This window comes from Falco peregrinus, chromosome 1, assembly GCF_023634155.1.
Source record: "Falco peregrinus isolate bFalPer1 chromosome 1, bFalPer1.pri, whole genome shotgun sequence".
NCBI classification, from domain to species: Eukaryota; Metazoa; Chordata; class Aves; order Falconiformes; family Falconidae; genus Falco; species Falco peregrinus.
The window spans coordinates 82,234,977-82,379,155 of NC_073721.1; the positions used below are offsets into that span (position 1 = coordinate 82,234,977).

General features: G+C 39.4%; 5 protein-coding genes across 30 annotated transcripts; 2 read left to right on the forward strand and 3 right to left on the reverse strand.

Moving 5' to 3' along the window:
* Window positions 1-5,443: 5,443 nt before the first annotated feature.
* TRAF6 (TNF receptor associated factor 6) lies at window positions 5,444-29,037 on the reverse strand. Of its 2 annotated transcripts, none has more exons than XM_055804180.1 (7): window positions 28,924-29,037; window positions 20,339-20,664; window positions 14,766-14,916; window positions 13,982-14,140; window positions 12,413-12,484; window positions 10,959-11,036; window positions 5,444-10,134 (listed from the first exon to the last, which is right to left on the reverse strand). In XM_055804180.1, the coding sequence occupies exons 2-7, from the start codon at window positions 20,632-20,634 to the stop codon at window positions 9,253-9,255; spliced, it is 1,638 nt and encodes a 545-aa protein (XP_055660155.1). In that variant the 5' UTR covers window positions 20,635-20,664; window positions 28,924-29,037; the 3' UTR covers window positions 5,444-9,252. The 2 variants fall into 2 exon arrangements, with proteins under 2 accessions (XP_055660155.1, XP_013159782.1); XM_013304328.3 differs by lacking the exon at window positions 28,924-29,037 and adding an exon at window positions 28,648-28,852.
* A 6,873-nt stretch (window positions 29,038-35,910) lies between these two features.
* On the forward strand, window positions 35,911-39,443 carry RAG1 (recombination activating 1). Its single transcript, XM_005243781.3, has one exon. The coding sequence runs from the start codon at window positions 35,931-35,933 to the stop codon at window positions 39,039-39,041; it is 3,111 nt and encodes a 1,036-aa protein (XP_005243838.3). The 5' UTR covers window positions 35,911-35,930; the 3' UTR covers window positions 39,042-39,443.
* A 7,493-nt stretch (window positions 39,444-46,936) lies between these two features.
* Window positions 46,937-48,903, reverse strand: RAG2 (recombination activating 2). The gene has a single exon (XM_005243782.4). The coding sequence runs from the start codon at window positions 48,901-48,903 to the stop codon at window positions 47,302-47,304; it is 1,602 nt and encodes a 533-aa protein (XP_005243839.1). The 3' UTR covers window positions 46,937-47,301.
* Window positions 48,904-49,125: 222 nt separating this feature from the next.
* Window positions 49,126-53,587, reverse strand: LOC129784993 (uncharacterized). Its single transcript, XM_055812177.1, has 2 exons — window positions 53,480-53,587; window positions 49,126-49,791 (listed from the first exon to the last, which is right to left on the reverse strand). The coding sequence occupies exons 1-2, from the start codon at window positions 53,585-53,587 to the stop codon at window positions 49,126-49,128; spliced, it is 774 nt and encodes a 257-aa protein (XP_055668152.1).
* On the forward strand, window positions 49,167-98,303 carry IFTAP (intraflagellar transport associated protein). Of its 25 annotated transcripts, none has more exons than XM_055799375.1 (13): window positions 49,167-49,315; window positions 49,813-49,931; window positions 51,229-51,278; window positions 58,920-59,010; window positions 59,099-59,180; window positions 60,701-60,767; window positions 61,619-61,760; window positions 62,292-62,483; window positions 75,957-76,114; window positions 77,561-77,632; window positions 78,585-78,639; window positions 85,845-85,975; window positions 92,022-98,303. In XM_055799375.1, exons 8-13 carry the CDS (start codon window positions 62,381-62,383, stop codon window positions 92,172-92,174), a joined length of 672 nt encoding a protein of 223 aa, XP_055655350.1. In that variant the 5' UTR covers window positions 49,167-49,315; window positions 49,813-49,931; window positions 51,229-51,278; window positions 58,920-59,010; window positions 59,099-59,180; window positions 60,701-60,767; window positions 61,619-61,760; window positions 62,292-62,380; the 3' UTR covers window positions 92,175-98,303. The 25 variants fall into 25 exon arrangements, with proteins under 25 accessions (XP_055655350.1, XP_055655378.1, XP_055655368.1 ...); XM_055799403.1 differs by having other exon boundaries at window positions 61,637-61,760; XM_055799393.1 differs by having other exon boundaries at window positions 59,113-59,180.
* Window positions 98,304-144,179: the final 45,876 nt, after the last annotated feature.

A 144,179-nucleotide genomic window follows, 5' to 3' on the forward strand; every position in this document is an offset into this window, starting at 1 on the left:
ACTGCAGCCACAGCAGACGTGGAGCAGCACAGCGAGCTGAGGTAGACTGGGATGGAAGGTCTCAGCTGAAAATAGAGATTTGTTAGGATGAGCCCCAAACAGCAAAAGGCTGAGACCAAAGTAAGACCCTCCACATATCAATGGAGTTTGAGGCCTAAATGAAAAGGAAAATCATCTTTGTGGGGCTATTAAGAGAACTTTCAACAGACTAAGCAAGGATCAAACCCTCTCAATTTCGGAAATGACTTGCAAGAAAATGATCTCTGAAGGCAGGGAAGTTTTAGTGTCCTTAAATTAAGCTTGTGTAAATAGTCCGATAAACAGATGTTTCAGTATGAATTACAGTGATCAAGATGCACTGAGGGCTTGACTGGCAATGTGCTTTGGAACGCCCCGGCCATAAATTTTTTTTGAAAATAATGCCTCCCCCTGTCCCCCAGCAAACAAACAAACAAACAAAAAAGCATTGATGGTTCAGTCAGGAGCAGCTGGAGTGGTCTGCCACTCTGTCTGTGTGAATAACTGGATGAATATGTATGTTAGCTTGTGCTTCTAGTCTTGTGGGTTCCTGTCTAATTCTGGAGAAAATTGTTAATGAGCTGGGTGTTCGTGCCCTATTACAACGAACTGTATGTTGCAAGTGAACTCTAGGAGCTTGCCACACCAATGTGCAGGCTAGTACGCCTTCTTGCTGAAAAGACTCTTTTTTTTTGCTCTGACTCTTTGTTATCATTCATTGACTTTCAGGAGTTTGATTTGATTTTGTGATAGGAATCCTAGGTCAAAATGGATGTAAAGGTAGCACCCTGACAAAAGACCCTTTTCATTGAAGGAAGGACTGAGCAAGAGGGTGAGTTCTGGCACCCTGTACACGTGGGTGTCTCTTCATTCTTCCATTCCTTGTGGTGGCCTCTTCAAAGGGCACCATCCCCACTTTGTGTGGTCTGGTGGGGCCCTATTCAGCTATATTTTCAAGGAGCAATAAGCTTTGTCCAGTGATTACAATTAAACTGAGAGAATTTAGGTGCAGGACATTTAAACATATTTTGATGCTCACCAGCAGTCCAGCTCTGTTACTGAAACAATGCATGTCACTGCAGCTGATAGATGAATCAAAAGGGCTTACCCTTGCTTTTACACTTCCTGATTTTGCTAAGGACATGTGAAGGTGCTGGACGCACAGTTCTGGGTCAAAAACCTGGGGACAGCTGGACTGGACTGAGACTATCTTTATAAGAGTTTGATTTGTATTATTTTTTCATCTTTATATATATTTATATATTATACATTATATTTGTATATACTTAATATACTTAATAAAATATTACTACATCGCGTACTTTTAATAGCTTTAATTATGTATTTAATTTTTACATATTATGTATTTTTTGTATTGACATCTTTTCTATTACTTTATTTTTATCTGATATTGTTACAGCTGGACTGAGAATATATGAAACTAAAAAGTAGGCAGAGGTTAAAATATGGCTTCTTTGCATTCACACACTGGCTTTCATTGCTGTCTGACAGCAGTGTGCAAGGGACCAAGAAATCCACTGTGCGCATTCATCTCTGTCCTGCTATTTAATTCATGGGTGTGGGTGTGCGGTGGGCTGACCTTCCCTTTCCCAACAGTACTAACTTGCCTTTCAAGAGCATTGTGTTTTCTACCTTTATGAAGTCTAATCCCTTTCCATTTCCAGAGGATCCAAACCCACACTCTATACCTATTTTTTGTTTTTGAAGTCCAGGTGCTATAGCTGAAGCAAAACAAACAAACAAAAAGCAGATCACTGAGTTGTATTTTACTGATTCACTTTCTGAATTTTAACTAAAGGATGAGGACAGGCACATGCCTATATAAAGGATTTTGGCATGAAGAAACCAGAGTGTTAGCTCAAGCAGCTGTGTCTAGGTGAATCACACTGGAGGCACTTGCTGAGGTAAGTCTAAACTCCACACTGTATGAAGTTTATTACACCTGGGTGTGATACTGAAACTAGGAAAACTTGTACCTGTCACGTTTCATTTGCAATACCTCGATGCCTTAACACCCTGTTAGCAAAGCCCAGGTTGGTGCCGGGCTGAAACTACCACTTTATTATAGGCAGCACCAGAAGCAGAGTTTAATGTTGGAGAGAAACAAGCCCATGCACATATGAATGAATACCAAAATGAAAATAAAAATGCCAAGCTCAAGTGCACTGTTGTAGGACTTGACAAGCCAAACTCATGGACCTCACAGGACCCTTTCCCTGACACACCCTGCTGCTGTGTGTGCAGCGAGAGTACCTGCTGCTGAAGACAAAAAACATCAACAAGCAACCAGGACTGGTCTGTAGCAGAGGAATCAGGACTCCATAAAAAACAATATTCCTCACAGATCAGGTAAGATAAGGTAAGGTTTGTCTTGCTTTTCTCCTCAGTGTGTCAATTATCAGCTGAGTTTCATGGAAATCATGTTCAGTCTGGGAGGGGTAAGAAACTGAAAACTCACATTTTTGAACAGTTCATGGCAGGGTTTTTAGCGAGCTATTGCTTCTGCTTTTAATAAGCTAAGGGAGTGCAAGAGTTGGGTTTTTTTTTCCTAAAATTGTCAGTACCCAACTGCTCAAACACTGCTGTTTGGTCTTGGCCCCTTCTTTGTTGAGTGGGGTAAGTCTCCTGGGCAAAAGCCACCAGAAAATATACATATGGCGTATAGATTTGTTTTGCTACAGGCTGTCACCCGTCAGGTCTACCTGAGCTAAGTGAAGCCTGCTGGTAGTTTGATAAGAAACTATCAGCTAGGATCTACAGGACTGAGTAGATCAGGGCTTTCCCCCAGCTTCAGCACTGGGTGACTGGCTGCCAGCTGAAATAACTATCCACAGTCCCAGGGGAGAGCAGCTAGCTCCAGGAGGCAATGAAGTGCTGACTGGGACAAAGCAGCGGGATGAAATCACTAAACTCGGGAACCTTCATGGGCTGTATTGCCTCGGAGATCAGTCAGAGCACAAACCGAAAGGAAAAGGAGGCTCACTGGTCGAGGCTGGGACTACAGCTAATAGGGAAAATGTTTTCCTGTTTCACAGTCCCCTCCTCTCATACAGTTTCAGAAATCTTCCTGTTCCATCTGAGAGGAAAAAAACCCAACTAAACCCAGCCTTTCAGAGCTGTGAAACCCAGGTTCTTGTTTCAGTGGAACGAATGATTACCAAAAGACTAGACAGTGAAGCAGGGCCCCAGGTTTTGAGCAGAAAGATTTTCTTCATGATGCCGTATCTCAGTCTTTATCTGCTCCTCCTCCATCATAAAATAGCAAAGTGAACTCATTTTTACAATATCACATATTTTTTTGAAGTGGAGGAAACTGCAGTCTTTTAGAGGAAGCGAAAGCAGTGATAATTCTGCTTGGAATAAAATACGAGTGAGGGTGGATTCAAGCTGTGACTACTACTACAGAATCTCTTTCTGATTCCTCGCGGACAAGAGGAAATGAAAAAAGAGGACTATAAGAAACAAAGACAGTTCTGTCTATGGTTGGTTTTTTAAATTGTTTGCAAACTGGAAAAGAATGCAGAAGTAACACAAACTCTTCACACATTCTGAGCTCTGACAAGCTTAAAGTGTTAAATGCCTGCCTCTGTGCTCAGAGAGATGTATTTTTATCATCAAGGTGGTTAGGTTTAATTAAAAAACTAAACCCAGTAAGGACAAAAGACACAAAGGCTACAGATCCTCAGATTCTGTATTTCAGGTCAGTAAGCCTCTTGGATCCTGTAAGGGCTGTGTGTGTGGGGGGAGTGGCACCAGGGTCCACTAGTCCAGCTGGGGCAAGCCACCCCTTTAAGATGGAGCCGACAAAGGCTTACTGGTGGAAAAATGATGACGGTGAGACAGTGGTAACAATGAAATGTGTTTCCTTTGGTAATTTTTCTTGCTAGCATAACAATTTTCCTCTTTGCGGGGCATGAGTGTAGGTTTGAGGTTTGGGTTTGCTATGTGTTTGGTGGTGGTTCCTCCCCCCATCCTGCTGTTACTGGGTGGGGTTTTTGAGCCAAAAGTAGGATTCATCAGCCATCTTACTCATTTCATCCAGACAGGCGTAGCTCCTCTACTCACCATTTCTGGTCCATTAACCTCCCAATCTATTATCTTGTGTTTACCGCACATGTTAACAGCATACTCAAACCTTCTCAGGGCTAACTTGGGAAGTTTTGACTTCTTCAGATGCTCCTCTGGAAGATGCTAAATAGTCACAGCATCTAAATGAGAGATGCAGCACAGAAAAGCTGAAGTCTAGCACTGTGTTCACTCACCTAGGATAGTGGAGCAAGGAGTCTTCTCTTTCCAGATGAAACAGCCTTAGTGCTGGGCTACTGCTTGCTTTTTTTTTTTTTGGGATAAGGCACCAGAGCAACTGGTTTTGCATTAATGAGGATTTTAGCTAAACACACACATTCTTCATGTGAAGTCACTACAATGAACTGGTATTTGTCCAATAAAGTATTTAGTCAGAATATTCTGGTCCTCATCTAGTTTAGCAGTACAAACCAAAGTTTTTTTCAGAAACGTACAGGTATATAAGACATTTGCATACGTGTCAACATACTTATATATGGCTGGTATATTCTATTTCTGTGTGTTGACCTTCCATTCATAGGTGCAGCTGCATATGCCTGTTTTTCCTGTTTAAAAAAAGGCCATTATTACTTCATCTCATCAAAAGATTTTAGTGTTCTTAAAAATAGGGAGCATTAAAAATGTATTACCACAACAGATATTTGTATCTGAGCATGCTTTCTTATCTATTACTCATAGAAGCTATTAGGACCAACTTGATGAAAGAAAGTCGTAATTAACCTGACATTAACTGCACTGCATTAGATATGTCTAGTAAATACCACTAAGTTGCCTTAGAAAAATTAGAAGTTTTTGAACCTTATACACTCTATAAGGCCCAGAGTCCAAGATCAAGATTTCTTTTCCTGCAGAGGCTGTTAAAAAACAGATCCAGAATGCCTCTGTGGCTGAGATAAATTAGCACGTCACTACAAAGCAAAAACATTTATCTTACTGACATTCTGATCTGAGATCTTGCAACTAAGCTTCAACTTGTAGCTGTTTTTGGCCCCATCCTGCTTGCTATATTTGTCACAGAGAGGTGATAGTGTGCAGTATTTTTCAGAGCTGCATCTCAAATTACAAGATGATCATGAGAACACTTATTTTATTATGAATTATACTAGCTCTGTCTTCTAGTAATGAATAAAACTGTTGATACCCTTTATAAATGACAGAAACTTTTTATCTTGAAATACATTCTTTACCTTCTTGGTGCTACGATACATGGTCTCTCCCTCATTAAAAACCAGCAAGACAGAGAAACTACTCCAGAGGTCCTGTATCTGTTAATCTTTTTGAATAGCCTTCCACATGAATAAAGATGCAACATACAGTGTACAGTTTAATTAGTTTATTTTTTAAAATCCTGTCAGAAATAGAGCTGTGCATTAATTACAAAATATATTAAACAATCTATCAATACTTCCAAGGGAACAGGAGTACTTTCATTCTGTTCAAATGCAAACCAACACAAATGCTGACCCCAGAATAATCTTTTGCATCCATCATCAATATATTTGATGTGAAAGTGTCTCTAAACAAGAACAGAAAGGCCACCCTGATTTTATTAAATTAGCAAGCTTAATCCCTTGATAGCAAACATGACCAGGCATATCATGAGACCACTTAAAAACCAGGTCTATACATCTCACATTGAGACCAACATTTTTAGTAAAATAATTTTCCCTGCCCTGCAGGGGAAGACATTCAGAGGCAAAAAGAAAACACATTTGCAATATATTATAATTGGGAAATATGTGCCATAGCAGCTTTGCAAATACACATACTAACAGTGGCTGACTTAAAACACATTCAAGACAACAGAAATTTGGAAGATAAATGAAGCTAAGTCACTTTCTAAACCACCTTGAGATCTAGTAATGCTGCAAAGCATCAAGAGTTACAGAACCAAGGAACCCCATGCCTGAAGAAATTACACAGGAAACTGGTTAAATCCCCACATTTCCTCATAATTGTTTCAGAGACAACTCTTGAAACTGCATACTTTTCTGCTTCTATTTAAGTAGTTCTAGCAATTATACCTTAATTGACCATGTGTAAAATGATTTCTCAGAAGAAAAGATCAGATTTGGAGGAAGGGGAAAAAAGAAGCTGTTTCTGTGAAAATATACTTTCACATAAAACTAGATCTCTTCATGCTAACCTTAGAAAAGTTCAAATAAAAGATGGTAATCTTGAAGACTTAACTATACATCAAGATTGTAGCAATGTAAACTCGTAAGTTCTTCCATAAGATGATGTTCTAATTTGTGAGAGAAAGCTCTGGAACTGCAGTTAAAATGATGAGTAGCTTGGAAGGTGCAGGAAGAAAGGAAAATGGAACACGTAGATGAATAAACACTTCATTAACATTTATAATTTTTCATGACAGTAAGATTTAACTGATACTTAGCAAATTAGCTCTGAAAGTCTCTCATGTAAAGCTGGCATTACAGTAATTTGGCATCACTCAGTTCTACTTGGTGATATTCAAATACAAAACCAGTAGAATAGCAGCAGTGAATAAAGCATTCATTTTACTGTGGCCAATACAGTATTATACATGCAGTTGCTCTCTATTCCCTATTGGTTTGTGCTTTTGTACAAATATTAACCTGAAACATTTAAAGTCCTGAACCTGCCAAACTGAGCTTCCCCCCAGGGCATAAGTATACCAGATGTTGCAGATAAGGCCCAAAGCAAAAATTCAGTTCATAATGCAAAGCTTCAAAAGGAAAGAAAGTATTAATGCACTTAGTGGGTCTTAGGTATAAACTATTACAACACAGACTAAGGACATTTTTGTCAGTATCACTAGATACTAACTACAGTTAGTAGAGTTGAGAAAGGAACTGTTGCAGGAAGAAGCTCTCAAATTTTAAGTATTTATTCTGCCACCCCCCTCCAAAAACCCCAAAAAATCCAAACAAAAAAGAAGAGAGCCAGGAGACTAGTAGTCTTTGAGCATCCTGGAAAAACATAGATAACTAACGTAGTCTGAAAATGACTGGAGAACTAGTATACAATGCCTTCTGTATATAGTGGGTCTGGGGACTGTCACACACATTAAAACCCTCTTGGTTAAGAATGGTTTAACTGCTAGCAATGCTCTAACTGAAGACACTCTGAACCAATTCAGCTAACAGGATGAGGCTATTCAGTATACAAACTACTTAAGAGGTTTAAAAAAAGAAAGTTTGACAGTTTTAAAGCACAGATCTTTTCCTATTTTGAGTAATATATGCTCACCTGTCATCCAAACACACAGAACACACTAAAGTAGTCAACAACTGACCACAATTACCATTAGCCAGGAAGTTTATGTTTCAGTAGCAACAATACTCCGTTGAACACATTCCCTCTTCAATTAATAAGCTCTACTCATAAAATAAATTTTACTTATCTGGGTATGATGAACAAAGTGGTAGTTGAGTCCTGGAACTTTTAATCTCACACACGCAGGCAGAGCGTGCTTCTAAATGAATATACTGTACTAGTCTCTCATTAGCCTGATATATATATCTATTAAGCATACACATTTTCCCCACAGATGATCCCCATGGGATTGCTTTGATGAGGCCAGATAGTTGGAATACTCTCCAGTATCTTTTAAGTTGCAGTGTCTCAAGTCTTTAAGTTGTTTCACTAGCTTGGAGAAATATACCTGTGGCTTACGTATGGCTTGGTCCTTTCTTCGGTATCAGACTGTGTACTTAAGTTATGGGGTGAACAAAATGGGGTTTTTTTCCCTCCTTTTAAATACAAGATTCAGAGCTTTACCAGCACCATAAGTTAAAATTTTCAGCACCAGTGAACTTGAACTACTTAGCTTTGACTGGCCAAAACCAACATTTATATGGCATACAAACAATCAGCACAGAAAACAATAATACATGCAACATTAGGAAGCTCATGAATTCTTGACATAGTGAATCTAGTGTTTAGTGAATGAGTAACTACAGACGCCAGATTTTTTCCTAAGAGCAAACAGGGTTGCAATTTTTCCTCACACTGCCTAATTAATAGGCTTTTCTTCCCCTCCAAAGCGTTGAGGGTGGCCCAGCTCCTGGGCCTTAATGGGACAAGGAGTACTCACAACAGATGGATGTTGAAATGGCCAGCTGTCCACTGAGAATTCATAGGAGACAACACAGGTCATGCATCACTCAGAACACCAGAAGATCACTCGAGCAGATGCAGGTCACAAGTTAAGCTTTGGTAATTCTGCATCACCCTATCCAATTAGCAAATACCTTTGCTCATGTATCCACTCACAACCTGAAAAATGTCCAGCACTAGAAGGAGACCCCACCAGCACAAAGGTATCTCATTCAAATGCTGTATTTTATCTCTCTGGTGATCGTGATTGACATTCTGGGCCTGGAGCACACACTTACAGAAAGAGCTATCAAAATAAAGAGAATTAGGGGAGTGCTTTCAGACCACATTACAAATATTTCTTCAGTGAACTCATCTCAGAGAATTCGGCCTTCTCCACAACACTACCACGTCTTTCAGAAATATTACTATCAACTCTACATCAACATGCAACTTCCTGAAGCTAACTTTGCAGAAGGGAAGGGTCAAAGTACACCTCAACCCTAGGTGATGTGAGCAAAGCCTTAACCTGACTTCAGATTTCAAGAGAAGCATGGCCAATTCAAAGTTCTAGATAAGTCAATATAGAAAGTGTCTTAACTTTCCCAAGCTCTGTGAAAAACAACCAACCCCCCGCCCCCCATCTCTACTAATTTAGCTATTTCCCTGCTACAGTATCTATTCCAAGGCACTGAGATGCAAAGATTTACAGGTCTTTTCTAATACGACTTAAGTTTTACCAAACGGAGATGTACAGGTACTTCAGTAGCATTTTCCTGTAGGCAGTTAAGTTTTGATTAACAACACTTCATTTAGTTAGCTTGCTACAGAAGTAGCTTATTACTTTAATAGAGAACAATACCAAATATCTGAACATATGACCTCATACAGAAAAAAAAAGTATACCAGCAACAACAAAACCCTATTCAGGTGAAGATCAACTATGTTGGCAACTATAATCTTTACAAATGCAGCCTGTATGGATGATGAACCACACTTGTAACCCGTGGTGGAAGTGGTTCCATTCCTCTGGTTAAGACTTAGGGGCTACATAGCTCCATCTGTACTGCGAGGCTGAAATCCTTCTCTGCGGAGACTGTTTAAATCCAAACGAGTTAGCACTTCACAGCGCACCAGAAGGGTATCATCCTTTATGAAGGTTCTTTGTTTCAAGGTTTGCAGGTGCATGAAAGTCACATAACCAAAACCTTTTGGATTGCGGTGAATTGTTGGTCTCTGGAAGGCTAGTAACTCTGGCTTGGCTTCCATTACTTCTTCGTGATTCTGCCTTTCAGGGCCTTCTGACTGATCCAAAATAGAAAGTCGTATAGTGCCTTGGAAAGGCCAAGGCAGATGGCTGTCATACTCTCCTTGCATAGTGTGGACAAACAGAGAGATAAAATTAGCACAACGCTGAGCATTTGGTAATTGGATATGCAAGCGCAAACACAGCTTGTAGCCAGGCTTTCCAGTATAGAAGCCAGGACTGTGCATCACAACAGGTCTCTCTTCTTCCTGGGCTTTCTGAAGTCCACTGAAGTTCTCAATCTTCCAGATATAAATACCATTACATTGCTGCGCCTCCATTTCAGTAATCTTTCCCTCCAAATTTCGAATAGTACGTTTGAGTTCTGCCATGTGAGTGTTCTGTGTCTCCATCTTGGCAATGAGTTCTCTGATTTGGTGATCTTGCCTTACCAGACGACCTTCCAACTGCTGAATAGTTTCTCTGAAGTTTTCAACTTCTGGATTACAATCATATGCGGCATGTGACACGTGTGAGAAGAGAGCAGGCTCAAAGGGTAGGCCATTGATGAAGGGTACAGGATTTGTAGCAGTAACACTGATATTTTGAAAACTCTGAGCCATCATTCTCATGTGAACCTGAGTGAACTCCTGCATATGTCGTGCCAGTTCATTCCTTTGCATCTAGAATTTAAGAGAGGTGGCATTAGGAACGTATCAAACATTATCTGCAATCACATCTTAAATGTGGCTCTGAAGAAAATCAAACAACTAGTTGCTTCTCTTATGTGAATCGAGGACAAGGTAATGTACCAAAGTAGCACTTGGGCTCCAAATTTAAGGTCACTGTTACAACAACCAAAAGAAGTTCAAACGCCATTGGGCAAACAGTGTTCAACTCAAAATAGCGACATGGTGAAAAAGTGTTAGTGATCAACATACATTAAGTATTTTTTCTGTGTTCTAAATCAGCACTGTATTTTCGTCAATGATTTGCTAAAATGTCCCAAAGTACCCAATACAAAGGTTTTTGAAAACCGACGTGGAAATGATGAAGGGAAAAGATCCATTTTTACAAAGAGGTATTAAACAACTAGAAATAAGAGTACCCAGATTAAGTAATTTTAGAATTTAATCAAATTTAAAGCACTGTCATTTTTTTTTCACTGAATTCTAGAAGTCATAACTGTATGTGGTCACAACTTTGGAAGAAACGCTAGAAGCTATTTTATTCACATGAAAGCTGAGAAAACACTAATTAATAAAAGCAAGTTCATCAAACAAATCATTCACATATTTTATTAAATTTGAAAAAGACTTTTGAAAAGCAATCTATCAACATGTAGTACTTTTGTTTTGCGATATCTTAATTCTAAAAATTCCCCACAATCACTAAGGATGTGGGCTAGTGAATGAGACAAGAATAGGAAAACACGGTAAAAACCAAACTAATAAACAACAGAAACATGTGCAAGGTCTGCAATTCATGATTCTGATAAAAGACTTACCTTTTCAGGACACCCAAAGGCACTGTAAAAACATGGCACTGGGGCAGTAGGACAATCATTGTCATAATGGTTAGGCATCTAAAACAAACCAAACTTGAAATTAATTTTTCCATCATGAGTATTCTTTTGTAACAGCCTAGAGAGTATGACTGGATGGATTCTGAATAGGTACCTGAAGTCAGATCAATTTATACCTATATAATTTCTGAAACATATATGGAAGTTTTGAACAAAAATGCTAGCTGATGATAAAAATTCTGCATCTTCCTTGTACATACCTTAACAGTTCATTGCCTTTGTTCTTACCTTAGGCATCAGAAAGCATTTAGGTTTTCTTGCCAGAACAAATGCCTTTGGTTTCTAGCCTACCCTCAAGCTAGATCACATTATATTTTCTTCCCTTTTGAAGCACTACTTGCATGTTTTTATTGTGTCTCTCTTCGTTATCTTCTTCCTCAAAAAGCTCAAATTACTTCAATTTTTCTTATGGCCCATGTTTTCCAGCCCCAATTACCCCAACTGCTCTGGATCTTCCCTACCCATCTCCACCTCAAAAACTGGACAGCTTCAGCTGAGGCATTACGAGCCCCAAATAGAACAAAGGAAAATTCTGGGTTTCACAGGCCTAATACCTGTTTACGTAACCTCAGTATGTTTGCCTTGTTTAAATATCATGATGAAGCAGAACACAAGTTTAATATGGGTCAGTCATTAATTCTAAACCATTACCTAGTTTTATCTCTGTCCCCTATTTTTGCAGTTCATTATTCTACCTAACAGATTTTTGCCTTTGTGGTTACTGAACTCAATCCTGTTTTTCAGAGTGTTTCTCCAATTTGACAAAATTATTCTTTAATTTAAACAAGGTTATTAACATAGTTGCCATCCCATTCAGGCAGGGATAGACTGCAAGTTAAATAATATTTACCATTTTCCTGTCAATCAAGTAAGTTGTTATTGAATAGAAAAAATAATAATGGCTATTACAATAGTAATGGACAAGCAGAATTCCAGCCAGCATCTACAGTTTGATATTAAGTTGTTTATAGCTACTTCCCAACAGTGGCTTTACAATTACAAATACTCTCCCTCTCTGCCCAAATCAAAGCCTTGTCTTCTAATGTCAGCCACAACACTGGCAGCTGCTTGGTATTCTTTAACCTTCGTTCAGTATCAAAAACATGCAGTGTGGACCCTGCCAAGAAGCAGTATATCTAAACAATGTGATTTGCAGCCAAAAATCCTACAAAGGTTTATCAGATTGCGACTGCCAGCTGGAGCAGCATTAGAAGTGTATTATACCTGCACTTGATGCAACATTTTCAAAAAGAGGCAGGTAGAGATTTATTATCTAGTAGACAAATCGTTTCTTCAAGTTTAATTTCAGATTAAAGAAGCAATGCAAATACAAAACATCTGACCTGGATTAAAGATGGTGAAAGGTAGTCTCTTACCTGCTCTCTGATGAGCACTGTGTTGCAGTATTCACAAAATACATTGGCAAGTGGGCAGGTTTGGTCATGAAGCTTAGTTATCAAACAGAAAAAGAGAAGAAAGAATCAATAAAGTTACACAATTTAAAAGAGCGCCCTGATAAGATCTTCAATTTTTTACATTTCAAGCTTTGCATTTAGCTGTATGCAACTATGAAACAAAGAGAATCCCCTTACCATGAATAGTATGTTTTCTATAATTATTGTTTTTTCCTGGACTCATACAAGAAATTCATAAAGTTGTAGATTATTTCCTAAAGCTCTTAGGCTCCAAAGGAGTCTGAATTTATCCACAATTTTCTGAAATTCATGTTAATTGCAGTGGAACTATACTAAAAGTTTTTTTTTTTTTTTAATTGTTGGACTATACAAGTTATTTTTGTTTGACAATTCACAGTACGATACCATAAAATTAATAGCTCTTGAGATAAAACACATCCACATACAGATAAAGAAAGAAGCTCAAAAAGGAAAGGACTATCCTCCGTATCACCCAAGTAAAAAATGCAGAGACAGGAAAAGAATTCAGAAATTATTTTGGTCTTGTGTTCTTGTGTGTTAGCACATATCCCCAAAAGATGCATCTCCTGACACATCCTTTCTGCCAGGCATAAAACCTGTAAATGTAAAAACTGCTTTGTGCATTACTTTGGCAGCAGATAATGGTCTCTCTGATGGTAAGGCAAAAAATCGGTTGTGCTTATGCAAGTCTCTTCACACCACAGGATTCCCAAGAAGTTTGTATTTAAGCACAATCTTCTCCTCAGCTTTCACCTTGTGGTGCGTTGACCTTGCCTGGATGCCATGTGCCCACCAAGCTGCTCTATTCGCTCCCCTCTTCAGCAGAAAGGGGGGGAGCGGGGGAGAGGGGAGAAAATAAAATGAAAAAAACCCCAACTTGTGGGTCAAGATAAAGCCAATTTAATGAAGCAACAGCAAAGGTCGCATGCATGGAAGCAAAGGAAAACAAAGGATGTTATTCTCTCCTTCCCCATCAGCAGGCGATGTTCAGCCACTTCCTGGGAAGCAGGGCTTCAGGATGTGTAGACATAGCTCCAGAAGACAAATGTCGTCAATAACAAATGCCCCGCACCTTCCACCTCCTTTTTCTTAGCTTTTATATCTGAGCAGACATCATATGGTATGGAATATCCCTTGGGTCAGTTTGGGTCAGCTGTCCTGGCTCTGTCCCCTCCCAAGATCCTGACCACCCCAAGCCTGCTGGTGAGGTGGTGGGGGGAATGTTGGAGAGCCAGCCTTGGTGCTCAGCAGCGCCCAAAACACTGGTGTGTTATCACCGCCGTTCTAGCTACTGATACAAAACACAGCACTATGGCAGCTGCTATCGGGACTCAACACACATCTGTTCTAGACTAACACAGCTTCTCACCTATGCAGCACTGAGAGCTCTTCTAGACCAAAAGCTCTGGGGTTTTTTGTTTGTTTTGGGGTTTTGCTTTAAAAACTGATATTCCATTTACAAGTAAACCCATGCAAATGGATGCTGAAACACAGACTCTTGCTAAGTACCTCTTTATCTTCAAATGCCATAGATGTGGCGCAGTTTGGACAACAGACTTGACGCCTCAGACACTCCTGTGTCATGTGCTCTTTCAGATGGTTCTTCTGGAAGGCTCCTTGGCACTGTGGGCACTCCACAGTGGAAAAATCACACTGCGACTGGTGGTCCTGAACAAGGATAAGAGACGGATTCGATACTACAAACTGGTACTATCATCTCACCTGTTTTCAAGATAAAGCACAGTACAAGACGAACAAACTGCAATCTTACCTTCATGCAAGCAAATCCACATACACTTATGCTGGCTTTACTATCAGCCTCTTATTGTCCTGTTACTAAGATCAGGACTTCTTGTATTCAGAGCTTTAAGAATGCTCTCAAGTAAAAAAAAAATAAAATAATTGGCTTTATGTTTATCCTTTTAACTTTGCATATTATTTCCCAAAACAATTATTTCAACTAGTAGATCTAGCTGCTTTGAGGGAGTATTAAACTGACTTCAGGGAACATGTGTGAAATACAGACACAGCTGATCAAAAGACAAAAATAATCAATCCTAAAGAGAAAGCTGCATTAGTACAATTTTCATGCACTACGATGTTCATTTGAGAATCACTTAATTTCAATTAAAGACACATAAAAAACCCCCAAGTACATGTAGCTATAGTCTTGAATGAACAACGCATGGAATCAGCATAAACAGGTATCAGGTACAACCATCTATGTTAAGTTATTCTGAATTTTCACTTGTCCATGAAAACAAGTTTCCATATTTTGAAAAGTATTTCTCACCTCTAAATGCCTCAGCTCCATCTTCATACTGCAGCCCTTGTTGGGACACTTAACCGTCAATGAAAGTATTTCCCTTTTAGCAAAGTTGTCAGGAAAAAGTTGATTTTCAAGGAGAATTTCATTGTCTACTGGACATTTGTGACCTGCATCTCTACAACACAGAAAAGAAAGGACAAAAAGTTTCCAAGTTTCCTTTGCCCTTCATTTAAAATATTTTTACACTAGCAAGACAGTAGTGGCCAAATTATAACACATTAAAGAAGTCTTTGAAAATAATGGCACTTATCAGAAAGTATGAAATGTACAAAGAACTTGGCAATAGACAAGTTTCACTAGAGGTGGCGTGACTGGGATCCCAGCACTTTTCTAACTCAGTAGCTTTTATTTGGACAAATGCCATGATAGATACTCTGGAAATAAACTTGAGGAGGATGTAAAGAAACTAAGAACTTACGGTTCCATTTCTATACATACTTCACATAGCTCAAACATCAAAGAATAATTCACATACTACTTTAAAACAATCCTTTAAAGATTCTTGGACCTTCTTTCTTTCTCACTTCATCAACAGCCAAGATGATCACAGCTGAGAGAAAAAGCAAAAGTGTCTTTTTTGTTTTTCCAGATGGATTTAATAATTTTGGCATTACTTTTCATATAGCTCATTTTGCTGTTTTTGTTGTACAACCACTTGATCAGTTGGTCATCCTTCAATTTATTTATTTGTACAACAAAGGGTGAAAAAAACCTCCAGACACAAAAGTAACTAATACCTATGAAAATTACACTGGATTTGTATCCGGTGTTGTATCTGAAGCCATTTGAACAGCAAACTGACTGAAAGTCAGTGCTAAATGGTAACAATTTAGACTCTAATGGTGGAACATGGTGCATGCAACTTGCACAAGAGAACCAACAGCTTCTTCCACTTCATCAGGTTCTGTCTACCTGCATTTAAACACAAGAATCATTATAAATGGAGTAAAAAAAAGGGATCGCCTCCACCAAATTTTCCTTTAAAAAATATACAGTATCAGCTCATTTCTGAAAGCAGTAGGTCAACCCATCTCTTTACAATTAACACAGTTAAAGAGGCATGAGGGATCAAAGCTTCTGAGCTGAAGTGCTAATGGAAACAGCAGTAAAACGGAAAAATCCATGGGGTGGAAAAATGTCAGAGAGCACTTGTGGTGCAAAGATCAAAGGCCAGATCATTGTCACTGCTTGCAAGCATGAAGGGAAGGAGAACCTAGTGGGCTGTGGAGACCAGGAGGGAATTTGTTCTTTGTTGGAAAAGGAAATAATTGCTCAGCAACTCCTTCATCAGCAACATTGTCAGAGGAAGCGGGGGTAAAGTTGAGACTTCAAAAAAAGACAGTGAACTTCCTTTCATAGGTCTTGCTTGCAGGAGCTAGCTCGCCACAAGTCTGATAGTCATACTCCTAAACAAGTGGAAAAAAAGAAAATACCTAGCGTGCTGTTTTGTTTCATAGCTCCCTGAGCCATGATCAGCATGTTGATCTTTGTCACAACCCAGAAACATTCCCTCATTTTGCAGGCAACCTACAGGAAATCAGTTTTCACAGGTATAACTTGGTTACAAATACCCTGTTTAGTGAAGTATAGTTCACTAGGCCTTCTGGTAAAACAGCAGCCTTATTTCTACACAGAAAAGCTAACTGTATAATAGCAGCCAACAACAGATTAAATAATGATTACCAGATCCCTAGTTTAAATAACTAGCAGACACAGGGTAAAATAAGAATGAATGACAATCTTCCAATGAGTATATTAAGGAAAGAGCAATAATTTACTCTTTCCTTAATTTTTTTTTTTTTTGGTAAAAAAAGTAAAAAATTACTCTTTCCTTAAAAAGAGTAGTATATTAAACAGAGTTCAAACATCATTTACAAGTATTGGGATTGTGTTTAAAAGGCTGCTTAAATCCATCCACAAAAATGTTGCTATACATTCCCAGCATTGAGCTTATGCACCTCGGTTCTAATTTACACTACACTGGAGGCTTTCCTATGCTGGAATTATTTATCATATTGAGCTGTGCCACCCACAACAGTACCTGTGAAAAAATAATCTTCTGCTACGAAGTACAACACATATTCCTATAATTTCCCTTGAAATTAAAATCTAGGTATGAAAAGTAAAACCAGAATAATTTTCTTTCAAGAAAAAGCCTGCTCCATGATTTTAGCAACTCAATAGTTTAGCCTAGAAACTGAAACAGTCAGCATACACTTTTAACTGCAGCCATGCTGGCTGTTTGATGAACTGCTAGCACTCAAAGCCTTCCTTGCTGCTTCTTTTCAGCTCATAATTCTGCTTTTCTGATAAACAGAGGTTCTGATAGTTGGCAAGCTCTACTACAAGCCCTAAGTCAGCTTTGACCCAAGATACAGGAGAAGAAAGACTAGAGTGAAATTTAATTTAGCTACTGTATCTGAAATTAGTTCTTTTAGAATATCTAATCAAGTACTTTGCAGACAGTAACATTTGTAAACTATTGTATGTAGTTACTTAGATACATAAGCTTCTTCAGTGCCATGACTCATACATAGCACTTCAGACAGATTTAAAAATATGCCAAGCCTTCCTGGGAGGCAAATAATTACCGTGATCAAATCCATCTGGTCTAATCATGTCCTTCACATTGTAAGATCTAAGACTCCAGCTCTTTAAAAGGTTTTTAAAAAAATCTTTCTAGTTGTAGCTGCAGCTTCTTCAACATGGACAATTAAAATTGTTTAAGTCACAAGAAGCAATTACTCAAAACTCACTTGTCCATCTTTTATCATTTAAAATCCTTAATATCTGTGTTCACTTGAGCTAGACAGTGGGGAAATGAGGAATAGACAGCAGCAATTTTTTCCTGATCAAATAAAGGCTTTGACAATCACTTAATAAAAAACCCCCAGTATTTAGAGAATGTAAAAATCACTTTCCATTTTCATTTTAGCTCTGTAGAAGCTTCTTAATGACATCAATCAATATTGTACTGTAGACACTACATACTCCAAATCAATATTGTACTGTAGACACTACATACTCCAAACCAATAGCTTGATCCATGGATCCCAACTAAGCATGCATTTCAGCCCTTCAGGGATTCAGAGGGGTCTGGCACTTCAGTTGTGTGCTCTGCTTTGACAAACAATCACTCAAATTGCACTCCAGAGATGGATTTCAGTGGAGAATGAGGGAAAACATTTACTAGCGCTGAAAAATCTCAAATATCAGTGTGATGATCTATAGTCTCCAAGATGGAAAGATGCTTTCTACCTGTGTTTAGTGTTCACTGAAACAGTCAACACTATCTACAGAAATGAAGCAAAATAGGGAAAGGGAGTAAAGAAGCAAAAACTGTTTGCAGACCTAAAACTTTGAGCAGAACAAGTACTCCGTTAATTTAAAAAGGAAGAGAAACTATTTCCCACGTCTGGGGTTTAAGAAGGAAGTTTCTCTACCTGGTATGAGATGTTGCTTTCTGAGCACGGGTTCACTGCGGTTCCTCACTCAGTCCTGTGGTAAATTCTAACCAATGACTGTAACTGTGCAGCTCATCAGCAGAAGGATTAGAAAACAAGCTATTACAGATCTGAAAGAGACACTAATTTTTGGTAATTTTAAGTTTAGTAATTTTCCCCTCAGTTTTCAACATAGGAATTCTGTTGTCTTTGAAATGATTGGTGAGTAGATATTTCTAAAGCTCAGTATACTTAAGTACTGACTAATTTACCTTCAGGTTTTATAGACATCACACTCCAGGAAGAAGGTTTAAAGATACACTGAAGTTAAAGACTACTATAGAAACTGCTGCTGCCAACAAACAGAGCAGGCTCAGAGACAGCAAGTAAGGAATAACGGCCTTTATTAGTACAAATGTCTAATTTAAAGCTTACAAGCATGCATGAAATTATGTTTGTTAACCTCTTGAAAGAATTTAGGTTGGAACGTGCAAAGTGAAGGCCAGAAAGTAAAGCTAACTGATGTGCTTAAGAAACTGGATTAGAGTCAGAGCTGACAGGTTCAGATTTGGGGTTTTTGCCTTCTTCCATGCAGCCAGCTGGCACAAATACCATTGAGTGATGCCATTGGGTAAGGCCTGACATACTTTTCTTGTGGAAGCAGGAACATAGTGAATGAGGCAAGGGAGCAGAGTGATCTCATGGTAGGCTTAGTGGAGAACAGAGTATGTCAGCTTCCCCTGCAGAATCCACAGGCAAGTCACTTTTCATGGGTGAACACTGGTGCATATTCTGCATGGACAATGAATCTACATCCTTTTCTCAGAAATACTGATGAAATTAATATTAACAAGAACTGTGCTGTAAACACAATAAATTTCTTCACTTGCTGGAAAGGAAAACAGACTGCTCTTTTGCTATCTTATGTAAGGAACGCAAAATCAAGTTTGTCTTCTCAACTCCAACATTTCCCTCCTTGATCTAAAGGGATGCCATGAAAAAATACAGTAGCATCAGATACAACAGTGACAGAAGCTACAGAGAAGCCCACAAACCCCACAAAATACTGTGTTCAGAGAACATCACTGCTGGCATACTATTCATGTAGTGAGCTACAAATAATGAACCATGGAGAAAAAGAAATGGAATAGAACTATGAATAAATGGTATGGAAAACCAATCAAGAAAACACTGTACACTTTGCATGCTAAAAATAAATGCCTGGGAAAACCAACATTGTATGGTAACACTGAGGACAGTTTGATGATCTTTACAAATATTTAGATTCCTACCAAAGTACTGTGACATTTGAGCTAAACTAGCAACTGATAAGAAAAAAAATCTGGCTTATACTGAGAAGGAAAACCCCTACATCATAATATCTAGCCTTCTATCAATGTGTTCCAATACTCACGGACCCATGTGGGGCACTGATGACTGTATTCCAGATTTCAGGGAAGTACACATTATCAGTGTACTTTCTGCCCTTCCTTGCTCTTTCAGTCATTCATTTTCATGAGCCCTGCCTGTTCTTGCCATCATATCTCATTCCCACTCCCCCATATGCCACCTAGTTTTCGCTCTCAACGCTTTGTTTGAGACTATTTCCTCATTACATTTTCTCTTCCAGCTAAACAAGGAAGCTGCTGATTTCAAGCAAAGAACTGAAAGCATGAATTGCCCTATATGCACCAAGAAACCATGTTGTCTGTAGTTGCCTGTAGTTATCAAAAGAAACAATCATAGTGAAAAGACAGGTTTTATAATCCTGGGCTGAAAAAGGAATTTATTTGGAGGATTTGGCTACTTTTAAAAAATTATTATTTAATGTTTACTGAATCAAGTATTTAATTCATAACCTGGGTAAATTTGTATAAATGGCAAAATGTCTAAAGCTCCAAAACTCATGATGTTTTGGCCATGCATGTTCATTATTAGAAAGCATCTTTAATGAATTATACATTGTGAGAGTTCTATTAGCACTCACTGGTAATGCATCTCAAGCAGTTCTATTCAGTTTACATTGCCCTTAAAATGCTCTGCTTTGCTAAGTGAATTTCTTCTTAAAAGCAACTTCCATAAATTTTTCTTTACCTTATTGATTTGACAATGCAGCCTTTGCAGAAACGGTGTCCACATGGTGTCTGCACTGCTTCCCGAAGAGCCATCAAACAGATTGGACATTCGTATTTACTTTCCAAGGGTGGATCAAACTCCACATCATAACCTTGTGTTTCCTCTGTGAAAGAGCTTGGAGGGTTTCCAGTTCCACTGCTGACGCTTACGCTGTCATCTTTTGCTCCAACGCTGCAGGCACTGGCCATGGCTGCACAGCAGCCGCTTTCCACGTCTCGGGGTCCACAACTGTTACTACTATATAGCAAGCTCATAGTAGCTAACAAGTGCTACACAGAAATGCTCTGCAAGATGACAAAAAGTTGTGTTAATTTAAAATATTCCAAGACCTTCCTTTTCAGGCAAGAACAAATGTTATTTCCAATCAGAAACACTGGAACAGTGGTGCAGATTTGATTCTACTCAAAATCACCGATTTTGTGTTGTCCCAGTTTCTGTTATCTATCTTTTTCACTTATCTTGTGGTATATAGGAAAGAGTACTGCATCCTGTCAGCCTAGTTCAAAACACACACACCTCTTTTTCTGAAATCTCTTTCATCTGCCTACCTAATTTCTGTAAAAAGAGGAATATTCCTTGTCCTTGCTATGTTTACTGAAAATGCCTTTTTACCCCTTCAGAATTTTTTACTTCTAAAGCATCATAATATAATTTGCATAAACACCACTGTACAAAACCAAGTTTACTGGATGGCAATAGCTCAGTTTCATATATTCCTTGCAGTGAATAAATGTTATTAACATTTTCTGTATACAGCAATTCACAATATAGTTTTCAGATCAGTTTAGGTGCGTATCCACAAATAAAATGCAAGTCCAAGTACCCAACCAATCAGATGCTGTGCTGCAAGTGAAATTCAAATATACAGCACCACTGATAACATTTTTAAACTGCCAACAGGACTTTAAATTGAGTAAGAAGCTATACATGAGATAAGGCTAATAGTTCCACAGCTCAAAAGCTATCTACAAACTATTAGTACTGAAACGGAGCTCTTGCTCTCCTTTCCCTCTTCCAGTCTAGCTGCAGGGAGGACAAGGGACATAGAAGATAAGAAAGAACAGAAGATAAAAGTCACAGCTCCCTGAAGAGCAGTGAATAGCAAAGCCTGCTTCTAAAATACTGCTCACAAAGAAGGCTGAACTTACAGGTATGAAATAAAAAAAATGCTGGTACCCCCAAACAGATTGCCAGTGTTTCTACACTGAATGAGGGAACTTTAGGAAAGGTCTAAATAACAAATATAAATTCTACAAGTCCAAGAAATTTTTCTCTCCCTTGATTTTTTAATGGTTACAAACATTTTCTTAGAATCCTATTGTGGTTAGTTTTCTATAAATGAATTTCTTTGAAACACAAGAGATTATCACCAGGTGCAAGGCAGTATGAGTACACTGAGGGTTACAGAGCCAGGCATGCAAAAGCCCACTAAGCCCAGATTTGACATTTTGCCCAGCAGTATAGGCCAAAGGTCTCTTGCAATGTTCACCTACTGCATTCAGTGTAACACCTTACACCATCACATAATTTAAAGCATATTAGGGATGGAAATCTAAGGATTAATCCAGAGCTCAACTGTAAGGATTGTTGATCTGCATCACTATTGCAGACTCTGGGGGCAGCGAAGGATGCAAAATGAACAGGATTACCTTGACCACAAGCTCACAAAACTGAACTTTTCCCTGCCTTGATCAGAATTTGAACATCACTAGTCATTTTAAGAAAATGTGCATGCTTAGGAAGAGGACATACAGGTCGTTTTATTTGGGTACTTATTACATGACACCTTAACATCGCATCAACAGAAATACTAATCACACAAAGCCTCAACTGGCATTTACTGGACATATATTTTGAACACAAGCAACATTACAGAAGTACACTTTACATGATAAACAATGCTGACACTGTATGAGCTTTTTTTGCAGTTATCCAAAACAACAACAACAAAATGCAACCTACCAAACAAAACCAAACTGGCAAAGTTATCACATTTATGTCAGTTACAGTTAGAATCAAACCAGAGCTTTTATTCTGTGGTGTAAATATTTGACTTTCCATTTTGCTGAGGTACGCAGAGGTATGAGAAGTATCTGAAGAGTAGCATTTCTAACATTTCCAAAATACCATTAAGGTACAGAGTCTCAAAGCACAGTTTGACAGTTTAGATTTGTACTGAACTGGTCAGCAATGCTCACTTTATGCAGAGGTAACTCTATAGCAGAGCTTCCTGGAATTGGATCTAAGGAGTGATGTTTACTTCTATTCTTGTTCTCTGCCCCCATGTATTATCCCTATATGTTATCTACCACAACAGGCTTTATACAATCACAGAATGATTTAGGTTGGAAAAGACTTTTGAGATCATCAAGTCCAACTGTTAACTGAGGACTGCCAATTCCATCCCTAAACCATGTCGCTAAGCACTGCACTTACACTTTTTTTAAATACCTCCAGGGATGGTGATACCACCACCTCCCTGGGCAGCCTGTTCCAATGCTTGAAAATATAATCAAGGCTCATAATCAAGGCTCCTAAACACAACAGAAATACAAACTAAAAACCAAGTAAATTCTTAGCGGTTGGCTCAGGCACAGTTCAACAACTATCAATTTAATCCCACAGAACTGAGCAGCTCCCCTAATGACTTAGAATGGAAGCAGAAGAATCAATGCTTAGAAAGATGCTTTGTGACAGATTTTTTAAAATGCCATTGGTAGGTCTTCTTTTCTCTGGATTTTTAAAAAAAACCAACAACTTGTTTCCATTATTAAACTAACATTACTTTTATTTAACAGCTGCTGCAGAGGGTCATTAGTCCACAGGCCATATTTCACAAAAAAACCACAAGAACTTAAGTTGGGCCAATGGAGTGGGAATGTTAGTATGCAGGATATTAGGATCCACAGTCATCCTAGGACTGAAAAATTCATATTATTCCAAGCCACAAGGGTATATTTAGTGAGACTAAGAAAGGAAAGAGGAACATATATCCCTTTAGCAATGTCACAAAGGAATTCAGGAAGTCGCAACCAGGAAAATACAATGGCTTTACCCAAATTCAGCTGTCACATTAATTGCAAAGACGTGTGCAACTCTTGCTGCTCCTAGGAAAAAACCCATACTATTTGAAATACTGTTCTTATAAGGAAGAAAACAGGATCTAACTCGCTATGATCTCAATGGCTTAACACTTTGTAGATTTAAGTGCTGTGCCAGTGGAGTTCTCTTTGCCCATTTAAATTGTTTCTATAGACATAGTAGGTATGTACATTCAGTTTACAGAAACAAAAATCCGGTACCACAGTCATTTTAATGAATGAGTCACTGCAACCAGTCAACATCCCAGTCGCACACAAAAATCCCCTTATTCAGTGATATACTTCACTCCCACATGGAGCTTTTTGTCTGCATATGACCAAGGCATTCATAAAAAAAGAAGTGCAAGTATCATTGCACTTCCCCCTTTTTAAATAGATAATTCAGGCACAAAGAGGCAACCGAAGGTGATTAAGAGCCAGACTTTTAATGCTGCTTATGTTTTATGTAAGATAGGACTCCTCCTCCTCCTCTTAACCATTTCTTCTTACCTGTGAGGAAAATATTCCTCCTTCTATATATATTTATAGATGTGAGGCAAGGCACGATTTTTCAAATCTACATCCACATTGCTGTTACTCGGACCATTAACTGAGGCCTGATTACTCCACTATAGTTTAAAACAATTCCTCTACAAGTTGTAACTACTGTAGTAGAAATTAGTTCTGCTTCTTGTGGCACTGATTTTACCAAGAGTAGGAACGTAGATTCAATCTTCTTGAACAGAGTGGTGCTACAGAACCAATTAGAGAAGATTATACTTTGAATGTGGATGAAGGCGTTTCTCACGATGAAGGTGGAGCAGACAATTTGTGAGCCTACCGTAGCAGGTTTGCACGCTCCTCCCCTGGAGAATTCAAATAATTTTCAGGCTGAAGAGGATGGATTTTAAACCCCAAACCAGTAAATATCCCAAAATTCATATAAAAATTGCTACGCTTTCTTTTTGATTAAGGAATAGATTACCAGTGAAGTAAAACCTAAAAAACATCCCCCCCAAACCACACCAGGTTTTCTTCCTATTGATAAAGGTTGTTTTTCTTTCTCTGTGCTGAACAAAACTGAGTTAAATACAACAGCAGGCAAATACCAATCTATAATACCTTGTCTACACCCCAGCTCTGTTTTCTGATGTTGACAGTTTAACACATTGAACACCTTGGTAGCCTGCTCTATGATCTTTTTTATTTGGGTAACATCCAGCCTTCCAACTGAGGAACAACTGAAACTGAATTGGATCATTACATGGTAATTCTTGGGTTTTGCTAGTGTGAAGCTTCTTAGGCAGAGAAAGCCTTAAAACTATGTTTGGTAATGCACCTGAAATGCCCGTTCCTAGAGGTAGGAAGTCCTATTGGACTTGCTGGCTAGATGGATAATGGGTTTTAGCTTGCACACATGAGGTTTTCAAAGTCCTTGGGACAGCAAAGGTTGATTTCTCTCTCCAAGGCAATGGCTGTATTGTTTGACAACAGAAAAGAAGGTGCTTTCCAGGCCAAATGGCAATAGACTGAATTTGTTTGATCATTACTTGTGCTGCAGAAATCTGGAATGCCCTAAGGATCAAAACTCCATGCCCCAGAAAAGACACAGTTAAGACTATAGGGAGTCCCAATACCACTCTTCCAACGTCAAGGTTAAACCATAATGAAACCTTTCTTCATTAAGTAACCTGTGCTACGTTGCTATTTACACTGTTGCATTACAAAATGATTAGGTTGATCTGAGATAGCACAGTCAGACCAGAAGAGTGAACTCCTGCAAGAATAATGTATGTTATGATCAACAAAAACAATTTCAAAACACAATTAAAACCCACCCATATTTTAAATTAACACACACAACAAACCTCTGATTTGTTAAGGCCCATAGTATAATGGAGTTTAGGCAGGACTTTTACAAATCTTCATGCTCCAAAGAGCCACACAAAGGATTAATTCAGAAACTGCTCTAAATCAAAGAATATTACTGATACCAGAAGGTATCTTAAAATTGCCTGGGAAATTGCACTATAATTAGAGTAATAGGAAGGAAATAAAAGCCGGTATTGTATCCTATTTATACTGAAATATAAAATGATACCTTTGAGCATTTGGCAAAGGTGAAGGAACACTGTCAACAGAGTGTTATCAGTTACCATGAAACAGAAAATTTGGAATACTAGTCCGGAAGTACTGAATACAGTTGACTTCAACAATTATTGCCATTTCCTAGAAAATTCACACTGAGAAGCCACAGAAATAAGGACATCAATACAGAAGACTATTTCTAATCCCTTTTCTTACTTGAAGTTCACAAACGTAATCTCCTTGCAGCCTGGCCAGCACACAGCCAGTAATGGAAATGCCTTCAACACCTCACGGACAGAAAAACTGGCCAAACTTTTCTGTTTTCTTCTGCCTTGCCAAGAACAGTTTTGTACATTTAGCTTTCTGGGTCATGAGACTGACAGACCAGCGGAGTGACTTTGGATAATTTGTTTATGAAGCAATACTTGCAACACTTATTCCCTGGCATATTAATCATTGGTCTACTGACAACTGATAAGCACTGTGTGTTTGCATTATTAAGTCTGTAACCATCATTACTGTGGCTTCATCCAGGCAGAACATATAAAATGATGCAAGTTCCCTTTAATTAATACCTATAAAACACTTTCATATCACAGTTATCAAACAGCTAGACAAGCCAAAGGAATAAAGATTCGGGCAGAACTGGTAACTACAAAACCCAAACTCTGGTTTCCTGTAAAAGGCTGCAAGCATGTTGCAAACCCTTTGTTGAGATACTAACTTTTTTTTTTTCCCTAATAGCAGTAACTGTTAAGACTTCCAAGTCTTTTGGATAACCACCATACTTATCATTTAACATGTGAACCTAAAGACTTAAAAGAATTTTTGTTTGAGGCAAATACAATCAAACAACAACATTAAAAGCTCATTAGACACTCTAAAGAGCTCCTGCTGCTGGAGCAGACACACCTTTGGGGGTTTCTGAAGCTTTTCAGGTGATTTCTCTTTGCTTGGAGAGAATGCTGTCAGGCTTTAATCATGTATGTATTTTTATGATTAAGTGTTATGCAGGATATGTAGGAGTCGCATACTCCCAGTTATGTTCATATTTTATCCCAGTTAAGTGTGTCAAAACAAATTTAATTTTAGTGAGCAGTGGAAGGGCACTATACTGTATTTAACACCAAAACATTCCATGGGTTTTTCCATAATCAAAAAACCAACCCAAACCAAAATCCCCTTCTAAGCCTTCCTTCAATTTATTAACTCCCAGGGACATTTCACTGAGAATTGTTCAGATTAACAAATACAAGGAAAGTATTGTTACTAAGAAGAATAATACTACTTAATTCTTTACTTTGGCCGAGACTGCTCTCTTTGGCTTCTGCTCTCCCTTTGCACACTGAAACACTCAGAGATACGCATTGTGCCTTTCTACACCCCTCAACGGATCTGCAGAGAATTTAAGATGCTACTACCTTAACGAGGACAAAGTAAACATCAAGACAGAAAGTACTTCAAAAAGAGGCAGGGAGAAGCACGGCTATGAACAAACGTCATTTCTGCAAGTCACAGTCTCCAGGCTAGATTTAATTACCATCTACCTCAACAAGCATTAAGCTTATATCTGGCATTAATAAAACAATTTGCAATCCTGAGAAAAGAAACAGTAAATTCAGTGTACATTCTGAAACAACTACAATATTTTTCCTTTTCACTTTACTTTACCTTACCTTTACTTTTATTGTCTTTTTGACATGCTTTATATCCAGAATCTTTTATCATTAGTTTTGACAGTCTGGATCTGAAACTTGTTTGTAGCTGCTTAGCTAATTTGTGCTACTGAGACACAAAAGTTACTCTTCTTGACATATTAAGCTCATGAAAGTTCAACAAAAGAAAAAACATGTTCACCTCGTATGTTTTTTCAGTCTGAAGTTCTGTCAGCATAAGAATCTAGCATTGCATTGTCTTTTAAAATACAGTAGCACATTTTTAAAATAGAAAGCAATAACTGAAATATAAAATAAAAATAAAATAATAAACCTAAAAAGCCATTTATCTCTTGACGGCTACTCATTCAGTGGAGCCTGACTGAGCTTCACAAATCTTTAGCTCCTAGGAAAAGATGAAGGTAATGTGGAACATGCCGAAGAATTATGCCCAGAGTGACACCTGCCATGAAAATAATCCAAGTGCTTTTATCAGCATACTTCTGTGACTTTTCTTCATTCTGATACTAGTGGGACTAGTTTCATCGCTCCTTCATACCACGGAAAGACAAAACAGCTTGCTCGCCAGTGTTGACACAGTTGGTGAACACAGGGTAAAACACACTGGAGATGTTAAACAGGCTGTTAATGCAGCTACTAACTTTGCCTCCCTCTGTTCCTTTTTCTCTCCCTCACCCAAAGCTTCAATTAAATAGTTTCTTAGCCATTCTGTCAATGGTATTTAAGACACAACAAAATCCACATAGCTCATGGGTAGCTCTGCAGCATGCAGAACTTGTCATGATGCAAACACGGATAAATACTTCCAGCTAGCTTTAACTACTGGGTGTAAGATACACCACGACATTTCCCTCCCACCTACAGCTGAGATTTCCGTTTAAGTATGATAAGACTGACTGTGACCTAACTAAAACGGATGAATGGATAGAAAGTACTATTGCAATCATTACTTGCTACTCACATTAATAAAATTGCCATAAATATAAAGTACTGCCAGCCTCTACTAGCAAACAGAGCTATCTCTTTTTGATAGCATAACCTCTCTTGCAGGTTATGCTTACAGACCTTTAACATGCTCCCGAAGAACGCACCGAGTATCTCACTTTCACATTTGGAAAAACAGAGCCCCCCAGCGAGGTGATGCCGGCCGGGCTACGGCTCGGAAGCCACCGGCCGCGGGTGCTCCTGCGGCTGCCGGCCGGCACCCCCGGGCAGTTAACGGGCAAGCCAGAGCCACCCCAGCCAGGCTTCCCCTCGCACCCGCGGCAAACCAGCCCGACCCCGCGCCCCTGCCGCTGACAGGCACGGCGGGGCTTGGCCAGGCTCGCCGCGCAGACCGCGGCACAGTTTCATTTTTGAAGCAGCACAGGCTGGCGTGCCTCGGCCCCCGCAACCGTCCTCCCCTAGCGAAGGCCCTCCTCACCGGCAGGCCCCCGGGCCGATACAGGCGTGGGCCCTGCTGCGCGCCGCGGTCCACCTGGGCCGGACGGGTGGGCGGCTCCGCCCGGCAGCAAGGGCCGCGCTCCGCTCCCGAGCTCCGCAGCTCCGGCCTGGGAGGGAAAACGCTCCGCGACGAGCACCGCGACAGGCCACGGGCCGGCCCCTCTTTTCCCAGAGTCCCCCGCCGCCGCAGGGCGCAGGCAGGCCCCGTCGCAGCCCTCGCCCGGCCGCCCCCCGCGGCCGGCCCGCCCGTACTCACCGCCGCCCCGCCGGCCGCTCCCCGCCGGGCGCCACTTCCGCCTTGTCCCGAGAGGCACCGGGGAGGCGGCCGCCCCGACCAAGCGGGGCGCTCCGAGGCGCCACGTCTGCTGACGCGCCCCCTGCCGCCGCGGAGGGGGAACGGCGGCGGGGCAGGGGCGGGGCGGCCTCACCAGGGCCGAGTGGCCCCGTCGGCCGGGAGCCGGCCCCCGCCCCCGTGTGCCCCGCGGCGGGGAGGTTCGCCAGAGCCGCGGAAATCCGCGGGAAGCGGCCGCCCTCTTCGTAACATATAAACAAAACCGTCGCCAGCGTGTGTGTCCGCAGGGAATTTTGCTGCCGCGCCAGTCTGCGCGCCGTGCTGCAGATGCTGGGCTAAATTCGCTCTCAGCTCCGCTGTGAGTGCGGTTAAAAACGAGGCACTGGAAGCTGCGGCGGGGGGGCTGGGGTTCGCAAAACAGCCATTTCTCGGCGTAAACCACATACTTCATACAAATAACGCCCTGTCTAGGCCTCCCCTGAGCCAGAGGCACTGGTGCGGGAAGGGAAGGGGCGCTGCCACCCCCGGGGAGCGCTGGGGCCGGCCTTTCCCGCTGGCCTGCGACAACGGGCGGTTTGTAGGGACGCGAAAGATCGGGACAGTCGAACCCGAAGGCAGCTTCGTTTCCTTCCAAACGAACCAGGGGAATTTGGTTGTTTGCATCAGTGAGTTCTCTTGGCGAGGATCTCCGACAAACGTATATTTAAAGCCAACGAAGCCCGCTCCCAAGCGCTCGGGGGTGGTGGTGTAAGCGGGGCGTTGCGGGGCCGCCGCTTCCCGGTGCCTTCCAGCGCCCCCGGCCCGCGCCGCTCCCGCCCAGCGCCGAGCCCTCCCGCACCGCTCCCAGCGCTCCGTTTGTCCAAAACACACTCAGAGGTTTTGATAGGAGCTCCCAGGAAGCTAAGAGTTAGAAGAGAGTGATAGCCGGGTCATCAGGTAGGGGCTCCAGTGTACCACAATAAAGGAATAATTGTATTAAAAACAAATAAATAAAAAAAACCTTTGTGGACCCTTTCCTGGACAACCGGCTGAAGTTCAGAGCAATCGTTTTTCTCCTGGCAAGTGAAAAAACTGTGTGTTACTTTATTTAACTGTAAAATGAGAAAAATTATCATTACATAGGGTTGTAAAACAGATACCCTTAGGTAGGGATTTGTCTATGGCTGAAAAATATTATTTGTAGTAACCTGTAAGGTACCCAGGGCACTGATGTCCAGCCTGTTTTACTTGAGAATTCAAGTAAATTATCTGGAGTTTTTATTCCAATAGAATAAATGAAATGCTTATATTCAGAGAGGTTTCCAAACCTATATGGTTTTGGGGAAACTTAGGCCCGTAGTCGTGTATTAACGGCCGCGCTGTAACAGAAACCCTACAAAACCGCTTTCGTCCACTTGGTGGAGCCAGTTGCACAGGAACACATTTCCAGCGCTGGGTCTGTGCAGCTCAAACTGTCGAGCAATTATGCTCATACCGACAAAAAACGCACCCAAAGCTGTAGCAATTCAAGATCAATCAAAACCTTTAGTTGCCTGCAGTATCCCTACAAGACAATATTTTTACAGGGTGATTTCCTGAGTACTTTGGAAGTAAAGCACTTGACTAGGCATATGTATGCTCATGTGGCTCCTTTGATAACCAAACTGCTGCCTGTACAGTGCCCTTTGCACGGGAGCTCAGGCTCCCAGGGGACCAGGGCAGGTAGCCACTACCGGGGTGAAGTTTTGAATAAGCACCCCAGAGGGCCAGATCTGCTAAACTAATTCTTAAAGAGCCCCCAATCCCTCGATACTAACAATGCATTTTGTCAGGGAGCTGTGTCTGCCATTTCAAGTAAGGGAGGAAACTAGTACGTGACTGCAGAGAGTGATTTTGATTGATACCTGGTATTGCAGCCCGATCTGATACATTTTTTAAAAGATCTTTCTAAATGCTAGGGAATTAACAGTAAAAATAGGCAGGTTGTTAGGACGTCCAGGCAAAACAGGGACAGTGAAAGAGCTCTGCTCAGGACCCAGCCATCTAATGTTCTCAGAGGTCTATAAATGCCTCAGCTGTGACAGCCTTGTCGCACGCTGCCTTGGCCTGGAATGATCTCTGTGATTTCTGTTCCACTTTATTCTGACACTCCCGCTCGGTCATTTCTGACTGGGATTTATTTCATATTAGGGTTTGCATGAGTCAGAATCTGAGCAAAGGTATCAGGGTTTGGCCCCAGACTTTGTTTACTTTCCCCATGCAGTACTTGCTTTGGCATGAATCATTACACTTGATTACTGAGGAACTGTGTGGCACGCAGAGTCAGGACTAACCACTTCTCCAAGACATCACTTTACAAGGATGGCTTGTGGAACAGTGGCTGGAAAGCTGTCTGGTGGAAAAGGACCTGGGGGTGCTGGCTGATGGGCGGCTGAACATGGGCCAGTAGTGTGCCCAGGTGGCCAAGAAGGCCAACAGCATCCTGGCTTGTGTCCAAAGCAGTGTGGCCAGCAGGACAGGGAAGTGATTGTCCCCCTGTACTGTGCACTGGTGGGGCTGCACCTCAAATCCTATGTTCAGTTCTGGGCTCCTCACTGCAAGAAAGACATTGGGGTGCTGGGGCATGTCTGAAGAAGAGCACTGAAGTTGCTGAAGGATCCAGAAAACAGGTCCTATGATGAGCAGCTGAGGGAACTGAGGTTGTTCAGGCTGGAGAAAAGGAGGCTCATGGGAGACCTTTATTGCTCCTTTTTCCCCAGCAGCAAGTGATAGGATGAGAGGAAACAGCCTCAAGTTGCACCAGGGGAGGTTTACACTGGATATTGGGAATTTCTTCACCAAAAGGGTTGTCAAGCATTGGAACAGGCTGCCCAGGGAAGTGGTTGAGTCACCCTCCCTGGAGGTATTTAAAAGACGTGTAGACTAGTGCTTAGGGACAGGGTTTAGTGGTGGAGTCAGCAGTGTTAGGTTTATGGTTGGACTCGCTGATCTTAAGGGTCTTTTCCAACCTAAATGATTCTATGATTCTAAGAACTGGAAGCATTGTAAGATCAGAGTGGATGACAGAGAGGGAATCATCTCACCTCTTTTAGCTATAGCGAACGCCAGATATCACACCTTTTGTGGACTTTCCCTCTGGCTGCCATCAGATGCCATCAGGTAGGAGCTGCATTAACTGGGAGATCCTGAGCTGCAGAGAAGCACAGTGGCCTCCCTCATAGCCACCTTGTCAGGGAAGAGTGTGCAAGTCAGAAATGGATTTGAGTCCCGTAGGATCAGAAAGTCTCATGAGAAAGGGAAATGCTTGGGTAGGTGTTTATGGAGTTATGTTGCTATTGCAAATTCCTATTTCTGGAGTGTGAAGTTATGTTCACATTTGGAAGGACTTGATGGATTGCTAGAATTTTTGCACAATGTTACGTGTGGAGGCTGAAAACTTTCAGCATGCTGTTGTGTGACAGAATTTGGTTTCTTTCCACTTTGAGTCAGTTTTTTAGACAGCTGCTCCGTGGAAACTAAGCATGGGTATTCCACTGGGTTTCTCCAGAAAGGAGAGACTACTGCTCACTGTTTGTGGCCACCTGTGGCCTAGGGCTGGTGTAGTATCTCTCAGTTACTCAATATGCATATAGCTAGCTTTTATGTTGTTGATTTGTCCTCCCTGCCCAGGGCCTTCAAGACCCTGGACGTACATCACCAAAGAGGAAATATCCTTGAAAATTATATATTGACATCAGAAGTAAGGACATTCTGAGGTCCCCATTGTCAATTCACCCAAACCCCAGATGCTTGGCTGCTGTTGACCTGAGGAAGCGGGCCATTGGCCTTCAATGAAACAGCTTCAATGTGAAACAGTGGTGTCAGCAGACACCAGGTTCCCCTCTCTGAGAGTTAACAGTGAAGAAACCAGCTCTGAAACTATAAAGAAGAAAGCCATAAGCAAAAGTTTGTATTAAAAAACAGTGCAGGTGCTCCTCAGAGAGTCTGCACACTTATCTCAGAGCCCAGGAGTCTCACACAAGAAGACCTTGTTTATATAAATTTTGTGGTTAAGCCTCATAAATTGCCAGGTGCCACCTGGATTTGAGAGTTCTGCATTGTGTTTAGTTGAAGTAACCTGTGGTTAGCACCAGGGTGGTACTGGGAGGTCGGAGGGACAGGGATAAGTCAGATAAACAGCACTGCAGTGTCTTTAAAAAGCAGAGGGAACACAGAAAGAGCGAGAGCACACAGGAGAGAGAGCAAGCAAGCTTGACATTTGGAGCAAACTGCGCAGACATAGCAGCAGCTCTACAAACTGACAGTGAGCTAAAGGTAGGCTGGCCGTACTAATGACAGCATCCCAGATGCTTGTAGGATATCCAAGTGTTGGTTCCTTTTCCTGGTTTAATGTGCAGGTCAATGATTTTATTTTATGTGTGCTTCCCTCACAGAGGTTGTTCTGTTCATTTTGGTGAGACTATCTATAAAGCAAGGTCTTCCTTGATGTGACTGAAAGTATTGCGATCTTGCTCATCTTCAGAAATGTATGAAATACTGTGACCTGGGAAGAAAAGAGATTTCTTTTCCCTTTTCAAGATGAAAAGAGGTGATACTGAACACAGCTGTCAGAGTAGATTAAATAACCATGGCTGGGGGTTCACGCCTGGGGTTCACTCCCTAGGAATCTGGGTGGGGTAGGCAGGGAGAAGAAAGATTGTTCATTGTGACCTCCAGCTAGAATAACAGAACACAGTCAAATTTAGCACAAGTAGCAGGAATTATTCCTAGCACTGGGAATATTTCTAGCTTTCCCAGGAGAGCTGCTGAAATCTTCACTGTCTGGGAGCTAGGCGATTTGAAGCATTTGATGAGTAGCCTGTTGGGAGCAATTATCTACTGCAGGAGGCAAAAGTCGAATGACCTGAGAGGGCTTCTCTGTCATTCATTTCTTCCAGGGCATGTTCAATGAAAAAGAAAAAAAGAAAAGAACACCTGAACTTTTCTTTAGCATGGGTAAACCCTGTCTGATTCATTGGAGTTGGTGATTAATAGCAAGAGTTAGGTCATGGGTTTGGGGACAAGTACGGCACTACGGTGGCACTTAGTCAAAGGGTTAGAAGAGTTGACAAAGTATTAAATATTTTGCTCTAAATGTAGTGGTGCTGGCTGATTCTTCACAATGACTTAGATACTGCCCTGAGAAGGCATTGCTCAGGGTTTCAGAGATTCTGACGGTTCTGCTGGAGATGGTGATGTTACACAAAATTGCATAGGGTGTTACGTAGAAGAAAAGGATCTGCAGGCAGTATAGGGCAACCAGCTATTCAATTATTCTGCAGGTAATAGGAACACAAGACTCTTCAGGGGCAAACAGGTTATTGCTTAGTGGATAATTTTACCAAGTCTGTCACAGGATGCAGCCAAGAAATTGAGTCAGTAGTAATGCTCTGAATACATCTGGGCACAACTGCACATCACAGATCTATGAACAGCAGAATATAAGCAGGCATGTTGCCAGGTTGGATCGGTGATGGACAGCAGGGGTCCACAGTGCAGACAGAGATATTTAGCAGTATAGGCAGCTGGACGGAGCAATGCAGGCAGATGGAGACAGTGGTATGGGCAGCTTGCTCTCAGTGGGTTGAAATGAAGAGAAGCTGGGAAGAAAACAAATGTAAATTTTAGTTGCCAAGGCCTAATGAACAATTTTGAAGTTAAACACAGCTCTTAAGGAAAGAGCTTAGCAGACTGATACATCATTCTGAATCTGGAACTTATTCAAAGCATGCAGTCCTTCCCCAACAGGCTCTGGAAGACCGTACTGAAATTATGCTTTATTGAAAGGTTATACATGAAATAGTCACAGACACACCCTGAGCATCATCACTTTAGACCATGACTTAGATGTATTTCTTATGAAGGACACCTTCTGAATAGATACTAAACTGAGATTTCTAGCAAGTTATGTGAATTGTGAAGTGGTGATATAATCAGTTAAAGAAACCACAGCCATATGCATGTAATTTCTATTTCTAGTGTATAGTCTTAATGTATAGTTTTCCTCATTTTTAGAACTCACACCAACCAGATCAATAAAAAAATAAATAAATCAGAAAACATACATGAGTCTTCTCTGTACTGTTTACTTGGGGCACTTCTCATAGCCAGCTAATGAAAAATAAGTTAGTCACTTTTGTTACTGTTTCTACACAATTTTGTGTTCTAAGTCATATGCAGTAGCAAAAAGTTTCAGTGTTTGAGGTGAAAGTTCTGTATTTATTTTTATACAACACCATATTTCCATGCGACCACATTGATATTACTTTTAGCTGCATCTTTATGAAAAACTAAAATTGGGGTCAAATTTGAAGACATTTTCAGCTTTCCACTACCAGTGAACCTTACAGAGAGGGTTCTCAGCAAGGTAATTGAACAGACGACTAAATTACAATGTATAAATATTGTCTCCAGACCAAATCTGCAGCCAGTATAAATTGCCGTATCTCCTTTAAGATCCAGGGGACTATAGTGCTTTGCATCAACAGAGGATACACTCCTCCTGCTTTAATGAAGCTACTCACATTCATTAAGCATGTGCTAAAGTACCTTACAAATCTGGGGCCTGAATAAAGCCTACACTGGGTTCAAGTAGTATGTGCTGCTCGGCCCATGTAGAATGGTATGTATTAGACACTTCAGGTCAGATCAAGGACTAACAAGTGGTGTGAGAGCAGTGGTCTGGCTGATTTAGATAATATAGCATGAGACAGACAAAAGTCTATCTTTCAGACACCAATCTGAGTACTTATCCGAGATACCGAGTGGCCACATCTGGGCCTCTCAATTCAGTAGGTGTCTTGGGACAAGTAATTCACTTTCACAGCATTTCTCAGTTAAAGTGATTAGGACTGTTCTATTAGAAGCCATGGTGTTATTATTAATTTTGGAAGATAAGCTAATTTACAGCTTCTTTCTCTTTCTCAGGTGATCTGGTTTCTCCCAGACTGCAGATGTCAGTAACATCACAAATGGACCTGCCTGAAGAAATTCAACATCCATATACAAAATTTTCTGAATGGAAATTCAAGCTGTTTAAAGTGAGAACATTTGAAAAAACACCTTCTGATGACAGCCAGCACATAAACAAAGCCCAGGCAGAAGAGGTCACTTCTACAAACAAAGAAATCATACTGCATAAAGATGAAGCAGTGCTGAGAGGAGAAAAGATGGAGTTAATAGGCAGTAGGCAGGCACTTGAGAAAGATGCCAACGACATGAAAACAGAAGACAATAAAGCTCATCAGAACAATCTGAAGCAACTTTGCCGCATCTGTGGAGTTTCATTTAAAACTGATTGTTACAGGAGGAGTCATCCAGTGCACGGACCAGTGGATGATGAAACTCTGTGGCTTCTGAGAAAGAAAGAGAAAAAAGCAACCTCTTGGCCAGATCTTATCGCTAAGGTTTTCAAAATTGATGTGCGAGGAGATGTTGATACTATCCATCCCACTCGATTTTGTCACAATTGCTGGAGTATTATCCATAGAAAATTCAGTAATACTCTATGTGAAGTATACTTTCCAAGGAACAGCACAATGGATTGGCAACCCCACTCCCCAAACTGTGATGTGTGCCACACTACCAAGCGTGGAGTCAAGAGAAAAAGTCAGCCATCCAGCGCACAGCATGGCAAACGTATGAAGACCGTTGCAGAATGTGCTCGAATAAACAGAGCTGTAAAGAACCAAGCACAGATAAACAACAAAAGTTTAATGAAAGAGATTGTCAATTGCAAGACTATACATCTCAGCACCAAGCTGCTTGCAGTTGATTACCCAGTAGATTTCATTAAATCCATTTCTTGCCAGGTCTGTGAGCATATTCTGGCAGATCCAGTGGAAACAACATGTAGACACTTGTTTTGCAGAACTTGCATCCTTAAATGTATCAAGGCTATGGGCAGCTATTGCCCATCCTGCTGGTATCCTTGCTTCCCTACTGATCTGGTAACCCCAGTGAAATCCTTCCTGAACATCCTTGATAACCTGAGTATAAGATGCCCTGTAAAGGAATGTGATGAAGAGATCTTGCATGGAAAATATAGCCAACACCTCTCCAGCCACAAGGAGATGAAAGACAGAGGGCTCTACAGCCATATAAATAAAGGTGGCCGCCCAAGGCAGCATCTCCTGTCTCTGACCAGGAGAGCTCAGAAACATCGTCTGAGAGAACTGAAACGTCAAGTCAAGGCTTTTGCTGAGAAAGAAGAAGGCGGTGATATAAAGGCTGTATGCATGACATTGTTCCTGCTAGCTTTAAGAGCAAAAAATGAACACAGACAAGCAGACGAATTGGAGGCTATAATGCAAGGGAGGGGATCTGGACTTCACCCTGCTGTCTGCCTGGCAATCCGAGTCAACACGTTTCTCAGCTGTAGCCAATATCATAAAATGTATAGAACAGTAAAAGCTGTCACTGGGAGACAGATCTTCCAGCCTTTGCACGCTCTTCGCACTGCTGAGAAAGCCCTTCTACCAGGTTATCATCCATTTGAGTGGAAACCTCCCTTGAAAAATGTATCCACTAACACAGAAGTGGGAATTATAGATGGACTATCAGGATTGCCACACTCAATTGATGACTACCCAGTAGACACAATTGCAAAGAGATTTCGATATGATGCAGCCCTGGTTTGTGCCTTAAAGGACATGGAGGAGGAGATTTTGGAAGGCATGAAAGCAAAAAATGTGGATGACTATTTGAATGGTCCCTTCACTGTGGTAGTAAAAGAGTCCTGTGATGGAATGGGAGATGTCAGCGAGAAGCACGGAGGTGGGCCTGCTGTCCCAGAGAAGGCCGTTCGCTTTTCTTTCACAGTCATGAACATTGCTATAGCACAAGGGAATGAAAGTAAGAGGATCTTTGAAGAAGTAAAACCCAATTCAGAGTTGTGTTGCAAGCCCTTGTGCCTTATGCTGGCTGATGAATCTGATCATGAAACTCTGACGGCAATCCTGAGTCCCCTCATAGCAGAAAGAGAGGCTATGAAAACCAGTGAACTGCTACTTGAAATGGGAGGAATCCTGAGAACATTCAAATTCATCTTTAGGGGTACAGGATATGATGAGAAACTCATGCGGGAAGTGGAAGGGCTGGAGGCCTCAGGTTCCACGTACATTTGTACCCTGTGCGATGCAACCCGCCTGGAGGCGTCCCAGAATTTGGTCTTCCACTCCATAACCAGGAGCCATGCTGAAAATCTGGAGCGATATGAAATATGGAGGTCCAACCCATATCATGAATCTGTTGATGAGCTCCGTGACAGAGTGAAGGGTGTTTCAGCCAAACCTTTCATTGAGACCGTTCCCTCCATAGATGCGTTGCACTGTGACATTGGCAATGCAACAGAATTCTACAGGATATTCCAGATGGAGATTGGTGAAGTTTACAAGAATCCTGATGTGTCTAAAGAGGAGAGGAAGAGGTGGCAGTTGACGCTTGACAAACACCTCAGGAAGAAGATGAACTTGAAGCCTATGATGAGGATGAGTGGAAATTTTGCTAGAAAGCTCATGTCCAAAGAGACAGTAGAGGCAGTATGTGAATTAATAAAGTGTGAGGAAAGGCATGAAGCCCTAAAAGAGCTAATGGACCTTTATCTGAAGATGAAGCCAGTGTGGCGATCCTCATGCCCTGCTAAGGAGTGTCCAGAATTGCTGTGCCAGTATAGCTACAATTCACAGCGTTTTGCTGAGCTTCTGTCTACAAAGTTCAAGTACAGATATGAGGGCAAGATTACAAATTATTTCCACAAAACCCTTGCTCATGTTCCTGAAATCATTGAAAGAGATGGGTCCATTGGGGCCTGGGCAAGTGAAGGAAATGAGTCTGGAAACAAACTGTTTAGGAGGTTCCGAAAAATGAATGCCAGGCAGTCCAAATGCTATGAGATGGAGGATGTCCTGAAGCATCACTGGCTATATACCTCTAAGTACCTCCAGAAGTTCATGAATGCTCATAAAACGTTAAAAAGCCAGGGCTTCACTATTGATCCAGAGAACAGTTTAGGTGACTCCTTGCCACCGGAGGTCTTGGAAAGCAATGATTCAGAGGAACTCTAAATGTAAAACACATTTAGTGCTGGCTTTGTGATGGTGTGTATCTGCAAGGAGGCAGCTTCCTTTTCAGGCCTGCAGAGGTACAGGGAAGTCTGAAATGATCGTTTTTACACTCCCTGTTAACGGTGCTGAGTGGAGTTTAATAAACACCATGTCTGATGGGAGTTTCCAAGAGGCATTCCAGTGGTGCATTTACCAGTTGTTATGCAAGATGAAAGCAGAAACAAATGCAAAGAAGGGTCTTCAGTTTATTTTGGTCTTAGAGTGCTGTTTATAAGTGAGAAAGCCAAAGTAAACAAGTTTTTATATAAAGTAGTATTTTGGAATGAATATGAATATGGAGACTTATGACAGTTGCTGAAAAAGGGAGCAGGGCTGTTTGTTCTGTTTTCTTTTTTACAACTATTTTACTATTTACTTTTTAAGAGGGTTTGATTATTTTATTGATGGTTCTTTGGCTTTTATAGATTCCTCAGTGAGACACAGTAATTGTTTTTGGATAAAGTTCAGTTATTTTTGTATAAAATACTGACTAAAGATGCAAACTTTGATCTCACAAACTTTAAAAAATATTATTGTTTAACATTTATATTATAGTACTGCTTAGGAGCAGATGGTGGTATCACCATGCTAATTTACTATATGAAGATATATATATAGGAAAAATAGCTGGAATTTTTTAAAGATATTTTTTATCATTAGTCTGTTTACTCAAAAATCCAAACGTGCACTTGCGCTCCTAACTCAGGATTTACAGTGCCTTGTGGTTATCTCACTATACAAAGTACCTTCAACTTCTGCTGTGTAGCCTTTTGCTTCACGAGCATTTTAGATTTCTACAGTAACTTCAGTATATAGTACAATTTGTATTAGTAGAGTTTTATTGGGTGAATTCCTGACCTCACTGAAGTCGCCAGTATACTGTCACTAATACCAGCAGGCCCACAGCTTCATCAAGTGACTTCAGTCACAGCAGACCCGTTTCTCAGGAGATGGATATTACCTCGATCAGATACACGCCAGTGTTCTGATCTTCTCTATTAGGATGTTTCACTGTATCTGTATCTGATACTGTATCTGTATCTGTATCTGATACTGAGCTTTTTCACACCTGGGATACACCACACTCACAGTCTCATTTTCCACATCTGTAAAAAAGAATGATGTTTATGAACCTCAAAGACAGCTGGCATACAAGATCAGTTAAAAAGCAATGAACCATCTTGAAGTTATTGCATACTGTATTTTACATTATTACAGCAATGTTTAGTTGGCATTCCTCCATATTATATTAGATGAACCATTTTGTTGGTGGTATTTGCCTTTCTGAAGTGGTATATAGTATATTCATATTCTAAAATTATATGAATTTCTTTCAATTACATATCATGAAATATACTCAAAAGTACCTGAGATGCCCTGAAATCATCCAGCCTTTCAGATTTGCACCTGTGGCTAAGGCATTGCTGTGTTTGGAGTAATATTTCTGAAACAAGAATCAATGCAGAAACAATCAAAGCATGGATCTAAAAGAATCCGCTTTTTGTTTTATTCTGATGTGGCAAAAGTTGATTTATGACTGTAAGTAAACCACAAACTTAGAGGAGTAATGGTCTGAGGTTTGTTTGGTAGTATCTTGTTCATGTTATTTATTATATATTTGAGGGTCTGATATTTACCATGTATAGACAACAAAAAAATTTTTAAGTGTTAGTAATTAGTACAGATATTAGTGTTATTCTGATTATGTATTTTTTTAAATTGAAATACTATTTTTAAAGTATTCTGTAATTTAGGATTTTGTTTTAATATAGTCTCTTTAAACATAGTTTAACATGATGTCAAAATTTGTAGTTGGAAATAATGCTTTCTACTTGAAACAGTTACTTTTCTAAGCAGTCATAAGGAGTACAGAGTCTTTTGTATGGTCTACCATGTACACCTGCATTTACTGAGTGTTCATTTCTAGATGAAGTTATTTTTTTCAATTCTGTGAATAAAACAAGTATTTCCCATAAAGCATAAAAAGCAGGTTTACATAAACATCATTCTTTACCAATAGATGCGGACAAGTACAGCTGTTTCCCAGGGAGTATAAATATCAGGGATAAAGAGCATCCTTTAGCAATAGATGCAGATATAGATTGCATTTTTGGTCTGCATATATTTCATTATGCAAATAGTTGCACACTTTTTTCTTTGTATGTATATTTGGGACAACTGTATTACCTTATGTTTTATTCTTGGCTCTGCTTGAAAAACCTAAGGCCTAGTTTAACAATCCTGACTCACCTCATGGTGATTTTCACTCCATTTAGATGGTATATTCATTTTTTGCTGCCTTTTGCACAGTAGTGAATTTCACCCCCAAATAATCCAGACCTGTTCATTGCAATGTATTTGTGTCACTGGACTCACAGACCAGATTTTGTTCCTTTTACACATGTAATTTTAGTGACTCAGCTAACATTTCCAAATTCCAATTCACTTTAATGAGCTGCTGATGTAACAGCAAGTGATCTGTCTCACTGCCTTCAAAAGGGTTGAGTAAGTTTTATCCATATATGTATGATTTCTGAAGATGAGGCTTATATCCTGGGTAACTCATCAGACTGAACAGAACCTGGACAGGGATACAGGGATGCAGTAGCACGTGAAAGTATTCTTTTGTGAAATATTAAGCCATCAAGACACATTTTACATTCCACCAGCTCTGGGTAGGATAGCTGACAAAGAGAACTACCGCTATTTTTTTTTTTCTTATTTTCTTTTATTTAGACTGGAATCTAGTTTAATCATCTTTTTCCCCATTGTTGACATCTTCTGTAAATTAAGAGACTCTGAGAGTTTTGAATTCATAGAACAAACGGCACTGAAAGGGTATGTACCTGCAAGTGAAGCTTTTGTAAACAGGCATAAAATAACAATGCTGCATGAAGACAGTCATGCATCGGAAGGCAAACAAATTCTGACTGCAGACAGGTGCATCATGTAGTTACGCAGTCTATTGTTTAGCTTTTTGATTTTGAAGAGGTTTTAGAAAAATGGAGAGACTTTTATTCATGGTACTCTTTCAAACGTGCACTTTTAAAAAAAATGTTAATACTTGGTACAAATCCTTCAATAATTCATGGTAAATAATTTTCTTGTTCTGAAATTGTATAGACTGTAGTTTTTATACAATCGCATTATGTATCTTATTTTGCTTGCTTTAAATCAAGGACTTTGTATTATGAATTGCCATGTTATGAAATTATGTGAACTATGTTAGAAGCTGTGATTCTGGTCTCTCATATTTTTTTCCTCACAGGAATAATTCTATTCATTTTAAGCAAATCAGCTTTGACTTTTAGTTAGGTAGTTCAGAAAGATTCTAGATATTTACAGAATCCTAATTTCTGACTACACTGAGTTCTGTGCTTTGTCTCACTGCACGGCTTCAAAATTTTATTTTTTTTACTGTGTTACAGTTTCTTAATTCTTGAAACCTGTTTAAAATAAAATTCTTATAAATATTTAGGTTTCCAGCTTTGTATTTCTTGCCAGTTTTTTGACTATGCACATAATTTCATGGTAACAGTCTTTTCATTCAAATTGTGGATGCTTTTCATATTTAGACCATTCTAATAGCCAGACAGCTGATCCAGCCCTGTTCTGGAAGTCACTCAGTTAAACACAGATGAAGATTACTCTGTCAGTCTCAGCAATCCTTTCAGCACCTTTCCTCATAGGCAACTATTAGATAGAAAACTAAACTAATTTAAAAACAGTTTTATTTAGTCTGTAAATGGCTTTTGCTTCATTTTCAAATACCATCCCAGTGTTTGTTTAAAATCAGCCTTGCACTGCTACATCCATGCTTCTATGTTAAGCCTCTTTACTGGCTTCTAATTTTGGCTCCCTGTCATAGACTCAGCTGCAAAGATTAGTTCCCATCTACCTTTCAGTTCATGATTTGTAGCTTCCCTGTATTCCACTTCAGAAAATCTTTCTTTCTTCCTTGCAATGATATCTCAGGGTCAAAAGACTTATGTAAACCAACTGGTTTGGATGGAATTAATGATGAGCAAATTAAGCTACCTGATTTACTTGTGCAATCAGGTAATTAGATATCTAATTTCTGGACTTTATATCACCAACTTAGTTCTTTCCTGTTGTAATATCCACCCTGACCTTGAATAAAAAATGATGGATGGGAAAAACAGAACTCATATAAAACAAAAATCCAAGCCCCAGAGAGTTTCCTGGTAAATTAGGATGATTTAACTCCTTTATTCATAAATCTATAATAACTGACTGGATTTTACTTTCCGTGTAATCCCATTAGGATTGGGATCAGATGAAGACTAATGAGGCCTGTCACCGCTCTTCTTCAGAGTACTGTTTTTAGGTGACTGAATATGGCATAATTTTCAAACAGCTGACCAGCTGCAATTCCTAAGTGTGGGAGATTTTCTGCCTTCTGCATCAAGCTTAATATTGCCCATGATACAAAATGACACATTAGAGAGGATTCAATTAGCACTTTTTCTAGCAGCACTGGGAGAGAGGTCAAGAGGTATGTTTTCAGTGCCCAGCTCTTCCTCTGAAGATGGGCACCCTGAGCCAACGGACAAGGAAATACACAATAACTGCCACCTGAAGGAGGTCCTGCACACCTGCGGTAGTGGCCAGTGTCCTGTTCTTCCTGCATATGTGTACGTATTGAGAAATCAGAAGCTTTACAAGGTTATTATCTTGCTCTTTTTAAAGAAAAAATGGGCTTTGGTGTTACAATTTTCAAAGGTCAAGTAAAGGCACCAAATTGGACTTCGATTTTCAGAGGCTGCTATTCAAGCCCTTCCCTGAAGTTAGCCTTGTTTGAAATGGTATAGGGTAGGAAATCAAATACTGAGGGAGCTATAGCCACCAATCATAAAAGAAAGAAGCCAGTCCTTCTGTCTTTAATAGATTGAGTTTAGCAGTAAATAACGTTACAGATTCCTTTTCAATCTGAATTCAATCTTTTCCTTTTGCTTTGGTCTCCCAGTTGCATTAATTTCCACTCCTTTCAATGGTCTATTGGTACAATGAGTCACTCTGAACTATGACACATGCTTTAGTGCTAACACTAAAGTTTTTGCTGTGCCTTTCCTGTAGATTAATCAGGTACTTCGGTGTCCAAGCACCTTTCAATACCAGTAAAATCCATATATTATTCTCGTAAAAGTTGATAATAACAAAATAGTGTTACTAAAATGTGGCTGGGAACCATGCTGCTGCTGCTTGTGGTTACAAAACACATAGGTCAGTTGGATACAGACACAATAGAGACTTACTTCTGCACTCAAATCTACTTCATTTTATCTTCTAATTCTAACCTGCCTGGGGAAGAAATATCTTGTATTGATTAGCTGGTTTTGAAGACAATCAATGCTCTAACAAGTACATGACTCAAAAGTGTCATCAGAAGTATCAAGGAATTAAGTACTTTCTGCAGTCTTGAATGCTATGTCAAGTGTCTTCTTTACAGGTTGATGTTGATATATCTCTTTATGTTCAAGTCCTCTGGAATATTATATTTAATGTTACTTATGACTTCCTCTCCCTGCAGTAACTACAGTCTCTGAGCTGTGATTTAACGCTGCTTGTACTGCCCTTCACTGCGATGCTGGGACATGGTTTGACCAAGCAATTTCTCCCTCCTACTCAAATAAACCACACATGGAAAAAAACCCCACAGCTCAAACATACAATACACTAATGTTATGGGCCTGATGAGGCATATCGTAAAGTCTGACTGTGAATTGCTTTTTTTCATAGCCACAGCCTTAAAGAACCACAACTCAGATAAGAGTTGGAAGGGGCTGCAATGTGTGCTTGTGCTTGCTATATGCTGAGCGTACCTGCACACAGCTCCTAAGGGCTCAGGGAGTCACTGCAGCTGCATGAGTTGGTTCTGGGAATTCAGACATGCTCCCATCATACTGCAACCACAACACCAGCACCTGGGCCACCAGGCTTTATCACAGGCAAAATGTCACTTCTTCTAGGCAAGTGTGGAGCTCTCCCTTTGGAAAATGTTTCCATCCTTTTATTTGTCTGCACTAGCTGACTAATTTGTCACACAATGTGAGGTCTAAGGATTTTGAGATAATGTCGGTAACTGGGAGAGGTAACAGGCAAAAAACTTGAACTGGACATTGCCAAGGAGTTCAATAAATAATTGTGGGGAGTCTTTTGATGTTGTAAAATGGTGAAGGAATGAGGGGTGGAGTTTTTTTGTGTGAGTATATTGTTCCCCTTTGTTGGTCTTCTGATGATGTGGCTTTAATTTTGGTGTGGATTTTTTTTGTTGTTGTAAATGAAGTCTATACAAGAGTATGTGATGAATGTATATTTTACTGACAATTCAGCTGAGTAAGACCTATGACTAACCTACAAAAGGGGATGTTGACTATTGAATTTCACCAGTTGGAAGGGACTTTACATGGGCATGATATTCATTTATTCCTTGGAAAAACATATAGCACTATATACTCTGAACTTGCATAAAGTAGCATGACAAAGGAAACAGGAAGCTGGCATTGAAATCTATGAATTTATACCAGTATCAGACTGGTGAGAGGGGCAATATACTTCCCGTTTACAAGCTCTACCCAAACTGTAACCTTCCTCAGTACATGAAAAGGTTGGAAACAGAAAGTTTGCGTGGTTGCCCTTCACTTTCCTCTACTGTTGACTTGAGTTGCAAAGGTTTCAAGGGGAGTACTGTGCATACAGGTCTGTGTTGACAAGAATACTATGCTACACATGCTGCTTTGTAAAGTAGTGGCTGCTCAGGGTCTGCATAGTGATCAAATGGCTGACAGCTGCTCCTGGTTTTCTTTTTTATTCAGGGGTCCAGCATGAGAGCTGGACTGTGAATACTGCAGTATTATTGCTGGCTCACAACCGTTGAGCTGATGGTATTGATTTTTTGAAAATATGTTTGGAGCAGTAATAAAAATAAAAAATAAATTCAAGAATGATGAGGCTTTACAAATAGCCAATAAAAGAATCCACCAAAAAACTTAGTAAACTCTTGGGCCATTCAACCTTGACAATGTCCTTTTCAATCCGAATCCAATCTTCTCCGAATGCTCTGAGCAGCCAGCTGCGTTTGTTTCCACCCTCACAGTGCTCCACTGGCTCAATGAGTAACTTTGAGCTACAGCTTGCACTTTTAAGCTTTCACACTCTACACAGTCAGCCTGGGCAGAGCAGAGAAAGAAATGCATACTGGAGGACCTCAAGTAAATGAAAGTCCCGTTCATCAGAAGGAACTTCTTCTGAAGTGAATGGGAGGTCACAGTATGGGGTGGCTGTGAAGCTAGACCCCTTATCAGATTTCAGATGGACCTCCCAAGCACACATACTGTTCTTTTCATAGACTTAGGGATTTGCAGTGTTTGGTTTACCCCATAAGCAGGTGAAAAAGATGCAGTATTTTTTATTATTATACATTTTATTAGCTTACTAGATTTTCAAAAATACAAACACAAAGCAGTTCTTGAGCACAGTAGTTTAAAAAAAGCAATATGATTTTTGCTATGAGATGATGTTCCACAACTGTAGCCAAAACTGACATATAATCATTCAATACCTCTCAAAATCAAAAATTAATTATCCAGAATTAAATGCTCCATATGTAAGCTTTCCATAATGGATGTCCCTGAAGAAAAATGACCCTCAGCGTCTGAATATTTCATTACTTCTGACACAAGGGACTTAAGCCACCACTTTCATTTAAAACCAGAATAATTAGTCTAATTTTATTTCATTACACAAACGTAAAATTGGAGTAATGCAGCTATAAATTAGGCCAAATACTTCTAAAACTACTCAATAAGATAAAAAATTTAAATCGGTAATAGAATGTCCTTTATGGACAGATGCTAACAGCACTGAGTACATGGGATAATGTCTTATTCTACCAACAGTTCCATTAAACTCACTGGGGATAACTGGGGAGTAAGTTACAGCATAAAATACACCACACAATTACCAGTTACCATTGTTTGTACAATGTCCTCTGTGATGGGGTTCCTATCCAGATATCACAAAAATACACGAGACAAAATAAATTCATGAGCTTTGAAATCTAACCGAAATATTGAGATAATCGAAATAAATTAAATGAAAAGATCTCTTTGAGCTCCAATAATCCATTCTGCTTGAACCATTACTAGCTGTCTTTGAGACTGCATTTCCTCCCAGGTGAATACAAATCATCAGTGTAAATCTATTCAAACAATCTCCGAAGAAAGGACTTTTTTGTTGGCGTAGTTAACTTCATGGTTGTCTTTTTGCGCAATGGTTTCATGGGTTGCTTTTTCAGGTGCACCTTTTTGGGAGTTTGTAGCCCTTTATTAAGGTGAACATGCTCATTACAGAAGTACTTGACATTTGCTTCTGAAAGACGTAGGAGCATGCTCTCTGAGAGATCCATACATTGTGCGTGGACCCAGTGGCCAGTCCCACTGGAACACAGGATCATTGCCGGCTTGTTGAGCTCTGTCGAATAGAAAGGGACCCAGGTGTTAATGTCAATATTGCAACTGGCAGAGCAGGTGATCCAGTAGCCTGTTTCTGATTCATCTTCTTCGTCATCTTCATTGTAAGTGTCAGTATCATCAACATCAAAGCTATTGGCTTCAGCACTAAAACAAAACTCTTCCGAATCTTCAAATGGAGTGGAGTCTCCAGGGTCTTCAGTCGATGTTTGACTGCAAATTTCTGTTGTCAGTTCTTCCTCCTTGTCATCTTCTGCTCCTTTGCATCTCAAAATGTAGAAGTAGTGAGCATCTGAGATTAACTGTTTGTTGGCCCCTGGAATGCCCAGCAATACAGACCCTTTGCCCATATCATAGCCAAACCACACCCTGCAGTGTTTAATATCTTGTGTCCAGTCTGGGCCCACCCTTTCAAGAATCTCTATCTTACTATCTTCCAGAACTATTGTGTTACACGCCAACCGTTTCTGGCTGTCAGACTGGTAGCCCCCAACAAGGACAAATTCAGTATCACTCATTTGAGTCACTATAGCACTTGACACAGATATTCCCCCTGGCAAGATGGTGCAGGTAACAGCTGGGCTGCCCAGTGGGAGATCAACTTTCAGCTTGTACAAGCTGGGGGACCTGGTGTTATTTTGAAGTGAATGACCTCCCAAAATGTAGACTGTATCGTTTCTGGCAACAGAAACATGGAAAGCAAGTCCATCTTGAAGCTCTGGAAGTATGTATGATGTACAGCATCCAAATTCAAAATCAACGAGAAACACAGATGGCAAACAGTCAACTACACTGTTCCATTTTTCAGTGGTTCTTTGTGCAAGAGGAGTGTATGACCTCCCTCCAAATATAACACTCACGCTTTTTCCCCGGCTATGAACTACGTTAATTGTATGCCCGTATCTAGCTTCAGGGACATCTCCACCCAGGTCTTTCTCAATGCATTGGAACATGGTTTTCTTGCTGTTTTTGCTTACCAGACTCATAACGTAAGCCTTATCAGAAAGGTCATTATTAGGTGTTTTCCCACCGTGGATGATATATTGGCAGTCATCAGACTCTGCATTGCCTCTGAGTGTGCAAAGAGCAGGGTAGCGGAGAGGGGGGAGGTAACAGGAGTCTTTAGAGAAGGTGGCTGGTTTCATTTTGAACTCATCCTGCTTTATATCGAGGAGGAAAACACCAGTGGGACAGGACCTCTTTGGCCATCCTTTCTGCCCAAAGAAGAAAACATGCCCATCAAAATTCAGGAGGGAGAAGCCTGGCTGAAGCAAGGATGAATTACTGGAGGCCGACACCACCTGCAGCAACATTTTGTCTGACTGGGCCATAGTGTGGTCAGTGTCTGAGAAAACAAGCAACAAAAGAAACAGATGAAACATGCTTTAGAGCCCACGAGCGTTGTTTAGGAATACTTAAGACATTGTATTGAAGTTGCATTTCAGTTCGCACTTTGAGACCCCAAAAGAGACGCGCTTCTGCTACTCAAGACACGAATCAAGCAAGAGCTGTGTGTTCGGCGGGATTTTGTACCACCTACGGCCTGTTAGCGCCTAACACCCGTACGGCCCCGCGCTGCTGCGGGCCCGGCCGCTGCCATGGGAACGGCGGCCCCGGCGCCTGGTGGGACCGGTAGTTCGCGCTTGGCGCCTCGGCCCGGCCTGGCCTGGCCCGGCGCGGCGCCCGACCTCCCGGCCGTGGGGCCGCGGGGCGCAGGGGTTCGCGGGCACGGGCAGGCGGCGGGTGAGTGGGGCCGCAGGACCGGGGTCGCCGGCGGTCGGTCGGGGGGGGGTCGGGTGTCCCGGCGGCGGGATTCGGTGCCGGAGGTCCGAGGGCGGAGGGAGCAGCGGCGGGGATGACACAGAGCGGGCAGTTCCCTGCCGGTTTCTCGTCCCGGGGCTGCCGGGCTGGCCGGGCTGCAGCCGGCCGGTGCCGCAGGCCGCCTTAGCTGGCGGCGCGGGGTTTGCAGGGAAGGGCGGGGGTCGCACGGCCCCGGGCCCTGGGGTCAGCCGCGGGCGGGCCGGGCGCCTGCGCCCCCAGACGGTCCCGGGCCCGCCTGCCTGAGGGGCCCGGCTGCCCCCCGAGTGAGCGCCCCGGTTGTGGTAAGAGTGGGGGGTCCCCTCCCCTCCAGGCCCCTGAGCCCGGCCCCTGGCCGGGGAATTGCCGTCGTGTCGCCGAGTCGGTGAGCTGAAGTAAGTGCGTACATAGGCGAATGCAAACTCCAGTTGAACATTTTGCAGGTTTACAAAGAAAACATCAAGATTTGTTGGAGATGCGTAGGAGCAGCCGGTGCCAGCAGTATTTCTAACCGCGCAGGTATCATTGCAGTGGCAGAGGTGTAGAAGCTGTTAGTGCTGGGGTGAGTCTCGCACACTTGTGCCTGCTTGAGGTAGCTGTGTGGCTTGGGAGTCCAGCTGCCAGAGGTTTTCATACTGTGATCAAATTCTTCATCTCTGATGTTTGCTCATGCTTTCATGAGCAGGTTTCAAGGGGTATCTTTTGCTTTTTTCCCTGGTTTCTACAAAAATTTGAAAGCGTTGCTGTAGTCAGCCTGGATAGTAACACTGAGTGAGCTTTGGAGAGCACAGACACCAGAAAGGGAAACTGACTGGTTCATTGGCACTGTCCTTGGTGACAGCAGAGCTGTGCCTTTTAGTAAACATGCAAGTTCTCTGTCCCAGACTTTGCCAAATCCCCAAAATGTAAAGGTGTGAACTAGCTTTCAAATACAATATTTGAAAAAAACCCAAAACAAACAACCCCATAAACCCCAAACTTCTACATTTTAAAATATAATTCCCTGTTTTGAAATCTTTAGGATTCATATTTTCCTTGCTCCTGCTTTTCATTTTGCTCTAACAACAAATGCCAGACACACAGGGTTTCTTTTATAAAGAGGGATGGGTATCTTCTAGTCATGTGACATCAAAACCTGGGGGCTCTGGAACAGCATAGTGTACCTAATGAGAGTCACTGTAAAATTACGGGAATTGATGAGACTGACTATATCAAATTACCATCTTTGCATGTTCTCATGCACCACAGGAACTGTTATGCCTCACTCCTGTACTGTCTGTGCAGAAACTGGTATGCAAACTGCTGTGCTAAAATGCACATCTGTCATTAAATGCTTTCAAAGGTAGGTAAGCTTGGTCAGATATGCTTAGGCCAGAGCACACAGACAGAGGAGGCATAACCACTACTGACTCTGTTAAAAAAATAATCTGTGGAATAGCTGTCATGTCTTTTTGCATGTTGTGGAATCACCCAAAGATCATGATCGGGTTCTATTCACTGTGTAGCCAGTCCTTATCCCTCTGCCCTGAAGGTGCTGGTGGTTTTGCACATTTGGATTCCTTTTTGGAAGTCCTGGGGTGCAGGTGAAGTTCAGTTATGAGTTAATTAAATTATAGAGAACCCCATTCTGAGCATGTCAGTATACGTAGCAGGTTTTGTTCGTATTATTTGCATGAAGAAAAAATTGCCGAGTTATTTACCTTCAGGCGATAGGCTAAACAGAAATCTCTGCTGCTTGTTTCTTACAGCCATTCAAAAATGGTGGTGTTAGAGGAGTTTGTACTAAGTTGAGTTTACTGTGTTAGATTTCCTTTGTCTCTTTCATATTGTGTCGCTACTTAGCTTCTTGGTTTTCATAGGGTCTTCAGAAAAGTATGTCTTCCATACTGAAGATGCCACGAGCACATCTGTAAGTATTCTGTATTTTGTAACAATAGTGTTCTACATTTGTCTGCTGGTTTGCATTTTAAGTCTAACGAGAGTATTAAAAATGGGAAGGAATTTAGTTGAAATGCTGGCATTCAATTTTTATTCTTACATATACTTCAGGCGCCTCCAAATGTGACAATTACTGTTGTCCACAATCTCACAAACTATTTCCCAAATATTGAGCAGTACTCAGTTCTGAAGAGTATACTATCTGCAGAGACTGTTGCAGATATAGAGTGGAGAAAAGATATAGAGTGGATGAAAATTATTAAAAGTGAGATTGATAAACACACAGAATTTACTGGTTATACAAACATACTTAAACACACTTCCTCTGTGTCATTCCTTAATATTTATTGAACTTTATGTAAGCAAGCAGTTCAGTAAGTAACGGAGGGAATATTTATCCTAGATTCTCTGGCAGAAGTAGCTCCTGAGGCACTTGCTGGAATTGCTTTTTCTTTCCAGGTTGTTCATGCTAATTATGGTGTGTTAATAGAGTGTGGTTGATCTTTGGCTATACTGGCCTCCACCTCTAACCTTCCAACACCACTGATTCCTTTGGGTCAATGCTCATCTGTCCCTGAGCAGCTTCAGGGATCCCAAAAGGTAGCAATCTAACTTTATAACCAAAAATTTTAAGTTTTTTTTGCGGCTTTATGCTCAAAACCACGTCACTGTGGAGCTGGATTAGCATCAGTGTTAGTGCGGTGGGAAAGAGACAAATGCCTTTGTTGTGGGACAGCACAAGATAGAGGGGAAAAGACAGTACGAGAAGTGAAGATGGTTAAATAGAGAAGGGTGGAGTTACACAAACAATTACCAGTTATGGTGACTTGAGTCATACTTCATCATATTTAGCATTTTTTAAAAGATGAAGCTCCAAGGATTATACAAATAAGTGAATCTCAGCATTACTTTTATAACCCCTGTATTTGAGGAGCGAACTGGACAGATCTGACAAGCTAAACTAACAGAAAGAAGAAAACAAATATTTTCCCCTATTTTATTTTAAAATCAAACATTATTTTTAACTGGTTTTTTTTCCCCCAGTTATTAGTTGTATGTCAACAAGAGATTACAAGGAATTCAGATATAGATAGGTTCGTTGGGAGATGTATTTACAGAAGGATCATAAATGAAGAGAGAAGGTGCTTTCTAAAAGCACTAGCTAATGTAGTTTGAAATGTGCTTAGTATGGAAATAGATGGACATAGTTACAACTTGTATGTGGGGTATTATTTCAGAAACTATATAAAGTATATATATATATATATATATATGAGAAGTATAGGATGAATGTGTTTTAGAAACAAGGGGTAGGATTCAGGTGCCTAAACATCAAGTGGCATTTCACATGCCTTTGGATGTTGCTCTTCTCTTCTAGCTTCTGCATGGAAAGTGGCAAGTCTCCCATAGGTCCTTTGTCCTCATAGATCTAGGGTTTATACAATGTCACTAGATCACTGTGTTTAGGCAGTGAGTCACTCACAAACACTGTTTACTACTTACTGTTCTCTTTGACCCTATGTAGTAATTGTTCACCTGTGTGCAGTGCCTCTTACTCAAATAGGCAACAAAAACATTTTAAACAGGAGAACAATGAATAATCAGTACTGTTGTTTAGCATGACGTTTCATATTAATATTTGTCAACATTAAAAAATACCATATTAATAATAATTTCACAGTAATTTGAATGCTACCAAATAATGAATTATTTGATCTTATGAACTGTAGCAAACCCCAAGCACCTTTCATTTACACAAAGGTAAGGTATTTGAACAGCATTAATTGGACACTGAGAGAATGGATTGCAGGATAGCATGGAGTCTTAGTTGGTAAGTGCTCATTCCTGACCATTAAATTCTGTCATTAGTTTGCAGCTACTTTTAACTTGGCATGAATACAGATATGCATGGTAGAATTAAATTTATTTTGCAATATTGTATATAGATTTTTTTCTCCGCCTGATCTGCAGAGTCTCCCTTTGCAAAATGAAAAAGCAGAACCCTGAAAAGCAAGTGCTGTTCCCAAATTCTTCACAATCAAGGTCATATCCAGACACCCACAGAGCTTTGAAGTCCTCTATAAACAGGCTTAAGGAAGGAAATTTTATATAATATTGCTCAAAACATTTGTTAAGTGTTTTGCTTTGGGCAAAACAATAAGTTAGACATACCTGGCTGATAGAGGGTTTTTGTGTCTTCCGAAATCTTTCTATGTAATTGGGATTCGAATGTGAGCACTTTGAGGAATCTTCTCTGACAGCACTGGGGGCTTGTGGCATGGAGAGACAGCCTGATGGAGGGGAATCTATCTGCGTAATTTGCAGATGTGCTTCTGAGTCTACTGTGGCTAACCGGCTGTGAAATGTTGTTTCCCCCCCTACCCCCAGCCTTAGATGGCACAACAAGAAACCTGCCAGTCTCCAGAAGCTTTAACTCTTTGTAGTAGAACCAGACCAGAGTGACAGTAGATTCCTGTTAGTTTGATTGTAAATGTAGAACATGCTCCTTTATTTTTTTTACACTGCTAAACCTGCCAACCTCATGAACATTTTTTGGAATTTTTCAGTGCTATTGTAACAGAAAAATGTCATCTAAAGTAATTTTAATAGCTAGTAAAAGGAAACAGCTACTGCTGATTGGTGTACTACTGCTTTTCCCAGGAATGCTCTGCTGCAAGTAGGTAGTGACATTGAAACAGAGCAAAGGAAATGACAAATGTGTGCAACCCAGTGAGTGAGGGCTGACTAAAAGTCCAATTCAGAGTCCACTGAAGTAATTAGGAATGTCTTTTTTTCTACTTCACTGGCCCTCTGATCAGACCTTAAAAGACTAATAAAACTTTGCACCCTTTTGTGGCATTTTTCATCAGTTTCACAGTGCTTTTCTCCAACAAAAAAATAATTAGACTCTGGGAAGTCCTATGGGAACATATCCTTTCAACTGCTAGCAGTGCTAGGGCACAGAGGATGAGCCACTTGCATAACATAGCACAGCAAATAAACATAAGAACCTGGGAAACAGTTCACTCTTTGTGGCTCCCTGCTTTTGTTTTGCTGGCCCTACCTTCACTCGCTCCTGAGTTACAATACCTGCAGCGCAGTATTTCAGAAATAGCTCGTCTCCCATTTGGAACTGCTGTGAGAATAGAAAGAGCCTGAAATGGAATTTGATCAGTACAGCAAAGCAAACATACCAAATGTTTGCAAAAACTGTCTTGAGACTTTGAGTAGCTGTAATGCAGATAGGATGTGGTGATGTTTCTCATCTGAAGTACAGCAGCTCTAAGGCACTGGGCCCAGTAGTGTCTATATGGCATATTCTCAGCTGAAACGAAGGTAAAAGTAGACTCTGCTACAGAGTTCAATGCTGAAGAACTGATCTTATCCCAAATGTAAGGGCATTCAGATCACATTTATTTCTATTTTCGGTAGCGTCTAGATACTTGACAGCTTCTTACCCAAGTGCTTGACACAGTCTGACCCTTGTTTGGTTCTGTGATCAAAGATCTACAAAAGCTTAAGAGAAAAATCCAGCCCCCTCCCCGGATCTGTCTCATTTAATATTTTATATTCATTTTATTCTCCTTCTGCCACGTGACATGCCTTATTTTTAGAAATTAGTTTCCCAATTATTGTGGCTGAGAAGATGGAAAAATTAAAGTTTGTTGACAACAACACGTCAGTGTTGGATGAAGACATGGTCTGTCCAAGCTGGTCTTCTGTAACTGTCAGTGACAAACTGCTTTGGAGGAACTGCAGGAAGTAGCTTCACAATAATGTGTCTACAGGGCAGGAAAATAATGTTCATAACTGTCCGGGTCATAGCAAGAACATCTAGGATTTGCATCCTGAATTTATTTGGCAGAGAACCCATGCAAAAATGAATAAATGGACTTTACCTTTGTAATTGCTATTCTAATAATATTGACATAGGTAGTATGTTTTCAGCAGATTGCTCACTGTTACGGAAATGTTTTGTTTCACTTGATTTTTTTCTTTTGCAATAAATTACTTAAAATAATATGTGGTTTATATCTTCTTAATCCCAAATCATTCCAAATGGCATTGAGAAATTTCAGGCTTTTCAGCATATTTTCTGCCAGTAAAACACAATCATCTCTGAGCTGGTATGTAGCTGTCTCCTTGTGGGTTGCAGTGATGAACTCCAGCTCAGCAGGGAGAGGGAGGGCCACCTTACTCGTTTGTGTAGGGTTAGCCAGCCAGAATGCAAATATCCTGGATGTTTAGCCAGGACTCACAGGCTGAAACCTATGGAAAAAATGGCACAGGGAGTCTAGCATTCTACAGTCTTCAATTTTCTGTCTCATCTAAAACCATCAGTAAACAGTATTTAATGTGAGGGACAGGGCTTTATTTGGAGGCTTCATCTAAAATAGCTGATTGAATCCAGGTGTGCTTTGACTGTCGAATCTAGGATGATCACATTCCAGCGAACAGTAGCTACCGAGTTTTGGAGGGGTGCTTGGTGCACAGGGAATGTTACCTTTGTTGTAGGCCTCCAGGTGGTCTTTAAAGGGAGCAGTGCTCTTGAAGGCATTAGAAATTCATTAAAAAACCCTTCTGATCATGTACGAGACTGACATAATAGCACTGAAATCAAACAGGATCAATGTGCTTGCTTGCAATTAAAGCCCTTAGATATGTCCTTTAAAAGCTCACAGGTGCTGGGCATGAGAGGCATGTGTTTTTGACCATCCTGAAGGTCGCCTCTGAGGCTTAGTATTATGCAAGCAGATGCAGTTCCCATCCACACAAATTGCTGATGCATTAAGTGTGTGCCCTTAAGAACTCCTGCTGAAGGCAGTGGCAAACATCCAGCTGATTTAAACAGGATTAGCTGTTGCAGATCACACTGAATTGAGAGATGCTGCAAGGAACCTCATCTCAAAGTTTGCGTCCTTTGTAATTGAAGCTTTTTCTTTTAGTTTGTTCCTATAGTTCAGTTGACCTGCACCTGCTTGTGGCCAGAGCTTGCTGCTGTCGGGTTTACTCCAGGAACGTTGCTTCCCTGCAGGTGATAGGTAGCGGGGAGGAGGAGGGAGAAAAGTAGGGCAGGACAGTAGAGCAGGGAGGGCTTTCTTTTGCAACTGTAGCTTTACAGATACCTAGACAAGAAGGAAACAGTTGACTGCCTGTAGCCTTCCTGTGCTGCCCCACCAAAAACATTTTATGTCTTTCTCTGGTAGGAGTTCCTGGAATCACTCCTTTCACTTGGTCCACTTTCAAAGTGCCGTCCTGGGATGTTGGTTAATGGATAGTGACCACAGTCCATAGCTAACAGGCATTTATTGAGGACAGGCTTGAGTTCCAGCTGTGCATGCTGCTTTGCACCATGGGGGCTGATGATCTGCACCCCTCTACCGGTAGTGCGGGTATGACTTCCTTGGTAACATCTGCTTTTCTAGTGTGGAGGAAGCACAGCTTTCTGGGCCACTTGTGACTGGTGTTTCTGGTGAGGCTGTGCTTTCATGGTTGCATTAACAGCTATGACAGGCTGCCAGAAGGGGCAATCCTGCATGCTTCCCTTGCTCCCACTGCACGTTCCCCCTGTCCGGTTGTGCAGGCACTCATGATTTAATGCCTGTAAGGCAGATCAGAAAACATGTATTTAAACAGAAAATAGGTATTTGCTGACTTTATTTTCTGGTTTTATATCAGTATTTTATTTTGTCTGGCCAAGAGATAGGCTGGAAAGAAAAGCAAAGGGGTGAAGAGGGAGAGTGGGGGTTGGTGGCATTTTTGGAAGCAGCCAGCATTTAGGCTTAAATTGATTCTGACTGTAGTCATCTGATACAGGCTTATTCCTTTTGCAAAGGTGTTACCTCATTCTTTATTGCTGTAATAATACTGTAGCAAATCCATACTCCTCTAGAGTCTCCTTGAGTCTGTAAATGGTAGTAAGCAAGGAGTGGAAATCAAGATACTTTTCCTCCAAAAGTACTAATCCCTGCTCTTCAGATTGAGTTTACTTTAGTTGCTAACAATACAGGATCTAGGTTACTCATTTTGTGTGTAATTAAATCAGCTTCCTTTAGCAAGCTTTACACAAACATATCTATTACATGGTGTGACTTCTACAGTACTGGTGTCTAGAGGGCAGATTGGGATGTTACCTTTTTTTTGTAAGAGACAGCATGTGTTACATAGCTCCTGGAACAGGTTTGAGAGGAGTCTCTAATGTCCTGAATCACAGTGTGCTTTCGCATTGTCCTTAGGAGGCAGGAAACAGCTTTGGTTCCGTACTTGATCCCTTGACAGCTTACCACACAATTCAGACTTGCATATATGCCTGTAGTATTGCCTAACTACATGAGTGGTCAACACACAGAGAGAATTTCTGTATTGCCTTTACCAGCACACCCCATTGCTAGTGACAGCTTTTATGCTGCCGAACTAGCCAGGCCAAGAGAGTCCCCAGAATCAAGGTCTTTAGTGCAGACTGACATGTAAAACCTTTATTGATGCTCAAGTTCAGTATTGTGGGTTGTTAAGAGAGTAGCATTGCTTTTATGAGAAGGTAGTTAGATCTGAAGTATCAAAGATTCCTTTGAAAAAAGTTAGTTGTCACAGGTGCAGTTACTGTGCTTGTTCTATAGGGAAAAAAGATCAGGCATTGTCCAGTGGTAACAGAGTATAAGATGTAAAAATAATGTATTTGTGTTGTGATTTTAGCAGACATAGGTTATAAAATCTCTCAAACAGGTGTAATAGTGATGTTTACCATTAACCTATGAGTGATCTATAAATAAAAATTTCTGATTATCCTTTTTTTTTTCATTAAGAATGACTTTTGGGAGAGCAAAGTGGTGTGGTGTGGAAAAGTCATGGTGTGGAAACCTGACTTTAACTTATGCCAGAAATGCTAGTGAAGTTGTTTTTTTTTTTTTTCCCCAGAAAAAATTGTGTAAAGTTTTTGTGAGTTTGTAGTGGGTGAACTTATTGCTCTTTCCATTTAAAAATTCAGAATCTTGATTTTTTTTCATTGTCTGTATTATATTTAGAAGAAACTTAATAAAGCACTCAAAAATGCAGCATAAAACAGGAAGCCTATATTCTACCACATTTTTTATTGTTTAGTAGAACTAATAACTGCATAATTGAAATCATGCTAATACTCACTCGACCTGCCTCTGTGATTGAATGCAGAGATTTCTGGTTTGACTTAAACAGCTGGGAAGAAGACTGCATTTTGAGAAATAAAATTGATTTTGCACAATGATCAGCAAGACTTAATGAATGATTGCCTCAAGAAACCTCATTACACTAATTTGGATGGATAAGCAGGAGTGAAATGCCAAAAGAAGAAACTGTAGTTGCTGCTTGGATGCATCACTTTCTCATTTTTGACTCTAAAACTATCCAGAGCCAGTGTGGGGAAAGGATCAGATATTCTTGACTTACTTTCCTTGAAACCTCCAAGTTAGTTTGATGCCTTTTGGGAAAAAGAAGATAAGTTTTTTATTTCAGTAGTAGTTACCCACTAGCAGAACAATGCAGTCATTTCATTTGTAGATGTGTGATTGTAGCCAGTTCATAAATTTTGGGTGATTCCAATCCATTATTGTACATTATTTTTTCTTTTTCATGGCAGTTCAGAGGAGTCATTGCCTTGAGGCTGTGAATTGGATGATTGCTGAAGCCTTTCACCTATGTAGAATCTACTGGTTAGCTCCTTAGCAAAGGTGAGATTCTTCTGGTCAGCCTGTTTTCAGCTGTTCACATCACAAAATTTCTCTGCAGCTGATGCAGTATGGTGTTCATTTACAATAGACTTATGAATAAAGTAGGTGGGAAGCAGCAGAAAACCAAAGTGGAATGAAAATGAAAAATACAAAAACCTTGACAGGTTGAGGTAAGTTTCTGAACACCTCTATTGTACCATTGACCATAACCATATATGTTCAGTTTCAGGTGTAGTAGGTGTTATCCAGATACCATCCTCTGTGCTTGCTTTCATTTGGGGTGATGCAATAGCATCCTGCAGCTCTTCAAAATAATTGAAAACAGGGAGTGACAGGTAGTTCTAGCTGCCAGTCTCTCCTCTCTATTTTTTGAGTGAATGGCTGTTCTTCTGACAGAACCTAGGCTTTTATTAGGACCTAGCTGTTTTTTCCTCTCCACGAGGAGATGATTCTGTAGACGTAAGTAACAGCTGTGTAAGGGAAGATTAGGTCTGTGTTGAACTGTCACCTCTGTAGTCCAGTTAGCATTTTATTTCTTGCTTTAGATTTTTGAAGCAAAACTGTGAAGTTCTTAGAAAGAGCAGTGGAGGATGGATGCCAAAATGGCAAATAGGGTTTTCTCCCCTCTCTTCCAATTTTGGATTTATTAAAATATGAATAATTTAGTGAACTCACGTTTCAAAATATATTCTTTGGTTTTCCATTGAGAAGAAATAATAAGGAAATGTAGCATATGAATTACAATTTATTATATTTTCTTAACCCAAGATGAATACCTTTGACATAGTTAGTAGGAGATCTCCTATACTAATGCCTGTAATAACTATATTTGCTATGGGAGAGTACTCTGGATTTACTGCTTTGACTTGGGTAAAAATTGGATCCATTTTCTGGTGAAAAAAAAGCCGTTAGTCTTGAGAAAGTAGTCTTTTCCCATGCTTGGAATATCCAGGGAATTTTCTATGCTATATATTTTAAAAATAATACTTCAGTGTTTTGGTGATGTTTCTCCCAATGCATACATATTGAAGTGGATGCTCGATTAAAATACATAGGCTTACTGAAATATATGTTTAAAACTCTTAGGGATAAATTCCTAATCTCTGTATGTCAGGAGATTTCTGGTATTAAATGTTAGATTATATCCTAACAGCATCCAGTGCTTGCTTTTTCATGAGGCTGATGTTCAGGATTTTGCAATCATTATTTGGCTAAAACTTGGTCAGGCTGAAGTCAGCACTACATTTCCCAGCTAACTATAATGAGTCAAAACCTGGCATCGATCCAAAGCCTTGTTGCGCTGTTGCTTCTCTACAGTTTAGGATGTTAAAATCTGACGTGAAGTTTTCCAAGTTCTGTAGGAAGTAGAGGCTGTGCAGCAGAGTAGAAATGAGCTAAAGTGTTTTAGTAAGGCTTGGTCTGGATGCTTAATCTGCAGCTGATGACTTGGTAGCTGTAGAATATTCACTTAGAAAGCTGCCATTCAGCTTGGTTAGGGATACAACTATTCTCCCAAATTGTTTATTAATTTTCTAGCTTCCTAGAGCATTTTAGAGTAAAGGAATCTAAGCTTTACTGCCAGCCCTTCTCTGATTTGTTTGTAAGTCATTTAAACTCTTGGTGACTCAGTTTTTTGATCTGTTACTTGGAATAATATTTGTTTGCTCTTCTTCATGGGACTATTGTGAAGTTTATTTCATTAGTGTTTATAAAGGACTTGGAGATCCTTGACGCCAGATGCCAAAGAAAAACAAAAGGTAGTTATTACCATTTTCTTGACTAAATATATGCATTTTTTTCTTTGACTCTAGCCTTAAAAATCACTGCAGTCTTTCATAGAATGAAATTTACCTCAATTAATGGCTGTAATAACTGAACAGTAATGATGAGTAGAAAGCATTGCTTCCCTCTGAAACCACTGTAATTTGCATAAGCCACTCTGAGAGTCTGGTAAATTATATTTTGCTTGGCCAGTCCACAGGGAGATTAATACTGTTTTGTTTTTCGTAAAACATCAGAAAACTTAAAACTTTAGGTCATGTGGGTGTGCATGTGGTTTTATATCTTCAGAACATTAGTCTTATTTACAAGCTGGTAATCCAACAAAATTAGAGTTTTACATTAGAAATCATGCTTTATTTTCCTGCTGGGCTCTGAACAATTTTTGTTCGATCTTATTTAACTTTAAAATCAGGTTGCCAGCCTTTGCTTAGTGTAATTGATTTGAAGTTTTGCTGAAGAATTAAGCTTTCATTCCCAAAAGCCGTTTCTTCATGCTGTGGTAAATCAAGAGAAGCAGCACAGGAACACATGAAAATCAAGCACTTAGTGTATAAGGCATTCTTGCATCTTTATCACATTTATGTATGTAAACTGATCATTTACACTTTTTAGTTAAGTTGCCACTGTGTGAGACAATGTGTCAGTTATGTGTGTCCACACTCTCAGGGGTGTTTTTCTGCTTCTAGTAGTCTGGTCCTATGTATATTAAAAATCAGTAACATTATTAACTATTTAGCATCACACAGCTGTTAAAATGCCATTTACACAGCTTTTATAAGTGAGAGGCAAAGTTAAGTTCAGCATACTTCACTGAGAGATTTTTCAGGGCCATTACTTCCCTCAGAGTCTGGTGAAGTGATGAAGATGGGCTGGAAGGGTATTGCTGTGTGACTGAAGAGTGGAGATTTCAAGTCCAGAAAAGCCTCTGTTGGGTTCCTTCAGCTCTCAGCACTCGCCCTTCTCAAGGTGTGGTTCTCGTCTTCCTATGTAGCTGCCCAGTTTCATCATACCTTCCCCATCCTGTGTGTTGTCTCAGCATACACACAGACGTCATCATGATTTAAACATGCTGTCCAAAATCTGGGTTTAGTGGATTTGATGGTACAGTGAGCAGTGTACCTGCAGAATGATGGATTCAGTCCGAATTTTGAATGTACAGGTGTCCCAGATGTTAAATCCAATACGCTAGTGAGTGGTGTCACTTTCTGAAAAGAAGGCAGGGGTTGTAAGACTGAACAACTTAAAATGAGGGGGAATGAACACCAGCAAGAGAGTTGGACACTTCTGTGGCCCATATTACCTGAGGACATAAATTTCAGGCATAGATGATCACAGTCTCTCCATTTGCACTTAAGATTACTATGTCCACTTGAATTTTGGGGGAATTGTTGTCAGAAGTCCCACTGACAAGATCAGAATTTCACAAGGAGGGAAGAAAAATTTGATGTTCCGGTGTTAATCTATGTGAATTAGTGACTCCTCAGTTAATTTTTCTACAGTTTTCTACCTGCAGATACATGCGGCTCATTCTATTGCAGAAGCAGCCTACTAAAGCAGATACACCTGTTCGACTGTCAAGGTGTGGATCATGGGAGAACAACTGTTAAACAACAGCATCCTTGATCAATTTATTAATAGCCATGAGCAGTCGTATGAAGAATTTCTAAATACATTTACTTATCTTTTGAAAGGTACGTAACTTCCCACATCTCTCATTAGAAATTGCAGCCAGAAGGGAAGGTAAAAAGAGAAGCAGTAGTATTTAGTGTCGTTCTGCTACTCACTTGCTTTTTAACCTTAGGCAAATCATTCTGATGCTTTTGTTTCTCCTATCAGCAGTGGGATCCCTAAGGACAACTTTCCTTATCTTGCTCCACAGACTGCTAAGGTTGTTCTCTACAGGTGGTTAACCACTTTGTGCTCGCTTTAGGGAGGTGAGGGAGCGTGCACTATTTGGAAGGGTAGGCTTTTCCTAAGTATGGCCTGCATTGTTTTGCTGAAGTTTCCATAAAAGAAGTGCCTAAGTACTTAATAGTACAAGATAGCCTAAGATCAGAGGTGTGCAATTTGGATACTTACACAGGTTTACTAACGCTAGCTTGCTGTGCTGTGCTGTTGTGTGTGCCAAGCTAACAGATAACTTGGATGAAGGCACATCAGGACATCAGATTAGGATGATTAGGCTGAAAAAGTCTCATGCTTTGCAGATGAAACAAAAGGTGGGGCTTAACCTTGATCTAAGTGTTGCTCAATTGCAGGCGGTTCAGATCTGAATCCAAATTCTGCAGCTCAGGTTCATTTCATTTGGCCATGTTAAGTCAGATGCCATAAAAATAAATGCGAGCTACATGTTACTCACTTACAATTCTCTTTACCTCAGCTTTGCACTAAAAATGATGTCCTCATATTATTGGAGAAGCACTGTATTTTTCAATTACAGCATGTGGCATGCTTCATTGATTGGCACTCAGAAGTCTGTCCTGTCCTTGTCCTTCAGGCAGAACTAAGTGTCAGTCAGGCACGGAGCAGAAAACCAGTGGGGGAGTCGAAACTGCCATAGAAATAATCTTGCGGCAACCTTCTTTCTCTCCTTCCAGTAAAATATAGAAGAGAAAGGAGACACTGGGGGATGAGATAAGAGGATTGAAAATTAGGCTCTGGTCTTCTTTATGTATGATTGATACACTGGGGATAGCTCCTATCTTAGAAGCACGCAGCATATCATGATGATACTTGCAAAAAGCCTCAGCGTGTACTTCAGTGACTTTCATTGTCACTATAGCATCTGCCACTAAAACTGTATAAAATGTAGAGCTTTAGCTGAATCATTCTTAGAAATGCTGTTTCCTATGCTGATATAAACAAAACTGCTCAGCTTGTTTTCATCCCACCTTCATTTTCCTTTAAAAATACCCAGAGGTGCTGGTTTGCATTCTAAGCTAGTGAGCTGCAAAAATTCCGTGTAAAGCACAAGGCATGTTACGATCAGAACAGTGCAAAATACTTTTTAAAATATCACATTCTTAGTTTCTTAATTTTGCATTTGAAAAAATGTCATTTGGCTTCAAATTTTTAGTTTTAATTAAAACTTTATTATTTTTTTTTAAAAGCAACTGTGATAGCTTAGTAAGATTGCTAGTAAGATAGGCTTCAGAAATTTTCACTTTTATGTATGAGTTCAGATGTTTACTGTGGGGATGTATTTGTGGTTACTGTCAAGCAAAATCTGACAATTTTCAGATTACATTTCCGAATTTGGCCTGACAATGGTGGTGATCCATACACTAAATCTTTGTACAGTGAGAATTAATGTCAGAATTTGCAGTCCTGCTTAATAACCAAGCCCAGACAGTTGTGTGTGTATATAGGAGGCTTTAAAAATTCCTTGAAAAACATCACCATCTGCTAGATTTGGGCTGTCATAACATCAGAAACAGAAGACACACATAGAAGTAATTGGATCCCACTGATTTCACAGGGTACGATATATATATATAAGGTGATTTTCACTTTTGCATGAATGTATACTAGCTTTGTAGTTGGGATTGCAAGGATTTTTTCACCAGGAGTTTCTACATTATTCTTGAAAGCATCTCATAAGAAACTAATTTCTTAACTAATGTTGAATTTTTATCCGTTAGTTACATTTCCCACAGTGAAACTAAAAAGAGTATACCTTGAGTACAAAGACCCAAGCATCCTTGACTGTTCTGGCCTACCTAAAAAGAACTCTTTGAGGCTATAAATGTCAGCGTGGAGTAACCTCCTGTGAGCACATTAGGGTCTTCTGCTGACAGAACAGTTCCATTCTTGTAAATATGGGAAACAGTTTTAATGAATTTTTGCATTCCTGACTTTTAATGGCTTTTTAAAAATTGCTAGTATTCTAAACAAGAAAATCACAGTTTTATACTGTTGTCTTTTTGTGTCTGAATGAGGGACAGAATGAGAGTTCATAGATTATAGTAAGGCTTTTACCTCCCTTTTACCAGAGCTGGTGGGACATGGATAAACATACTTAAATGTCATTTTAAAACTCTGAGCTCAGCATTTGCCACATATATACTCCAACAGAACATGACCTATGTATTTAAAATAGGTAATATTTAAAAAGTGTGGGAGCACTCCCTCCATAATTGGATTTTTTTTTTAACCCTTTTTATCAATCCTGTAATGGATGGACACTTGAGGGGTGGTTTGAGATTCTAGTAAGTCTCTTACTTTTCCTACTTAGAACATCCAAAGTGTATTTTTTGTCAAAAGGATAATATTAACAAGACAAATAGATAGGTGAAAAGACTGGTGAACCGATGGGAATATGATTTTGTAATTAGAGCACAGGTGCAGAAAGGTGAATTTTTTTATGCTTGTTGTAAAGCTGTGCAGAAGTTTTCAGCACCTGGTAAAAAATGACAACCTCTTGTGCAAATCCAAAGCAAAAATAGTGGTAAGAGAAATAATTGTATTAGTCATTTATTTTAATACATTAGTTTGTGCTGCTCTTAGAATCACTGAACCCTCTTATGCTTATGCCAAGTTACATGTTTAGCTTGTAAATATAAAAGCCAGTCTGATAATAAAACAGCTAACTGGCATTTGCTTTGAGATTGGACAGCTCCAGGATGCTTTCTAAGTCCAGAGAAAAATCTTAAGAATTTCTTGACTGTGCAGTTGAAGATGCTGCAGAAGAGTTTGATTTGCAAAGGAGTTGATGACACAGATTTCTGTGGATCTGGTCAATGAGTCATCTCTTCAGAACTAAACACTTCCTAGAACAACTTTGGACAAAATCTCATGGGAATAGACCCAATCCCCACTTTTTAAAAAATTGCCACACAGGGCAAGAGGTCTTTCAAATCTTAGAAAAGAGTGTTTGAAATCTGGTGGAGAGAACTATGATGTCCAAACTTAGAAGGCAGCATCTGCTGATTTTTCTAAACTCAGAGGTGGACTGGGAAATTTGGTGGAGCATAAAGTTTCTCCTTTGACCTGCTAAAAAAAATACAGAAAAAAAAATGGTCCAAGCTTCAAATTTTTAATCTAGGTTTTACATTACTCCTCTCCCACTTCTAAAAGTATGGGATCCTGTATCAGTCAGCTGCATAGAAAAATGCCAAACCAAAGTTTAGGTTCATATTTTTGCTATGGCCCTGGGCATTTGACTACTGGGATTAAATTCAGTCCATTCCTGCTGTTAGTTTTGCTGTGTTTCATATACCTCACACAGCCTGGCAGTACACTGAAGTCTGAGTGCTTTGATCAGACCAATCTCGAAGCAAATTCAACCTTGGGTATATACTTCATAGCCTCAGTGCTGTTGTTTTGATGCTTCTGTGCCGAGCAAGCTGTCAAGCGGAGGAAGTTGGAAGTGGCTGACCACTTCTCTGCTTCCAGGTGGCATGTCCTATTCTGTGTTGTGATCAGATTAATTTAATTCCCCAGTGAAAGCTGAGTGATGTATTTGGTTCATGGTTCGTTTGACGGTAGTTGTCTGCTTCTTTTTTTTTGTTAACCACATTTAGGAAAAACAACCACCTTAAACTTCCTATATAAATGTCAGTGGAGGAACTTTACAAATGTGAGTCTTAACAGCAGAAAGCATAGCAGAAAACTATATAAGAAATGACAGTAAATTCACTTTAATTTTAAAAATGGACCAGTAGGACAATGCTAACCCCAAGAGAAATTTGCAGCCTTCTTCCTATGAGTGGATTTGCCAATAAAAGCAACTAGACAGTTCAATAAAACTAATTAAATTAATCTGTCATCCGCAGGGAACTTAAACAGGGCATGAAATAGGGAAACAGCGTCAATTCAGAGCTTTTTATTGATGTGTTGTGCTGGATCATTGGAAAGAATGGGATAGGAGAAAAAATTTGCAATTTTCTATTGATCATAAATTCACTAGCTATCTCTATGTAACCTCCATTCAATATAGTATAAAATCAAATGTCATACAGAGCCCCTAAATGTGGAAAAAACCCAGACATAGGGACGCAAACATCATAGATTATTTTTGAAATAATAATAGCTGATCTATTTTATGGATATTTGTTGTTCTTAGATCCCAGTTGTATTTGCTATGCAAAGTATTACATCTACATTTTATAGACAGAAAAAAATTAGGCATGAAGAAGGGAAATGACTCGTGTTTGATTGCATAGTAGCTCATTGGCAGCACCAGATAAGGACAGAGGCATCTGGACTTGTGGAAACTTTGACAGCCCTTGAACAATAGTGCTTCCCTGGTAGCAATTTTTTGTTCTTTTCTGTGATACCTTTATTACCAAACAATTTCTAAAGATTGTTTCAGATGGAAAAACAAAAGTGTTTTCATTCTGTTGCATAACTTCTATTTTCTAGAACGTAGAAAAGGGGAGTATTAGTAATCTTGCTGTTGATGCATTGATACACCACTATAGGTGGAATCTGTATTGGCTATGGTTGAACTCTGTAGTACTGTAAAAAGTGGTTACACAGAATGATCTCTTGCTTTAGCTCCTCACCTTGCCTTGAAAGGTATTGAAGTGTGCTAAATGCAGCTGTTGGCTGTTTCATGTCATTGCAGTGAGGAAGGCCTCCTTTCCTGATGTGGAAATGACACAAAGCAAATAATGTCAGAGATCAGAATCATATCGTAGCTCAACAGGACAATCAGAAACAGAAATCAATTGACCTCACTTCCAGTTTAGTGCTGAACTCTTTGTAGAATTGTGTGCTTTCAGTGTCCCTTATAAAATCACATATACATGCCTAATTTCAAGACAGTAGGTATTTGCCTTTAAAAGAAAAATCAGGCCTTTTGAAGATGCTTTAATGTCTTATCTATAATATCCAAAATTAAGCATTTTTAGAACTCTTGGGCTCTCTGACATTTTATTCATTTGGTCCCACCTACTGTAATCTTATAATATTATTTGTTAGGAAAGGAATACTTTGTATGGAGGTGCCAGATGCTTTTAGTTATGTACAATTCACTTTTTTCTTACAGTGCTTATTTAGTTACGTGCCTAGCTCTGGATTCTTCTAGAATGCATACACAGGAGGTTTCCAAAATCAATTCTGTCCTGCTTTATTAGTATATCACTTGCTCTTTTAAAAGTGCTACCAACATGTGTATTTAATGTAGTTTCCTTGTACTGAGGGTGAACTTAAGCACATTTGTGGTTGCTTTGACTGTAAAAAAGAAAATAAACCCAAGTGTTAAAAACACAGTGCTTATTTAAGTAATAAGCTCAAATACATTCTCTTTCTTTTAGCTAAGGTTCAAAGTATGGCTTCATGTAGCCAAGACTTACGAAGAAGTGTGTAGTTCCTGTAGACTGAACTAATATTCTCCCATTAGTTACTGTCTAATTTAAAGCTCTCCCTGAACTATCCCTCAAACACAACTTCTGAGATGTAACACTTTTTACATCCTGCAAAGGACAGTGTAGATTTTCTGAAGCCATAAGAAGCAGGCCTACCTTTATCAACTTCTGGAAGAAGTCTCCCAGCTTTTATATCCTGATACGCTCTCAAATTATAATTGCAAAATGCTATCAGTTGTACAGCCTGTGCCTTTATGAAGCTGTTTTTTGCCCCCACTGCAAAACCACTATTGTTGGAATTAGAAATCCAATCTAGGATGGTGGCATTGCTTGGTAGTGATAGATATCACTTGAGTGCTGGTAGATATTACGAGGTGTAGCTCTCATAACAGGACTGTGCTGGTTAATATCAGCTGAGGATCTGCTCTAAGATTTCTGTCATGTCATTTTTTAAAGGTAATTTTTCATCATCATCTGTTGGAAGAAGCAGGATTTTGCTCATGCAGGCTGCTGAAATGGTCAAGTGTACATTTACCTTGTTATTTAACTGACTGCATTATAGTACTCAAATGGGAAAGGTATCCAACAACAGCACTGTTGAACTGTGGAAGAGTAATAATTTTTTTTTAATGATTAGCTGGGGTGAATGTGATATAAACAGGAAATATTACCCCTTTTCTAACACTGACACTATGTAAAGCACAACAGAGATACAGATAAATGCCACATAAAACCAGAATATATAGGTTCCATTAAAGGAAAAAGGGTGAGATACTGATATGGTAAAGAACAGTTAAACTTTTGAAAATTAAGAGGTGAGTTAGTTTTGGAGAAGTATTGCTGTACATTAAGCTAAAGCAGGTATGTGAGATTGACTGAAACATACTTGAGAGTAGCAGTCATTTGTCTTTCCCCAGAAGGAGCATATACAAGAAAAGGTCCTTTCCTGTCTGGTTTTCAAACATGCTACAGTAAGGGGAGTATCAAAAAATGTCAGTCAGAAGCAGTAATAGGTACTTAAGAATTTACACTTTTAAATCAGATAGTCCCACTGAAGTTACTTGTCCCAGTCCATGGAATAATGTATTTATCTTAGCTGAGGACATGGTATGGTGAAATTTGCTTAGGAAATTGGCATTACTGAGAAAAGAATCAAACCCGTACTACCGATTATAGTAAAAGCTGACCTTTTTTGAAGGAAAAAAAAAAGGTAAACTACTTTTTGCTGATTATTTGTAATTTAATTGGGGTAAGATCAAAGATGGTAGGGGAAAAGGCTGCACCTGCTGAATCTCTGTTCTGGTGAAAAGAGCAACGAATTCCGTAGGCATGAGTGAGTTACATTGGAAAGAGGATTCAGCAGCAAGAATGCCCTTGTTAATTGGAGGTGAAGTATAGAAAGAGAAGACCACAATTTTTGACATATTGGACTTTCAAGAGGTGTTAAAAATATTAATTTGCACACTTAGGCAGATAAGTTGTTATTTTCTCGGCTGCATAGTGCGGCGAATGAAGAGACGGGACGCAGCTTGATGCAAGCAAGATGTCCATTTATTAGTGATTTTCTTACAATTATGTATGTTTCTACCTTCTACATATTACACACTGATTGGCTAAATCTTAAGCGTAAAAAACACTGATTGGTTAATATTTAAGGCACACCGTTAGAACAATAGGTACTTACTAGTTTATCTTGACCTAGCAATAATTTTTATTCCAAGGTTAGGGAGTTTCTTTCTACGCGGCTTTCTTAATTACATATTGGCGCCATCCGTTCCCTTATCTGGCTACTTGTTTCTCTGTCCGTCTGGTTGCCTCCTCAACTGTGATGGCTCAGGGGTCTGCTGTTAGCTTGTTCCTTTGCTCCCAGGGCTTGTGCCCTACAAGTTCTAACAAGTCTCTATTCATCAGGCTATAAGTACTTGGACTCTTGTCCTTGAGGCCTTGTCCTACAGTATAGATTGTTAATTGGACAGAAGAGTTCTGTTTGCTTGGTGCTACTGTGAGTTCAGCGTTGTTGAAATTAGTGAGGGTTTTTATTGAGTAAGATTAGAATGGGACTCTAGGAATTCAGATATCTAGGGGGCAGGCAATTCAGATGCTGGGGGTTGGCAGGTATGGTATATGTAGAACATCCACTGCCTTTTTGTGTGGCAACAGGAGGCTAGGCAGGATGCCCTAAGACTCTTAAAACAGCATGATGAAGTTTAGGGGCCTGAATTGTGCCTGGATTGCTCTTACTTACAGAGAGGCGTATAGGACCCTGACACTGAAATCCCCCAGCTATGGCTGTATGGGATACTTGGGCTTTTTGTCATGAAAAGGTGGACAAACTGCATTGATTTACAGAGATTTATTCATTTAAACACATGGAAGCAGGAAGATAGCTTGAGAATGTTAATCAGATAAGGTTTTCTAGGCTAAGTAACTTTAAAACACTACGTTCTGTTCTCAGCTGGGCAATATACAAGCAGAAGGAGACTGCAAGTTTTGATTGGGGTTACTGCAGAAAATCTGGGAGCTGGTTTGATTGAATTATCAAAAAGAAATGAAGGCTTTAAAAATTACCTTCTCAACAGATTTGCTTTTTGGCCTTGAAATTTTTTTTCCCCTGTTACAGCTTGGCATTTAGGGTAAATGAACTCAGCACCATACAATGGTTTACATGTTTGCAAATAAGTAAATACAGGTACTCTACAGTCTGTTACTGATATTTTATGGAAACATTTCAGTGACAGGGTTTGGTCTTGTTTTAAAGTCTGGCTGTTGTGATGATGTGTTTGAAGAATGGAGATAGTGAATGAACATGAAATTTGTACTCATGACCTCTGTACAAGGCGGTTATTGTGCTACTATGAGTAAAATTACTTCCTGTTCAAGAGTCCTGCACAAAGTCACTGTATTATTGGAATCCCAGGTTTTCCATCAAAACATAACTTGGAAGTGATTTAAGGGATTCACAGGCCTTCTGCTGGCCCTCAGTCCAGCGTTCTGAGGACGAAGAAGTACATTGGAACTTATAATAGCAGCTTTGCTGTGTTTTTTCTTTTGTTGTTTTTTTGGGTTTTTTTAATAGTTAAAGGGGCCCCTTTCTCATTTTTGTTTTTGGAATGAATTCATTCAGTTGAAAAAAGGTGGGAAATACCTGGTAGTTGGTATTGTTTTGTCCAGTGTATTATCCCACGCCAGGTTTTCTACAGTATGTTACTGATTGCTGTGTCTGGTCTGACTTTGAAATGTTTCACACCATGAGACTTTTGTCATTCTTCTGGGGCTACTATTTCATTTTAACAGATTTCTCTGACAGGAAGTTTTTCCTGATAATCCTGGTAGCTCTCCTCTCTGGCTTTGTGATAAGTGATTCCATTATTCTTTGAAATATACAGGGTGATCGGTGGACATTTCCAAAAGATTCCCTTCCAAACTGGAAGACAAAGATAATTTTAAGCAATAGATAGTGAGAGAGAGAAAAAAAAAATAAATTATCAAGGTGGATATACTTTCTGATAGAAATATGTTTCTGAAGTCTGCAACATACTTTTCAGTGACACACAATTATGATAGATACTACTCTTGAGAGACTCAGATTTACTTCTCTAGAGACCTAAGCTGGCTTGTTATTTCATTGTTAAGGTACAGACAGTGGAATTTCTAAAAAGTAAGACTGAAAAACTGTCTGCAGAGTGAATATGTGAATCTTTCCATCATTTCAGCCTTCTTCTTCTGCTACTTTTTGTTGTGTTTGTACCCCTTATTTTGGACTTTGGTCACATATTGTAATGGCCAGTGTTGTACGTCTGGGTCTTGGCAGGTTGAGAACCGTGACTGTGAATAATGAGTCAATTATCACTTAGTCAGGGGGAAGGCAGAGCTATCCTCTTAGAAGCATATAGTAGCTTGAGTTGGAAGGAACCCATAAGGGTCATCGAGTCCAACTCCCTGCTCCTCACAGGACTACCTAAAACAGTATGTGGCAGATGATCATCTGTCATCCCAGGAAAGAAGAGTTCCGTTTTTTGCAGTCTTGCTGGCTTGAATGTGAGCCTTCCTCCTTCCTCATCTCTTTCAAAAGCAAGGACATAAATGGTTGAAATTCAGAACACTGTCAAAGGAATACAGCTGTGATTTTTCTCTGCAGATTGTAGTTTCTTTAAATTTAGAACAATTTATGTGTGTTGTTTTTAATATTTTTTAAGATCATGACTGCTACTGCTTCAAGAGAGCCAGTTATGTGATGCATGCATTGAGAAACTATAGGTGTCAGTAGTTATTTTGGACATCTGAAGGTGTATTTTACTGGCCTTGAGGGACTGTGCTTGAAGCAAGAAATGTAATGTTTGATTCACCTCCCTCCCTCCAATTATGTGGCATAGCCTCATTATGCACCTGGTTGCATAGCTGATAACTCTGTCTGCAGCATGCATTTCACAGCTGCTTTAGGTTGCTTAGACTTTTTTCTTTTCCTTCTGAATTTTTCACTTGTCATGAATATAGTATCACATTGCAGTTGTGAATGTTTCATCAAGTGTAATGTTTAGGATTCTATAACCAGTAACTCTGCAATGGTCTTAACCAGGAAAAATTTTCTGACAGAATTTATGACTGATCTCTTAGGAGATGGGATAGTGCTTCTTGCTGTAGACTGGGCTTGGTGAATGACACATAAATACTATGAATGCACTTGATTTCTTATTAGCTCATTTAATCTATCTAGCTTTTTAACTGTGACAACAGCTCAGCTGTCCAGAAAATAAAAAACCTAATAAAATAGGTACAGTATAGTTTGTATGTACTGTTTAATTGTAACTGCCTAACTAGGTGTCATAGGTCTTTTGATGCTAAAAGTGATATTGTTTTGTTTGGAGAATTCAGAACCTGTATTTTGGAGAAGAATGATCTGGTATGCATCCCAGAAGAATGACCACAGTGGTATCCAAGATAGGCATGGGCTTGCTCACGAATATCATGTTTATTCAGAGCCTATCAGCTGTATGGATTATGTTGCTGATCATTCCAGTTCATGATACCTTTTGTCTCTCTGTTGATCAGGCTGAGAAAAATGTATGACTTCCAGAAGCTTTTTCTCAGTTCTCAAAAGGCTTCTGATGTGCACAGGGAGGATACTGGGCCCTGAATCCCTGTTGTTACTCTATAGGTCTGTACATGTTTGGCTGAATAATTTCCTAATACGCACATACCCTAAAATACATTAATATCCTTCATGACTTGTCAGTCTTTAGCATAAAACTTGTAAATTCTTAGTATACAACAGGAAGTCCATCCTGTTTTACCACTGCAGTAACAAAAGACTGAAGCTTTTTGAGCTAGTCATCTAGTTCTTCCTAAAAAGTACGGTGACAGTAAGAATATCTTCAGATAGTAGGTGACAGTTTTGCCTGTCAAGAATTTAAAAGGGGGTTTCTTGTGCAGTAGTGCTTCATTTCCATGGCTTGAAAAAGTGTGTAGGAAGAAGAGATTGCCCATATGTACTTCTGTTTCCAAATGTTGCTTTAGGAAAGTATTTGCTAAAAAAGCAGGGAGAAGACACATGTATCAAGAGGCCTGGGATTTAGGAATTATTCAGAGGATCCATCTGTGGTCTGAGCATTAAAATGTTTGCTATATCGGTCTGTTTTGGTGCAATTTACTTTCTATGATCCTTGACTCTTATGAGTGTGGACTTCAGGTTATGTCCAGACTGCCAGCCCTTTTTATGTGTCATAGTAACTGCAGCACAGAACTGTCCCTGGGGATTAATAACTCTTCGGTGGATGGCTCAATGTAGTAACCCCAAGGGCATCATTAAAACTCTCCACAAGAATTACTTCAATGCTTGTAACGTATAATTATGCTTTAGAAATGCATGACAGCTTTTCTTATTGTCACAAAGCAGATTTTTCAAACTAAACTCAAGAAATTCTGTTAAATGAGCATTTATTTTTCATGAAGAACATGTGATGTGAAGTTCATTTGAATTGATTATCCTATAGCTGCTCCATATTTGATAATGGGACTTTTAAAATAAGAAGTCCTGGATTTTTATTTTGGCTATGATTTGCCTATTTTTTGCTGTGTTATAGGAAAAAACCTATTCAACATGGGTCAAAAATCCATACTTCCATGCACATATTGTCCTGTTCTGTTATCAGCTCCTAGATCCAGTTTGTACTGTTGAGATTTCATTTGATGATCACCTAGCTGTACCCTAATTCTTCTGGCTGCTCTGTGCTCCATGGACCTGGCTGGTAGGACAGTCAGAAGCACTAACAGTTGTCTTAACTTTGCTCTTGTTGTCTGAGGAGTTGTTAAAGGTCTGAAAGATGTCACAAGCTATCGTTGAAAGATTCAGTTCTGTTTCTGAATACTTCCCTGTTTTCAGTGAGGGCACAATTGGCCATGTCTGATGTATAAAATAAACATGAGAGAAGTTATTCCAATCTTCTGTCAATCCACTGGCAAAATATTTTTCCAATCCGTCTTTCAAGAGCAAAGGAACCCCCTAAGAGAACAACCCTTCTTGAGCATTTGTATTTAATTTTTAATCTCAGGACCTAAAATTCTGGCAATTAAATATCACTGGCATACTTCTGTTTATTAGTCTGATCCCAATAAAAATTTATTTACTCACAAAATTTTCTCACCCAGTCAGATTGCTGATATAGGGAGGAAATCAAATTGGTAATAAGCTAAGTCAAGAGCATACTGTAGTTGTTAAACACTGAAAGCAGCAGTACCTAAAGAAATTAGCTCAAATGAGTTTTATTAACTAAAGATACAGGGGCTAGGTTATAGGACCTGTCAGCGCATCTCATCACGTAGTCCTGGACTGGTGGAGATTCTGACTGTGATGCCCTTGGAGATCCAAGAGCTTTGTGGGTGCTGGCCCTGGGCAGATTCCCAGCCACAGTATCAATACCGGTTCTGACAAGAACTACCAAGGCTTACTTCTATACTAGACAACATGGACATTTGCTCTAATGGTTGTGAGGTTCACACATGGGGCACATGTTTGGGCTGATAGTATAAACAGGGTGATACCAAGATACTGAGGTAGAAAATACAAGAACTACTTCATTTTTGGACCAGATTGTTGCTGTGCTATGATCAAAATCAGAGTCCTTCCTTGTGCTTGATAAGAAGGCACAGCATCGGATAGGTATGCGAAGGAATATGTGCACTTGAAGTGCTTAAGATAGCAAGTGATTTTGTGAGCACAGATCCCGCATAAGCTTAGTTGCTGAACTTTTAAAACTAGACATGCAAGTGTTGGGAGCGTGTGTTAGTGTGTTAGGGAATGGGGTTTTTTTGTTGTTTTAATTCTAAAACTGTACATCTAAAATAGCTCAACTGAGTGCATGCAGTTGCTATGGGTTTATAGTGTGTCACAAAGAAGAGACTCTCTTCATATGTGCAGGTGTTTTCAGTGCCAGATGAAGGCATGGGCACAAATGTGCCATTTTGTGCAGAATTCAGAGAGCATTTAAACAGTTTTAAAATAAAAACTAAGGTGTAATCTCACTTACTGTCTTGCTTTATTGGGGTATTTTCACCTCTCAGGTTATTTTATCAAATTTTCTGTATATTGCATAGGCTTTTGAGACAATTAATTCTTCAGTATTGAGGAATAGGTGCACTTAAAGTTCAAACTGCATATTCAGTTTTATGATAAAGATTGCAGTACATGATGTATTATTCATGTATGTCTATGTATATTCATGTATTTCTATGGAGTACATGGAAATGCTGAGCATGAGAGGAAAAGTGAATGTGTAAAATAAGTCAATATTAGATCTAATGAATTTTGCGGTTTTCTTTTTCTTGGATAGTGCATTATGTTATCTGATCTCCTTGCAGAGGAAGAGGGGAAGACAATTCAAGGAAGTAAAGTGGACTCCTTAAGAAATACTTTTTCTACTCCTGAATTATCAAATGGAAATAAACAAGATGGCCCACCTGAAAGGAGCAAAGACATTTGTGTGTCTCTTCCACCACAGATGCAAAATGAGAATGGGGTAATGAGTTAACATTTGTCCATGTGGACAAGCACCACATTTAAACAGATGAAAATATTGGGCAATACACTGTCCAAATGTTAGAGGCTAGTGGTATTTATCCCATCCAAGGCAAATATTTAAAATACTACCTAAGTGTGTAATGCTTACAGAGGCAACTGCAGGGATCACGTTTGGCAGTAGCATTTACTCTACTGAAGACCTGCCATAATCTGACCGATAAGTAAGGTGCCTTGCAAGGAAAGACCTTTGTAATGCTTTCACTAAAAACTGCAGTCAACAGCAGAGGTTGGCAAAAGGGAAAAAATCTTGAGAGAATGGAAGCCAGTATGCACATGTTTATTTTGTTTCCTGGGGATTTTAGCAAGTACTGAGTTCCGTGTTACTGAAGCTAGATTGGTTCAGCTATTTAAAGTAAACAGTAGAAAGGCTGGAGGGATTTTTAATCTTCTGAAACAGAGGAGATTAGGGATTTAATGTATTGGGACAGGAAAACAACAGACATCATGTGGAGAGAGCGAGATGGAAATCTGAATCCATGTGTTAAGAACTTCCACCCTCCTGCCTGAATAACAGATAGCAAAGCTGTGGTCTAGCCTGTACTCAAAAATTCCCTTCATTAAACTTCTTATTAAAAAAGAAGTAGCAGGTCATTTTGTGTAATGCACAGAGCAGCAAACTGAAGTGCCTTCAAATGGCGGGCCTGCCGGGCCTCAGCCAAAGAGCACAAGTTGTCATTTTCCTCCCTGCTACCACGTGCCTTTGAGGTGGAATCAAGCAAGGCTTTTAAAACAATCACATTCTGTCAATTGTGTAATAATAATGACAAGAATCTTTTTGCCGTTTTTCTCATGAAGAATATGGTTGCCTCATTGGGGTAGGTTGCCTTTGGGCCTCTTACTTTAGCCACTTTGAATTGGCTTTCTGCCCCGTAAAGCAATGTGCAATTTACATTATCGTTTGTTTAATGGAACATTTTAATACTTGTCTTTGTTGCTACAGAAAAAAATGTTTCAAGCATAGCTGCACTGTTTTGTCACGTTAGCAGTTTAAGAAACAAATACTGTAATAGTAGAATGCATCAGAGAAATGGCTAGTGTAGTAGCAGGAGGAGGCTGTAATGCAGTAAGTTGGCCACTATAACCTTAAACCTGCCCTGAGGAAAGAGGGAAAAAACTGCTATCAAAAACAATGCTTCTGTTCTGAATGCTGCTTTTTAGACATGTTATGATTATTTGCTACTGTTGTTCCAGTTGGTTCAGTCTGGTTCTGTGTAGGATTTCAGACGATTACCTGGATACATTCTGTTTTCAGGAGCATTGCATTCACTTTTTTTAAAAAAATTAATACACTGTAAAGGATCTGTATGTGTAAATCAGTAGGAGCTTTGATTGTGATTTTGGTTCTACTTCATGCATATAAGTATTTCTGCCTATATATCTACAGACAGTGGTGAATGAGAGCGCAAAAGCTGGTGGCTATGATGGAAATAATCTCAGTCTGTCTGAAAGAGCGAAGGTGAGGTTTCGTTTGATTTTCTTCAGAGTGGGCATTGTGAGTGGAACATGACTGATTTTTGCTTTATTCATTTACAGAGTACTTGCAATTTGTTGATGTATTTGTTTCCCATCTGTGGGAAAGAAAGATGAGAGCATCACCATCCAAATTTTTTCCAAATGTTAATGAGTATGTACTTTTAAAGTGTAAGGGTTATGTAAGTGTTGATGAGAACGGGGTCAAATCATGTTGGAAAAATCATCTAAGTGTATCTCTAATAACTCTGTGGAAACACAGAGTACTACCTAGTGCATATAGTAAATCCTCCATGGTAACACTCTTTGCACATAGGCTGGAAAAGGCCTTTTACTCTCACCCTATTCACCTATTCAGAGGGCTACGTGAAACAAGAAATGTCTTTCCTTGTGGTGTGTTTTAGATAGTTTAGACCATTTTCAAGGGGTATTAGCCTGAAAAAACAGTAGTGCAGCGTCCCAGATGAAGTACCAAAAATTTAATAATTCTTGGCTTTTTTATTTCCCATTCAGTTTACCATTAGTATCAAAACAGAAGGATCAGGCTCTGCATAGCCCACAGCATTTATTGTGTCTGTGCCATATGCAGTGAGCTTGCAAAACTGCGGAGTAGCTTATCATTTAACTTCTTCTATGAGAATATTTTACTTCTCCATTTTGCCACCAAGTTCCTGAAAAAGTTGCCATATACCTTGAGCTTCTTTTCCATCACTGTAGTTGATATGCAGCAATTTTCACAGCAATTCTTTGCTTATATGTAAAAGATTTTTCTTTGAGTTACACATTTCAAAGAAAATTCATATGATTTCTTGGAAAAATGCAGGAGACAATGGTAAAGGTGAAGCAGACAGTGCTTTTTTGTGTTTCTCTGGATTTTATTATAAGGAATGGAATTAATACGTTTTAATCTGTTTTCTAAATTGTGTTTTTTATGGCAGGTGGACAAGTACTTAGATTTGGAAGATATAGACACAGGTGAAAAGACATGCTGTGGTAGGTTCCCCCACCCATGCCTTCATATTCACTATCGTTGTCGGTCTTTGGATGCAAGTGTATGGGCATTGTTTAAAGAACTGTTTCTCCTCTAAAAAAGATGTTCTTCTTCAGTTCTATTGCTAGAAAATTCCCAAATTTCCCAAATTCTACAAATTACTCATTTCCTCACTCTAAGAGGTAATGAGATAATAAATTATAAGGAATATTTATTATACTGTGTCCTGGTGAGTAGTTATTTTCTTTCAAGATTTTTTCAGAATTGCAGAACACTTCTTGTTAGCAACGTTTCTACATTTTTCTGCACTTTTATTTTGTACTGAAATTATTTTGATTACAAAAGTTTCTCCACAAAGTAACATGAGTGCTAAGAGAGAGTTTGTTGTGGTTTAACCCCAGCTGGCAACTAAGAACCACACAGCTGCTTGCTTGCTCCCCCTGCCTCCCCAGGTGAGATGAGGAGGAGAATCAGGAAAAAGGTAAAACTTGAGGGTTGAGATAAGAACAATTTAATAATTGATATAAAATGAAATACAATAAAAATAACAACAACAATTGTAATGAAAAGGAGAGAGGGAGAGAGGAATATAATCCAAAAGGAAAAAAAGCCCAAAACACAACAGGTGATGCACACACGTGTGTTTTAACACACACGATTGCTCGCTACCAGCCAGTCCCTGAGCAGTGATCACAAAGACCTGGCCAACTCCCTCCAGTATACATACTCAGCATGATGTTCTATGGTATGGAATATCCCTTTGGCTGGTTTGGGTCAGCTGTCCTGGCTGCATCCCCTCCCAGTCTTTTGTGTCCCTCCAGTCTTCTCTCTGGAAGGGCCTAAGAAACTGAAGAGTCCTTGGCTTGGTATAAACATTACCTAGCAACAGCTGAAAACATCAGTGTGTTATCAACATTATTGTCATACTAAATCCAAAACGCAGCATTGTACCAGCTACTGCAAAGAAAATTAACTCTATCCCAGCTGAAACCAGGACAGAGTTCTATAAAGTGGAAATATTTAATGAAAATTTTGTCCCTACCTGTTAAAATGACTTCATCCTGGGCTTTAAATAGGTGAGACTAGTTTTGAATTCACAGTGAAGTTCTTTAAGAATTCAAATGATGAGCATTTTGAATTGTGTTGAACTGTTCCATACTCTCCCACCTCTAAAAAGTAAATAGAAACCTAGTGTCTGTAGTTGTCTATCATAGGTGCTTGTGTCGTCATTATTACCACCAGAATTGATGACCTTTTAGTGATTAATTTCATTTTCCTCATCTATACCTGTGACTGCACAAAGAAACTAAGCCACAAATTTCAAGGGGTTTGTCTAAGGTCACTGAAAGAAGCTGTTACAGAGCAGGACTTTGGTCCTTGGTTCCTTGGTTATTTCCATTTGATTAATCTGTCTAATCTGTTAAAGATTTGATTAGTCTTTCCTTTCTATATGTGCAGAATTCCTGTGAAGTCAGAGGGCTTAGGGACTTCCAGTTGATTAATAATTGGAGCTTGGCTGTTAACTGACAATAAAATAATAAACCAACATAAGTCAGGTTTACAGCAAATATTCTTTCTCCAACCTGGGATTTTCAGGAAGGAGGGAGTAAGGTAGCAGTCCTCTATCAAGCACAGACATCAAAGATTTCTTTTGAGTGCAGTGTTCACATGTGCCCATTTTTCCCTTTGTAGGACATTGTTCTGTGTTTATGTCTTTTAATATATATTAAAAAAACGTGGGGCTTACCGGTGGAAGCCTAAGCACACATTTCACTTGTACCATAATGAAATGAGAGTTGTCTCTGTCTAGTTCATGGATGTAGTATTACATATCTTTAGTTCAAAACAGGCCACAAATTGGATGATGAGAAATAAGCTCGACACTAAAATAACCAAGCAGGGCTGTGAGGGAAGAAGAGCTCTGCCAGAGCCTGGAGATAGCTTACCACTTTCTGGACCATGCCAGACGTTGCCTCTCTCCAGGCTTTTCAGTCATTTCTGTGCAGTTGTGTGTGTGCAAGTGTAAATGTTAATCACATATGTTTAGAAACCTCTAGTAAAACAGACTGCATTTGAACAAGATAATTACAAAAATGATCATCTGCTTGTACTGTCTGCATAGCACTTTATCCAAGCCACACTGGGAAAACCTTTCAGTTAGTTCTTTTATTGGTGATTATAAAAATAATAAATATAACATTATACCATCACCACTGTAGATTATCAGTGTGCTGACTACTTGCTTTTTATGTGACATTTGATTTGGCTTTCAATCTCTGCTGTCCTCAGCACTTCCCATGAGACAGCATCCCCTGCACAAACTCCCTGCACAGTCTGCCTAAATGCAGAAAGAAGCCGTATCAACTCTGAAGCAATCAACAGCAATCAACAGTGCTCACAGACAACATTAAGCATTTTGATTGTATTGTATAACATCAAAACACTTCATAGCCAGAAGCTGATTATTACTTGTAAACTCTGTAAGGAAAGTGAACAGCTTCCAAATTTCTATCTGGGCCATCCACAGCCTGGGTCTGGCCCAGGGCTTCTTCAGTGGAGGTAGTTGTTGAGTCAAGATGAAGAATTTCCCTTTGACTCCTAAGTGCAGAAAATAGGACTTACAGTTTGATAGTGTCTTACATGTCAAAATCCACTTGATAAGCTTCATAATAAGGGAGGTAAAATCTTACTCCTCTGAAAACCATAGCAACAAAATGCGAAATAAAATATAAAATGGTATTGCTTCCATTGTTTGTAATCATAAAATAATATAAAACAATATCCTTATTGACCACCTTAATAAAGGATTATTTCTGAAGAATTCCAGTTAGTTTATAAGAGAGGCAAAGTGTTACACAAATTTGAAAGACAATCTGCTGCTGGCCTTTTAAAATGCTGCCACTTGTATGTCAGAACAGATAGATTTAAGACTTTGTATTGGCAAAACAAGCTAGGACACCCACTAAAAAATACTATTCCTTGCTAGTATAACTACAAGCAGCTTTTATCTCTACTTGTTACTGGCAACAGTTCAGTATCTCTGTATTTCATTTAGCTTTAAAGGGCAGATCAGTTAGCTGAGTTAGCAACGGTACATTAATACAATAAATATTCACACTTAAGGGGAAGTGGCTCAAAGCTGAGAGTGTGAGAAGTGTGACAGAAAATAGGCATTAAAACTTCCCATCTGAACCAGTGCTTCTTGGGAGATGTACTGGAAGAATCATTCTAGTTTATTTTTTTCCAATTTATTTTCGTAGTCCATTGTATTTTAAGGTGTGAATGAATACAGCTGCTGCTTACAAAAAAGCCCAAAAAGCAGCCCGTAGATTTGGCCAGTATGCAAATTTCATTGTAGCTGTTTTCATTAGACAGCACTGGGCTGAAAGTCTGAAACCAGGGCAATGTTTTGCGTTGTGGGAGTTTGGCACAGTAAACCATGATTGGCAAAGTAAAATTGCTGCCTTAAACCATACCTTTAATGCATCGTGTAGAGACAGCATGTGTATGGCAGACAGTTTAATCGTTCTTTCTCACTGAATTCAATCTGTAACTGTAAGTAGCTTAAGGCAACAATAGAGATGATCAGGCTTTCTCCAGGGGTGGAGGGAGGATGCCTACTACCTAAGTTTTGGCAACAGAATTCCTTCCAGGACTGGTGACAAATCACTTGCTGCAGGGCTCGAAGGATAGTTAGGTAATAATAGGTAATATTTGTATGAAGTTCAAAATATGTAAAAAGCATGTCTAGAGACCTTGAGTATGCTATTTTTTAAATACAAGAGAAAACTAAAATAGGACTAATTAAATGTATGTGTGAGGCTGCATAAGCAAGGATATCGGAGTGTCATCCTAATCCAGCTTGGAGCCCTGATGCACCATAAACTTGTCTTTTCAAGGTCTCAGTTCTCTGTAACCCCACAGAGGCTGTGGAGAACCCAGGTGACTCAGTTACTTTGAAGCTGGGGCCAAGCATAACTATTGGATTATTTAAATAATTCTTTAGGCAAATTGTATCAATATTTGTAATTTTCCGTAATCTATGCCTTTGCATTCATATTTATATTTTGAGCCTATATTTACACCCAGAAAAATCAGGTTGAGGAAGAGGATTCAGAGTTAAATTATGTGGATTTTTTCAAGTATGGGGCTCTCCTCAACTGGTGAATCTCTTTTTTTCTCCTCCAGACTCTGCAATCCATTTAACACTGCCTCGAGATGATTTCACACTAGGCAGCTCTTTGGAGCTAACAGCTTGAAAATCAGAGGAGACAGCAAAATTAAGCTTTTAAACTTTTTTTTCATTGTCACTACCTCCTTCCTCAGCTCCCCATCAACAGCGTTTTTTTGTGAAATGTAGTGTCTGAAAGTGGTAAAACCTGTGTTAGTGTATGTATAGCTGGGCATCATTTGGCTACAGTAAAGCTAAAGATTTAGACAAGACTCTGAATTTCTTCACTTTTAAAAGTTCAAATCAGGTTTGTGTCAATAGATTATTTTTTCTTTTTTTCTATACTTCTAATTAATATGCATGGAATGAGCAAGAAACCCCAACTCAGCAGTGTTCACCGATTTATTAATCACTTTCTGTGGGTCTGCCATGGCAGGGTGTGTGTGTGTGTGGATGGTCAGGACTAAAAAGAAGAGAATTGCTCAGGTTCCAAATATGCTCTCATTAAAGTATGCTGGACATGAGTAAAAGCATTTGAGTTCGCTGCTGTATCATCCAGGAAGTTGATTCATCATGGTCTAAGAGATGCATTTCAAAATCTCTTCTCAGATTTTTTTATGTTATTGCCTGCTTAGTTGTCGCTATATGTGGTGCCGTTGGCAGTATCCAAGGCTTTCCTGTTGCTAATTAATCACCTCCACAGAGAACATAATTAGCAGCTTAATTAGGATCATCATCCACGAGTGCTGTAGCATCAGCCTAAACCAGCTGTGAGGTACTGGCTAGAGCTTACAATAGCCTACAGTTCCTTTGGGAGCTCCCACTGAGAAGGAGGACTGTCAAAACTCCCTAATTTTTCTCTCTGAAGCATTTTCTTGATTAAACATTATCAGGGAAAGCAGCATTTACCGATTAGACTTTCATGTGCTGTCACACAGCCAGGATAGAGAGACAAAGCTCATTTCTGGCATGTCTACTGGCAAACAAAGGTTGATTACCACTTTCTTATGGGATGATTGAAGAGAATCTGAAACATTGTTTGCATTACTAATGAGCCTTAAAATAGTGGAACTGACATTCTGAATATGACAAACACTTCTTGCTAAAAGCAAAAATAAATTTCCTTCTGTTGTCCTAATTTATAAGAGTTGTCTTCCTGAGCCATTGCCAGACTGTTGCGTAACAGTGCTTCCTCCTCATCTTCTCTCTGTGGATTGGTCTATAGCAGGGGGTAGGAAGGTCTTAGTACGGAAATAATCAGTGTTTATACCAGTAGGTGATACAAACCTTCTGATGCCCAGGCTTTCCTTCCTTCAGTGTGGGTATATATTTAGGGTGCAAATTTGAAACAATAGCAGATGCTTGCTGTTGGCTTTAAATGAACTTTCACATCTTCCTTCTGTCCTACAAATAGTTTTGACCCAAGTTATGAAAGATCAAAAAAAGCAGTTGCAGAGCACGTGAAGGCAGGCATAGCATATATACCTGTGGACTGCACTGTTCTTTTCAGAAAGTTTTTGCGTATAACTGATGCAGAATAAGATCAGGTGCTATGCTGAGAACAAGTACTGAAAATGCATAGATGACTAGAGACAGGTATAACCAACCAAGAGAATACAGATGAAAGTGAAACCACTTATACGTGAATCATGAACCAAAAGACAAAAATCCAGGATTGAGATACCCAAGGGAATGATACCCATCTCTTTTTTAAAGAACATTCTACTTTACAAGTCCAAAGCCCTGTTGGCTTTGAAATAGTACACAATTCCCAGAAAAAAACTAAATGAAGAATTTGATTATGGATTTTTTACGAAGGCCTAGCTAGGAAATCATTATTGTCAAATGCAGATTTACAGGAGAATGAGAGGTCATTAACTCCATTACTGTGGTAAAAATGTGCAGGAAGAGATAAATATCCACTTCTTCCTTCTCACCCTGGATCTATGTACCCTTTTATTGGTTCTGTTAACTAACATTTAAGCAATGCTAAGAAAATTTATTCTGAGATTTCAAGAAGAAATCAAGCTACTAAAATGTAGTATAAAGCTGTAAAGAAACTTGTGTATCAGCTAGAAAATACAGTAGGTAGATTTACATAATCCTTCCACTAAATTACAAGACATATGGTCCCCTTAAGTTCCTTCATAAAATCATCACGGGGACAAGATGGACACATCTGTGCTGTAGCAGAGCCAAGACTGATTCATGTTAAAAGATATTTCTAAACCTAAGGCATATCCTTCTGAGCTGTCACAGAGAACAAACCCAGTACGAACGTTTTGCTTAAGCATGTAAAGCAAAAGTGATTCAGAAAGTCTGTGCGTTTGTGAACTGTGGACCAAATCCTGCCTGTGTCAAAAGGTTACATGTTGCTGTGTCCTGGATATAGGGAAGTCCTTTCAGGTACCTCTTTTTGGAAAGCTCAGGGAGGAACAAACATCTGTAAAATATCCATGGACAAGAGAGTTGTCTGGCACATTAGTGGGGAATATTAGTACTTCTACCACGTATTTTTACCTAATGTTTCATGTTAAGATGCTTTGCAAAGATTCTTTATGCCGAGCGTACAGGTGGTGAAACTAAACTAGTAAAAGAGAGCTGAATGAGACTGCCCAGCTAATTGGTGTCAAGACCAGTATTCAGTCTGGTGTTTTATAACTCGTACTGCAGAAATCTCTGCTCAGGACCTTCTTTCTTTGTTATGAAAGACATTAATCCCAGGTGTTCTCTTGAGTTTAGGAGCGTATACATCCAGATTTTTAAATCAGAGTCCTCAAGAAAGCAGAGCTACCTGTCTATTTTCAACCAAGTTTGATTTTTCCTTAGTATAGTACATTTTATTATCTAGATTTTAGCTCAGGACTGTATGGGTGTTTTAAAGATAGCTGCCTGTATTATATATTATGCAACAACAAGTACAGCACACTTTGACTAACAAGCTTCTGCCTGTGTCTGAGCACTACAGAATTTTACATGGGATTTTGCTAATTTATACATTGAATGGAAGGTTAAAGTTGGCAATTTTTTATTCAGCAGAGTCATTAGTTCTCCCAGGGGAGGTGGAAGAGACAGTGGCTTGCTGTACACCCTTTTTGGATAAGCCTATTCAACCAAAGTTCAGAACCTTGTCAGTTCCACAGCTGTCGGACAGCAAAGGCCAAGAGGTATGAGGTCAGATTTATTTATTTAAACACTGGGGGTTGGGGTGGGTTTTTTTCACCTGTTGGCTTCTAATGTTGTTACAACAAGAACAGAAAGGTATGGATGGAGTGTGTGGATCTTCTATGAGTTAACAAGTCACATTATTAATTTTTAAATTAATAATGAGTTCTTAAGGACATTAAGACTTGAGATAAACACTCTAACAGAAAGGTATTATTTTGTCTTGCACACTGCTACTATATAATCTACATTTTCAAAATGTGTACTTCAATACTTAAAAATGTGTGTGAGCTTTTTCATATTTAATTGGTGTAACTCACAGAATGTTCAGGTAAACTCTTGCGCTTCCTGACCTTTTAACAAGTCATTACTAGGGCCATTTAATTTCCTAGTGATCTCATAATCTTACAACATCCTGCAGTTCTCATTGGGCTGAATATAGGAACCGTCTTCTGCAACAAGGAGGTAGGGAATGATCCCTTTAACTTGATATTTAAAAGAAAAAAAGGTTTTAGAATGTATTATGATCAGAATTGGGATTTTTCCTCTTGGAAATTAGTAGTAGCTAGATGCTGCTGAGGATCTGCATTGTCTAGGTCTGGTGTAGAGAGGTTTGCACTATACAGTCTGAGTCTTTTAATCAGACTCAATCAATACAGGCTTTAATTTAGAATTGCCATTTTCCCCCAGAATTTCTGTTCTTTTCAAACTGGAACAGAAGGTGTGGATTGCTCACAGGCTTATTTTAAGTCATTAAGCTTCCTATCCAAATAGTCAGTGTGAGCATTAACTTTTGGGGATGTTTCTATTACAGAGAATTCTTCGCCACTTTTTTTCCCCTGCTTGATCATTGTAATAGAGGCTGAAGTTGGCTTCCAGCTAAAATGGGCCAGTTTTGATAGTTTCATATGCTTATTGATGTCCCATGAGACTTAAATCAAGTTTATAAATGATGCGTGACCAATGAAGGTTTGATATTATAGCAGTGCATATGGTGCCTCCTTTCCTGAGCTCAATTGTGTTTAGTTCTTTGCAATAAACTCTTTACTATAAGGAACAAGTCTGCTTTGGGAAAAAGTAAATGTTCTAAAATGACCTTTCAAGCTTTAATACCCACCATTCTGTGAATAACAATACTCACACTTTTCCCTAAGGATTGACATAATTTGAGGTTTTTGCCTTGAGAAATATCCATTGGCACACACACAAAAAAAACCTAGAATGAGCTTTTATGGTTTTCTCATTTGGTAACTTCTGTATAAAACTAAAGAAGGAGAGTTGCAGCAGCCTGCAGTGTTCCTAAAGGATTGCATATGACTCTTTAAACTATAATTCATGAAAAATAGATGAAGAACCTACTGCATGCAGAATTGATTTCCATTTCAGGAAAAGCTGGGTTTTGAAAGAGAAACTGTGTATTATTATGTTGGTTAAGGGTTGCTGCATTTTTCAAAAAAAAAAAAGGCTTACGATTTTTAGAGCTGTTTGCTTGGTGCCAGGTTACTCAGGATGAAGGCAGTCTTTCCCCCAAGTTATACACATATTTGTGCCTTCATTTAGATAATGTAACTGGCCTGATTTTTAGAACTGTCAAGACTGAGCAGGTCCATTTTAAAATCCCTCAGTGCTTCAGATTGTCATTGCCTTGAAAATTAAGTCTTGCATTGCTTATGGAGGACTAGTTTAGAAAAAAGATTTTCCCTGGAGACATCGCTGCTTTGAAGTGAGACTGTTCTCTGTCCATCAAAACAAATCTGTTAGAGAAGGGCAACTTAATGTGGCTGCCTAGTCGCTTTTTCATAGAGAATGGAAAACCATTCCCTATGAAAAAATAAAGAAGCTTAATAGTGCAATGTAAGATGTCAAATGTCTATGCTATGGGCATATTTTTGAAGGACTTTAGGGGAAGGTGTGTATCTCTGAATGTATTGCTAGGGAACGTTTGAAAAAAGAAGCTCTGCAAAGACCCAGTATATAACTGGGCTAATTGTTAAAGAACAACTTGTCTACCTGAAAATATTTTTTGGTCAAAAGCTGTTGATAAGAGGCTAAGTAAATGACACAGAAAATTATTTATGTTGTCCATCAGTGTTGCTTCATCTTTCTTTCCTGGGTTTAGACATAAATATATTCCTGGATTTCAATATCAACAGTGCAGCATACATGACCCCCCTCAGGCCACTGCAAATTGAAACAACATTCATTCCATGGCTGAAGTACATTATCATAGAACATTCACCTTCCCTACCCAGATATTTATTCTCTCCTTTATTTCTACTTAATGCTTTCTTTCATAAAAGACATCATAGTTTTTTTAATTAACAATATGTCCTAATGTCTGTTTCGTAGGGTCTTTACTTGTTCCTATTTCTCCCCTTGCATACATATGAGTACATCTGAATGATTATTTTCCATCCACTCAACTATAAACATGCATTCAAAGTGGGGTTCATCTCACCTAACTTCAGCTTTAAATGTAGTCTAAATTAGTAGAATTCATCAAGAAAGGGAGATAAACACTTCCAGAAAGTGATTCGTCCCACTTGCTGTAAGCATTTTTCCTAAGTTGTGGTGTGTATCCATCCATAGGCTTACTTTTTGGCTGGGTCTTTTTTAGCTAATTGACTATCTTAATCTAGAAGCCCAGTTTTTACATGGTTGGGATCAGGAAAGATGAATTCTACCCTTCTATTCTACTTCGTTTGTCCTTAGTTTGAGCATTCAAATAACTGTTTACCATGCCTATCATTTTATTTTTATCTGTGGAATGGCAGCATCTGTCACCTAAAATACAGCTTCCATTGAGTTCATTTGATTTAAGGTTTTACTGATGGGCCTTTGCTAAGTGCTGTGCATAATTGCAATAAGAACAAGGAAGAACTTAAAGACAGGTTTGACTGAGTGAAAGAAGATGAAAGAATTACATCTTCTCAGAGGCCAGTAAAGACACAGAGATTGAGTGACTTATCCAGAATGATGAAGCAGAAGTGGCAAATTGGTCAAGATTTATTGGCTCCCACTCCAGTGCCCCAAACTCAAGACTAACTTTTTTTTCTCCCAAGTACCCCAGTATATATTAAGCTTGTATGAGATAATAGCATATATTCCTCCCCCTCCTCCCTTTTTTACTTATTGTTATTGAATTATTGTATTGAACTAGTAAGTTTTCCCTTCAGTATACAATGAAATCATTGGTGAGTGTATGTGCATCCTTTTCATAATTTGAATGAGTGGAATCATGGAGTGCCATAATTACACAGAAATAAGGTTTTAGAAGGGCGGAGACAAGCTATTCAGTTAACTGTAACTTCACATGGATTAATAAAAAGAACTAAGTTGCCAATTATTGTTAGACTTGAAAGTCTCAAATTTAAGGTATTTTATTTGCAACATTACTTTGTAAAGCAGCCTCTAGCAAAATGCTTCAGTTATTAATATGACTATTACATTCTTTTCCCCTTTAATTTGGACATGGAGGAACTGTAAATGAAAATGAGTTTTTTCTTCAGAGAGTAAATCACAGGAGCAATCTTAAGCAAACTGGCAGTTTTCTAATAGAGCAAAATTCTGTTCCCAGAGAGCTCTCAAAAAGATTTCAATTAGATGTTAAATTAGACACCTGAAATTCACGTATTTCTCTCAGTCCTTAGGCAAAATTAACAAGATAATAACTTGATCAGCTCAGAGGATTCGGTGTTCTATAGCAAAATGTCTCCCTTTTGAAATAGATCAAAATTGCAGTTTGCAGTATAAAAATTTTGGATTGCTTTGTCTGGAAGGTTGAAGTGGATGGCTTCTTGGGATAAGGAGCAAAAAAAAAGAATCCCTAGTGCTTTGAGTACTTGTTGAGAGATGAAGCATGCTGATAAATATGCAATAACAATATGAATACACTTTTCAAATGTGCAACGAGTGGGTACCAGAAAAATTGTTAACAGTATAGTTAGGTATGTTCTATTCTGGCATCTAATTTCAGTTAGCATTTTGGGATCAAGTGTTTTAAATTAAAATTTTTCAGGTATTTCTCTGCATCTGCATAAAATGTTCCTGGAATGACATGAAGGTCAGCACAAGGGCATAGTGAACGTGTGTATACTTTCCATAACAGTTGACAGAGGAAGAAGAGGTTTGTTTTTGTAGAATCCCTCTGAAGGCTTACTGTAATTTAAACTCTTCTTAGCTTAGTTACCTACAGGTGTGGTAACAAATATTGTTACAACTAAACTAACTGAAAAATATTTGCACCTTGCATCGTATTTTAGAAGAGCGTTTTGGATTTCTGCAAAGGAAAGACAGGTGGTAATGAACCCTGGTTACTGGTGCCAGTTGTTACCCAGTTGCTGGTACTCTTACTGGTGTGGAATTTTAGGAGACTTTCCCTGGGGAAAAGATGAAAGTGGATGTGAATATGGTGAGGAGGTCAAGGAGTTGACCTTAGCCGTAATGGAAAAGAGAGCTTGTGTGCAGGCTTTGTCTCATGCAAACATTTCTTGAATGCACTGTCTATAAAAGTTAATGATGGTTTACCTGGGATAGTCTATGGACATAATCAAGATAATCTTTGTATGCAGAATGAACACCATTTTCTAAACCACCTCTAGTTTTCTTATATATAAATGTCTATTGTCTACAGGTCAGCATCTAGGATGATTTATATGCTTCAACATCTGTTGAAGCCAATGTAAGCCAGATCCCTTGAACGTTAAGCAATACAGATGACTAATGTTACAAAACCAGAAAAAATATTTCCTGATGAATCAGGCAATATTACAGTTTATTAATAAAGGATGTAGATACTGGCAAGATGCTGGCTGCCATGTCTGTTGGGTACCTGGCCACTGGGGAGGAATCCAGCTACCACTTCTCTGACTTATCATTGGATGGCATTACTTGTGTCAATGCAACTTCTTACAAAATGTTACCAGAACTTGTGTGGGATACTGTGCCTTCTAAACTAAGTGGTGACCATAAGATGCTAAGTGTTCTTCCTCCCTTTCAGCAAAACAAATTCTTAACTTCAAATATGTCCGTAGTCATTGGCTTCATTGAGGTTTCATCAGAAGTTTGGAAAAATAAGCATGTAGTTAGAAGTTTTATTGATTTGGTACAGAAGTACTTAAATCTTTGAAACTCAGAGCACTTGTGGAGATGTGCTGTTTGTCATAGTTGAAATTTCTAGGCATTTTATGTTAACTTCTCAAAGGATAGGAAGCATTCCTGTACAGTTTGGGCAGTGAGGATGTGTCTTCTGTGTAGCTCTGGAATTAATTTTATGTAACTGCTTACCATAAACCTTTTGTGTCATGGTCCCCTGCAGTTCCTTATCAGTGTGCAGCCTGCCATAGTTGCTTGTTTTCATTATTTTGTTTAATAGGCAGAGTGTTCTAAGGTATTTTACCAAGAAGCAATATAGAAATGCTGTACACTGTGTCAACAAAGCAAATATTGGCAAATGCTGTAAGACTTTTATGTTCATCATGCAAGAAATCCAAACCAGCCAATTGCGTATTTCTGTGATGGTGAGAAGAAATTATTAGAATCTCAAAATTGATTATGTGTCATTTTTCTCATTCCAGGAATTTCCTTTGCTGGAACTGTGTTCTGGGAAGCATGTTACATTAGTATCAGATGCATGTACGCTGAAGTTTTATGTGATACTAGCCCAGATTTTAAGGATATGGAATCTGTCTTTGAAATTTAATGTAGCTGTACATAACTTGTCCGTATTCCCACAATCCTGCCACTACAAGTGGCAGGAATGTAATAGATGTGTGCAAGGGTGGTTTTTAGATTCCTTGCCTTGAGCAAAATTAGCTAATGATATTCATTCAGATACAGTACAGTACAAATGGGGCACATTAAATGGCTTAAATTAGGTCAAATTGAATAATTGAATTTATTCTCTTACTTAAAAAGAGCTTAATCAGCTGAGAGTGCTAGAGTCAGAAAAATTAGTTTAATTAAATATTAATTAGAAGTTTGTATTTTGGGCTCCCTTATCATCACTTGCAGCAATATTATTTATGTGTCTGTTTTTCCTCACTACAGCTACTAGGGGATGATGTTCAACCATTCTCACTGGATGAAGAATTTGATTATGATGATGTGGCACTGACCCCTAAGTTCTCTGAAGCTGAGCTGAAGGCCATTGTAGAATTGTCTGAAGAGAAGAAAATGGGGACAGTTGTGAAGTCAGCATGAGCTGAAGACTGAGTCAAAGGCATTCTTTGCAGTGCTGTTGAGATAATATTTTTAGGGGGTAAATCTATCTCTTCATTGTACCCTTATTTACTGTTTTTATCTGTGTCGTCTGTAAATGACATCCTCGAGATTTACTTGTTCTACCAAGGTGCCTCAGAGCCTGAGATTGCCTTTCCCTGTACCTCCTCTGAGTCCTGATGAAAACACAGAATAGGAAGACGGTGCTTGCCCAAAGTTGCTTGTATAGTAGCCCTTCAGCCAGAGAGGAAGTATTTCCATTCTTTTTATATGTTATTACACTGACCTGCTTAGGCATTCAGGTTGGCTAAGGAGGTCTGTATTTGTCCCCAAACCCGACGGGATTTTTTTGTAGGTCAGTCACCAGATTTTAAGGCCCCAGTGCTCAGCTACTTTGCTGTTTTTTAGGTGAAACAAGGCAGTTGGAAGGATGTCTCAAATGACAGCCATAAATTCCCTTTTGTGGAAAAATCCTTGAGTGGACTGTATCCTGTATTGGCTCAGGCTAAGTATGCTGGAGTAATTGGCTCCATAGGACCAAAACAAGCTGGTGGAATTCAGAACAGCGCTATGGCTACTCTTGCTTATATCTGGTACTGACAGTTTCTGACTAGTGCAGAGCTAGTCCTAAACTGCCTTTTGCTTAGTTCTTTCAGTAATGAAGATAAGAGCTTCTTGCAGCTGACAAGTCTATAAACTCTTCTCCTATCACTGTAAGACTTAAATATACAGAGTTATATGAGTGAATCAATCTGGGAGTATTGGGATTTTTTCTCTGTCTTTTGAGTTACTTCACTTCTGCAGAGGAATAAATATTCCTGTTTCCAATAAGCTTTTTGGGTTGATCAAAATTGGTGTGGTGCAACTCCTAACAATTAAAACACGAACTGCTACAAAAAGCCTTCCGCACAGAGGAAAAAATAGTGATCTCATCCATTTAAGGAACTGACGTTGAAAGGCTGTCAGATTATTGGGCTTTTTGCAGGTTATGGCTTACACTCAGCATCACTGAAATGCAGCAAACTCTGAAGTTGAGTAAAGGTCAGGTAGTATGGGTGGGAGAGTGCATCTTTGATATAAGGTAGTATGTACTCTTGCTACGAGGTGTTTAGAATTAATTTTTTTCAGCTTACTGTAGAAGCTTTGCTATTGAGGCTTGGTTTAACATAATAACACTGAATTGTATTGTTGGTCATTTTCTGGTACAACTGCATTAGCTCAAGTTTATTGTCCAACATTTTGTTGTTTGCCTATCTCCATCATTTCTGAAGTGGGTGATTAACATGATGAATATGGTAAGAGTGCCTGAGCAGACAGACTATAGGCCAAACCACTAGTTGTTTAAAGGCTCTGGATGAAATCCCTGTGGCCAGTTGGCTGCTCCATTGTCACCAGTTTATAGAAGCAAAATAGGTGCTTTGATGCTCCAAAGGAAATTTAATGGATCAATAATTTTGTAGACCATAATCACATGCCACTAAAATCTGAATAGTGTTTGTTTTGAGGAATAGTATTTACCTCAGTTAAGGGGATATAATTTAAAAATGAGATTAACAAGAACCAGAAAAGAAAGTGGTCTCAGGCAAGATGTTTAAGGAAAGTGATATAAAACTACAAGTATATTTAGAAAAACTGGTCTGTATAGGACCTTGTTGGTAGAAGGTAATGAGAAATTTATATTTAACATTGCACTCCAAAGGATGCCTGTGCTGTACTTAAAACAGTTTTGATGCAATTGGCTGTATAGCAGATACTGTTCTTTGGGAAACTTTTTTTTTCTCTTTTATAAATGGGAATTCATTTAAATGTGAATTTTAATTAATTAAAATAATAAATTAATTCATTTAAATAGTGAAGTGTTTTGTTGAACCCAAGATATTTTGAATTAAGTTTCAGATCCAACTGGTATTTTGCAGTGAAACATACAGCTAAAAATTCCTGAGCAGATCTAATTATTAATTCATCTTCTTCTGGAAGACACAGATGATGTGTATAAATGGGAGGGATAAGAAGTATGTTCTGGAACAGATCCATGAGTAAATCTGGGAGGAAGAAATCGAGAACTTCTCTACAAAGATCGCAAGGTCAGCTTTTAAAAGCCTCAACAGAAAAATAAGGGAGATGACTTCACTAACTTAGGTATGTATAGGAAAGATAAAGTAAGGAACCTTCAGTCTAAGAGAACCTTTGTGTAAGAGTTTGCTGTCCTGCACACAAAGAGTCAACTGTAAATGTGAACTTTTGTGGGTTTCTGAAATGATGAATTTGGCACTTTTTTGGTGTGCTTTTTTAGAAAGGTATGAGACACCCAAACTGTTGGAATCCTGTTGCCAGTAGAGTTAATAAAAAACCTTGAAGTTCATAATGATCTTCAGGCCAAATCAGCTCCAGAATCTCTTAAGTGCATTTTCTATTCATTTCATTATCAATTTTTCCTGGTACATCAGGGATACATCCAGCCACTCAGTTTCTTCTCTCACAGGCAGGTGATTCTCTTACCAAATGTTCAGAGTACCTATTATGCTCCATAAGTGTCATTCAGTATAGTAATTACATGGTTCTGTTTGATATAAAGGAACACTTTGCTGCAAAATACCCAACAAAACTGGAAGTCTAGAGACATCCATCTTATGCAGAGAAATGGGGATAATTCACGTACATTTACACCACTTATGAGTTAGATTTTTGCTCTTTGTTAACAGAAATGGGTATCACAGTGGAGATTAGGCAGTGTAGTCTACATTTTCTGAATATGACATTTTATTGGCCTGCCCCTTTGGTTGTTTTTGGCTTGTACCTTTCATTTGATTATCCTTCACAGAGGAGGCATATTTTCTTCTTTGCCATTACGAGGTTGTCATTTTTAAGAACATACTTTATGTGTTTGTTAAATTTGATACATGTACATAGAGTTAGTTATTGAAATTGTTTCAGTGTTTGTCAGGTGGTTTGGAGTCTGATTAATATATCTTTTCTTCTTGTAACTTGTATTCTCTTTAATATTTAATATTGTCAGCAGGGGTTGGTGAGGGACATTCTCTTTTCTATTTATGGTATTTTCTAAACATTTTTCCTCTTTTCCTAAAAAAGTAAAGGCAAAAGTCATGCATAGAACAGGAAACTTCAAGGGCTACTTGGATTTGACTTAGGGGCTGCTGGAGTAGGGAATATGATTCTCCCTACCACACTGACAATAATTTTGAACTGCAAAATCTCTTGATATTGGGTGAACCCATTGGAGGTGATGGTTGTGTGGTGCATCTCTCTAATCCCTTTGTATTCATGACTTCACTGATGTCTAAAGTGCAATGGAGTTATGCATCCGTACCAGTCAGTGAGCTTGTTGTTTACTCTGTTTTAAACTTGTTTACTTGGGTGTTAACAGAAGGATACTGACTGTTTCTTTACACAGTCTTGATGGAGCCTGAGTTATGGGGAGGAACTCCTTGAGTTTATGGGAAGTGTAGTAGTCCTTCCACTGAGGCAGGAATCTGAAGGGTCGTTTCCTTGGCTGGTGTGGTGCAAGCTTGGATATTAATGCTCAGAGTTACTCCTTGTGGGTGTAAAAGGAAGAGTAATTATTTGCCGAGATAATGGTTGTGAAAGAATAAGATAAAAATTGAAGAAATGAAAAGAGATGCAGACAAATCTGACTCAGACATTGTTAGTGTTCTAAATGTATTTTTGTTTATGCACAAAGGTATCATTATATACACTTGTATACAGATAGTGCCTCTGAAAGAAAATAATTTTAGTATGAAGAGTACTCACTAGATAATTCAGAACCTTTTGAAGAAGATGGCATGGAAACAAATCCCTGCTCTTATGGAAAAGACCCTTTGATCCTCTGGCCTTGATTTTCTGCTGCTATAAACTGGCAGAACTCCACTGAGGCCATTTGTATTCATACAGAGCAGACAGGACCCTGGTATTTACAGTCTTAGCTGAAAGAATATGGAGCCAAATCAATTTCTGATTTAACTTTACTTAATATATAGCTATGTATATGACCCATTATCATTATGGGAAAATATTTAAATGAAGAGCCAATGCACATGAAATGTAAAAAACATATCTTCAACTGTTCACTTACTAATTCTACAGAGGTTGTTTTGGAGTTTTCGTAGTGGTGTGTGCTTAGAACATTGCTTTTTGCTTTAACGAAAATATCACATACATTTTCAAGTCCTGTTCAAATCATGAAACTTGATTACATACATGACTACTAAAGATTCCCACCTCAAGTTTTTTTTTTCCCCTCTGCATCTTGGCAAGATTGGAAAGTGGACTTTGCTTTGTCTTGGAATTGTTTTAAAAAGGTCTGACATTCTTTGTGAAAACATACACTTACAAATGTGGACTCTCAGTGATGCAACTCTAAATGCAGAAATAAAAACAGGACCAAATTCTTAGTTATTCAGCAACTCATGTACGTCATGGAGTAGCTAAACTGCAACTTAGTATCAAAGTCCCTGTTTGATAGCAGGCTGATTTGTAGCCTGTTGTCCTCTACCTTCAGTTTTAGTCTGGAGTCTAAGCAGTAGCATGGTCCTACCTGGGTATGAGTTTTTACATCCCAGTTGGAAGAGACTGCAGGACAATGAATTTCCGCTAACCAAAGAAGCTGAACCAACAGACTTGTATCTGAGCTCCATGCACACTCCAACGTGCTGAATAATTCAGCTGAGTGTGGCTGTTCACCTCTGTTCAGCAGATTTGTGTTATAACCATTGTGAATGTGATAGTCCTGAAGACGTGCAATAGAAAAGTGGTGACTGACAGTGGTTGGGGCTGGGATTCATTGGAACCTGTTCACTTTCTGGGGCCATGCTGAACAGGTGGCTGACTGCTCCTTTGCAGGTGGGGCTTCAGCCTTGGTGTGTTCAGTGTAAGTGAGGAACCCTGTGACAAGGGTTTCTTGCTGGCCTCAAGAGGTGAGCTCCCTGCACTGCTGAGCAGAGTGCTTGCGATAGCGGAGGGCATTACCACCACAGTTGCTTTCTTGTGGCAAGGCATCAGTTAGCACAGGTGGCTGTGAGGTGCCACGTGTGCCCTGGGCGCCTCTTGGAGGGATGCGCTCTCTCACTGAGCGGCTGCTGCCTTTGCTGGTCGTGGGCACATGTAGTTCTCCCAGGTGCTAAATGTCTGCCCATCCCTTGGAAAAACAAGACAGGATGGTTTGCTGTGAAATGGTGTGAAGTTGTAGAACATCTCAAAAGATGATGAGTTTGGTAAAATTGTGATTGCTGGCTGTTGCAAGTGACACCTTGTGTTTTGCTGGCAAGGTACTGTAAGCCAGCATTGCAGGTGCATGAGCTGTGAAATGCCACAGAATTAGACTGGAGATAGTTTTAGTGCTTGTTTATGACAAGTTTGCAAGAAGAAAAGCAAGTGTTAAAAGGTACTGTCATTTTTATAGACAGGTTACTTTATTTGCAATTGCAGTGCCCTGCAGTTACAATGGAAATCAATTTTAATGCCTTATGAAAATGCAGAAATACTTGTCTCATTTACAGCACTTCCAAAAAGGATAGATAATAAAATTCCCCTGATTAACAGTCTATAATTTTATGTTCTCTGTGGTGTCTTGTTTGGTATATCTAGCCACCTAAATGTTTCAAAATAATAAGCAAAGACAGATCTGAACAAAATCCCTAAATCTAACTTCACGCTGAATTTCAGCTTGTAGAAACTCTCTCTATATATTCAAAGACCTCTTTGATCTGAATATTCCCAAACTTTGGGAAAGTAGATACTCTACTCTAAAAGTCTCTAACCAAAAATTTCTCAAGCAACCATTTATTACCCATCTGGACTTACAAAAAAACAAAGCAGTCAGGGTCCTGCCTATATAAAAAGAGCCTATGGAGCATAACAATTGGAATAACTTCACTCTATTAGAAGATAACAGATAAAAGGATTCTAAAGGTAGAATTAAAGGCAGAATCATATTCTTCTGGAGAATGAACCATACTAAAATATTCTGTTGACTTCATACAATTCTTGAGAACCTTTGAATGCCCGACTGAAAAATTAGTGTAATCATTTTGTAATTCATGTGGATTTACAACACAGTTATCTCTTGAGCCATTAAAATGAGATTAAAAATTGTGTGGGATTCTTCAGTGTATTTTGTGGCAGTGCTAATACTCTAAATTAAGGCTTTAGCCTCATTCTATCATATGTTACAACAGAGTTTGTTCTTTTGTGGCTGTTGTGGTTGAAGACGGGTGGCACTCTTTCTGGAGTGCAGGTGGTACCTGTGGCAAGTAAGCAAGTAAGTTTAATAAGTTTTCTTGAATCCATCTACTTTTCTATCTATATGTATAAAATGGTGTAATATGCGATATGATATGCGTAATTCTTAGAAAGAGACAAGTGTCATTTATTATCTTGCTTATGCTCTTCAGAATAAGGTAGCTAGAGGACAAATTCTACCAATTACTTGGAAGTGTTGATTCTGCCATTTAGGTTTGCTGCAGATTGCACATTTAGTTCTTTGAAAGAGAAATGTTGAAATGCATTTTTTCATCCTCTTTTTCTTATTTTTGTTTTTGTCTTTCCTATGTCAGATTTGCAACTAGCTTTCCTAAACTTGACAAGGCACTAAATTAATCCTATGAGCTACTTTCCTGCTGGATAAAATTTTAAAGTAAAAAAGATGGAAGGCTGGTGTCTGGGCCAGGAAACATCAAAGCACCGTTAGCATTTCATGCACAAGCTTAGCATTTGCAAAGCTTTCAAAAACAAACAATCAGGAAAATACAAATAATGGTCAGCCTGCTTACTGAATGAAAATTTAATTCCAGATTGCCTTTGTTTAAGTCAGCTGCTTACACTTTTGCTCCTCTGCCCACCAAGGATTCTGTTAACTAACGTATTTCAAAATCCAGACTGTCAAAAATCCTGACAGCTTGCACTAGCTGAATAGCATTTCCTGCAACAAAACTGTGATACATTTAAGGCTCTTTGTTTCGGGTTGTGAAACACTTCCTGAATTCTACAGATTTATTTGCCACTCATGAACATTAATAAAGTAAACTGTACTAAAAATAATGGCCCAGTGGATATCTTTCTGCTGAGAGCAGGAAGAAGGGAGCTAGTGGGAAGACAGGTTGGCTGAGCAGCCACGTATTACTGCCTGTGCTCTGAATGTGATGCTTGATGTCATGCTTTTGATTCTATTGACTATTGGTACGAGAATCTTGGTTGTCAAAAGAGCTAGCTGAATAACACCCCTCCTCATCCCACCCCCAAACCCACGTGTATGAATGTGCTGGCAGACAAGCTATCCAAATCCAATTGGCTATTGTTCCAAGAGTAGTATTATTCATTACAGAGTGTGTTTTACAAGGTGCTTGCAACTGAGAGCATTTACTAATTGACAGGATTGGGCTCTGTTCACAAATGTTCAATTGAGTGTTTATCTGCTACTGCTTATAATCCTATACTTCCCAAAATTTCATTTTTGGAATGTATATTCTTTTGATACTTTTCACTCACTGCCCCAGAAGCAACAGATTAAAGTCATCCTTCAAGGATGATACTGAAAACACATAACTTGGAGTGCACTGAACAGAAGTGATGAAAATAAGAATGAAATAAAATGATGTAATATTTAATTTAGGAAAAACAACTTGCTGAAATTTAGATATGCTAGACTCCACAAGTACTACAAAGGGAAGTTGGTGGAACTGATTTGCTAAGGTCAGTTAAAAGCAAGCTGAAAAATACTGGAGAATATGCTATAGGAACAAACCACTGCATCAGCCAGGAGTCGGATCTGATTAATATTTTCCCTCTAAGACTAAGGTACATGAAAATGAATGATTGAAGTCTGAAGAATTTTAGTTGTTAAGATTGTTATTATCTTGGGATTTCCAATTCTGATAATGGAAAAAGGGATAGTGCGGTTTAGTGATGCAGGTTCAGTCTGACTGTTTTGGTTCCAGAGCATCTCTACAGATTTGATTTGTACACAGGCTGGCAACCCATTTATGAAGCATTGCAGCCAGCATTTGCAAAAATGAGAAATGATGTATTATTTAAATAATGTGCTTTTTCTGAACAGCCTAGTTGCATTACAATTGCACAGTAAGATAGGAGAGATGGTGCTTTTTTTCTGCTCTTAAAAAATCAGTTTAGTTTATAATTTTGAAGTGGAATGTTGGGTCAGAACCACATTAGGGCTTTGAGAGGTCTGGTGTCTGTATGTAGATCTGTGGCTCATGACTTCATGGTTCAGCCTTGTTCTCTTTACCTAAGTAAATGACACCACATTTGATCTTACTTTGGAATATGTGAAGTTATTTTTTTTCCAGAATCCAAAACCACTGTTAAATTTGTATTTGCAGAGCATGCTGCTTTTACTGCTTTTTTCTTCTTGCTTTTATTGGTCTTAACTGTCATGCTATATCGCAATCAATATAATATAATGTAATATACAAACAACAGGCATTGCTACATTTTTCAACATGAAAAGGGAACCTTATCTGTACTGAGAGCTGAAGAGGACTTTGAAACCCTTTGGTTGGCTGCACGTCAATTTGAATAGATGTGCATTGTATTAAGCCTCTATTTTTATGAAGCGTTTGCATTACCCAGATCAGGGAGGTGCTACTGGCTGAAATAATTCAGAACAAAACTCGGTTCAGTCAACTACAAAAGAGTCTGCCTTTTGGTCACTATAAATTCCTCTTGATACTCCCCTCCCACTGTAGCTCTATCAGAATCAATGTATCAAACACGGACTCTCACTGCCGTCTCTTGTAGCTGGGCTCATGTATAAGGCTGCCAGTTCTCTGGGACACTTCCAGGGAGCTGCAGTTTACCAGGAGGCTCCCTAGAGGAGAATGTAATTTTTACTTATTTTCTGTTCCAAAACATGCCTCCATATAATCCTACCTTGTCCTGTCCTCCCCAGAGGAATGGCTGGGGTAGAATACCAACACCTAGACTGATTACCACTTGTTGGTTTAACTGAGTGTTCAATTTTGCTTTTGAGTTCACCTTCCCTAACCTTTCTTTTCCAGATGGAATTTTACTTGTGGTGTCAAGCACTGAGGAAACAAAAATGCGTTTCTTCAAACCACCCCCCATCTTACTAACATTCAGAAGGATGTTTGCTGATGTATTCAATGGGAGAGGAAACTGATTGCTACCTCACAGTAAAGTTTCTCTGTTTTAAATGTTAATTGTTTCAAGAACACTCTGGAGTTTTCTGTGACCCCTAGGTCATTTTTTTTTAATGATGGTTGATGCAATCTCTCAGAAGAAGGGGAGAAAAAAAGTACTTTGCTGGCCTAGTTTCAGGTAACCTCTAAAAGTTCAAGTGGACCAATTACACATAAAAGAACAACAACTTTTGTAAAGCTTCATTTGACTCCCAGAGGGGAAAAATGATAGAAAATCAATTAACTTTCCACATGAAAAAATAGCTTGTATTGCTAAGGTTTCCTTGCATAGTTTCTTGATTATGTTTGGAAGCAAATTGCCTTGATTATACCTTTGATAGGAAGGAAAGCCTTTTAATTAATTTAATACATGCTATAGCAGTGCTAAATTGTATCACAGAACAATTAAGTGGGCCTACACCAATATTTTTGCCCTGTTGAAAATGGATATTGCTCACTTAGTGAGTCATGCTCTTGCTGGGTTGACGCAATTATCTGTTCATTGCAGTGTGTGTGACACAAAAGTTATTGGGGCCTTTTGTGTAGAAGCCAGGCTAAATGGAGTAAACAAAAAGCCAATTTCAGTGAAGAGTCTGAAATGTCTCCTTCTGCCAAAAATTTGGAGAAATCTGAGCTAAACTTCAGAGCCTGTACCCACACTGGGGACTGAACCAGACCCCCGAACCCTAAGGCGGCCTCTACGTTCGGCATATTCAGGTTTCAGATCTTTTCTGTTGTTCCTGAATTGAAATGAGGAGTGGAAATGATCCTCTGTCATGAACTTATGATCCTCAAACTCTTGTGCAGCTGTGAACTATTGATAGCAAAATTGTAGTAGCATCATCTACAGTAGGTGCTACTAGCTGCTTCTTAAACCAGTTTTTGCCTGAAGCTCTCAGCTGAAAACAATTACATTTCTTGTGTTGGCTGAGAATAGGGTTTTTAAATGACACTTTTAATTCAAATGTTCTAAATATAACAAGAAACAACTTTTTTTTTTTTTTTTTTACAAATAATGTGTGTTCTTGTATCATCAGTGATGTTACGTGATATTGTTGAAAGAATAGAATATTAAGATTCTTCTTGATCTGTCTCTGATGATAGTCTATTTTCTTGTCTTTCTAAACTAGTACAATTGGGTCACATCACTTTCTCTGATAAATCTTGCCTGTTCAGAATGTATTCACCAGCACTGTGCTTTTCTTACTGAGGTCTGCCTGGTCTTTTCTGGCGAGTTGTAGAATCAAGTATCCAAAAGCTGAATAATAAAAGAAAGGGTCCACCATTAGAGAATCTCTCATGAATTCATTCACTCATAGCTGTCTAAACTCAGATAAAATACTATCACATATTTTTCTAATATCCCAAGACCATAAACAATGAAAAATAAAAACCTGTACAAGTGAGGAACAACACACATGCTTTCTGTTTCTTCTGATTTCTTAGAGAAGAACCAATTGGTGAGGGATTTGTTTATAAAAGGAAGATAGTAACTATAATTAGGGAAAGACTTGAGATGGGAGAGGAAGCTTTCTCGCATCAACGTGAAGGCAAATCTGAACTAGAAATGAATTTCAGAGGTGCAGAATCATGGCTGTGAGTGCTGTACCACAGGACCGGTATGTTCTGAGCTAGTGTGTTCTGTATTATTTAGAGATTTAATTTAATTAGAAATCTTAGATTTAATAACTAACAATTTGAATTGTGAAAAAATTGGGCTGGAAAACATCAGTATGTAAGGAGCACTGTCAGAAGCACTCTCTAGGCTTGAGTACCAGTAAAAATACTTGGCATTGACCTGAATGGCAAAGTCAGTAACCAGAATGGCTGCATGAGGTTGCCTGGCATTAGAAAGAGAGGTGCAATTTGCACCACTTAATTCAGTAAAGAGTGACTGTCTTGAGGATAGGTGTCAAATGTGCTTATGGCTCCCTAAGAGAGCCAGTACAATGAAAGGGCTAATGCAGTACCTGGTCCTTCCTGCACCCAGCTGGTTGCTGCCAGTCTTTTTGACCAACTGGGGACTGTAGCTTCAGTGACCTTGACTGTGATGATCAGGCTTAATTGACTGAGTTCAGTTGGTAAATGTATCTAAAAACAAATATATTTGTTTTCCACGCTGCTGGTACGTACACATACTTGCTTTTTGCATCTGTGGCATGAGTGTTCCAATGCAGCCCTCTACCTTCCCATCAATCGGGATTATACAAAACCTCCACCTTTTTTGTTATTTAAATTTGTCTTTCTTATCATCACAGATGCCATACATTTATATACTTTTTTAGTTCCTTCAAGTGAAGAATAGCAAAAATATAATATGCATTCACACTACCGTATTTTGATTGTACTAAGGTTCTGTTTGTAATGTTTAGCTTTCTTCATCAAGAGGAAAAAAAATATATTCTCATCTCGTTCAACATCAAAAGTAGATGGTTTGGGCACTCTGTTAGTGCTGGGATCAGCATCACAGTTAGCCAAGACCTAATCCCTGTGAAAGACAGAGGAATGTGTCAAAGATGATTGAAAATATCACTGATGCATAAAGGCAATCATGTATGGCTACTCATTCCCAGTCTAACTGGAATGTGATTTTCATTGGGTTACTTGAGGAAACATGCTGCTTGAAAGTTTCAGCAATAATATTAAAGAAAGACAGTATTTTCTAGAAAAAAACCTCCTCATCTATTTCAGTTCTTGAATTTTCCACTTAGGCCTGGGATCATTAATTCCTAACTCAAGTTGTGCTCCATGAGAACAGACCAATAAGAGACTCCCAAGTGTGCTGCTAGCTGGCTGACTCTCTTAAGAGACTAATGGATGATGGGAAACGTTTAAGGGAAAGCTGAAAAAGGGAGAGAAGAAAGGTCACTAACTAAAAAGTTTTGGATTTTTTTTTTCTGTCTTGGACAAGAAAGATTAAAGGGGTAAGACCAAGTATGTGATTCATCTTGGGAAATGGGATTAAAAGATCAATGCAGGGCTTGATGAGCATCACATAAGAGTTCCAGAATGCTCTGAGAACCGTTTCCTAGTACCTAAGTCCACCATAAAAAATATTTTGTTGGGGAGAAATTACTTAGTTACCCTTGATTTTTTTTTTTATTCATGAAAAGGAGAGTATTGATACTGTAAAACCAGTTCTTGGTGCAGAACACATGGTGGCAATATTGCACCACTCCTGAACAACTGTCATGCGGCACTTCCCCAGCCAATATTCATTTACTGCGCAATAAATAGGTAGATGCAGTAGAATGCTGCTTTACCCAGGGAGCATTATACTTGTACATGGTAGCACTGATTTTGTTTTCTATTAAAATAGAGAGTAAAGTATAGGAAAAATGCTTCCCTCCCCCCCCCCCCCCCCCCCGTTTTTTAGCACTCGTTATTTACATGCATTCTAAGCACTGATACAGTTTAAGTTTTGCAGAAATAATGTAGCCGGTATTGGAAAAATATATGACTAATTAGTTTCATTCCATGAAACCAAATACACCTGCCTTAGAGGAGCACTTAGGATAATAAAAACCTCTACCCATCAGGCACACAGAGAAATTGGGAACTGTGAAGGTTTCTCCCTCTTAAAAGAAAGCTTTACTGCTCAAACAAGCTAGGCATGACCTCTCACTTTCCAAGAGATTTCTAGCCTAAATATAAGCTTCCCTAAATGTCTACAAAGAAATTACAGCATTGCAGAAGAACTTAGCAGGAAAAGTTTTAGGCACATGTAAGGGTGAGTTTCTGGGTTCAGCGGCCATGGAGGGCTCTCGGCACAGAACCCCTTTGGGTCTTTCATATTTGTCCTGCTTTTGGTGTGCTGTTGCAGCTCCACCAGCTCAGTTCCCAAGCCACAGTCTTCCCTGGCTTTTTTTATGCCTTTGTTGAGCTCTGTGCCCTGACAGACAAACCCTCTTCTACACTTCTGTCACAGCTCAGCTGATTTCCATTTCACCAACACAAAATTAATCAGTATTTTTCATTCTGTTTTTCAGGCTCTTAGGCCTAGACATGTTATCAGCCGCTACTGAGTTATTCCAATTTTCCTTAGCTCTAAGAGTCTGGATTCAACTCTGGATCTCAGTGGCAGGAAGGAGCAGTGCACTCAGCAGGTATCCCCGGACTGCCCTCCACAGCGCTACCTTACCTTCCGAGTGGGAGAGTAAGGAGCAAAGTGGGAGCGAAGGGGGAGCGAGGGTAAAGCTGCCAAGGGCTCAAGATGCCCTCTCATAGTGCAAGAAGGAAAAGGCAGGTTTTTTTAGCTAACAAGCAATACTGTGCTGTCTTTGTTCCCTTCTCCCCATTCTACCAGACACAAACGTGAACTAAAATGTAAAAAATTAAATCCCAAAGCATGAAAGCAAGTACTCCAAGTAAGCCACACTCAACCAACTGCTTAGATTCATGCTTGTGAGCTCAGTACTTTCAAACCGGTTGGTATAGGTTGATTTTTGTGAACAACACATACACTCACAGGCCAGCAAAAAATAAGTATTAGCAATTAAACAAGTATTTGGATCATGTTGCTGGTAAGGTTACTGTAAATAAAAGCCATCTGAAACCACTGAAAATGGGTTAAAGTAGTCGGTACAGCAAAACCAGGGAAATTAAGTGGTTTTTTTTTTCAATGTCTAAAGTCCTTTTTAGGGGTATGTTTCCATGATGAAGATCAGGAGCCCTACAATTCCACATCTTCTTTATTGATTCACAGGAGGCTTAGCTTAAGTGGTAGTGGAAAAAATTGGAATGGAAATTTGCCAACAACTGCTGGTCAGAAATTTGGTGTCTCAGTAGTTCCTACGTCTCCCTGCATCCAACAACCAAGACCGAGGCCTTAAAAAATGTATTAAGGGAGGGAACATAAGTGCCATACAATTCCTTTTTAGGTGCGTAACATAATCTACATGTTATGATCATTATTTCTACTGTCAGTAATTTTTAACAAGATAAATTAATAATAAGAAGTGGACATGGTAGTGAGTTTTCTTGAAATATGTTGTCCTTGAGCGATTCAGCTAGAACTGTAGAGACCTCTGACCCTGCACACGAGCCAGCAGACATGCCTCCCACGCCACCATCTCCTTGGGGCAGACTGACATGGTTACTAATCTTTTAGTCCTATTACCTACCCTAAGAACAGCCTCTTTGTGTGGCCTGTGAAGCTCCTTCCATCTTGCCATCTTCCTGCCTCAGAAATGCTATGATAGCTTCCATAACCCTTCAGCCAGTGCTTTTTTCTTTCATTTCTCCCTATTCAGCCTCTGCCAAGTTCCCACTTGCCCAACACCTTTGTCAATAGTGCATTGGGTTTGTATTACTACTGTGATTTTCTGCACTCTTTGCTTGAAAAGCCACAGTGCTGGAGATTAACAATCCAGATTAATTTCATCAGGAGCCCTTGGCCCAGCTGCCTACACTCACAAGACCAAGAAATTCACCACCCTGTATGCCTAAGCGACTTGCTTCTGCATCATTCTGGTTCTATTTTAAGTGTGAGCTTGAACTGACAAGAAACAGACTCAAATACTACTAGTAAGAAAAAGATAAATCCCTTTTGTAAAAAATATTATCTGTGAAGTGCAGAAAAATAGTTAAGCTAAACATTTTTAATGTAGAAAGAAGGACATTAAAAAGATCCATTCCATAACACACACCTTAAAAAAAATCCCTGCTAGCTTTTGCTTGTTTTCTCCCCTCACACATAAGTAACATACTAGTTCCCTAGTCTCAAGCAAGTGCTAACCCCTCAAACATTTATCAGTTGCTCTATTATTGCTTAGGCTAAAAAATTATGCTTTTGGCACTTTGTATTAATGGCACAATGATCTTGTGCAGCATCTTCTGCCAATCTTTTTTAAAGGACAGTAAGAGTGTCATTTTTGTAGTTGAAGCATTAAGTCTCCAGGATGCCCAGCAAGGCCTCCTTGGTGCGCAGATTTATTTCCACTGAGCAGTTAGAAGTATTTCAATGAGGGAAAGATACTGAAGAGAAATACAGTAGCTACAGGTAGTAAAGGCAGATGCTGTAGAGTACTGATTGAGAGCTAGAAAGTTACAGAGATTGTGATGTTTAACACTCATCACTAGTTCACAGCTGATGTACCTTTACTCTCCTACTCTGGTAATATTTTACTTGGTCGAGATTTAATGGTAACAAACCACAAGATCCCTAGTACATAATATATTTTCTCTTTCATGGGAAAGCCACACAGAAAAAGTGTGAACTTCACATGCAGATGCTGGATTAACAATCCTGTTTTCATGAAGTACATAGAAAGGATTTATTGGGCGGGTTTCAGACATAAAATAAGCTCTTTCAGAGGCAGAGGGTGAGATTCCCCATTCACTTCTGCGGGTGTGGATGGAATAAAACACAAGTTGCTCAGAGAGGACTCTGGAAACACAATTGACCAACCTGCATCACAATTAAAACCAGTTTGTCCTCATATGTAGTGACATAGGCTAGAAAATGACTAGTGGAGAAAATGGCTGTGTTATCCTGATTATCTTTCTCTATTCTTCTCTACTACCCTGTCATCACTGGGCAATCTGTTTTCTTGCAAACTTTATTTGAAGTTGCACTCTTTATTACTTCCCAGTGGAAACTGCTTGCTTTGAGTGGTCTGGACATCTGCAGCAGTAGAAGAGACCTCCAACAAGATGCTTAAAACATATTCCAACATTTTTCATGCTATTCTGTGACAGATGTTTTGTCCAGTCATATTAATCTATTGTCTTGAAAATTAGTTCCTATTAAATAAAATGCAGACCTAATTTTCCTTCCTTTTCCTTGCTTCAAATATTTGGTCTAGTGCTTTGTTGAGATTGGAGTAGTGGACCAGCAGTAGCGTGCATTGATTTTTACCCTCTCCATAAAGATATTACCTTTCTCTTCCCAGTCATATAATGTTTTCAAAATTGAAAATTTATTAAAAGTCTTACTACTCAACTTGTGACTCAGTCTGTTGGGTTTTTTGCAGTTCTGGATGAAGTGTATCTGGTTCACTGTACTGAGATCACTGGGGGTTTGCTTCTTCCACAGAAGCCTGTTGAGATACTCAGTTCCATTAGCAATCATGCTTTTGTCTTCGCATTCAGCGCTGTTGCTGCTACTGAAAACAAAGACTGGATCTGTGTTTGTGGGCTATAAAGAGAGTGGTTTTGATCTCCCTGCCATAATCTTTGCTGACTGCATGATGATGCTATTTCTTCTTTCTTCAATATCTGTGATACAAAAATGATGTGTCTGCTGATAAGATTTACTAGTGGCAATGTTGGGAAGTGCTTTCAATATAGAAAAGGGCCAGATCACCACTCAGGGGGCAATGGTTTCCCTTGAGAGTGGAAGCTATGTGCATTAGATGGAATTCAGTAATATAAAGTGAAAAGAAATTCATGTGAGAAGGGATTTGCCAATAACCAGCCCTCCTGGGAACTCACCAGACTTCCAGTAACATGCGAGGGAAGGAGACTTTGATGTTATCAATATAAGAGAAATTCAACCCAGCTTCAAGTCCAGTCTTCTATCCTGGCCCTTTAAAATCTAGGCTTCCTTAGCAATTAACATCTTGGACAATAAGAAGGAATTAATGTATTTTTCCCCCATGATATGATGAAAGCATGTATCTGTTAATTTAATTTATTAATGGTTCATTGGTGTCAGCAACAGAAAATTTTTGAACATTCGAAAGACAGAGGGAAAGAAAAGTCTGTCTAAGTTTTTGTTTTCTTTAAATGTTATCCCTGAAGGCACATGTATTTGCTTTAAAATAATTGCAAATGTCACAGCTCTGATTTCAGCTTATGTGTTGCCTGACTTTCAGGGATAAGGGCACTTAAGTTGCTGGTAAACTCCAGCCTAGAAATACTCTGGCCTTTTCAGTTTCTAAAACATTTCATAAGCAGCATTTCCCATCTAGCCTGAAGCAACAAGATTTGACATTTATATATTGCCCCACACATACATCAAATAATGTTACCAGATTCTTTATGATTAACTGATGTAATTGACTTATGAGATAAAAAGAAATTTATGTGGGACAATCTACAGAATAAAACAAAGTTTCGATTTTATTCTAGAGTTGAACTAAGAGAAGGAGGAAATAGATCTTTCCTAAGGACAGCCATTCCTTCAGGAAAGCAAGCATAGGAAAAGCCGTTGCATCAATACTGGTGAGAAGCAAGGGCATGCCAAATTTATTCCACACCTGGGCAGTATGTCAGATCAATGTATCAGAAAGAATGCAGGAAAATACGGAACAAACATCAAGTAAGTCAGAGTAGATAAGTAGCACTGTCCAATTTTGCAGCAACTCTTCTGCCCTTAGGAAGGACGGACACACACTTACTTTTTTTGACTAAACTTTCAGTGCTCAAGTATTAAGCTTACTGGTATCATTCCATGCCACATCTGTCTAAATACACCTGCCTTGCATCTATGTGTATTCCTGGTATTAAAAAAAAAAAAAAAAAAAAAAAAAAGACTTGAAAATATACAGTAGATGTGACCACCACCAAACTTGCACCTGAAATTGTAGAACAGGGGGTCTCACATGACATTCTTTTACTACCTGATGCGTTGAGTGGGTTTTTGTTACTGTTGCTAGGGACATTCCACAATTAAAGCATTGAGCACCACTCCTAACAAACATTTATAATGTACTTTGAAACCATTTTGAGCACCTCTGTGCTCACAACTGCAGATTTCTGCAAGAGCTATATTAATTCAACAACATTTTGGTGGGAATTCAACAACATGGGAAACAGCTGCAGCAACCTTCAGACGGCAGTGTAAGCGTAACACATGAGAAGTCAGACAGGAGAGTAATCATTTGAACATTAGGAATATTTCAGATCTCATTGTGACTATGAGAAGAAAAGGCTTTGTTGGTGTCCTGAAGGCTTTACACCTTTGCTTGTCTTTTACCACTGTGTGCCTGGATAAAAGACTATGAGGATGAATATAATTTTCCATTTGCTTGATTAATAAAGGGTGTCAAATTAGTCAGACTGATAGGAAAATGGCTTTTGTTGATTTATTTCTTTTTCCCATTGGAACACAGTTCAATTCTAAAAAAAATTAGTTCCCTGTTGAGGGCAAACAGTGAGATCCCAGAACTCCAGAGGGATGATCAGTGACACTGGGATAATTTGTATCCAGGGAGTGGTGTGCTGTGCCCACTATTTGAAGAGCTGAGTTAGTCTATCTAACTTTCCTCACTGCGTATACTAAGAGCTCCTTGTTTTGTTTCATATGGCGGCAACCAGTCGCAAAGAATGACGGACACTGTATGAAGCCCCAGCTAGTTAATTTTTCACTACAGAACTGAACTTCAGCAAAGGAAAATAAAAAAAAAATACTTCAAGACCTAACGAAACCTGTTGTTCTTGTGTTAATAAAAGAAAATTGAACAAAGGAAGGAATAAGACAGAGAAGATTAAGTGACTCCTTATCTCATAGCAGTGACATTTTCTTATCCTTCTTAGAATTTGTGGCCAGCTCTAGTAGTTGTGTTAGTAAACTTGTACATTAAAATTCAAACTACTTGCTGAACTTTAAAATACTTTCCCTAATGGCCGTTAGTTTGAAAAGAAATCTTCATTATTTCTCTATATGTGAATGGCTTCCTTCTGTCAACGTTATTTTGTGAGTCACCAGTAACTGATGCATTGCTTTACCTTTATATAGAGTGCTTAGAAATACAGTGATACATACTATGAAGTAAGTAATAATTTATGACAAGGTGTGCAGTATGCAAAATGTCATATAGTTTGGAGAGATTAATGCATGAGCCAAGTGCAAATACATTGACTTAACCAACTACCTGGAAAGCAAGATTAATGAAAGAGGGAAATGAATGCAACAAAGGAAGAAAAAGGCATTGTAGTGACAGAAAACTGTATATAGTATATGTATTTAATATAGGGACCTCTCTGAATTAATAGCTCATCTCCAAGTTCAAGTAAACAGATACTTGTCCCCAGTAAGGATGGTCATATAATTCAGCGTGGGCCTGTTATGCCAGACAATCATAAACTGCACACTGGAGGCTGAGTTTAGCAAATCTTAAGTCTGTTGCAGGATGTCACATGTCAAGGTATAGCATTTCAAAGTTTGTTTCTACAATATTTTAAAGCAAATATCTGTGTCTCATTCTGCTAAGTGCCATTTCAGCAATACAGATTAGTAGGAAAGATAGGACAACTCCATGTCTTCAAGTCGTTGCATTTCTAATGAACTGCTGCATGTTGAGATCTTTTGGAAAGACCTGCTTATACCCTCAGGAACACATGTAAAACCGTGAATGCAAATTTTTGAGTATGTATCTGTGGTTCATCCTCAAGTCAGCTTCAAAAGACTCTAGGTTTCTTGGTTAAATTCTAAACCTGGCGTATTTTCTGTGATAACACCGGAGTTTACACTGTAAAGCTCCTGACCTTCACATCAAGCATTTTTCCCTGGAGTCTTCTGTGTTGACACTACCCGTCTTACTATTTACTATGCTTGGTACATGCTAATTTCAGCCTTTACAGACACCAGAAAGCTTATGCTTAATGAAGGCCATCAGCATCTCAAAACCCCCACCATCAGAAATGCAGACCTGCCATCTTACTCTCTCTTCCTATAGTGACTGACTGTTTTCCCTCCAAACTTCTGGCCTCAAGTGCTATACCTTGTTAGGCTGCAGAAGAAGCCAGTCTGTATTTCAGTAACTGCACACAGTTGTAGACCCACGACACCGGACTTTTATGTGAAAGAAGCAGAGATGTGAATGAAAATGAGCCTGAAGAAACAGGTTGAGAGAAGCATCCATTCTGGTTGATGCCCTTCTTCTGTCCTAGAAGCTCTGGCAGTCCCTTCCTGTGCACCCTGAGGGCTCTGCTGGTATGGCTTCTGAAGCTCATTACAAATTGCCATAGGTGATACAGATGACTAGCTATGTATTTACTCCTGCATTGTGGGCTACAGTGTGAAATTTAAGAGCCCCTCAATATACAGAAAGTCCAACTAGATGATTGAATGGGCCTTTCTAGCACCATGAATCTCTGTCTCTAGATATATAACCATTAGGATCCTGTTTTCTGTAGACTGCACCATTAAATTTATGGGACTTGGCAGTCTGCAGAGGTAGCTGCCATTCTGTGAGACAGAACAGATGCTGCCTGCTACACTGAAACACACAATACCTTGTTCTGAAAGTCTTTGTCATTTATATTAATCTAAAACAAATCAAATACATTGAAAACATTCCCTAACTTTAGGAGCAAGGACAAATTAATATAATCTTGTTTGACTGACTTCTCTCTATTTGCAATATGGAGAAGAAATCATAAAACTATAATCAGAGATGTCCATCAGAAATTAAGATACCCTCCCATGGTATTTTGTCTTTGCTTATAGTTTTATTTCCACAGTTGCTCTTTAGAGTGAAATCTTATACTTAGCTATTCAGATACAGTCTCTCTTGGCAGATAATGTTCTCAAAAACCCCTTATGGAAAACGCTATCACAATGGCTGTGATAATATTAAGACATTGTTAACTTGAATACATAAACTAAACTACTAAATCTTACTAATCACTAATACAGTGATTATCCACGTTTCAGGAAAATACAGTTTTAAAATTTTATATGCATAATTAAAAAAAAGACACTAAGGAATGGAAATAATTCCTATTTTAATTACTGATTTTAACTGAAAATAAGTAGAACTCTTGACAACAGAAGCTGTTTTTCCATATCACTAACAGAAGAGTAGGTATTATATATGAAATAGAAGTGTATTATAGACTGGAAATTGTATCTTTTCAGCAAAACATACCTTGGAAACCGTTAACTGTAATTACTTATTTCTCAGTCCCTGAAAATATGTGTGGTCTGTATTTTAACTAGCTTATTCATAATTTACCTAAATAGTTTCTTGATTAATATGGTAAAAGAAAGAAGACATTCTAGTTCCTTTTTTAGCCTTTCAAACCACATGTCTATAACACACATTTAATTTTGAAACTACATAGTAAAAAGCTTTTGTGTGTGTGTGTAGGCATGACTCAAAAATGGTGAAAAAAAGAAAAACACATACAAAAGAGCCATGTCTTTTGCTCTGTCTTTGCTTCACGGACTTTGATGACATCAGTAAGGAACAACAGTAGTCACTAAACTGATTTGCATGTGAACAGGAACAGAAGTCATCTTGTCTAACATCAAACAGTGAGTCTGGAGTTTATAATCAGCCCATTTCTGGGCTGAAGATTCAAGGAACTCTCTTCAGTGAAAGTAATTTACAGATTTCTTTTCTCCCCACATTAAAGAATTCTATATTCACAGCTGTCACTAAGCTAATGTATCTCAAAAGTTTGTGTGCATGTTAGAGAAAAAGGTAGATCATACTCCTCGTAAATATGCTCTGAAAGCTACCTCTTGCCTCACTGTTATAAAATTCATTAACTGGCTTTTTCTTAACAATGCATTCTCTCCCACCTTTTGTTGTGTACACTGGCTGTTTCGATTGTATCTAATCATAATTTTCAAGCGTTGTTCAACCCACGAGGGAGAAACTGTACTGACAATAGTGCTAAGCATTGTTTGCTTCCGGCAATCTGGAGAGATTTGTTGGTTCATTTCTTTTCCCTGCAGTAACCTCATGATATCCATGCTGCCTGATAGTTCTCAAAAGAAAAGCATTTTAAAATACCTACTTTTTAACTTGAACTCAGGCCTGTTTATCTCGTTATTTCTTTTCATATCCTTCTCCTTGAAATAACTCTCAAACCAGCTTTAAACTATTGTCAGTTATTATTGTTTTTGTTTAGGATATAGAAGGCTGTTCAAGGAATCTGCTCCTGATTCACACCAGGAAAAACATATCATAGAATCATGGAATGGTTTGAGTTGGAAGGGACCTTAAAGGTAGTCTACTTCCAGCCCCACTGCTGTGGGCAGGGACACCTTCCACTGGACCAGTTGCTTAAAGCCCCATCCAGCCTGGCCTTGAACACTGCCGGGGATGGGGCATCCAGAGTTTTGCTGGGAAACCTGTGCCAGTGCCTCACCACTCTCATAGTAAAGAATTTCTTCCTAATATCTAATCTAAATCTGCCCTCTTTCAGTTTAAAACTATTACCCCTTGTCCTATTGCTACATGCTCTTGTAAAAAGTCCCTCTCCAGCTTTCCTGCAGGCCCCCTTTAGGTACTGGCAGGCTGCTATAAGGTCTCCCTGGAACCTTCTCTTCTCCAGGCTGACCAACCCCCACTCTCTCAGCCTGTCCTCATAGGAGAGGAGCTCCAGCCCTCTGATCATCTTTGACGCCCTCCTCTGGACTTGCTCCAACAGGTCCATGTCCTTCTTATGTTGGGGGTCCCAACTCCTCCTGTCATTCCTCATGCTACTTGCGTTTGTGTAGAGACATTTAAGTTGGGCCCCGGATGAAGCTGTCTTACTGGCTGTAGTCGCTGAAATTTCTTTCTGCTGCTTTTCAGATGTTCTCCCGCTGATCTGTGATCCCTCTCCAGGTTCTGGGCATCTATTGCTGGCACTGGCCTCGAACTGGTAGGAATGGGATGGACTGAAGTTACCCTCCCCTGGCAACTTTAGTTTAAAGCCCTCTTCACCAGGTGAATATAATAGAAAGTGAATTAAGCCATATACATTATTTAATGGATGAAAATCCGTAAGATATCTTTTATTAATGTGTGTCTATTGATATTCTGTTCTTCATTCCATTTTGTCAAACAAACTTGGCACAATGAATCCTGTCACTTTTAACTATACTGCATTATTATGCTTACTATGCTTTTTCTTGAGGTTTTCCTCAAGGACTCTCCCCAAGTGAGACTTGCTGCCTGCCAGTGCAGCCCGAGGGCATGCTCTGGATCAGGACTTGCTACGATGCTGTGCCTGGGCTCTCCTGGCGGCATGGCTGTAGCTGTGCACGCCTGGCCAGGCAGGCTGCCACACATGGGCATGTGGTGATGGGGACTGAAGCGGTGAGCTGAGCATCTATGAACCTTGGCTGCTGGGAAACTGCTCTAAAGCTGCAGTGCTCCTGTTCCAAGGGGCAGTGGCTGTAGCTCAGCTGGGGCCAGGCTGACTTGTGAAGAATGCTGTAAGCTTAATGTTGGGCTGTAGGCAGGGCAGGAGGAGAAGAAAGGAGACTTAAATTGGGGAGGAAGGACTCAAGGAATGTGAACTCACTCTGCAGCATGATGCTTCCACTGTCTTGCTCCAAATCACTGTGGTGGAACCACTTGTTCCTCCTGAGGAGGGACAAACCCTCTTTGAGGGCACTCGGGCAAGGTTTGCTGAAGGGACCTCATCCTATTTTGTTTGCATGATTTTCAGTTTTTCTAGCAGCTTACAAATATCCAAAGGCCTTATATTCAGCCTCAGGGGTTGGGCTGTTTTGTTTGCTCTCCCACGGCACACAGTGGTGGATGATCTCCATGGTGTGCTGAGAGGGCAGAGAGCCATCCAAATCAAGTAGCTATTCATAACCAGGCTACAGGGAACCCAGCTATATATGAGATCAGTATCTGCATTCATAAAATAAGACAGAGCTTAACAGGTGCAATTTGAAGACCATTTCTACGTGGTAAGTTTTGAAACATCCTCTGGATCTGGTTATATAGCTATAAGTTTTTGTATCCATTTCCTTCTTACATGTTTTGTGAAATTAGATGTCATTCATAAAGGTGAGGTTAACAATGAGTGAAAATGCTAGTTTATTTTCTCTTCTACTCAGTAAATGTACTGTGATATTTCCTGATTTAATTGACCAATAAATTATATAGCTTTATTAATTCTGTTAATTTTCTGATGTATAAACTTTTGATCTCATTATGTTTAGCTATGTCCATTATAAACTGAATCAGCATCCACAATAGCATCATTGCACACTAGGCCTGCATAGTATTTATTCCACAATGTGTGTCTCATTGGAGTTTTGAGATGTAGTTATCCACCATTTCTTTCTGTTTCTCAAAGAACGGTAGTGAAAAATACTGGAAGAAAACTTTATTTCATGAAATTCTATTTCAATTATCTCTATTTTGTCTGCTAAGAAAAAGGGAACCTGCTTCAGGGAAATGTTTTATTACTTGATGAGTCCCTTCACTTGATTTAAAATCAGTCTTTGAGAGATAACTATATACCTCAGTCCCTTTTGTTTCTGTTCAAATATATCCAGAGTACCAATAGTGTCTGTATTCCTTCCACTTAGCTTCATAAGTTTTCTTTCATGTCATTTATCTTATAGCCAGGAATTGAGCCATATTCCTTTATTATTTCAAATCATTCTTGGATCGATTTTGAAGGGATTAAAATATCCTATAAAGCAGCATCTACATAAAAAACAAATTTTATGAATGATATTTTCTGTTTTCATTGCCCTTGTTTTTTCTCCCTCTGTCTTAGACTGCCTGTCAATGGTTTTGCTGACATGGCAAAAGGTGCTGACAGATACCTCATTGTGGACAGGGCTCAGCATCAATAACTGGGCTGTACATGAAATGTTCCTACTCTTTCTTTCATCGTCTTCTCTCCAAACAAAAAATGGGAGCAAACCGTAGGGGATGGCTGGGGGTCATGTTTCTCAAAGACAGTGGAGATAATAGAGGAAATGATTCTCCACATGGGTGAAGCATAAAGAGTATAGGAAAGGGGGTGGCCTTCCCTACAAACTTCAGGTTGCAGAAAGAAAGGCAGACATAGGGGAGAAGTCTTAATCTCAGAAGATCCCCTGGGAAGGATATTTCTAAGAGAATGATGAAACATGTCAGTTCACCACCTTTTTTTGCCACGAGATTCTTTTCTCGTTTTAGAGTGAAGCCAGATCTGCAAGTAGCTAAAAATCTGCCTTCTTTTAGGGACTCCAAAAAAAAAAAAAAATAATATGGAGGGTCTGCTATTTTCAACAAGTTTTCAAAACATGCAGAAACTCTATGATGGTAGAGAAACAGATTTCAGAGTGTAATGTATATCTCTATTATTATATTTCTCTGCCTTTCCTCCCAAATTTTACAGAAAGTTACAAAAATAATTGCAAAATCTTTCTGGCTTAAAAAGGAATTAGGCAGTCATGAGTAAAGACAGAGTTTGGGTCAAGTAGGTGTCAGGACAGCTGGTTTCTGACATGTTTTATGGTACTTTATAGTACAGTGTTCTTTCATGTATCACAGTTTTGTGTATCACAATTACTGATAAACTTCTGGCTAAATAATCACGATCAAGACCTTATAATTTTCCTAAGAATTTCATGTCTCCTGTGTTTTACAGATAGAACAGACTGCTGTATAAATCATGAATGGAAATGGAAAGCACTAAAATTATGAGCTCACAAAGCTACTGGTAGATAGAAATTTCTCTCTTGTTCTTTGCCCTTTCTCTGTGGCTGAGGCCAGCTGTAAGTTATAATGGTATCAGATTGCTATTTCCCTGAACCTCCAAAACTGATTGCTGGAAGTCACCAGCCAGTCTCTGCACACAGCCCTCCACACTGTGCCCTACCTATGTATAAGGAAGCTGGGGACTGCATACAAAAAACACTAGATAAGTGTGCATGGTTATATCTCTCTGTGTGACTAGCCTGTAATATATCATATGTAATGCTATCTATCAGACACACTCTTTTGGATGCAGTCATGGGAGGCCTATGTTGAAGAGCCTGTGTGTCACACACAGACTACTTAGAGTAAAGCTGAATTCAAAAGGAAAAGTGTGAAGTTGGAGTATACTTCATGGGCTGCATACACAGCCATACACAACCGATAAAGCCCCAAACCTTCCTTCTAGGAAACATAGGGTCTTACGCATTAATCACAGCTGAATGAAAGATGAGCTATGGGATTTTACTAATCAGAAATTGTTCATTTCTAAGATTATTCAGGAAAAGCAACAGACTTCTAACAAAGACACAGGGGCTTAGAAAGTTATGCTTAATCCAGATTTGTCACTGTACTTTGTGGAATCTATGAAAGAAGGGAAGGGAAGGGAAGGGAAGGGAAGGGAAGGGAAGGGAAGGGAAGGGAAGGGAAGGGAAGGGAAGGGAAGGGAAGGGAAGGGAAGGGAAGGGAAGGGAAGGGAAGGGAAGGGAAGGGCAAAAAAAAAAAGGAGTACCTGTCAGTTATTTTTTCAGTCATTATCCAGCTCTAACATCAGAAGAAGGTCACACACAAAAGAAAACAGAGCTTATGGTAACTGTAGTTATGGGTACAAAGCTGATAATTGGGATGATTGAAATTCAGTCCTAATCCTTACAGGGAAATAGTTGCATTTGATATAGTCTAAAGAAAGGCACCATGGCATAAGGACAGATGGGTGCAAAGACTGTGAGAGGGTTGGTGGGTGGGTAAAGCAGATGGAGGATTGCAGTGAGAAGCATCACTGTGAAATGACACTGATGGGTAGGGTTAGTGTGGAAAGGAAGAGTGTACAAAACCCAAACACAAGTTATATGGTTTTGTCATCCAGTTTTTAGCTGATATGTAATATTTTTCACTTGCCCATCTCACTGTCCAGTCAATGCCATTGGACGGTCCAAACTAAGTGTATAAAAAGAAGTGCTATATAGTCTCTCCTATTCACATGCAGCCCACTGAAAAGACTGGGACTGATTTACCATTTCCAGACTGTCTCTGAAATTGTCTCTGAAATGTTAAGCTCCCAGACTACACATGAGAACAAAACCTATGAGGAGCATCTGAGGAAACTAGGGTTGTTTAGCTTGGAGAAAAGGAGGCTCAGGGGAGACTTTATCAGGCTCTACAGCTATATGGAAGAAGGCTGTAGTGAGGTGGGTGTCAGTCTCTACTTCCAAGTAACAAGTGATAGGACAAGAGGCAATGGCCTCTTATTGTGCCAGGGGAGGTTTAGATCAGATATTAGGACAAAAATCCCTTCATTGAAATGCTTGTCAGGCATTGGAACAGGCTGCCCAGGGAAAAATCACCACCACTGGAGGTATTTAAAAAATGTGTAGATGTGACACTTAGGGACATGGTTTAGTGGTGGAGTCAGCAGCATTAGGTTTATGGTTAGACCTGATGATCTTAAAGGTCTTTTCAACCTAATGATTCTGTGTTTCTATGAATGTGCCATCCCAGCAGACTGTCAGGTAGGCTTGGGAAATGGGAGTGAGGCCCTGGTGCAGGCTGAAGAGAGTGACCGCTGTGTTGCCTTGGAAGCTGCACTGCAGCCAAAAGGCAGATGGGCAGTGAAATCCTTTTGCTCGTTCCTCTGTGATCTGGCTATGCAAGAATGAAACTGGCTGAGGAGGACAGTGGTGTTTGTGCTGGCACTGTCTCTATACCATGATGTATACCAAGATACAGCCAAATGTACAAAAACATTGCTACTCAACAAACATGACCCATTTTGTAAGGGAAGCCATGACCTATTTCTGTGAAGACGGCTGTTCTGTTTCTGGTAGGGAAAGCAGCTTATTCTATATTTAACTGCAATATGTAAGGAAACTAGCTGTAGTGAAGCCCTTTAGGGAGGGAGAGAGGGAGGAAGGACAGTTAGATGGATGTTTGGGATGGAAAATCATTATATCTGGTAGACCTGTTCAGAGAGCAGGTGGGATTCAAGCTTTCTAACCTACTGTTAAAGACTTGTCTTCATAGATGAGTTCCCTTTGTATTACCCAGTGCAGTTACTGCCTGAATGTATACACATAATAAAACCAGGCTATGCTTCAGATAACATAGTCTCTACTTGGCATAAGGAACAATTGTAAGGTGATAGCTAGGAGTGGTTTGTGGATGATCTGAGAGGAGGATTGGGAAAGGCCCTCAAAAATGGGCAATTGGTTGTGACTGATTAATGACCTGGGAAGGCAGAACATCGGGCATACTTCTGTGTTTGCCTCCAGGTGATGAGGCATCCAAAACTAGGAGTCGTGCCAACATGAAGCCCTGTTGGCTTTCTATGTAGCTTGTCTTTGCCTAAAATAACAGTTCAAGAGATGAAACTGGGTGGTCTGAATTAAGGATATTTAGACATACAGTCTCTGGATGGTAGAATTTGGTTTCCTTCCTTGTACTGTAGTCTGCAGTCCCTAAATGTGCTGATGAACTGCTTGAGTATTACAAGCAAAGGAGCTGAAGCAATAAATGGGGAGAAGAGGTATACCTGGGCCTACCACTTGCCATCGACAGCTCATGGCTGTGAGGAAGCACCTATAAAATATGGCTACCAAATTGTTCTTTAAGAGATAGGAGAGAAAAAAAAATATCCTTTTCTACAGAACTGTGGAGGAGATGAGAACAATTTTTAATTATATGTGTATTTGTTGATCTGCTTGCCAATACAGTTTAATTTAAAAGGGCTTCTGAGGAAAAACAAGTGATAAATCTAACTATGGTAAGAGATTAAAGACACCTGCTCAGTAAGCAACATAAGGAAAACAAAGGAAAAGTAGTTGCTAATTAAAAATTGTCAGGTCAAAGCTCAAATAAGCCATCAAAGTAAAAGGCAACCCTTGAACAAACTAATGAAGTATGTCACATCTCTCTGGAAGTACAGCATCGCTGCAAGACATTATTCCTCATGGTGCTCATGTAAGTGAGCTCTCGTGCCTCTCTGGGGAGTGCCTGACTGGGGAGTTTCACTACAGAGGTAACACAAACCTATTGATGCAGATGCAGTTAGAAATATTATAAAAGATATAATGCCACTTTGTCCCATACTCATTATCAAAACCCCCAGAAGTTATGGCTTGGTGTCACAGGCAACTGTGACATAAACACCAAAGTTGCACTTGAAGCAAATGCATGTGAAATGGGAAATTCTGGGTGCAGCTTGCCCTGAGCTGTTCCTTTAGGATAAGGGAACTGCAGTAAAACCAGGCTAGATTTTTTGTGTGATTTTCACACAGACAGGCTTTGTAGCCTTTAACACCAGTTTGTGTGTTACAGCTCAGGCAAATAGCAGGTGCATGATTTTTTATTCAGTACCCATTTACCCTGACATCTGGAGAGTTAAGTGAGTTGTTTAGGTCAGCTAGGACTTTGTATGGAAATGTACATACAAGGCCATTAATACCCTTTCAGTAGCTGCACATCAGTATGCCCTGCTGCATTAATGCTTTCGATTCATTCAAAGGCTCTCAATGGCATATGTTGAAACATAAGAACTCAACAGGCAGTGAAGTAGCGAATCTGAAAAGATGAGATGCAGTGACCATTAGACAGTAAATGTGTCTTGTTTCTAGTTTCCTGGATAATCACAGCTTGGAACAGAGCTGCTGAAATATCTTAAACCTTTCTGTAGACTGAAAGCAGAGTTTGTGAAGCACAGACAATCGTATTTAAAGAGGTTTCTGGGATCTGTCATTTTTTATGGCAAAGCAGCGAAGGTATTTTAACAGACTGAACGCTGTATCCCACCTTAAAAGGAAGAAAGCCATACAATATCCCCCCCCCCGCCCCCCACCAACAATAGATTTCTGCATAGGAAGGTGTCTGTAAAATGATAAATTTGCTGTGGCTTTATTACTCTTTGTGAGTCTTGCAAAATGAGCTACCAAACGTGGGACTATTTATATTACTCACCCTTGCAAAAAACAAGGACATGTGAGCAGTGCATTGAGACTGTGCACACAACCAGCAGAATTCATTCATCCAATACATTCATTTCAGAAGGCCATGCATTTTTATTGCTGAGTTAATGCAATAGCTTTCCATAATGCAAATTGAACACAGTGTGTCAAGGAGCACAATAATATTTTAACATACAGTTAAAAGATCTGTATTAATAACAGGCTCATATGCCAAGGTAGATTTACTCTAATTTTGTCTGTTGCTAAGAAAAGGTTAAATCTAGATACTTTATTAAGCAGATAAGGTAAGTTAATAAGGTAACTAAATACAGCGCTTAGAAGGGCAACATCAGTTCCTGGGAGATTTGTCATACCACATGGACAAACTGCATGTTTATCAAGCAGCTTCTGGAGGAGCCTTATTAGCTGGAAGTGGCCTTTATTTATTTATTTATTTATGTACACATGTATTTATTTGTTATTCATTTAGTTGGTTTTAATAGTAAAGCTGAATAAGAAGACAGTTTTAAATAATTCCATAATCAATCACCTCTCCTCTCCTCTCCTCTCTTCTTCTTCCACCAAGTATTTTCCTTTTGTATTGTCCAAGGGAGTGTGGAGACAGTATGAGCCAGGAAAAGAGATGAGAAGGGAGAGAGCAAACTCAACAACAGCCCTGTGGTTCAAGGTGTCTGCTGGAGTCAACTCTTCTGTGAAAATGAAGGGACTTGGAGCTGCTCCCTTCACCCTAGCTGCACCCAGAGCTAGGGCCAGGCACATGTGTTTCACACAGGAGGAAGACACAGCTGAATGCCTGGGCTGCAGGTAACTTCACTTACAAAGATCTTATGCCTGATTTGCAGCAGTGAAGTTGAACCAAAATTAGGTCTTTTCTGTGCTATCACATTGAATTAATATGTCCAGATTGTTAAACCAAACTTTGTGGCAGAAAGCAGGGAGTTGCCACCAGGCCCCAAGTCCTGAAAGTTGGAAGCAGAGGCAAGATCTTCCTCACTGTATGTGCTGTGACTACCTGCCTGGGTAATGAGCTCTGCAATGCACAGGTCTGGGTACAGTCTTCTCAAGTGCACAGCACAGTATAGTAGGTAGTTGGAGCAATTTTTGGGAAGAAAGGTTTAATGCCTTTTCAATGTATTTGCTCCCCAGATAACAGCAGTTAGTTTGTTGAGCTTGATCTTTCCCATGGCAAAATTCACTTCTATCTGTTTTCTGGAGCTGAGCTGCTCTACAAGCTCTTAGAGGTCAAATTTGCTGCCTACAAGCAGGGCTATTTTGTCTGAGCACACAAAGTATTTCCCACCTTCACACTGACACTCAGGCCCAGAGAATCTTAGAGAGACAGCTTTAGTCCAGCCTGTTCTCCTCTTCTTATCTCTTTCAAGCTTATTAATTATTCCTTGGCAGACAGATGGGAGCTATCCTTATATTTCTATGTGTTTCCACAAAGCTGAAAGATGAATGTTACCAGTGGCTTCATAAAATTCACGTCAGATTGTTGTTATGTTTTATTTGTCAGAGTTGTTTAGCTTGTGACATCCACAGGGCTCAGAATATATTGCAGTCTTCCCTGGGAGTGCAAGAGAGGCATTTGCCAAAATAGAGAGCCTATTGTCTTCCCTGCCTGCACAGCCAACTTCTTTTTGATACTGAGGATGATGAAGACACATATCAAAGGGGTGAGCAGATGCCCTACAAATTTACAAGGCCTGGGGTCAAAGATAAAAAAGCATCAGAGGGCACCAAGTTTTAAATAAACAAACACTATTGGCCTTGACTTTCAGCATACACTGGACTGTGTACTTTAGCTTGTGAGGAAGAGTAAGAAAAAACCAGACAGATTTGCACTGATGTACTACAACTGTTTCATAAAACATATACTGGGGTCTATGCATATAAAGTGTGCATTGATATACACAGCAAAACCACCTACCACTAAAACCAGGCAATTTTGAAACATATTCCACCTTTTGTGACTCCTTATAAGAGTAGTTTTTATTTTTTAACAACAAAACCACATGTTTTTGATGGTAATAACATTTCAATACTTATGCTACTGAGAGTGAGGACCTGAAAATGAGAGCAGCAGTTGGGAGTTGTCAGGGATGAGTTCCCTAAAAACTAAGGTGACTTGTCCAGCCTTGTGGCTGATAATAGGAAGTGCTGATCTAGTCACTTTACATGCCTCTATATTTACATGGCTAGTTAGATCTTTAAAAGGATTTTTACTGGGACAGTACCCTGCACTTCTGCATATGTGTGTTGTGTACTGAGAAACATCTTCCAAAATGCCTTGCCCCTTTGAAATGCACATCATTTGGCCTTCTTGCAAAAGGCATAGTTCCTTCTTGTCATGGTGTATTACAAAGTTATGACTTCATTATATTTTGTATCTCTCTTTCCATGAGCCAATTTAATCAGAACGCAAAACACAGAAGTCCTTTTGCTTCTGACTCATTTTATTACACTGCTGTTAGCGGATAGTTTACAGTAGTGTTACTGGTCCTTATTTCTGCTCCATGTAACCTACATGATTCATGTGCTGTGTCTTATTCATTAATGTAAGGACCTTTGAAGTTTGGTTTAGCTTCTCTGTGGACTTATAATAATCCAAAAAGGAAAAAATGTTATGCAGCCTTTATGTGGACCTCTCCTCCTGAAAAATGAGGGGGATCATGGGATACACAGAAGGCCCACCAAACTCTGGTTGCTATAAAACTGAAAATTTCATTTCTACAGTCCCCAGGGACAAACTGCATAGAGTAAATCCCATGACAGTAGCCACTTAATGGCGTGTATTTCAAAAGCTGTAAGACCGAAGTGAGAGAGAGAGAGGTACTCAGTGTGTGTGAGAGGTGAACGTGGAAAAATGGGAAGGACTTGGTAGCGTTAAATTAAATGACAGAAAAGTGCAATATTAACTGCTCTGCAGTAGAGCTATTCAGAAGTTGTATTTCAAAGTCCTAAACCCAGAAATGAATGGCTTATAGGAAAAATAAGATTAGATAGCAACTTACTGCAAATATGTCAACCCTGCATAGACAAACTATGCAACATTTGTTTATTTTGTGTGTAGATTGATGTTTTACAGGGACAGACAGAAGTCTGCATAGAGATGGGCCCATAAAATGGATCTTGTAAACTTTTTAGGTGAGCAGCCTTCCATCATACACTGTCTACTCAGGGGACACTTCAGGTTTACAGACATAAGCACAACCAATTTCTGTTGACCTGAGACTGAGGAGCTGTGGATGGGTAAGAGCTGTGGGTGGAGAGCCCTGTGGTGGGCAGGGCAGTCCTTCTCCCCAGTGGCTACTGGAGCCAGCCTTGGTGGCAGGCTTTGGGGCAGCAAGAGCAGCTTCTGGCACGGGCAACACTGTCAGCCCTGCCTATGCCCCACACCAGCTCCCCACCCCTCAGGAGAAGCACCAGACATTTTAGCTCTCTAAGACTATGACAAGCTAAAGAAACAGGCCAGGTCCTCCTATATTGCTGCCCTTGCAGTAGAGCACTGCAGAGAACCATCATCTTTGCTACATCCTGAGGGTTAGTTAAGCAGTTATTAAGGTAGAATGAAACAATTTGTAGGTAGGCAAAAAGAAGCAATGGGAGTATGGCTTCTTTTCCTCTCTACATTTGAAGAACTAGCTTGGCCGGGAGAGCCAGTCATTTTTAACATTGAAGGAATAACACTGAAAGGATTTAGAAATGGAGATGGGGGTGGGGCAGGGAGGGGGCGAGGAAAGAAATACATTACTCTAGAGATGTTAAACTATTTGCAAGAAAGATAATTTTGCAGTTATTCTAGTCAGAGAGTGTCTCTCTGCCAAATCCAGCACAAGAAATTCTGGTAATTAATCCACAGAGACACTTACGCATCTAATCAGATTTGAGATACCTGTGTTCTTGGCACAGGTAATGTGTCCTTGTTATTTAAGACTGGTATAAATTGGCATTTAGCTGAAGTTAGCACCTGCATAGACCACATGAACTTTTGCTTTTTTTTGATAAGAGAAGCAGAGAAGCAGATGTTAGAAAGCACTGGGAGATGCTGAAACCTTCAATCCCGCTAGTAAAAGCAGTTGGCATTACAGACTGTATTTTACTGTCTTTTTACTCAGAAGCTGCATCCCAAAAGAATTGCCAAGCCTGAGCTTTAATCACATAGTTCTCATGCCACCTCACTGCCCAATGGAAAGAAAAGCTGATTTGAACTACAATTACTATGATCATCATCACCCTGCAGTCAGAGGTGTGCCGGCAGCACTGTGGCTATATTCATGTGAGCAGGACATTGTCCCCTGGTCACGCATTTTGCGGTGAGGAACGCACTCCTGAGGGCACAAGGGAGTCTGCAGCAAACAGAGGAAGGTAATCTGTGCTCTCCAGCAGTTTCTTTAAACTTGGTTCATCCTTTTTCATCATGTTGAGGAAAGATGCAAGGACAACTGCTGGGATTCATCACACCTCGCTTAAGCAACTTACATGCCTTAAGTTAGGGATTTAGCTGTTATAGGCATCTTGTATAGTCAAGGAAAAACAGAAATTCTGTCCACCTGTCACCACTGGAGACGCATTATTTATTTTTGTTGACTAAAGGGAAGCTTAAGGCATTTATGCATCCAATCTAGGGAACTTTGTCAGGTTCCTGAGTTTAGGGCAGGTAAAAATGTGTCTACCAGAGCTGTGAAAGATGCTATGATTGGTATGTCCTTCCTAAATCTCAAGGTAAGTTTTAGGCTATTGGTTTCATCTGTAGTGACTGTATGGGTAAGTACTGGAAGTTCAATAATATTTAAGCAAAGGTTTCAGTGTTCAGCAGCTGGTAGGAATTAGGAGAAGGCAACCATTGGTGGCTGGCAGGACTTTCAATGTGGACCACTACATCCAGTGGCCTCTTTTTTTTATCTGTGCCAAATGATATCTACATAGTGATCCTGATAGCCATGGAAGATTTCTTTAGGGAGTAAATGAGACTCCTGAGCATTGATTTTGTCCAGTGACCTCAAATAAATATTGAAACTAAGAGTTTTTAAGGAAATATTTCAGTGTGATGCTTTAAATATTATCTTCATATGATTCACTATCAATAATGCATTCTGGCACAGTGGAATTGTGACATTAAAAGCACACTGAACTCAGCCAAATAATTTCAACTTGTAAGAGTCTGAAAATTATTTGTACTTTGTAAGGCACTAAAAATAAACCAGAAAAAAACCTGGTATCTCCCTATAAACTTAACGCAGTTAAGTTAAACTTAAGTTGAAAATAGACTATTGTTGAAAGGCATATTTAATACTGTCACTAATTCACTCTTAGAAATGGTACAAAAGGCAAAGATAATTCCCTCAAGAGCTAAAAGCTGGTCAATAGTTTAAAAAAAAAAAAAAAAAAGAGGAAAAAAAAATATGATAGTCCTGTGAATAAATTCCACTTAGGTCATATTCGTTTCAATAGAATGAGGATCCTTTTATCAGCTATCCAGGATCATCTAATGAACACGTTTTTTTAAAGAAAAATATCATCACAAGTGTTAGTTCACTATTCACACCTAAATGTGTGACATTTTAACAGAACGATTTATTATTTTTGCATGCAAAAGAACTATCTCTAGTGATTAGGGGAAGCCGTAAAAAGATTCATCATAGAAGATTTATCATAAAACTTATGTTATCCAGGCTGAGTACCAAAAGATACCATGTCACCTTGAAGCCTGACTGCACGGTGTGAATTATGTGCTAAAAATCATCAGTGTGTCCCGAAACAACAACTTAGTCTCAACGAATCATAAAAGAATGTGCATTACTGATTGATTGTCAATTCTTGTCTTCACAGGAAAACATTCATCAAGCAGGAGGGCCAGATGAGGGGTTCAGCTTAGGCACTGTGTGAAAATCACTGCTCTCATGAATTACAGAAAGTGAATCTCTGGATTTCTGTGATAGGTTTTTAAAACAGAGGTGCCACAGTCTTATAATATAAAGCTTCCTGTAGTCACAAAAAGAGTGCTTTTCTTTCTTGAATGCAGACAGATTTTCAAGCAGAAGCTGCAGTATTACAAAGTGATTTACATATAAATTAATACATATTAGACCATATGAATAATTCACTCCTTCAGAGGAATGATCACCATCCAGTTGGTCTGATCACCTAAGTGAATATGTAATGTTAATTGTGGCACACACTCCCTACATATTCATCATAATAATCAGTTTTAAATCATTAGGTAGACATTCCTGTTAATGGGTCTTGTGTTGCAGTTCTGCTGGAGATGGACCTAAGTAATGAAGTCCAGTGTTGCAGTTCCACTTTCCAGTTTTTTGGCAAGACCAAGAGTGATACTTAAATCTGTGATGTTGCTTCTGACCATGCAAATGGTCTGATGCACAGGAACACAGGGGAGAGTCTGCACCTTGCTGGCCTCCGTTACAGACTCTGGCTCAAGGTAGGAACACTCTATGTCCTCCTTACACAACATCAGCCAACCTTCACTCCTCCAGTTTCTTCTTTAGCAATGACTACCTCTAATTTCTGCTAAAGAAACTGCTCAGTTATTGCCTTGGCACCAGGAATTTAATTTTTCTGGCATACATTTCTTTCCCTGAAGTAGACCTGCTTAGGTTAAGGAGTGAAGATATTTTGAGAAACCAGAAATTACTGGGTACTGGAGCTATAAGCCTGACAATTCCCAAACTCACCCAGCTCTGTCTGGGAGCTACATGTTGGTTTCCGTCACAGAAGACAGTATTTCAGAATTAAAACCCAAACCAACCAACTAAACCAGCCCCAATCAATCTTGACTAATTTGCTGCAGCAGACATTGTGTGAAAAATGCATAGAATTAAGGAAGGAGCTTTTCTTTCTTTTTTTCTCTGTCTCTGGAGTCAACTTAAAACAGAATACTGTCATTAAAAGGTAACCTAGCCAGTAAAAGGCAGGAGGAGAAGGCTATATTCTTCTGTGAATTGTTTTATGAAGTATCTCATGGCTGACAATCAGTGAACTAAATCCTTTGACAAGGAGAGATTTACAAGGACTTGTCTACAGAGGCAAAGTGTTTCTACAGACTTCAGGCAGCCCTGGGACCAGGGATTAGCAGAACTGCACATAAATACAGTTTACAGCTACAGAATGCCACAACTGGGAGCCTTCAATAGGAAACTATGTGTAAACATGCCTATGGAAACAGGCTTCACATACTGATCATGAAATGTACAGGGGTTTAATAGCTTTAAAGACTTTTGTAAAAGGTACTTCCCTTCATTAACTCGCACTATGTTATTTATGCCCCTAGAATTTTTCTGTCAGACATTTTTTTGTTCATGGCTATTTCAGTCTTCCACTTGGAAAAATGCCAGCTCGTGACACTATGTTTGGACCAAAGCTGAGTGTTATTCTCCACTTAGCACTGTCTTCATAAGGGGCTGCATTTTTGGTGTTGTTTTTGTTTTTGGTTTTTTTTTTTTCTTTAAATGAGTGATGAGCATTAGAAGATGGATCAGATAGAATTTAAATATCACAAGCTGTTAAATACTAAACACTTGAGGAATACTTAATTAAGCAGCAGTACGCAGCAGGTGGTCAGGTTCTGAGAGGCTATCGCATTCCTGGGTTGGTATCATGCTGGAAAAGCCTGTCTGATTACCTTTATTAACCACCTCAGAGGGGTAGTAATTAACTACTGCAGAAATTTACTGTCTGAAAAGCACATTGTTATCAATGAAACGAATGTGAATTTTCAAAACACTGCACTTAATGGGCATTACTGCCACACAGAAAGCAGCACTGGCAAATAATTTCGCAGCCCATTTGTGTTCAGGTAATATTAAAGCTGCTACATAATACTGTTTTTAAGCAGGAATCAGCTGGATAAGTAAGTGGAGTAGAGATTGCTGCTACCTGTCTGGTGCTGTTAATCTGTGACTAGCATTCTGTGATAAGTGAAACTGGTGAATCTTAAATCTGGTCTTCAGGGACTGTGGCTACATTCACCCTGTGAAAACATATTCTTAATGCATGACTGTACCTCCAAACCTGCAGCCGCTGTGGGTTTGATGTGGCTATGCGTATCATTACAGCAAGAAATTCATTCAAGAATCACCATGTCAGGGCAGCATAGTGATTGGGGTCTGGGGTATTGCTCAAAGTACTGAACCTCATTTCTGAATAAGTAAAACTATCAGATCGCAAGAGTTAATGGCCACTTTAGTCATCACATCCTCCATCACATGCTGGAGCTCCTAACTCTATGTGTTCAACACAAACATAGAGTGTTACTTTCCACATAACTAAATCCTTAGGAGAAGCAAGGAAAGATGCATGCCAGTGTATCACAGCTGCTGATTATACACATGTCTGCATCAAAGTCTTAAATTGCCTCTTTCTTCTTTCAGTTGAATGTAGGATCCTTCTCACTTCTTGCCCTAAGCTGCTGGTCATCATCTCTATCTGTGCACTGTAAAACACTTACTGCATGTACTTCACGGATGATTGCTGGGCAAAGTAGTCTCTCCACTTAGTTCTGCCTTTCCAGAATACATTAGTATGCCAAGGAATGAAATATTCCAGCCACCTGAGCATCTTCAAGGACCCACCATGTCTTTTAAAATCTCTCTGACAGAAAATATGTCTTTCCTCTTCCCTCAGAGGGAAACTCTTTACCCAAGCCATCCAGAAAGAGCCTAGGGCCAGAGATGGGTTTCCTAACCATAAATATGAAAATACTTTGAAGTCCATTGCTTCACTGCCTTGGTGGGCCAGAAAGCAGAATTTTTATCCTTTTTGAAAGGGGAGAATTGCAACTTGCCTGCACTTACTTCTGAACTCTGGAATGGGCAGAAACAACAAATGTAATGTGATGACACTGGTACAGTTAAAAAAGGAATTTGAGAAAGGATGTTATGACACATGCTCAGCCTTGTGCTGTTTGAGTTTAAATTATTGAAACATTGTTTGTACTCAATGGGTTTTCTCATATAAATACTGAGAATTATCTAAAGTGTCCCTGAAATAGTCTTTTGCTAACAGTTGTAGTGAAACGACAATGGAAGGAAATGGTGCACGTTTGTATTACAACCATTTCAAAGCAGTGTCTATCACTTCTTCATCAATGCATAATTCTTATATATCAAGTTAGAAAAATAGTCTAGTATCTTTTAGGATTATAAGCATTACATCAGGGCAAGATATTATTTAGTAATATATTTAATACATTAGTTATCAAATAAATCAGTGTTACTATTGATACTATCTATTTCATACACGCTATGTTTCCTAAAGGTTTAACATTGACTCATTTATGCAGGTGAAAAAGGCAAAAAGGAAAGACAGTAACTTGGGAGACATTTTTTAAACGTGTCTTTAAATTATACTGCTATTTTTTAACATCTGCCTTTGGCAGCCTTTCCTCCCTTAGCACAATTACTAGTCAAGGCATTATTATTATTGAGTATGTGATAAGGATGTAGGATACTCTTTAAAAGGCTTTATTTAAAAGAAGTAAAACCTGTAAGCGCTCTCATTCCCAACAGCACAGTAGAAACATTTAACAGAAACAAAGCAACAAAAATCTAGAGAACAGACTATGAAAAAACAGGAGTCCAAATTCATACTCATTCTCATTAAACAGTTTCATCTTTGCTCTCTGTACTGTTTATTTCTCTTATTATGAAGTTTGAGTCCCTGAAGGGGGACAGCGTACATGTTCTAGCACTCAAAAGTGATTATAAAGAGACTGATTGTACAAGAAGTAGTGGATAACTTGACTGACACCCAGTTACTGCTGTAGGTACTGCAGTAGCAGCTTGCCTGATGCACAGAAAGATTTTTTCTTCATTCCCAGATTCCTGAAATTATGTTGTTGTCTTAAGCAAAAAAAAATTCAAACAATGATAGCAATTACAATGAAAACATACGTTATGGGATGCATGCAGTGTGCTCCAGGCATAAGTACACACAGTCCTGCTTTCTTTTGATACTTTTCAAATATAATTACACTTTAAGATAGTATCTAAAGTCTCCATATATTCTTTTCCTTTTGGGCTTGAAAGAAGAGCTTTACATTGACAGAGTGAAGTTTTTGAAGTAGGTAAGGGTGAGGCTTAATGTCATTTCCAAAAATAAACTCTCAGTATTTAAGCCTCACTGCGCACCTGTTAGGTGCTACCTCACCTCACCTAACTGAACGTAAGCATCCTCACACTTTGCAGTCAGACCGGTAAGCAAGGCCTGGGTGTCCAAAGTGAGCTAAGGTGGCACCAATGTGCCTGAAGTCCAAGGCTGTGGTCTTTAGACTAGCTCCCTGCTCCTTGTAGAAATGAAGTTTGCAGGAACATGAGCTTTTGGCAGTAGCATTTCCTGGGAGAGCTGTCTCTGCTTCAGGGGTGATCTGCATCTTTTCCCTTCTCAACCAGAGAAAGACCAATCCTGTAAGTAGTGCATGCTTTCACTGCTTTGCCAGAGCCCTTCCCGGCTCTTTCAGACATCCTTACATGAGTGCAGCACTGGAGAGTGAAGTAAGTTGCAAAAGCCACTATCTGAACTCAAACAAACCTGTCGGAAATAAAAGGCATGTATAAGTTAAATGATTCAGCATTTGCAGGCTCATTGATGAGGGATAGGGTGTGAGTACTGAAACACAAACATCTCAGAGAAGTGGCAAAATCTTTGTAGTCTTGAAGTATAACATCACTAAGAGACAGAAACCCTTTAATAGAACAGAATAATGAAGATTGTTCTAATTCTATTGTATTGCTTATATGCACTGGTGTTAGTGACATGTAAGAAGTGAGAACTTCTCTGTTTATGCTATTAAAAGGATGCTAGAAAAACTGAAGGCTGATAGTTCTTGAAACAGATCTTTCATACTGGACATAAATCATCAAAGCAACTTAGGGGAAGTTACAGATTTTAGATTCTCTTTAAAATCAGCAGTTTAATAGGAAAATCCCCCTTCATGCTGCAGTAAATTTGTTTATTCGCAGCAGGTATTTGAATTTCTAACATTTGTACTACAAACATGCACTTTTATCTGCAAAGTACCCAAAACAGCTTTTTTATTTTATTTTTCTTTTTCCTTTTTATGACATGAGATTTTGATTTAGCTAAGACTGTGGATAAATGCCCTTGGACTCACTGTCAAGGCCACTCGGTGGCTGCAGCTCCCACTGAAGTCAGTGGGAGTTTTTTCACGGACTCCAAGAAAGGATTAGATCTGCCCTGTCTGACTCAATTAATGGTAGTGAAAGTACTGCTATAAAAGCAGAATGTCATGACACCAATTCTGATTGCTCATAGTCAGTTTTGCTGGTCATTCTCGGGGAGGGGGGAAGTCACAAATGAATTTAGGTGGTTAAACACAAAGGAAGCATTGGCTCCCTTGAAACACATTTAAAAGAAAGGTTACAAGAAGAGACCTACTTTTTAGGAGGAAATGGAAATAAATACAATGTTCTAAAAACGCAATAAGGGAATATCTGCCACCTAGTTTGTAAGGCAGTTTACAGGTATTTGAGCTGACTGAGGCAGGAATAGGGGAGCAGGGAGGGAGGTATGGCTAAAATAGCTGGAAGTGGGGAGGTGGCCAAAGTTGTGTGAGCAGCTGAGGCTTCAGAGAGCACTGACACAGATGGTGGATGCTCATTTACAGGAACTCTCGTGGCTTGGCGCCAAGCTTTGAGCTCAGTTGACTCCCCCCTGCAAAAGCCACCACATGTTGAAGGTGTTCCCTCAGCTCGGGTCTAGAGGGCTAGGAGAACATTGCTTGTACAAGTATTTAGAGAACTTTAAGTACAAGGCACCTGTGTCAGCCTGGATCAGGTCATCACCTTCCCGTTCTCTGCAGGAGCCACAGGATACTCTGTAGCCAGAAAAAGATTTTTTAATCTAGGTCTCCTTGCTGAAATAGCATTTAAACTAAGGAGGAGGTAGGGGACATTGACATGCTTAAGCTGGTTTTGTGATACCCTGAACTGAAGATATCACCCAGAAAGGTTTGTAAACCCATAACGATTGCCTATTCCTAATTATTTATTATCTTTGCTGTTACAGACTTTTCCTGTATTACATTTAGGACATTGCTCCTTTTGCAGCCATCTTGTGATAACATTAATAATCCCCTTCTTTCATTTGTATTATCTCTCTGGAAATATTTATAGACTATGTTCATATTCCCCTGAGTCCTCCTTTCTGCTGAGAGAATTAATTTTGTTTCCTCAATCACTCCGTCTCTTATGTGTTAGCCTATAATCCTTCCATAGTGTCATTTTCCTGCCCTTCTTTGCATTGTCTCCACTTCTACAATATCATTTTTAATCACGGACAAAAGAACTACATATAAATTCTTAAATTTAATTGAATACATCTCACTTGCTCTTTTAGCTCCTTGACTGAACAAAGTGGAGGGTCAGGATCTTACTTTCAACTTCCTTGTTGTGCAAGAACTCCCATTTAGAGACAAAGAATTGCACAAACCCCCGAAATTATTCAATAGACATATGGGAAAATGCAAGAGAAAGATGTGGTTGTCTCTTTACAGTCCTACAGAAGGCCCACAATTCAAAATGACCAAATGTAATTAATATCCACTAACAATCTTGGACAGGCAGGATAATAGATATGGTCCAATTTTCTTACCAACACGAAAAGCACCAATTAAAGTAACAATATACTAACTTGTGTGCATTCTTGATACATTTCTGTGACTGTACTCAGCTCTGAACTGAAGCAGACAGATTAAAGTGATAAAAAGTTTTCGTATTTCTTCAGCTTTATATAAAAAAGAAAAAGATGCCACCCCAAAAAATTCAAGAGCTCTTGTGCTGGCTCCAAGAGGATCTCTCTCACTGCTTCTGTGCCAGCTACATATGGCCATGCAGCACCAGCAGCTACACCAACCCACATTCAGCTCTGCACAGCGAGCAGCAGGGCTTGGACCCTCCTGTATAGCACCGTTCAGAAGGTGGGGTGGTGGGGTAAGTGTCTGTGAGGAGGTCAATGCTGGCCTTTGACAATAGAAGAACTGGGTGTCCCTCATTTGAAAGGATGAACCCTACCTGAGTAAGGCAAGGTGGGATGATTTTTTTGGGGGTATGCTGAGTGCAATGACATTTCATTTAAAATGCTGAACTGCTCTCAGGTTAGTTTACTCTCAAAATACTGTGGAAAAGAGAGTGTCAGTCACTCAGCATCAGCATTTCCAACAGGTGAACAAAAAGGGGCAGAAGGAATGCATTTTAATTCTTTTTTTTATAATTTCACTTGTAAAAATGAAGCCAGAATGAGCTATCATCAACACTTTTACTGAGCATTTTTCAAGGTGTAGTGGAACAACCCCTGAGGAGGATTTTGCTTGTTAATTGTCCTTTAATACTTGGTAGGTGTCCAGCTATTGTCCTATAATTTAACACCTAAGCCAGCACTTTAAGTTTCATTCAGATGGATGTTCTATACAGGAGTACTGGTTCAGTTTAGATTAGAAAAATTATTAAGACTGCAATCTTTTCTTGTGATTCATATATCTGTTCATTTGTTCCTGTAATAGTACCACATCCACCAGCCTCATTAACCATAATAGACCTTTAAGCTCCTGGTGGGTTATAGGTTTCTAAAGTGTTACAAAGTAATTCTTGTCACTATAATTTAAACATGATGTTGTTGTTATTACTGAATCTATTTTATGAACTTTTTTCCCCCTAACTAGATATATGCAGAGATGCTTGGTTGTATATTGCATTTGGCTGCAATGGTAACAAAAATCTGGGTAATTACGGATGATGAATGGTGGATACTGAACTCTTGAACATATAAAACAACCTTCTGCCCTAGCACACCTCATAGTGAAAGTGCTCCAGTAAAATACTGATGAGGAATATTACATACCTGGCTCTGAAAATGAGCCCAAATTGTGCTCATTATGCATGAAGATACTCATATTCACTGTCAGGAACTTTGCCAATGAACCTTTTTGATATGATCAAATGACAGAGCATCCTAAGGCATTATTGAATCCCACACTGAGATCTTGGAAGATTTTTGGCCATAGAAAAGAAGATTGCTGTAGTCATTAGTCAACAGTAGTCACAAGAAAGTGCATCTTCTATTCAGTGCAAGGTGATTCCAGTCAATCCCTAGATCAAGATCAAGACAATGCTTGTATTCTGCATTATAATCTACCCCTGAAGAGTAGCAAGCAAAACAATGTGTTTTGGTTTTATAATATTAATAGAATTTCTTCATCTCATATGATCATACTTTGTAATTATTCAGCATCTTTCACTCAGGGATATTAAAGGCTTTCTCAGCATCAACTAGTACAAATGAACAACCTCAGGGTTTCTTAACTATGCTTACTGTTGCTATTATATACATTAAGTGCATTCATTTTGCAGCGACCTACCATTTCAATCAACTATAGTGGTGAGATAATTGTTGAAGAGCTGGTCTCTAATATTTAGGATCAAGCCAGTCTCAGATCTTTTAGATACTCTACTTACATAGGGCAAACTCCAGTCAGCATCAGACTTGCCTTTAAAGAGCACAAAGTATGCCAAATTGCCCACTACAGGTGACTGTTTCTGTTGACTTCATGCTCTGGACTTCTCTATCCCATTAAACTACCCCTACCTGGGGAATAGTACATTTTTTTCTTGCATGAGGGCCAGAAAAATGCTTAGGAGTGCAATAAATCAGCAGAGATTGACTGGCATTCCAAGGCGGACCAGGTGAAAGTGGACAGGAGATGTAGCTAAACTGAAAGTCAAGAATTTATCATCTTCACTACTCACTAATGGATTCACATTACCTTAGATGTAACAATGCACTCTATTTGGGAAAAACCTGGGTAAAGAGCATGAGCAACAAGTTTAAATTATTCTGGAATAGTTAGAACAACTTCTGCCTATGCGCCTGCAAATAGATGGCCAAAACCAATGGACAAATATCCTTTGTACTCAACAGGAATAGGAATACTAGGTCATTAAATGCTGGAATTAGAGATCCTTTTGACTAAAGGACACTGAAGAATGCACAACATGTGGATTAGCTAAAGGACATGCTCGGAGGGAAAACACAGAATTCAGGAGAACTAACTCAGTCTGCTCCTGCCCAGTAATTTTGGTCTACATTGGAGGGTATCCTACAAGGTTTTGGGTTTTCCCAGCCTGTGTTATCAGTAGTTCTGGTTAATAATCCTATGAAGTTCTTCTTTGCCTCAGAGTTTTTTCCAATAAAATTCACTACTTTTGTTTCTGGAAGTAATTTCTCGTTTGTTCTTCTCTGACGATGGTACATAGCAGATGGATAGAATATATACAATCCAATACTACTGGTGCCAACAAAAACCTTTGCCCGACAAACTTTACTTCTCCATATTGTTTTAATATTTATTTATGATATCTCACCTCTGTGGGCCTGTCAGGAATGTCATAGAGTGGCAGGTATTTACTTCTTTTTTTTTTTCTGAAGTAAAAAGAAAAAACACAGTCAGAAAACATAATTAGTTTTCCTAGTGTATTAGCTTTTCCCTGTGCTTTTTCTCTTGTGTTTAAACATGGGAGATGGAGAAGGAAATATTTGCCAAAACTGCGCTATTGCAAATATATCAAAATGTTCAAGAGAACAAGCAGATTATTAATCATCTGAAAAGACTCAGCTGACAATCCATAAGGGGAAAAAGTTGTTTTTTTTTTCTGTGAAAACTATCTATCGTCTCAAATTGGCTCCTCTTGGCAGACTGACAACTTTGGGTCAATAATTACTCCAGCTGTTGAAGCTGATTTTGAAACCTTAAATCAAATTCAAGCAAGACCCGTTGTATAATAACTGTGAGCTTTCCTACTGTTCCGTAACGCTAAATAGATCACACATAACAGAAAACTACACGTGAAACAGAAGTCAGTGGAAGTGTCTTGGCTAAGATACAAGTAATAGACCATAAGACTTCTTAACTGGAAGCATCTTGGCTAAGATACAAGTGGTAGACATAAGGCAACTTAACTGGAATCTCCTCATACTTCCTATACTTTTACTGTTTCTAATAAAATTTCAGGTATTTTGGAAAATGATCAGATAGAATGTAACACTGAATAAAGCTCAGAAGATGAAGGTAGCCAGAACCATATTTTACCCTGGGGACAAAACTACAAAACTACCTTCAAGCCAACACTGGCAGAATTCATCGTTCAATGAAGATTCTCATTCATTTAGAAGTTTTATGTTGTATCAGAAAAAAACTGCAGAAGGATAAGTGACTCTTGACCAACAGTGACCTACATCTGCAATCAATGAAGCCATTTTTTAAATCCATAAAGAGCAGAAAATTTTGATTACTTTTTTGTGAAATTGTGGAGGCTCCTTTCTGCACAGATTACTTTTAAAAATGCAGAGGAAGATTATAGCCTACAGGGAAGGACCGAATGTGCCAGAAGGAAAGTAAAAGCCGTACTATCCTCTGTCACTGGAAAACTATACTGCAATTGTATGTGTTTTTCTGTGTGTATATTTTCCCACAGAGGGCAAAAAAAAGTGACAAAAATGAAAAAAAAATCATCAGAGAGTTTCAGTGAGGTAAAATTTTAAACAACTTTCCTTCTCTGTCTTCTGAGCCCACCTGAATCAATAGGGAGAGCAATACTGCTGGGAAGGTGGTCTTGCTGCAGGGCAAAGTAGCCTGTCCCAGTTGGCATGGTTATTAAACTTTGAGATTATTGCCAGGCAATCCTCTGAGCAGGGCTGGATTGTGGCTGAACACTTAGGTGTGATGTCCCCACCACTGCCCACTTAAAGTGTACATGAAAGCAATCCTGGCACCCCTATGTCTGGCAAAACATAGCTGTTCTGTTCTAAGTTGAAACAGTAAATGGTGTCTTGCAACTTAAGATGCCCAAGAGACCAGAAATGCTCCTTTATCATCAGCACTACTAAGGAGTCGAAGTGTCTACCAAACTAGCCTTCCTATTGAGTTGAATACCTTCAGTACACACTGCATTAATGCTGATTCTTGTGTTGAGCAATCAAATTAGATGTTTTGGGGTTGTTTTGGGGGAGTGGAGAGAGGCAGTGAAGAGGAAAGGTTTTTACGTGCAAACTCGCTTAATTTTCTAGAAGTCATTAAGTTACAACACCAGATGTGAGCTGGGCTCTGAAAATTTTGAAGTGAGTTGATTTCTCCACAGGGGACAAATGAACGCTGCATAGGTTTGGGCAATTCTTTTAAGGATGTTCTATTCACAAAAACCACAGATATCTAAGAATATGTTCACCTTGTAAAGAGATTGCAAAAGCAATAAGCAGCCTACATATCATCAATCCATCATCAACACTTCAGCTGAAAACCCACCTGTGTCCCAGCCTGTGCTGATCAGCAGCTGTTGCCTGTCTTTGTCACCTCTTTAACAGCACCGTGATCGCCTTTAGGAAATGTTTTGCACTGGTTATTTTTGGGTATATGGATATTTTTGATTTTGGATGTTGGATTAACGTGTTCGTGCAGACCACCAGTATAGATGGAATTTAGCCCATGATACCGTGTTTGCTACTACCGGATGTGTGTGTTACTATTATCACCTCTAGTACAGATCAGCTGTAAACATACAGATTTCTGTCAAGACCCAAGCTCAAGCATACTATTCAAAGCCAGTGCTCTGATTCATGTTGGGAGCAAGTATAGAAGGAGAGAGACTGATGTGTCATAAAATACACTTACCCTCCTACATAAAAAAAAAAAAAAAAAAACAAAACAAAACACAAACCCAAACCAAGACAACAACACACATTTGAATGGGTAGAATGTCTTTGTACTGGTTTATGACTTTGTGTATGGTGGCAACGACTTTTATCCTGGACTAAAGCCTGATTAAGTGCCTGGGGAGCCACAGCCTGAGGTTGTTAGTCATCATGATGTCAGATCTGTCCTACCTACATGTAATAGCTATCAGCTGCTCACTTTCCATCAAACTTTCACTGGCATTGTGGTATTTAAGGGGTGGCCAGCTTATGACCGGCTCTGTATTCTAGTACCCTGTCTGGCAGGCTTAGTTCTATGGGACAAAAGTGGAGGCAGCAGCTGGTGGGCTGCTGCCCTAAGCTCCCCAGTCTCCTTACCCCATGTTGAGGTGAACTATTCAGAAGGCTCCTTTCTCTCACTCCACAGTGAGAGAAACTGTTTGAAACAGACTGAACTCTCCTTCAGTTTTGGCAATGATGCATTTACTGAAGAGCCAGGGTTCTCACCCTTCATTTCTGGGAAAGATACTACTGGAAGGCAAATGATGGTATGTAGCCAAGTACTGTGGGCTCTGTCTCTCAGACTTGAATAAGTGCATCAGAATGACTGAGATAATTGATGGAAGACAGTCTTTGATGCTAGATATTTCCAATTAAAAAAGAAGATAGAATTACATCCCTTTACTTCCAACTGCTAGTAAAACATATATACAATTTCGGTGGTATTTTCTCTTAAGGCTGAAGGGAATTCTTACCAAGGATGAGTCAGGTGGGGAAGAACTAGTGAGTGCTTTTGTCACTAGAAATAATTATAGACATTCATATTGGTTTAAAGGCCTGTCTTCAGACAGAGCTGCATGTTGTCTTGAAGGCAGTGAGTCAGTAAAGCTGAGGAATTCAATAGTGCTCGGCATCTCCAGGTAAGGCAGTTTATAATTATGAGGTAGACTAGAGCCAATTTTGTATCTATATTTTGTCCTTCAAGAGATAAAGTTTAAGGGTACAATAGACCTCAAAAGCCTTAAAGATAGTACAGCCATAAAATACCATTTAGACACAAGTAATAAGTCAGTATTGAATTATCATCTGACATGAGCTAAGTTGGGTTATAAAAATCAGCTGCTTCTTATAGAGACACACCTTTGCTTATTATAGGTGAAGTTTCAGCACAGATTCCTTCTATTTTAATTTTTTTATTCTTTTTAAAAGATGTTTTAGGTAGATTTTCAAACAATATTCAGAATTCTTCTGAAAAAGAAAAAAACCCACATGTGACATACTCCATAGCAAGTCTGTTATATTTGATCATAATTAATACTCTGGCCATTGTTGTGTGCATTTGGTGCTCTAGTCCTTCTCTGTTAGTATTGCAAAAGATTATGTTCCTTGGCTTTTAACTTTTTTATCCAAAGCGTGATATTAAGCTATCCCTCTTACTATAGGAATGAATAAATCTAATGCTTCATGAACAATCCTCTTCCATTTCAAAAGATAAGGTTTTCCACTCTTGTAACACCAGTAATTTTTCATAATTGCAGCCCACAGAGTTCACAAACAGTGAAACTGACCCTCTCTTTTTAGCTACATTGTTTAGTAGATTCACTGAATTTACCAGAATTACTATTTGTGACTCAGAAAGTTCTTTCACAGATTTGATTCCTGATGTGTAGTTAAACTTATTCATTACTTAGTTTCTCCATACTTATGACAGGTAAACATAGAATCCTAGAATGGTTTGGGTTGGAAGGGAGCTTAAAGACCGTCTAGTTCCACCCTTTGCTGCCATGGGCAGGGACACTTTCCAGCAGACCAGGTTACTCAGATCCCCATCCAGCCTGGCCTTGAACACCGCCAGGAATGGGGCATCCACAACATCTTTGGGCAACCCATTCCAGTGTCTCACTTATGTTATTAGTGCTCCTGTGGTATGTTCTTACCTCTCAGGTAAGCTATGTTTTACAACCATGTTGGTATATTCAAATACTTAGATTATAGTCCGTATCATAAAAGTCTAAGGCTGCATAATTACATCTGAAAGTCTCAAAAGTATGGCTGGTTCTCTTTCACTGTAGCATAGAAAATACTTAATTGTGCACCAGCTAGCCTAGGAAAATGAAACTCAGAAACACTGTTATGCGTTTGTTGAAATTTAATATGAAGGAATAAACTAAACTACATGAATTTCATTTGCAGAAAAAATAATGTTTTATTAACAAACAGATAAATATGTTTAGTAAAAAAAATTATATCCTCTTCCAGAAAGTAAATGAAAGAAGTGTCATTGAAAAATAGACTGTCAGATTGGTGCTGGTCTAATGCTGTTCCTTCTGCATGGAACATTATGCATTAGTGAGCTGAGAGCAACAAGCTGGAATTATTCTGAGATAATACATATTATTTTTTTAGAATAATACAATCAACTAGTCTATCTCAGGCAAATCGGTCCCTTAAGCTATAAATGTATCCTGATTATTTATCTTATAAGCAGCCAAGTGGAACAGAAAAAACAGGAGTTGTACTTTCCTACTGAATTTCTTCTACGTGGTAAACATGCTTGCAGAAACAATTAAGCACCCTGAAAAGAACATCTCTCATTTCCTGTGATGCATAGCTGAATTTGGGAACCAGCATCTGTGAATACAAGAAAATTGCTGCAATACCTGGTTAGTCTCTACATATTTACGAAGAAATTGTCATTTACAGTGACCTTCATTGCCATATGAAATAGGATCATGTATATTAGGCAATATCAGCAATATATCAGTGAATGATATAAATAGATGAAATATATTGCACAATATATATTGAGAACATCTGTTTTTTATTGTCTTATGTCTAGTTAGACTGGGCCTAAGCCTACTTGTTTGTTTCTGTCTATTTTTTAGTACAAATCTATTAAAATGTTCCCATTCTTGATAGAATTGTAATTCCTCATTTCAAGGGATTCTCCAATTAAAGCATAGCTCCATCATCCCAGCTGCTGTCTTCAGCTCCACAATCTGAGGGTGGCTGGGGAGAGACGCGTACTCAGCACAGAGGAGCAAAGCCACCATCCTGGTGCAGTGGTGAGGGATGCTGGGGAGTGCAGTGTATGGCACAGCCTTTGAAACACAGCAAAGAAAGGCTAGAGTTGAAAAGCATGCACTAAATCCCTGGAACCTCTTTGTCCATAGTACATTGCAGAAGACATTCAAAAAAGTTCATCTGAATGAAAAACAATCCACTGTGGGCTTGGTGAAGTATTGTAAATATGATCTTGAAGCATGCCTGGAGACAGACTAATTAGTGAATTATTACTTAGATAATAATAATGCTTATCCTCACCTCCATGAAGCACTCCTGGCTAAGGGATGTCTTGGGATCTAGTGGAACTTGGACTTGCGTTCTTTGCCATTTGTATAGTATTACCTAAATGCAGCTTGGAGGAGGTCTGGAAGCTGTGGCAATGCTGCATTATGCTAGCAGGGCTTGTTGGCTGGTGCTGCAGAGGACTCCCTGCCCATAGCCACCACTGTGTTCACCTCCTGCCTTGTGCGTCCTCTCCCTAGGGAATATGGTCTTGGGTTGGTCAGAGCCTGGAGGTCCTGCTCTCAGCTCTCCAGCCGGGCCTTGCAGGCACTGCTGCCACACAAGCAATGCCAGAGTGTAAGTGTCCAGGACAGAATAGGGGGTTCAATCTAAGTTTGGGCTGCATTTACAGTGTTCAACCACTCCAGGCCCAAGTCCCAAGGCTTTCACTGAAAACCACCAGCTTGGCTTGGGCTTGTCTATTTAAACAGCTTGAATGGGCTCATATAGGGTTGGGTTTTTTTCAAAAGTTTTCTTTCTTAGGTCATTAATATTGTGAATTTCCTGAGCTCCTCCAGCTACATCTGAGCACCATTTAGCTCTCTGTTGCACAGGCTAATGTGACAGTTTGCAAGAAAGAAATTAAATGCTAAAATTTCAGCAGGCAGCTGAAAAGCGACACCGTTAAAACTACCTGTGTTTACACAGAACCAAGGAGAAAGAATAATTCTATGGAGTGCTAAAAATGATTGCTGTAAAGTTTATTTGCTCTCTGTTCTCACCTTCTCACCTTGCTCCATAGTCTCACTGACTGCACTGACTCCTGTGGACTCAATCAGAAGATCTGAGGCAGAATGATGCATTGAAGAACAGCTGAAAAATGCTTTTTTCATTGTAAGAGGACATCATATGTCTGTTTACTGGTAAACAATTATCAGTAGCTATCTAACAGTCCTGAAATTTGTTTGAAAGCAGGCAAAATGACCTGAGATATCCATTCCGGACACAAAATGCTGGCATCACCTAAGCCAGTGTGTTGGCTTTCTTGTGTCTGACCCAGCAACCAGGCAAGATGAGCAGGTAAATGGGTAGGGCAGGGAAAGGCTATGCTTTTACACAGAAGTGGTAAAACCAAAACATACCCAGATTTTTTTTTTTTTTTTCACTGAAGCATTTCTAAGTAGCAACAAAAGGGACAGATGCTGAAGCTGTGGCCTGTCATCTTGGTTGCCTTAGGCTGATGCTGTCACTGAG

What these genes read in the sequence shown, in the direction of transcription:
- TRAF6 (XM_055804180.1), bottom strand. Translation starts at nt 20,634, where the DNA reads ATGAGCTTGCTATATAGTAGTAACAGTTGTGGACCCCGAGACGTGGAA. An exon ending in TGGAGCTGAGGCATTTAGAG is followed by an intron (nt 14,141 to 14,765) that starts GTGAGAAATACT and finishes ATCCTTGTTCAG; the next exon opens with GACCACCAGTCGCAGTGTGA. An exon ending in TGGCATTTGAAGATAAAGAG is followed by an intron (nt 12,485 to 13,981) that starts GTACTTAGCAAG and finishes TTGATAACTAAG; the next exon opens with CTTCATGACCAAACCTGCCC.
- RAG1 (XM_005243781.3), top strand. Translation starts at nt 35,931, where the DNA reads ATGTCAGTAACATCACAAATGGACCTGCCTGAAGAAATTCAACATCCA.
- RAG2 (XM_005243782.4), bottom strand. Translation starts at nt 48,903, where the DNA reads ATGGCCCAGTCAGACAAAATGTTGCTGCAGGTGGTGTCGGCCTCCAGT.
- LOC129784993 (XM_055812177.1), bottom strand. Translation starts at nt 53,587, where the DNA reads ATGCCACAAGCCCCCAGTGCTGTCAGAGAAGATTCCTCAAAGTGCTCA. An exon ending in AAAAACCCTCTATCAGCCAG is followed by an intron (nt 49,792 to 53,479) that starts GTATGTCTAACT and finishes GTTCAACTGGAG; the next exon opens with TTTGCATTCGCCTATGTACG.
- IFTAP (XM_055799375.1), top strand. Translation starts at nt 62,381, where the DNA reads ATGGGAGAACAACTGTTAAACAACAGCATCCTTGATCAATTTATTAAT. An exon ending in ATTTACTTATCTTTTGAAAG is followed by an intron (nt 62,484 to 75,956) that starts GTACGTAACTTC and finishes ATCTCCTTGCAG; the next exon opens with AGGAAGAGGGGAAGACAATT. An exon ending in GTCTGTCTGAAAGAGCGAAG is followed by an intron (nt 77,633 to 78,584) that starts GTGAGGTTTCGT and finishes TTTTTATGGCAG; the next exon opens with GTGGACAAGTACTTAGATTT.